This window comes from Mustela erminea, chromosome 3, assembly GCF_009829155.1.
Source record: "Mustela erminea isolate mMusErm1 chromosome 3, mMusErm1.Pri, whole genome shotgun sequence".
Classification (NCBI taxonomy): domain Eukaryota; kingdom Metazoa; phylum Chordata; class Mammalia; order Carnivora; family Mustelidae; genus Mustela; species Mustela erminea.
In genome coordinates, this window is record NC_045616.1 from 100,541,804 (window position 1) to 100,684,398 (window position 142,595).

The 142,595-nt window shown below is 49.4% G+C and overlaps 1 protein-coding gene and 1 long non-coding RNA gene across 4 annotated transcripts; one reads left to right on the forward strand and one right to left on the reverse strand.

The window, feature by feature from the left end:
* Positions 1–24,671: 24,671 nt before the first annotated feature.
* CPLX2 (complexin 2) lies at positions 24,672–106,535 on the reverse strand. 3 transcript variants are annotated; one of them, XM_032336974.1, is made up of 5 exons: positions 106,266–106,535; positions 94,650–94,727; positions 30,014–30,133; positions 29,696–29,871; positions 24,672–28,929 (listed from the first exon to the last, which is right to left on the reverse strand). In XM_032336974.1, exons 3-5 carry the CDS (start codon positions 30,042–30,044, stop codon positions 28,732–28,734), a joined length of 405 nt encoding a protein of 134 aa, XP_032192865.1. In that variant the 5' UTR covers positions 30,045–30,133; positions 94,650–94,727; positions 106,266–106,535; the 3' UTR covers positions 24,672–28,731. The 3 variants fall into 3 exon arrangements, with proteins under 3 accessions (XP_032192865.1, XP_032192866.1, XP_032192864.1); XM_032336975.1 differs by lacking the exon at positions 94,650–94,727; XM_032336973.1 differs by lacking the exons at positions 94,650–94,727; positions 106,266–106,535 and adding an exon at positions 37,247–37,529.
* LOC116586689 lies at positions 87,052–95,773 on the forward strand. The gene is made up of 3 exons (XR_004284106.1): positions 87,052–87,231; positions 89,911–90,028; positions 95,726–95,773. It is a non-coding gene; the product is annotated as an uncharacterized LOC116586689 (long non-coding RNA).
* Positions 106,536–142,595: the final 36,060 nt, after the last annotated feature.

The following is a 142,595-nucleotide window of genomic DNA, read 5'->3' on the forward strand; positions in this document are numbered from 1 at the left end:
CCCCCACTAGCACACACTTGCTCTCTACATAAATAAATACTCTTTAAAAAAGGGGTACTGTCTAAATGAATCACAGTACATCCAAACTATGGAATAAATTTCAGCTGCTGCTAAGAAGAATGAGGCGGCCCTGGACATGTGGGTGTGGAAAGGTGTCTGGGGTATACCATATTGGTAGGGGAGAACAGGATGTGTGGCACGATGCTGTTTGTGTTGAAACCTTACCAAAATTAAAATGAAGTTCAGTTGGAAAGTAGGAATAAAGAATCAAGGGACATTTACTGTCAATGTAGTAACTCTTCTTTACAATTAGATTTTAAAAAATTCTGAACATGCATTACTTTACAATTTTGTTTCCTTATTTGACTGCCTTTAATTTGACTACCATTAATATGCGTGAGGCAAAAATATCCAAAAGGCACAAAGGGAAGTGTACAGTTACTCTCTCCAGCTACCTGATAGAGAAGTAATATATTCTTAGCATGTATTTATTATATTTGGACAGAGGAGGGGGAAGAGAATGAGTAAGAAGGGTGGAGGGCCTTGGCTGCTACTCTGTGGCCAGGTCTTGGGATGCCCTTTTCAGGGTCATTCACTTTCTTTGGCTTCCAGGCCTCAGGCCCCCTGGAAATCCCACTGACAGGCTGGTGAAGACCTTCAGGGATACCTTGGCTGTGGGCCTTCTGGGTCTGGGTCCTGCACTGCAGGGCCCGAGGGAGTGAGGTGCTGGGGTCCTGCAGGGCTGGCCCCCTCCCTGCCAGGCCCCCTTGGGCCAGGCTGCCTGGCAGATGCCCAAACACTCATTAGGCGAGATGGGGCTGTTGGCAAATATTTATCCCTGTGCAGCTGCGGGCTGAGTGGAGGCCGCAGGTGCTGGGCAGAGTCCTGTTTACCCAGCACTGAGCCAGGCAGGCACTGCCTGTTTGCCGAGCTCTATTCCCGGCCGGCTCAGGTGCCCCGAGGAAGCTGGGGCAGCAGAGGATATGGTAGGTGGGAAGTAGGGAGTGTGTCCTTGGCAGCCAAACCCTGTACAGGCCTCAGTATAAAGTCCTGAGTGGGCCCCTAGGGTAGTGTGAGACCTGCCTTTTCCTCTCTCCTCTTGCAGACGTCCCATGTGCTGCTCCCTGGGGGTGTTGGAGGTGGGTCATTCTTTTCCACACCTCTGCTGGGCTGACTCCTAGTCATTATTGGGTCTCCCTGGCCACCACCACCTCTATGCTGGGTAGAACCTAGAGGAGCTAGCTAACTGCCCTGTTAGCTGTAGCTATGGCTCCAGAGCTCATGGAAATCACCAACTCATGTCCCCACACTTTCCCCGTTAGTGTTTGTCTTCTCTGCTAGATGCCAGAAGAGCAGAGACAGACAGTTTTGTTCCCAATAGTTTGCCCAGCACCTCCATAGTGCCCGGCACCTGGTGGGTACTCACCGAGTATTTAAGTGTTGGCCTGAGTGAAGCCGGGTGGTGGGGGAACTCCATGGGCAAAGGCACAGAGGTTCAGGGATGGAGGGTTGAGGGGTGGGGCAGGGAGCAAAGAGATTGGAATCTGGAAAGTTATACGGGGGCTGGGACTCTGGAAGGCCTTGAATCCCATGCCAAGGAGTTTGGTTTTATCTAGTCAGAAACGGGACATTGTTGGAAGGTAAAGGGCATGCAAATAATACAAGTGAGAAAGTGATATGCTAGATTCTTCTAGTTGAAAGGTATAAATTCTGAAGTTCTTATGATGGCCTGCAAGGCCCCCATCATTTGCTGTCTCAACTGTACCCCTTTCCTTTGTCACCTTCCTCTCACCCCAGCCACACTGGCCTTACTGTTTCTCGAACACCAAAGAACTGCTCCAGCCCCAGGGCCACTGCACTTGCTGTTTCCTTTGTCTGGAAAGCTTCCCCTTGGAATCATGATTTACCTCCTTACTTTGTTTAAATCTCAGCCTCCAATGCCTCCTCACCAGAGAGACCTTCCATGATACTGTAGGCAAAAGAGCCTCATTCCCCAGTGTCCTTATCCTGCTTTATTTTCTTCTGTAATGCTTGTTTCTGCTTGCCTACTATCTGTCTCCTCCACGGTGATGTCAGCTGCAGAAAGGCAGGGTATTACCTCTTCCGTTTATCGCTTTGTCTTCTAAGCCTGGAACTTGTATCTTTAGGCTTTAGGAATGCTGAATGAATGAATGAATGAATGAATGAATGACTATTTAATGTAAAAGGCGAAATATTTATACGATCTGAAGAGAAACCAGAGCATTTGAATGACTATTTAATGTTAAGTCAAGCCATGCACGTCCCAGAATGCCCACATGCGCCAGCACTTTCCTGTTCCCAAAGCCCTCACGTAGCCATTAGTTCCTTTGATCTGCCCATCAGCCATGTGGGAAGCACAGGACAGGCATTAATATCTGCCTTAAAAGTGATTATCTGCGGCAGTAGAACATCATGATCACATGGACAGGAATCAGTGAAATGCCTGCAGGCTCAAGACTTTAATAAATTAATTTTTTAAATTCGATGTGCTGGAATTGTAGCAAAGAGGAAAGTGTCTGCATTCTGAGGCAGGTCTTCCTTGCCTTCAATTCCAAGCATGGTTGTTTACTTCCTCTGTAACCTAGGACAAAGCCAGCCCCTTCTCTGAGGCTTGGCCACCCCTTCTGCAAATTGGAGATAAGAATCCATCAAGGAGGTATGGTGCAGAGGCATTTTGACACAGGCATACCCTGGGCCATGTGTGCATCCTTTTCGGAGGCTGTGTGGTACCCCGCAGGCTTGACCAGTTGGCTGTTGCTGGACGTGGTGATAGTATCTACCATTATTGAGGATTTGGTCCTGCTGGGTGCCAGGCCAAGCAGCCCATCTTCATTAGCTCATTCAGTCCTTACAGCTACTCAGGTAGAAGTGTGTTTACTCTCAGGACCCCTGGATGGCTCAGTTGTTAAGCGTCTGCCTTCGGCTCAGGTCATGATCTCCGGGTCCTGGGATTGGGTCCCGAATTGGGCAGCTTGCTCAGCAGGGAGCCTGCTTCTCCCTCTGCCTTCCAGTTCCCCTGCTTGTGGCTTGTGCTCTCTCTCTCTCTCTGTCAAGAGCTCTGTACCAATTAATCAGCAGACATCCGAGGCTCCAGCTGGGACAAAGTGGGCTGGACTCATTAGTGCAGAATGACATTAATATCCAAAAAGTTTTGAGGCAATTGCAATGATTCAGGGCAGGCGCCTGTGTAGGGATGGCTTAGAAGTTGCCGTGGGCAAGGGAACCATGCTAAGAGGAAGAGAGGGAACAGTGCCGATGTGGGGGGAGGAGAGCTAGGCCAGGTCCCCAAGCTCCCTTGTGGGAAGGGAGGAGCAAATCGACTCTAACTTGGGCAGGGTCTGTCCTCCTGTGCTGGCCGACTCCTCTTGCCCTGGACTGTCCAACAAAGAATTCAGTGGGACTATACTACCTCTTCCCCGATGGGCCATTGTAACCACAGTCCAGTTGGAGAGGCAGCGCTGTGTGGTGGCCGGGCCCCAGCTGTGTCTCTCACCTCTCATGGTGTGGCCTTCTGTAAATCGCTCCATCTCTTTGAGCCTGTCTCCTCTTCCGAACCAGGAGGTAGTAACAGCAATTCTTCAGGGCTGGTGAGAGGCTCGTGGATGTGCTTTGTGGACTGTGAACCAGAGGGAAGGGATGCCATATTCCTCATCTCCTTTTGCTTCTCTTTCAAGATGCAATGCTAAACAGCAATGCCCTGTGCCTTTGGGGACAGTGGGAGTCAAACCAGCCTCTACTGGGAGCCTGAGAAATAGAACTGTTTTCTCAGTTGTTCATTTCTTCACTCAAATATTCACTCCATTCATTCATTCACTCATACATTTACCCAGCGTTTCTCCTGGGCTGCTGTTGACTCGGTGCTGGGAATAAAATGGTGAATGGGACATGATTCCCACCTTGGCGGGTCCCCCAGTTGAGTGGGGGTGCCAGTAAAGGGAGAGACCATGGCCATGAATTTGGGTAAGGAGGGCTGTTGATTTCAGGGATCCTACCGCTTGGATTTTGTCCAGACATTCTGATTTCAAACCTCCTGTCTTATGGTCCTCCTTAACACATTGCTAATCTTTATCACTGTGGTATTGTTGTTGTTTTTAAGATTTTATTTATTTATATGACAGACAGAGATCACAGGTAGGCAGAGCAGCGGGCAGAGAGAGAGGAGGAAGCAGGAGGCGGACGCTCCCCGCTGAGCAGAGGGCCCGATGCAGGGCTCGATCCCAGGACCCTGAGACCACAACCAGAGCTGAAGGCAGAGGCTTTAACCCACTGAGCAACCCAGGCGCCCTTGTTGTTTTTGTATTAAAAATGTTTTTTTTTTTCTTTTTATTTAGGAAATGTGGCCACACACCTACAGTTCTCTGGTGCTGTGGGGGTGATATCAGCCGGGATGGGCTAGGTTATACTGTGGCCATGGGCAGCCCAACCCCTGGGAGTCTGGTGAGGGGCGACGTCCTCTGCCTGGGGGCACATGTGTGTCAAGGAGAGCCTTTCAGAGGAGGGGATGTGGAGCTGTCCCTGCAGTTAGAGATGTTGCCACGTAGCCTGGGGGTGGGACCGAGGGGACATCATTAATGAAAAACATTTTATTGACAACTACTACATGCGAGGCAGTGTTCTAAGTGTGGGGATACAGTTGTGAACAAAACAGACACACCTCTGCTTTCAAGGGAATGACTTTCTGGTGGGGGGTGACAGTGCTGGGGGGAAAGGCAAAGCAGAGCAGGGACAGTTCTTGCTGTTTGGTATCCAGTGCTCAGGCTAGGGATTGGTGATGGGTGTCACTTGAGTAGAAGCCTGGAGGAGGCAAGGGAGTGAGCAGATGGAGGTTTGGGGGAAACTGTAGGCAGAGGGAACACGGCGCACAGTCCCTGAGGTGGAAGAACCTTGCCGGGCCCTGCGAGAAGCCAGGAGACCAGAACTACAGGGAGGGTGGTGGGCGTGCAGGTAGGGGGGAGCTGGGGCGGGCCTGTGCATTTGGCTGCTGGACAAATACAGAACGCCCAGTTAAATTTGAATTTCACATCAACAAATAATTTTTTTAGTAGAAATATGAACCATGCAAAACTGCGTTTCTCTGAAATTCATGTTTAACTGGGTGTCCTGTATTTTCATTTGCTAAATTTAGCCACCCTAGTGTTGGGCTCTCTCTATAAGACTTTGGCTTGACTTTGAGATAGAAGGCGCTGGAGGATTTGGAGCAGAGCAGGGACAGGATGTGACCAGTTTTAAAGGGATCCTTTGGGTGCTGCGCTGTGATGCAGTAGGCAGGGTCAGAAGCTGGGGGGCTCATGGGAGGTGAGAGATGGGGGCCGGTATGGAAGTGCTGATGGGGCGCCAGACATGTTTGGAAGATGGAGGGGATCCCATTTGCTAGTAAGTTGGCTTCAGGGTGGCAGAGAAAGAGAGGAGTCAAAGAAGACTCACTGGCTTTTGACCTGAGCAACTGGAAATACTGAGATTGTGGCAGGAGATATGTGCATGTGCGTGAGTGTGCACGTTTATGTCTGGACATGTTAAGATACCAACTCTGAAACCAGGAGGGGTCATCCAGTATGTGGTTGGACACATGGTCCTGGGCTTCTGGGAGAAGACCCTTGTTTGTCGCCAATATTGATGTCATGGAAAGGGGTATGCCTGGCTGAGAGTGCCAAGGTGAAGTGTAGTGGGAGCAGCCCTAATCCAGCCACCTGCAAAGGCCTGAGGCTTGAGATTTTGGGGTGTGCTCAGGGTGCCAGGACGGTTGAGTGCCAATGGCAAGGCCAAATTGGTGTGGAAAATGAGGTTGGCCCAGCCTTGAGGACCAGAGGCCAGGGAGGGTTCTAAGCAGGGGAGTTCTGTGCCAGGTCTGTGAGTTAAATCTGGAGCAGCGTGGAGCTGGGAGGGCAGTGAGGACACGGGGGTGCCAGTCTTGCCAAGAAGTAGTCCTGACCCCAGGACAGCAGTTGCGGGCTGGAGCCGGGGCTCCAGAAGAGCGGGGGACTGATGGGACTGGGTGCCAGGCTGGATATGGGGAGTCAGAAGATGCTTGTCCAGAGCCTTCGGCCTCTCATGGGGCTGTGGGGGCAGGGAAAGGAGAGCAGATCTTGTGCCCCCCACACCCCAGCACCCCACCACCACTGCGCTTGTTAGCAAGGAACACTCCTTAGAGGGAACATATGTGCTGTTATTTTTAGGTGATTAGCCACACGTCGTGGAGCATTTGTTTGCCAGTCGTGGATAAACAAAAGCCATTTGTCAAAATGAGATGTTCCAGCCTCATCCTCCCCTCACAGGCCAGTTGCTGGCTGTGAATTCCTGTTGCATCAGCAGCGAGGCTAATTAGCTCAGCGGCTCCTGAATACTAATGGTCGTGTTCCCGCAGAGGTGTCTGCGCACCAGGAGCCTTGCAGAGGTGCACGCTGTGAAGCTCGTGGCAGGTAGACAGACCCCTGTCATCCAGCACTGGTGTACTGGCACAGGTGCATCCTTATTGGTCCCATTTCAGAGTTGGGGAAACTGAGGCTGGACATCACCATCCCAGGAGTGGGGACTGGGCAATGCCACCAGTCCCTCTGGAGCAGCTTAGGTAATAGGACCAGAGCAGGGAATTCCATCAGGAGGCTTGCTCTGTGTCTCCCCTTCTGGGGCTGACTTTCGGGACCTCTCGGTAAAGGGGCCAGTGAAGCTGTAGAGGAAGGAGCATGGCTGACCTTTGGATGAGGACAGCAGTGGGTTCTCAGCTTGTCTTTGCCACTCGAGGGCAATGTATGGTCTGTGGCTGGTCTCTGCGACACAGTATGTAGGGGGTTACTAGGAAATGATCTTGAGATGAATATCTTTGATACTGGGGACAGATACAGGATTGGGCAGAGGAGATAGCTGACCTCTGATGCTGTCTTCACAGAAGCTCGGCTGGCCCTGCACGGAGTTCTGAGGATAGGATGGCCCTTTGGGCCTGTTCTGAGTTGAGGCAAAATGGCTGGACCTCTGAACCTTCTGTTGATCTGTCATTGTATATAGGCCACTCCGGGAATGGAGCATGAGGGGCTGGTGACCATCTGCCAGCAGCACACCCAGCAGCAGGGGGAGTAAGTCCTTTGTGCCTGCAGGGACACTTGGGTGGATCCTCACGGCTACTCCTTGGGCTTCTGGGTGGAGCCTCACAGGCTACTCCTTGGGCTTCTCCTGGGAGAGGCTGCTCTTGGAGGGAACTTGAGAAGGAAGGCTAGTGAATGAACTACAGCACCCCTTCCCCACTGCAGCTTTTACGGTATCAGGGTGGCGACCAACGTCCTTCAGCTTCCTCCTCCATTAGCCATGAGAAATCCCTCTCACTCTCAGGTGACATCTCTGTGGGGACTGAGTCCCTGGTCACCATGCCCATTTCAGGCCCAGTGGCTGCATTTGTCAATTTATCATCAAAATGAGCAAGGCAGCACCAAGAGGCATGCAAGGGGATCACCTACATGTCACCATATTCTTCCCTGTCCAACCCAAGTGTGACTTCCTTCTGATGATCATCAGGTTCAGTTGCTCTGACCAAGATGGCGACTCTCCTTGTTTGCCAGTTCCCTGACACAAGGAGCCTGAAGTGCCAAGGAGGCACCTGTACCCTAGAGTTTAAGGGACTTTTCCTATGTCCACTGGCAAAAGTAACCTCCCTTTGGGAACAGGGCACCCACAGAACTCAGAGTTGAGGGATGGAGAGACTACATAGGTCACTGGGAATAACGGTAAGGTAGGCCCCTTCGGCTTCCTCCCCTTGTTTCTTAGGCCTGTGTTTCCCACCCACTGGGGACACGATGACATAGAATGTATTTGATTTAAAGTGATACTACATCTTGGAGGATGATACCCAAACCTCATGATGTATTGTTTCTGAGGTGGCTTTTTAGCTTGTCTCAGCAGGCTGTTACACTGCTCCATCCAGCCAGCAGCTTCTGGGTAATGGGGTGCACGATGGCAGCCCACTCTCCTACCTCCTGGGCTATTGCCATAAGTTGGGTGGTTTGGCCTGACGTGATGTTATATGGAATCAAGTGCCTGTGGATCCAAGTCTTCGTATGCCCTCGAGTTGGAAGCTGTGGGCATGGAAGGGCAAGCTCTGTCTGGAACATGTCTCTATTCCTGGCATTTTCAGGGTGGAAGGCTGCCACATAATGGCCCAAACCAATTTAAGGTTTTGTCCCCCTCTGCAGCTAATGGCCCAGGCTCCCTGGTGGGGCCATTTGTGTGAGCTGGGGAGGCCAGGTCAGTAATGGTGGATGACATGGGTCTTTCTCCCTGCTGTACAGCTTGTTGGTGAACCCAAGTCCTGCTCCTGTTCAACTCAGGATGTACCCACTTTCTGACTTCGTGGGCCTGCCAGACCCCACTCATGGGCAGTTCTGGCACATGATCCCCTGGTGTCTCCCGATTGGGCACTCTGTCTCAGCCAGAGACAGGAGCATGCTACAACCTGTTTTCAACAGGTTGGCTGCCCATCTGTGTTGCTCCTAGGGATGCCATGGTCATAACTCCATGACCCTCCATAGGTCAGGCTCTCCTGACTGTTCCTCCATCTGATTGCTCATCATGAAGTTAGATCTTCCTGCCTTCAGGTGGCTCCCATGTTTTCAAGGCCCTATCCTCCCCACCGCTATGAGTGAGCTGGTGTGTGATGGCATCTTCTACTGCCAGCCCCAGCCTAGAGAGAAGAGCCATCCTTGAACCCCCAAGTGATGCTGGGACCATTCACCAGTTGCCCCCCTGACAGCCTGGTAAGCAGTATGTCCTCTGGGCCCCTATGTGCAACACAGGCCTCTGGAGGGAGCTCTGGCCTTACATAGTATAGGACATATCTTCTGTAGGGAGAGGCCTGTGCAGTCCCAGGTGAGGAGGGAGTGCAGTCTCCCTTGGCAGGGCAGACCTGTCTTGGCTGGAGTTGAGCCTAGGATGAGTTTTCATGTTTTTCTGCCCTTCCATGGCAGGAGATGACAGCCTCTCTAAACTCCAGCAGAAGGGCTTTCCCATTAAACTTTAAATTGCTGATTAATCACACTTGGCTCTTGGTTATATTTTTCTGGTTCAATGAGGTTTAGCGATAGCTACGCAGTTCGATTGTCCTCATAGTTACCGATTCCTCCATGTTTCTTAAATATATCACACCTGTTAATGGATCCCCTGTCACTAGTCTTCCCTCCTAGTTCATCACTCAGCCAGCTGGGCAGCAGGTGATTCAGCTCTAAACTCCCATCCTGGTGTCTGCTTTCCTGAGCTACTTTTGGTACCAACTGTATATAACAGGTTGGGTTCTCAGAAAGCAGACACTGTGACAGAACTCAGCACGTGGGGGTATTTATTAAGAATTATTCTTAGAATCAACACTTGTGGAGGGGAAGAGACAGAAACAGGATTGAGCAGAGAGAGAAGTCAGGTTGCCACATCCGCCGATTGAGGCCTCAGCTTCCGCCCTACAGCGAGTCCTGAAGGTGAGTATGATCTTTTAGAGTTGTTCTGGGTTGGGGCAGAAGGCCTTGGAAGCCCTGGAGACAGGGTGTCACCTCGGGTGAGGTGGTCTTCTGCTGCTGAGGCAGTCGCTGAAGGTACTGATGGCTGAGGGCTGGCTGGCTACTGCTGTGCTTTCTGCCATGGCAGTGATAGGGCCTTTATTCCTATCACAGTGTCTATCCCAAAACCTGTGAGTCCGCTTGTCTGGAAGACAGGGATAAAAAAAAAGTCCTAGCTACTGCCTGGCTGATTAATAAGGACTCCATAAATGGTAGCTCTTGCATACTTTACAGGTAGTTATTTGAGGACATTTATAAGTGGTAAAACTTTGACTCAAGATAATTCAAGTAATGACAGGAATTTACATGTTCACATAATTGGCAACATGCACTTGACTTCAGGAGTGGCTGGATGCAGGGACTCAAAGAATTTCATCAGGATGGGTCTCAGTTTCTTTACACACACACACACACCACACACACACACACACCTGTCTTTCCATCTCTAAGTCCTGAATTCCTCTGTGTTGGCTTCCTTCTCAGGCATTCTGAGGCAGACGCCCTAAAGATCATCCCCAACAGCTCCAGGCCCACATCCTGCCCGCTCAGGAACACAGGCAGAAAGAGGGGGCCACCCTCACCGCTCCCCCCTCCTCCCACAGTGATGACTAGTTAGGGTAAATCCCAGGGCTGACACTTACTGACCAGGCCTGGATTGTGTGGCATCTTGAGAACTGGGAGGATGAGGTCTGCTCCTCTTGATGGGAAGTTGGGGATAGGAGGTGTCTCAAAGGAAAACTGAGATGCTGTGAGCAAAAGACAAAGCAGTAGATACTGCCCCCCCCCCGCAAAAAAAAAAAGAGATATCCACACCCTGTCCACCTTGGAAGACCTCTTTTATTCCATCTAGAGGATGGAAGGGCATCATCCCTTAGCCCCTGTGGGGGCAGTTGCTAAGCTCAAGAATATGTCTCACATGTCTACATGTGGCTGCATGGAAACACTGTATGGCCCACTAGCCATGATTTTCAAGTGCATCTGCTGGGTCCACGGACTGAGACTGAGTCCAGGTGGATTGAGAGGCAAATTCTAACTCCAATTTGTCTTCTAGATCATTCCATGTGCCACTCTTGCATCCATTCAATACACTATTATTAGCATCTACTTTGCTGTCCCCAGCACTGGGGTAATGTCTGACAGCCTCTCCTGAGTGAGGTCCCAGGATGGCTGAGGACCTGGCCACATTGTGTGCTATGGGACACTGCAGCAGAAAGCTAGATGGCCAAGGGGGGCCAGGCCCAGCAGCCCCGAAACCTATCAGGCTCTCAACTATGTTCTCTTCAGCTGAAAAATGTTTAAAAACATTTATTTATGTTACCATTACTGTATTGTCTCATCATCTCTGAGACTTATTGCAAAGTTTGCCTCCATTTTAGGTACCATTAAGAGGAAAACATTGACAAACTCTGATATGCCAGTGATTGTAAGATGAACCCCCCAAACTTTAATGTTGTTAACATACGAAAAAATTTGCTGCTGAGTAATGATGAAATATGGTAATTGCCAACATTTAAAAATGGGACTGTTTCACATTAGACTTCTGTAGTCTGGTTTCTTCTGAATAATTACAAATTCCTGCAACCCAGGGCCTGCACCTTTGCATGGTAACAGTCAGCTGGAGATGAGTGGGACTTACTCTTTTTGTGATTTAATTTTTTATCTGTTTTAAATAGACAATAATACATTCTTAGAGTTCAAAATCAAACAACACAAGACAGTATAGAATGAAAAGTCTGACTCCCACACCTGTTGTCATCCACTCTTTTCTCAGCCCCTCACCACAGATAAAGCCCTGCATTAGATTCTCCTGTATCCTTGCATTTAAAAAAAAAAAATACAGATACAAACAAATATGAATAGGTATATCCTCAACTCTCTTTCATTTATAATAGGTTCTGCCTTTGTTTTGATCACTTAATGATGTGTCTAGCAGATATTTCCAAATCTCCAGAGAGATGCTGGTGCTCCAGAGGGGACAGGTTCCCCATTAACTGAAGTCTCTCTATACCTGCTTTCTTCCTTGCATGCACAGTGGGCCCCTGGAGGCATTAGACTTCAGTCTTCCTTGTCTATCCTGAAGACACTCAGCAAATGCCAAGGCCTAAGATGGGGGGCAAGCAGGTTGGGGGTAAGAGGGGGCGAGATGAAGAGGAGGTAGTACTTGTGGGCTTGGTTTCCAGCATGTGCATGGATGCTTTGGTCTGGCTTAAAAGCTCTCATGTGAGTAGATAGGGATGCAGGGAGGAACAAGGTCCAAGACTTCAGAGTCTTGTTGGTGGCAGCAAGAGAGCAAAATGAAGCAAATGGATAATTCTAAAACCAGAGTGGAGGGTATGATCTTTGTTTTGGGGCAGATTAATTAATCTCTTCGGGTTTCTGATATCTCATATGCAAAAACAGGGCTATTTTAGTTTCTGTCTTTTAGGACTGTTATGCAGGTTAAATGCAACAGCACGATGCCTGGCATATAGTAAACACCCAATATGTGTTATCTCTGTGGAGGCACAGTGGAAGGAATAAGGTTGCTTGGAGGCGACTATGAGTGGGGCTTTGAAGACTAAGTAGGAGTTCCCAGGATAGAAAGTGGGAGTAGCACATTTTAACACAGGAAATAGTGTGGGTCTCCCAGCTTGCCTTCAGGTGTGCACTCCATTTCAAAGAGAATGTAACCAAATCTCATACAGAAGATGTGGCCTGCCCAAAACCAAGCATGCAGGAATACAGAGCTCCATAACCAGTTCTGTCTGACTTTGAGCCCAGTGGTTAACGCTCACCTCAGAATGTGAGTGCTAGAACACTCCAGACCCATTTGTGTTGCAGCTCAGGGCTGATGAGCTGGGTTGCTGTGGCTTGTGGGGCAGCATTGGCATCTGAAGGAAGAAAAACTGCCTGGTGTCCAGGGGCACAAACCAGGGTACCATCACTCAGCTCTCTTCCTCTGTGAGCTCCCCTCCCAGGTGGGTTTTCCCCATGATGTGGCAAGATAACTCCTAGCAGTTCCATGTCCTCACAGGGCCCGGAGAGCCATTGCAAAGGAGAGAGAGAGTATCTCTTTCCCAGTGGTTCCAGCTAAAGTCCTCAGGAGGGTTCTCACTGGTCAGGCTTGGGTCACGAGACCATCACCAGGCCAGACAATGGTTAGGAGAATGTGGTCCTCTCAATCATCACACCTAGGTTATGTGACCATCCCTGAACCAGTCAAGTAGCTAAGAGGATGTGACCCTCTTTTTGGTCACACCTGGGTCATGTGACTTTCCCTGAACCAACCCAGTGTCTAGGAGGATGTGGCCCTCTCCTTGGTCATACCTGGGACCATCCACTAACAATCCAGTGGCTAGGGGAACGTGGTCCTCTCACTGATAGGGCGTCTCATATGACCACACCTGCAGCCAGGGGAGCTGAGCTACAGGGGCCTAGAGTGGAGGAAGGGTGATCCCTCAAAGTGATATTGGGGTCCTGTACCCAGAAAAAGGGGGGATGGCTGGCTAGCAGACTCTGTGGGTGTTCCTCATAGAGCCTGAGAGGATCCCCACAACCTGGGGTGTGGAGACAGACCCGCCCCTTGGTCTCTTATGAATTGAGGTTGAGGGAAGCCTGGGGCACCTGAGCTGAGGGTCAGGAAAGCCTTTCTGGAGGTGTCAGGGAAAGGCATCTGGCCCCAGGCAGCAGCACGCATGACAGTACTATAGTCTCTGACAGTGGAGGAGCTATACCAGTGAACTGGTTTGGTCACGGTCAACTCCTTGGGTGGGGTGGGCAGTGTCCTGTGCCCTCCTCACACTGTGCTGATTGCTCTTTGGAGTAAGGAGTTGTGATGGAAGCATCTGAGCCTCCATGCTTCATGGGGTAGCCATCAACTCTACCTGATGGGGGCCCTCCAGGGATTCTCAGGGTTAAGCAAGAGGAGGAAATGAGTTTTACAAATTAGTACCAACCAACACCTGGAGGGACAGAACCAGTCCAGGGAAACCCAGAGAGGGGAATCCAGTTCCCACAATGGCCACTAACCCTTTGTACAGAGAAACCTCAGCTTCCTGGGGCAGACACTACATCCTGATTGGACACCTCACCTTGCCAAGGAGGGCAATTTGAAACATTCTGGCATATAATTTATTGCAAACATTGTGTGGCCCGGGCCCTGTGTCAAGGGCTTTACATATATGATTTAATTTCTTCTTCCCTGTGAGAGGCAGTATCATTGTTCCCATTTTACAAACAAAGGAACCAAGGCACCAGGAAGTTAGGAAACTTGTCCCAAGGTCACATACTAGGGAGGGAATGATGCCCATTTGGCATCCAAATCCTGGTTCTTCTGAGCTGGGGCTCCTTTGATGCTGGGGGCCAGAGACCCAGTTGCAGCCCGACACCCCCAGAAACATGGCGGGTGGGCTGAGCTGCTTGTCTCCCACAGCCGCGCAGCAGATGTTCAGAGGATACTCAAAAATTAGGCACAGAAAGGGGCTTCTCCTTCTGGCCCCAGGGTCTCCTGCCCTAGACAGTTCCCTTGCACCTCTCCCAGAGCCCAGAGCTCCCTTTCTCATCTAAAGCCTGGCCATTTGTGGCCCAGATGGAGACCCTTAGGTCTGAGCGCTTCAGTGGGGAGGATGGGAGGCTTCAGAGAAGGACATGAGGGGTGGGAGTAGGTGGGGAGGGGTGGGGCTCAGAGCCAAGGCCTCAGAGGAGGCGGGAGGCAGGGAGGTAGCTTCATTAGTCTGTCCCCAGGGGACTTGGCAGCCAGTTATTAGGCGCTCCCTAGGATGGTGAGCTTGGCGGGCAAGGGAAGAAAACAACCGTGGGAGTCGTGGGGGGTAGGCTGGGGTTGGTTCTGCCTCTTCTGGACCAGAGGATCCCTTCCTTTCATCATATGAGAGGAGGGCTGAGGTTGGGGGTTCTCCAGGGCCTAAGCCTGTCAGCAGGGTGTAAGCCCCTCTTTGGCAGCAGGGATAGTGTCATGGGCACCTTTGGGTGTAGACTGGGAGCTGGATTGAGCCTAGGGCCCCTCCAAGCCCCCAACTTTCTTCAAGTAGCTTCTTGGCTACTATGGTGGCTGGGCTGGGGCTGTGGTGTCTATTGGACCCTCACCCCCATCCTGTTTCTTAGAAGGCCACCAGTTCATCCTCAGACTTGTAGTCTTGAGGATGCATACTGTTGTTCCCATTCTATAAACCCATCTCCCATATCATTTTCCCTTTTCTCATGCAGAGAGTAATGTGTTAAGTTCCCCCCAGACTTTTCTTCTTCTTTCCCACCAGCCCCTTGGGTCATCAGCTTGTAGAGCCTTAAAGGTCAGCAGGGAGGACCCAAGCCCTCCCTCCGTCTCACACTCCCTGCTGTGCAGCTGCCTCCTGGACATCTCCCGGAGCAGGGCAGGATGGGGATGACTCCCAGGCTCCAAAGACTCTTCCTTTTCTCATCTCCCTACCCTGCTCTGCCACTGTGGCACCCCAGAGAAGGGCTCTGCTACCTGCCCGCTGGTGCAGACCAGAGCATAGAGTCATTCCCAGCCCCATTCCTCCCTGACTTGGCACAGGCAAGCCAAACCTTCCCTAGCCTTCCATGGTTTCCTTCCACTCCCTTCTCATGTCTGTGCTCTGGCTCACACAGCTTTCCTTTTTTCCTGGAGTCTCCTCTTTTCCTCTGAGCCCTTGGTTGACCCTCCATGCTCCCTGTCCAAATCTCTTTCAGCTTAAAATTCTCAGCAGCTCCCCAGCACCTGTGCATGAAATCTGTATTCCTTGTCTTGGCATTCTAGGCTCCATGTGGCCTGGCCCCTACTGCAGCCTCTGCTTCCACACCCCCCTCCAACCCTTTGCATGCTCCAGTTCTCACAATGTGTCATGTTCCCTCCCACTCTGAGCCTTTGCTCATGCTGTTCCCTCTCCCAGGAATGCCTCGCCCCACTTTTGGTTGTTAGCTCAGCTTTTGACTCCTTCAGGAGATGCTCCCTGAATACTGGCCCACCTTCAGCAGGTCTGTGTATCTCTACTGTGGGCTCTCATAGCATCCCACACACTTAGCACTCTTCATCAGAGTTGACTGCAGATCTGTTTCCTGGCCTCAGCTAACTGTGGGAGCCTGGAGGGCCAGGGATGGGTGTCTTATTGGTCTTGCTCTTCCTAACATCCAGCCCAGAGTGAGGCATATGGTAAATGCTTAAGCAGGGCTTCAGAAGAAATGAAATGTCAGCCATACTCTCAAGCCAACATCAGGGTTTTTTGATGTGTGTATTAGTTTCCTATCGGTGCTGTAACAAATTGCTACAAACTCAGTAACAATAGAAATTTAGCTTCCTACAATTCTAAAGATCAGAAATCTGATGGGGCTCAATGTCACTGTGCCATCATCAAACTGTGGGTGGGTCTGCATTCGTTCTGAAGGCTCTAGGGGAGAATCTTTTTTGTTGCCTTTTCCAGTTCCTGGGGCCTTTTCTATTTTCTTTGGTTTCTGGGCTCTTTCTCCCTCTTTGAAGCCAGCAGTGTTGGGCTGAGTCCTTCTCATGCTACCATCTCTGGGGTTCTCTCTTCTGCCTCCCTCTTGCACTTTTAAAGACCCTGGTGATTACATTGAGCCCACCTGGAAAATCCAGAATAATCTCCCTATTTTAAGGTCAGCTAAATTAGCAACCTTAATTTCATTTGCAGTCTTAATTCCTCTCTGCTCTTTTAGATAACAACACATTCATGGGTTCCAGGGTAGGATATGGACATCTTTGGGTGGCCACCGTCCTGTCCATCACACTAAGGAAGGAGCTGGAGAAGCCAGTGCCACATGAGGAGAGGTACCCATTTGTAAGAGTCTAAGAATGGAGGAGGACCAAGGGCAAAAAGACAGTCAGGGTCAGAGGATGATTTGATGCAGGTAAGAGAGTTTTAGGGAGAGCCAGAAAGGGATTCCTGTCTCTAACGGTCAGTCCTGCAAGTGACAGAAACCCAATAAAACTGGCTTTGAGCAAAACATGATTTACTGACACATGAGACTAAAATGTCACAGGTGAGAATTCCTCCAGGTATGGCTGGGTTGAGGGTCAGAGGATGTGCCACACCTCCATTATCCTCTACCTCTCAAGGTTTCCCTCCATCCTGGCATCTTCAGCCCACAGGAGATGACAACATGACAGCAGCCATGGCCACTCCTGGTCCTCCAGGTGTAAGTTAACCAGAGCTCCTGTCACATCTCAGTAGGCCTCCCTGCCCCTCCTTGCCTTGCCTGGGTCTTGTGTCTAGCCTCCAACCAATTGTGGGGCCAGGGGATCGGATTTCAGCCAAATCCTGAGTAAAGAACAGAGGAAGAGTGTGTTCCTAGAGGAAATTCTGGGGGCTGTTTTCCCAGCTGGGTGATGCTCCCTATGTTCTCTGAGGGAGGAGGGATGGGGTAGCAGAGAGAGCACTGAATTAAGAAGAGACCTGGGTCCCAATTCTAGTTCCACTGCTAACTTGCTGCTGTGTGACTTGGAGGCGAGTTACTTATTAACCTCTCTGGACCTGGCTGTAGAATGAGGGGGTGAAGTGGGATGCCCTCCAAGGGTCCTTAGCACTCAGAGGCCTTTCCCATCTGTTTAGCCCATCTGTTTTCTTGGGCATCTCGATACTAGTAGTAAAGATCCTTAGAAAACCAGTGGTTTTTCTGTAGGGGAAATTGTGCAGAATAAAGCCAAGTTTGGGATCTGAGGCAGGGCCAGGGAGGTGGGCGAGAGCACATGAAGTGCTGGCTTCATGGGAGAATTGGGGGCCTGAGAAAATGGCCAGGGACTATTGAGATTTAAGGCTTGTCTGTCACCGGGTCAAACATTACTCTGCTTGTATTGGGCTTAGCGTGTGTCCATGGTTGGGGTGATTGTGTGAGCTGGCTGTGGTCCAGGCTGGGGATCAGAAGCTGGTCAGCAATAGACGGGGCAGATGCCATCAGCTGGTGAACGGGGGACTGGCCACACGTGACTTCTCAATTATTCTCGTCTAACATATTATGTAGTTCACTTATTCTTTTGTTTCTTGTCTGCTTCCTTGGACTAGGATGTCAATTCCATGAGGACAGCCACTTTCTCTTTGTTACCTTGAGCTCCTAGAACAGTGCTCAGCACATCGTAGGTGCTCAATAAACAATCATCTGATTGATGCAGAGATAGGTGCATGCAGGTGAGGCCAATGCTATGTGCATTGGATTACCAGTTCATCCATCTTGACGCCCATTCAATCCCCCTGGAGAGCTTGTAAGAACCCCATTCCCTAGGGTACAGCCCTTACCGATTGAGTCAGAATGTCTGGGGGCCCAAGCCAGGCATTGGCATTCCTAAAAAATCCCCAGAACATCCCACTTGCTGCAAAGTTTGAGAGGCACTCACTGTATTAGACCGCGTGAAGCATGGGGTGTGGGGGGCCTGCTGCCTCGTGAGGACACACACAGTGGTTCTGGGTGGTAGGATGGAGACTTTTTGTCCTAGATCTCTATCACATTCTCCGGACACCCACCACGGAGGTGATTACTTTGCTCTCAAAATGGATTTTGGCCGCGAGTCAAGAAGAGCTTTCGCTTCCTAGCTAAACGATGGCAGATCAATTTGAGGTCTCGGCTGGAGCTGCTGATTAGGGCTGGCAGCCAGGGAGCCCTCTGGCTGTCAGAGCCACAGCAGGACTCAGCCAGGCCTTTGAGAGGATGTGGAAGGCAGGAGCTGGGGGCCAGCCGTGGGGTCCAAGAGCCCAGCCTTCTCTTGGGGGGTCTGGGAAAACTGGTTGGGGCTGCTGTCCAGTTTGGAAGTGCAATCTCCATTTATTGGGGCAGCAATATTAATGTAATAGTGTTAGTCATCGTTTACTGAGAATTTGCTATGTACTGGGCGCTTTAATGCATTTGTGGCAAAGCTGGGCAGTGCAAGTATTATAATCCCTTTGTATGGAGGCCCTGAGGGGTAAAATAATGTGCCCAAGATGAAATAGCTTCAACATAACCAGTCAGACTTGTAGCCAGGTCTGTTTGGAAAAAACCCAGTGTTTTCTCACAATGCTCTGTTGTATGTCAGTGTGTGTGTCTGGACTCTGAGCTCCCATGACCATATCAGGTTCAGGTTTACAAGGCAGCACCTAGCCCAGTGTTTAGCCATGGGGATGTCCCCTGGGAGGAGTTTGCTGAAGGCAGAAAGGAATGAGGTCAGGTTTGCTGAGTGGATGGATGAATCAAGGAGTATTTGCTGACTAGGGGCTGAAGGTGGGCTGAGGTATGCGCTGCAAGTCAGGCAGCCTCCTGGATGGCCCCCAGCCTCCAGTGACCTTCCCTCCTGCTGTCCATGCCTTGTGAGGTATACCCCTGCATGGAATCAGAGCTGGTCTGTGTGACCAACAGAATACTGCAAAAGTGGTGGTGTGACTTTTGAGGCTAGGTCATAAAAGACAGTGCATCTTCCACTTTGCTCTCTTGGACTACTCACTCTGGGAGAAGACCAGCTGCCTTTTTGTGAGGACACTTAAGAAACCCTTTGGAGAGGGAGCCTTCTGCCACACAGCTGGCACCAGTTTGCCAACAGTGTGACTGGACCATCTTGGACGTGGATCTTCCAGCCCCGTAATACCTTCAGATGAGACCACAGCCCTCGCTGACATCTTAATTGCAACTTCATGGGAGACCCCAATCTGAAACTACCCAGTGAAGCCACTCAGAATTTTTGACCCTCAGAAACTGTGAGAGAAACATAAATGTTTATTGTTCCGAGCCACTAAGTTTTGGGGTAATTTGTTATGCAGCAACAGATAACTAATACACATGGCTAAGTCTCTTTTGAGCTGATGAGGGCTTCCTGGAAGAGGCAGTTGTTCCCTCCTGTCTCAGCTTCTCACCTGTGACTCCTGTCTCTCAGCTTCTTTTCTATGTATTATGTGAAATGACGCGAGAGTTTGTTTTAAATCCAGGTTATCAGTTTACTATTTGAATGACTTGAAGATTTTTTTAAATTTAAACTTTATTTTATTTTTTCAGTGTTCCAAGATTCATTATTTATGCACCACACCCAGTACTCCATGCAATATGTGCCTTCCTTAATACCCACCACCAGGCTCACCCAACCCCCCACCTCCTCCCCTCCAAAGCCCTCAGATTGCATCTCTTAAAAGGCTTATTTGAGAGAGAGAGAGAGAGAGCAGGGGTGGGGGCAGAAGGAGAGGGAGAGAGAATCTCAAGTGAACTCCTTACTGAGCATGGAGCTCAACAGAGGGCTTGATCTCATGACCTGAGCTGAAATCAGGAGTTGGATGCTCAACTGACTGAGCCACCCTGCTGCCCCTGGATGATTGTCAATTTTTATTGAAATTAACTCTTCTCCTTATTCTTTTTGGTCCTTCTCTCTCCTTTCCTATTATCCTCTTCTTGTTTGTCTTCTTCAGTCTTGCCATAGTAATAGTAGTATTTTGTTGCAATGGCTATCATTGTTTAAGTAACTGTTATGTGCCAGGCGCTGTGCTAGGAGACCTACAGACTTATTTTATTTAGTTCCCTTAATGCCCCCAGGGGTGATGATGGGGGGATTAGGTATTATTATAGTCTTTTATTTTATTTTTATTTTTATTCCAGTCTATATAACATATAGTATATACTCATTTGTTTTAAATAGATAAGGAAACCAAGATCCAGAGACTCATACAGTCAAGACCAAACAGAAGGAATCAAGATTCCTAACCAGGGTTGTCTGAAAACCAAAGCCTATACTCATGCCCATCATATGCCTCTACTTCTGAGCCCCAGTGTTGTCTTCTGTAAAATGGGCATAATCCTGACCTCACGGATTCTGGTCAGGATGAGCAGAGGTGGTGCCTTTAGAGCACCAACCCTGTTATGGCATGGCGCGGGGGCTTAGTGAATGGAGGCTTCCTCGCTATTCTTCCCTTTTCTTCCCTCCCTCCTTACGTATATTAAGATGGGCTACCTTAACCCTCATATAGACAGGATCATGGTCATTATGAGAGAAGCAGGGAGTTGAGGAGATCAGTGGGCCTGCCCCAGAATGGGGTGGATGCCAGAACTTGGAGTCCAAAGAAATGGTAGCACCAGCAGGTCTGGGCCTACCCACTGAGGCTCCCTTGTGCTAACCCTGTGCCTGGGGCAGAGAAGTGATCACCCAGCTCACACAGAGATGAAGGAGGGGCTGCAACCTGCATTCAAACCCAGGTCAGAGCCTGTGAAGAGGCTGTCATGTAGAGATGGCTCCAGCTGGAGGATCCCAGCTGAGAAAACATTGTCTGGGGGTGGTGAGGGGTATTGAAATATCTCTTAGATCAGGCAAGAAGCCCCAATTAATTATGAGTGCTAAGTGAGTGACCTGGAAGCAGAGCTTTGCAGTCAATTAAAGGGATGCTGGAGGAAGCTTCATTAAGCCCTGGCTCCTGGCAACTTTTGGTTTAGGAGAAAGAAGGCCCATGTCTGACTGTAATGAGCTCTCCCACACTGTGGGGAATGCAAACAGAGAGTGTCCTCTACCAAAGATGGCACTAGAGGGACTCTTGGGTTGCATAGCAGGATGGATTCTTGACTTCCTCTGCTTTTGAGCTTGTGGTAAAGAAAGAAAATGGTCAAGACATTGCTCCATTGGGGGCATGCAAAGTACAGTTTGTGGTTTTCCTCTTTCTCTGGCGTACACATAGACTGGCCACTAGACTTCGCCTCACCTCCAGGTGCCTCAAATCCAGAAGCCCCAAAGCAAACTCATTATCTTCCCCCAAACTGGTCTCCACCAGCTTTCTAGATCCTGGAGAATGGAGCCTTTCAATGTAGAGACGGACTTTGGCCTCAACCCCTTCCTCCTCCATGCCTCACATATCCAATCCTCAAGTCCTGCCAATTTGGCCTTCTGTGTAGCTTCCCCACCCCACCCTGCCCCACCCATTTGGCTGCTTCTTCCAGGTCCTTTGCCATTGCTTAAATCCAGTCCTCACCATCTCCAACCTTGGCATTGTACTAGCTCCTTCCTGGAGACTAGTTCCTCCTCCTCACAGCCCTAATGATCTTCCTCAATCAACACATCTGATCATAACCTCTGCTTAGGATCCTCCCATGGCTCCCTATGGCATGCAGGGAGAGCACAAGCTCCATCTTCTGGCACCCTGGTTGATGTTTCAGGCTTTCAGCTTTTTACCAAGAATGTAATAAGCTCCTGCAGATGTCCCCTGTTTCTCTCTCCCTGACACCCACCACCGCGCTGGACTACTTTTGTCTCCTTTATCCTTTGCTTATGCCAGGCCCTCTGCTCAGAGTGCCCTCCTTTCCCACCAAGTTGACTTCTCATTTAAGACTCATTTCAGACGTTGCCTTCTCCAGGGAGCCTTCCCCAAGCACCCCAGTTTACCTGCATCACTGCACGTGTTATAGTGGCTGATTGGCCTGTTTCTTCTGGTAGCAGGTTCCTGGTGGAAGGGGCTGTGTGATTGGTGTTCTTGGTGCCTAGTACAGTGCCTAGCAAGTTGTGGGAACTCAGTAAGTGCTATTTAAGAGGGGATTAGGACTGTGAGGAGAAGACCTTCAGGACTGAAAGTAAGAAGATGCTAGCATTTCCCAACTAGGCAACAGGGCACTGGGGGTGCCACTGAGTGGAAAGGAGGGGCAAGGCAGACAGAGGAGAAGGATCTGAGTGTCTGGGGCTGGATTATTTACCAGGGACCTGGGTCTTGGGAAGGCAGTGCCTGGCGTGCTGAAAGAACATACATGGACTTCCAGGGAGGCCCAAATCCCTCATGTTCCATTTCTCTCCAATCTCCAGCCATGGAAGGCCCTCAGAGCCCAGCCCCTGGCTCTGGGAATGGTCTCAGTCTCACAGAAACTTAGGGGGAAGCCCACTGTTGGCCCTTACTCTGCTCCAACACTATTCCTCCATCACTTTGGACCCTATGGTAGATGAGATTTGGTTCTGGCTCTTTGGAGGCCCTGCTCAACTCCTGCTTCTTTGTAGGGAAGGGGGGGAGTTGCTTCAGCCTCTGAGAGGGCCGACTCTAAGATGTCCCCCAGTGATTCCTGCCCTGCTATTCACATCCTTGTGTAACCCTCTTCCTATAGGCATGGCAGGGCCTATGACTTCTAACCAATGGAATATGGCAGAGGTGGTAGAACGTCACGTCCTCGGTCAGGTTACATAACACTGAGGTTTCCTTCTTACCAGCTCTCTGCCTACTTGGCTTGCATGCTTTGATGGAGAAAGCTCCCCTATTGCGGGCTGCTCTAATGGAGGGCCCCATATAGTGACAAACAAAGGGCAGCCCCTGGCCAATAGCCAGCCAGGGATTGAGGCCCTCAATTCAACAGGACTTAAATCTTGGCAACAATCACATAACCTTGGAAGTGGTCCTTACCGTCTGTTGAGACCCCAGCCCTGGCTGCACCTTGACTGCAGCTTGGTGAGAGGCTCTGAAGCAGAGGGGCCAGCCCAGTCGTGCCTGGCATCCCGTGAGAAACTGAGATAATAAACATGTGTTGCTTTAAGGTACCAAGTTGGTGTAATTTGTTAAGCAGTGGTGGATAACTAATGCAGTGTCCTGTTGCACACAGCGCTCCCCTGACTCTAAGAGTCTAGGAGACTACCCTGGGGGTGCTAGCCCAGAGTGATGGGCAGATCTGGGAGAAAGGCAGGATGCGTGATGTTAGGGCATAGCAGAGAGAGGAGTCAGGTGCTGCCTCCCCTCCCCCTACCATCCAGTGGGTGCAGAGAGCAAAAGAAGTGACTGTGGCCACCAAGAAGAGATGGAGATTGGTCACTTGGACCCTGAGTCAGCATTGGGGCTCCTGAGGACCCACTGCAGGCTAGACTCTGCAGTGGGTGCTGGGAGGCATCGGGACACCAGTCAGGACAGCACCTACAGAGCTCCAAAGTCAGAGGGAGACACTGTAGCAACATAAATTACAGTAGAATTTGCAAGGTGCCATTTATTGAATGCTTGGCACACAGTGCCGAGAGTGTGAGTTTGTGACCCCATTTACTCCTCACAACTGTGGAGGTCAGAACAATTATTATCCCATTTTACTTGCGAGAAAACACTCAGGGGGGTTAAGTGGCTTGTTCCAGATCACTCTGCTGGATGACAGAACCCACCAGCAAACCCAGTGCTGCCTGGGCACAGAACTGTGATGCTCTGTTTTGTGAGCACAGCAACCAACTGCTGGGGGAAGGGGCCTGGGGGCTGTGTCAGGGTGGGCCTCACTCAGGAGATGACATCTTAGCTGGATCTTGAGAAGTTCAAGTATACTGGGTGGGGAGGAGGGTACTGTTCATTTCAGGCAGAGGGGATAGAATCTATAAACACGGAATGGCAGGGTATGTGTGAGGGTAGGGGGGCTTGGCTCCAAGTTGGTTAGGTCTGACCTAGCAGGTTGGGGTCATGTCATACAGGGCCATTTTGACGATTTTGATGTTATCCTATAGGTGGGTGCTTTCCTACAGACCACTGAAGGGTGTTGTCTAAGAGCATGACATGGTTAAGTTTGTGTTTTGATGAGCCTTCCAGGTGGAGTTGAGTGGTGGGGAGAGGATGGACAGAGGGAAGATGTGGAAGCTGGGAGACCAGTGTGTGAGGAATGGGAGGTACCTAGCCAAGTAGAGAAAAAATGAGTCCACCTTAAGGCAAGACAATGGTAGAGGCAGCCAAGGCTGAAAAGGGGTTCTGGCCTTGTGCTGACTCAACAAGGCCTGGGATGTGTCTGTGTCCAGGAGCACTACTGTATGTCCCCAGCTCCCACGCATGGCCTGGCAGACATGAGGAACTCCCTCAGTGTTGGTGAGATGAACAGTGACAGACCTTGCCCATCTGTGGGACTTGGCTTCATGTTGGTATGCCAGTTCCTGAGGAGCGTTCGGAGAGGGATGGCCAGAGATGGGCTGTGGGGTGCTGTGACCAGGCTGGGACACCAGCTCCAGGGCTTTGTTGAACAGATGACTTTGAAGGGCAGGAGGTGAGTGGCCCTGAATCTCTGGGGCCAGCCTTGACTCCAGCCTCAGTTGATTTCTGGGGTCATTTCCAGTGTCCCAGCTAGCAGTGTGGGTAAAATGGAAGGGTTTCTGGGGCCTCTTGAGCACTGTGGCTCAGCTCCCTCTCACCTCAGCTGGTGCCCTGTGTCGCCCTGGTGATGCCAACAGACAGAAGAAGACAGACAGACCAAGAGTTGCTGTACAAGGTCTTTTCTTTGTTGTCGTGGTTGGTTTGGTACATCTTAGCATCTGCGTCATACAAAGGGGGGAGCAACAGCCATGGCTTTTGGTCAGATTCAGGGGGCATGAGGGGGTGCCCCTCCCCTCCCCCCAGGCACTGACACATTTAAAGAAAGCAGAGCAACAGGACACAGCACAGATGTGGGAAAGGGATTCCCCCGCGAGAGCAGGATGGTCGTCCTCACCTGAGTCTCGCTAGAACCCCACCCCAGGACCAGCACAAACACCTCCCATTCTCTCCCCAGGGAAGAAGTAGGGCAGCCAGAGCAGGGAGGGGAGTAGGGTACACATGTGGAAGGTATGTCCTCAGGCCTGGGAGACATACATCACCTGAGCCATCTGATCCCCAGCTGCCTGTCCCATCAAGGGCATGCAGGACCCTAGGTTGGAGCAGCTGGGTGGTGGGGCGGGAAACTCTGCCAGCTAGGTGCTGGGAGCTCTCAGGGCTGTGGTTCTGCCCATATCCTCTAGCCAGAGCCTGTAAGACAGCTTCTTTGCCCACCAGCTGTCCCACCTGAGAGCGACCTGGGTTGCTGAAATACTTCTGTTCCCTGTCTCTCTCTCCCTCTTCCCCTGCTGCTTCCTTCCCTCTCTGTCTCTCTCTCTCACACACACATACCCCTACTTAAGAGGGTCTGTTGACTTCCTCCTTGCCTTTGGGGGGACCCTACATGGTTTTGCTAGTAAAGATACCTTCCAGGAGCCGAGGCTGCCCATGTGTGCAAGTCCTGGCTCACTGCCCGCACCCAGCATGGGTGATCCAGAGAAGAATTCTCCCTCATCTCTGCTGGTGAGCTCCCAGGCACGCAAGTCTGGCCGTGGTCTTCCCTGGCAACCATGCCTGCCCACCGCAGGTGCTGCCCACTCCCTTGCATCTCATTGTTTTCACCGTATACAAATGATCGCTCCTTCTTAGTTTCCTAGCTGGAGAGTGTCTCCCTGATATGTTGTAAGTGTGCACTGAATTCTGGGACTTCTCCCTCCCCATCCCCGCCTCCTAAGTGTATCACAGGCACCACTGTCCCACTTATGTGTGGCACACCCATCCCCCTCCCATCCGGTGGATCACACACACCTCCTCTACCCCATGTACCTCAGGTGAACATCCCTTCCCTGCCAGAGCACACCCCACACATATCTTGTTCCCCCTCTCCCTCCACATGTGTGTGTTGCACACAACATCTTCACTGGGTCACACGTTAGCTTCTTCCCACAGTTAGGTCTCTATGAGGAATGATAGTCATCATGCCCCCTGGATCGGACAGTGATTTTCTGGCAGTGGTTGGAGGCAGGTGTGCCCCATGCTGAACTCCTCCCTTGCTATCACCTCCAGGAAGTCCTCTAGTCCTGCTTCTCAGGAGTAGACCTGAGGAGTCTGGAGGAGTCTAGGCCATACCTCAGACTAATCCAGCCACCCTGGAGGGTACTCTTATATGGAGAAAACCCTGAGCCAGCTCTGGAGGTACAGAGGGGCTGTGGACACCACCAGGCACATCCTCTGAGGGTCCCAGGATATCTGACATGGCTGGGTTCCTCTGCTTACCTGAAGCTTCCTGAGCCTTGGTCTCTGCTGCCCATCTGGCACTCTCAGTGTCCTGGCACTACCTTTGAGATCTATGGGCCCCTGTCAAAGAGGGGACGTTTTTGAACACTTGGGATCCACATCTGTGTCTAGGTGGGGCTCACAGACAGGGTCTGGGGAGGCCTGGGGCCCCTGGACTGGGCCCTGCCTATTTCTGTCCCAGGACCCTGAGGGCTCTAGAGAATGACCATCCTGCCCAGGAAAAGAGACACAGACAAGCAGACAATAGGGGTGCGAGGTGGCTCCCCATCACAGACACAGGCACAGACACAGGCCCCCTGGATGGGGGGCAGGACACAGGGGCACAGGGGAGGGGCCGGGGGCGGGGGAGAAGGGCAAATCCAGGGAGCTAGAGCTGCTGGAGCCCTGCTCCCTGGAGAAGGGACAGACCAGGGGATTTTTCTGGTTCCCTAAACATATGGATTGTTTTGTCTCGTCTTTAAAGTATTGCAGTCTAACTGATATGGCTTTAACTATTGGAAACGGACAGAGAAGACACGTGTCTCTCTCTGAAATAAAAGCATAAATCCACTAACATGGAAAACCTGCAGAATGCAAACGGGGGTCAATGGGGCAAGAGCTTCAGGGGCAGGCAAGTCGCCCCCTCCCTGGGCTCTGCTTTTGGGGTTGGCCCTGGTGGGGGCCCAGCATGGCTTCTTGGGGCTCTGCCAGGGTCAGTCCCAGTGGGCTTCTGAGGACCTCAGGCAGGAGCCCCCCAAGGGTGGGAGGACTCTAGGCCAAGGACAAGGTCTCCTGTTGGATGTGGCCACCTGTGACCAATGGTTTTGGGGCTAAGAGGGGAACATCTTACCTATGTTTTTTCTCCCCCAGCACTCATTCTGCATCCAACTGCCTATTCAGAGCCACACACGTGCACACGACAGTATCAGCACATCTGACATTCTCTCAAACACATACTTCCACCACATCTAACACATACCCTTCTCCCCAAACACATGCCAAGCTGACATGTGCAAACCCTACCACACCTACAAGATGGCTAGAAAACAGATACGACACAGTCTCCATCCATACACACCCCCTCAAACGAGCCCACGTACACAAGGCTCCCACACACGATCCTTATCTAACACAGGGATGTGATTAACATACACACACAATCTCAAGACATACGTACACTGTAACAACACACCTATAGGTACAATCTTAGGACACACAGTTGCTGATGCAGTCTCTGCCACACACACTTATGTGTGCATGAACACACACTTTCCTCTCTCATTTGCTCCTTGGCCCCCCCCCCCCCCGTTCTTACACAACTGACTGAGCAGGAGGCCTTGACAGTTTGGGGTGGGGGGGGAACAAATGTCATTTTCACACATCCCAGAGGAGAGTTTGTTCTTGGCCAATGAAATGAATGGACAGATGCCTTCTGTCAAGTGGGAACTGGCTTCTCCCCAAAGCCTTGGGGCTTTGGCCAGGAAAGGTCCTCCTGGGGACCATGGGGCTCTGGAAGCACATGGACAGGATAGGGTGGGAAGAGGGGTGAATAGGACTGGGGGCAGCTTGGCTGTACCAATGGTGGGGTCCCATGGCATGGGCCACCGCTGCCCAATGGCTCCAAGTATTTTCTGGGGGGGCCTGGGTAGCCCCTTGGCTGGGCAAACTGGACCCAGCCTGGCAGTGGGGCCCCAGGACCCAAGTGGAAGAGGGGGAAACAAGGGGCTGCTCTACCCTGGGTCCTCTCCACAGATGAGTTAAAGTCCAAAGAGGATCCGTTTGGAGGGACTGGCTTGGCAGGGGCTATGCCTCTTCAGGTGGGGTTGGGAGAGGAGTGATCCTGGGTTGGGTGCCATCTCAGGGGAAGGAGAGAAGGAAAGCCCCAGCCTTCTGCCAAGACCTAGGCCTGGCCAGAATACAGCAGGGCCTCTCAGGCTGGGCCCTCACAGGGCAGGCTTATCCTGACTCCCTTCCTCAGAGCCAGGCCACTCAACACCCCTGCCCTGACCTGGAGGCCCACTGTGGGTCAGAGGCCAAAGGTCGGCATGCTGGGCAGGGTTGGAATGTGTTATTACTTTGGCTGGCTGGGGACAATGGTCCTCCTGGCAGTGGGGTGCATGAAGGAATGTATGGGGGTTACCACACTAGCATAGACCTTAGGCTTCCTTCCGGAGGGGCCCTCAGTACCTCTGACACTGGGTTCAATGCCCCCTTCTGGGGAGGGGAAGCTGTGTTCCCTTTTTTAAGCAACTTGAAGTGAGGTGGGGGCTGGATACCCCAGGATGAAGGGGGTGTGAGAGAGTGCTGAGAGGGAGGAGTCCCTGGCCGGGGAAGGTGGGCAGAGGTCAATTGAGGTTTTCCCCTTCAGAACTGAGACTTAACTGAATAAAAAGAAAAGAAAGAACCAAAAAAGAAAAAAAAAAAAAAAAAAAAAAGGAACGAGTGGAGTGGGAACAGGGCAGGAGGGCCGGTTACTTCTTGAACATGTCCTGCAGTGGCCCCGGGAGATATTTGAGCACCGTGTCCAGGATGCTCTCCTCCTCTTCCTCCTCTTCATCCCCACAGCCTGCAGGGATAGCCTTCTTGGGCCGGGTCAGGCTCCCCTCACAGGGCTGCTCCAGGGCGGCCTTCTCCTCTGCCTCCTTCTCTTCCTTCTTCTTCAGCCCATACTGGGGAGGAGGAGGGCAGACATGAGCATGAATGGGGCAAGGAGAGGGCTGGGTGGGTCTCAAGGTCATGCAGGCTCAGCTGGGCCGCTCCTGGAAACTCCCCAAACCTCAGTCCTCTCATCTATAAAATAGGGATAAGGATGCCTTCCTTATGGAGTTGTGCCTGTCCTTAACAGGTGCTCCATAAGCGTCCGTGCATGGGGTTTCCTTTAAAATTAATACCTGCCCCTAGTAACTTCTCTGCTCTTCTGAAATCCCCCAAGATTTGACATCTGAATGTCCTTCCTTATGTTTGGATGACAAAACTTGATCTGAGCTCATGGGAGGCTACTTACAGCCTTGATTTTTTGCAGCAGTGAGACTAGACTCATATACTGAACTGTTTGGCCGAGGGTGACAGCTGCAAATCTACTGAGAGTGAGGTGCAAAGGTAACAGGTCCTCAGGCACTACGGTATTTTCCTAAAATTCCCAAATTCTGGATTGCAAACATTCGGTCTCCAATGTCTCAGGTTCAAGATTGTGGACCACAGCCGCAAACATTAGGGAGCAGGTCTCATGGGCATTATCTTATTCAAGCCCCATAACACTCCTTCCAGGGAGCTGTGCCTGTGACACTCACTTTACCCTCTTAGGAGAGCAGCGCTCAGAGCTAGGTCTAAAGTTGGAGCTGCGGTTTGCGGAGAGTTGTGGGGAGGGTGGGGTAGTGCAGGGGGGAGGCTTGACCTCCATGCCTTCTACTCTCCAGGCAGTTGGCAGGTGCTGACCTTGTCTCGGATCTGCTGCCGGACCTTCTCCCGCTCAGCCTCCATGCGTGCATGCTTGGCCTTACGCTCCTCTTCCTGCTGTCGCAGAGCCTCCTGTCGCTCCTCCTCCTTCTTCTGTGCGTCTGGGTCCTTCTCCTCCTCTCCCCCCAGCATCTTCCCCATATCCTTGGTGGCCCCTAGAGTGGATGGGTTGGGGAGGGAGAAAGTAGGGTCGGGGGGTCAGGGCTGGGGATGGAGGGGCCTAGTGCTCTGCAGGTCTCTCCCAGCTGGGTTGGGACTCAGGTCGGGGAGTGAGGAGTGCTGGACTCGGGGCCTCACCTCCAAGGGCCTGCTTCATAACGAAGTCCATGACGCCAGTTCCAGTGAGCGTGCCCTAGTGCGCAGTCAAGTTTGCATGCAGTGCTTCTGGCAAGGACTGGCTCAGGGAGATGTGTCAACCTGTAGAGTAGAGTCGGGGATCAGATGGGAGAGGCCTCAGCTCACACAAATGGCAGCCTCGCCCTGGTTCAGGCCCCAGGCTCCATCAGCTGAGGCCAGGACCGGATGCCCTGGCACCCATGGGAAGGAGATGGAAAGGGGCTATTTCCTGAGTACTTGCTGCAGGCCAGGCACATATGTGTGGTCACATGTCTTCGGATTCTAAACCCTTCATCTTGACCATATTGCTTTAATTTGGTTGAAGCCAAGAGTGCTAGAAGGAACCCAGGAGTGCTAGAAAGAACCTGGAATTTGGAGGCAGACAGAGCTCGGTTCTTATACCTCCCTCATTTCTTGTTTGCCATGTGACATTCAGCCAGTTACTGAACCCCCTTGAATCCCAGTTTCCTCGACTATATGAAAGAATGGTGGTGCCTCTTTTCCCAGCGCTACTGTGGAGACTGGAGAAAATTTCTGCCTGGCCCACTGGATCAACCCCTAGATGGAATGAGCATACTTAGGGCCCCAGCAAATCAGAGGCCAGTTAAAAAAAGAAGAGTCAGCTTGGATGAGCATATCCAGACTTCTGGAATTAGACAAATGGAGAAATAAGTTACTTTTATTGCAACAAACATGTAAGTTTTTGTGTTTTATAGCTTAATATTGATTTTTATTTTGAATTACACATGGGAGGTTGGAGACATGATAATCTTGGGGCTTAGGACCTTTGAAGTACCAAGCACAGGCCTTATAAGCACTCAGCTTATGTTAATCCTCCCCTTCTCTCTCAATTACCAATTTTCAGTTTTTATTATATTTTTAATTGTTCTTTTTTTTTTTTTGGCATGAGAAGGTTTTCTCCAAATAAAATCTTTTTTTTTTTTTAAGATTTTATATATTTATTTGACAGAGAGAGAGAGAGAGATCGCAAGTAGGCAAAGAGGCAGGCAGAGAGAGAGGGAAAAACAGGCTCCCAGCTGAACAGAGAGCCCGATGTGGGGCTCGATCCCAGGACCCTGAGATCATGACCTGAGCCGAAGGCAGAGGCTTAACCCAGAGCCCCCAGGTGCCTCCTCCAAATAAAATCATAGTGGGAATCTCAGTATGCAAAATACATAGAAGTGGAACTATTCGAATGTTAGTGGGGAGGGGTGGAGCTTCCCTCCTCCATTGACCTCCTTCTACCTTGTTCCCTTCAAATCCCTGAAAATTTCAACCCTGATATGACTCTTAGGTTTCCTTTCTAGTTCCACCATTCAGTTTCATGGGTTTTTTTCCCATAGACAAAGCCACCACAAATCCCTTTTTGGGTGTGGAGGGGAGCATCCATGAGCTATCCAAAGTGTGATGTAGTCACCTGAGGCCAGGCCTCCTCCCCTGGGCCTGGGAGCCTGCACAGCCTTGGGGTCTTTATGATTTGCTAGGAGAAAAAAGGGAAACAGTGGCAGAGAAGCAGCCTGGATATTACAACCAGGTTGAGTTCAAGGTCACTGGCTTTTTGTTGATGATGGATTTTTCCTCATTTCTTTCAAAATGAGAAAACATATCAGCAGACTGAGATCTTTCCATCAAATGGGGCCCGAGAGTTTATTTGATGACTTCTACATGATCATACCACCCGACAGGTTGTTTGGAGGAGGGCAAGTCATGATGGAGTAGAAAAACATTGCCTGGGGCTTTAGCATCAGACACACCTGGTTAGACCACTGGTTAGACACACCTGGTTAGACACACCAGGCTCTGATCACTCCCGGGTTGTGGCCCCCTGGGAAAGCAGTGTGCTCCCTACCAGTGACAGGAGTATTAAGCCTACCCTTGTACTGATATTTGAAGAAGAGGAGATCCTGGTCAAGTGCCTGGTGTGTAGCAGCTGCTAGTTAGTGTGGGCCGTTGCTGACTGCATGTTTATAAGGACGTGCAAAAAAGGAGCGGGATTTCTAGGAAATGCAAAGAACCCACCCTGATCCAGAATTCTGAGTTTGAAAGGCAGCTCAGCTCAGTCAATTAAGATGTTTTCACTTGATTCAAAAACATTTCGAAGAGACTACATTTCTAACAGGAAATGAACAATTTTAATAATCAAATGATTTCAGGAACTACTGGGTTCCTCCTCTCTTGTTTCCATGCAGCTTAAAGAATTGGCAGGTGGTGCTGGAGGACACGGGACTCTAATTTGAGATGCCTGAAATTGGTCCACAGGGCACCTGGGCTTTAGGTCCAGCCTCATCCCTAACTTGCGGCTCTGGCAAGTCTCTCTCCTGGACCAGATGATCTTCTGGGCCTCCTTCCCAGTGGTTCTGTTGGAGCAATTCTGCAACATTTGAACTGCCAGCCACCCAACTGTGTCCTCAAATCCTTCTTCTGTCTTGGTTCTGTGACTTAGTTCTTTCCTCTCTTCCATCTCCTACTGCACTCACTCCTCTCCTACTGCTCCCTCTTCCCTCCCCACCCCAGTTTTGCTGCCTCCCGTTGTTCCTTTCCTTTTTTCAGTAAGTGTTTTCCCTAGGACCCTGACTTTAGCCCATGCCTCTTTTTCCTCTCTAAAGTTTCCCTAGGAGAACTCATCCTTTAATGATACCTAGACATCTATGGGCTCTCAGACCCCTATATTCATTTATCCAACAAGTTTCAGTTACGCATCTACTATGTACTAGGCAGTGTGTTAGGTACTGGGGTTTTAAGAGTGAACAAGACAGACAAAGACCTGCCCCCATGCAGATTACATTTCGGAGTGTGTGAACTCAGTGAGCGAGTGCGTGTGTGTGTGTGTGTGTGTGTGTAGGGAAATAGGCAATAAATGAGTCAAGAAATACACTTGCCTTCCTCTTGAACACCTCCCTCTGGATATCCCATGGCACCATTCAAAGTCAACATGCCATCTCTGTATCACCACATCATCTCCTTCTTTGGACTCTTCTGCTTCTAAGCATCCATTCAAGGAACTTTGATTACCACCCCTCCCCACCCTGCAATATGCAAAGTACATCTACTCAGTGAGGGCTGAGTCTTCTGGATACTTATATCCCTGTTGCTCGAGGTGCCCCCCTTGTAGCCTGCTGGGATTTAGTAGCTTCTTGGGTCCACCCCAGAGTCCTGCTGCCCACTCCCAGCATGGCTCTCTCAGCTCTCAAGTAATTTCTTGTTCATCTTGTTGAGGCTTCCTTAACCAATTTCTCAATGCCCAATGTCCTTCTCCCCTATCCCCTTCAACAGATAACTTTCCTCCCACTTCATGTGGTGCATTGGAAGGCTGGTGGGCTCTGGGTCAGGCATACCTGACTCTGATCCTGAATCTGCTACTTTTTAGCTCTGTGATGGTGAGTAATTGTCTTAACCTCCCTCCCTCATGCAATGAGGAATACAATACCCCTTTGAAAGGTTAGAAATAGTGTATACTATGCCTTTGGCACACGGTGGGGGGGCTTGGTAAATGGTGACTGTTATCAGAATGATTGATCCCAGGTGGTATGAGCTCCTGCAGCCTTCTTTCCTAGTTTCTGAAGATGAGGTCCCCCTCCTTCCTCCTGAAGTTAATCTATCTGCCTGAGCCGCAGATCTTCTCTCCTTCAGGCTTTCATGTTCCCTCTTCTTCACATCCTCAGTCCTTCTCTATGGGTCTCTTTATCCCCTTGCTTCTCCAACTCCTGCTCTGAACCACTTTTCCCTTCCTCTCTGCCCTCTACCTTTGTGATGAAGGGGTCTCCACTTGGTTTCTCCACTCCTTCACCTTCGGGTCAGCCCTGCGGCTCTGTGAGAGCAGAGATCCACTGCCTCTACACTGCCACCAAAATTGCCCTCATCACAGCTACCAGAGGCCTCCCAGATGCCAGATCCTGGAGCCATTTCCCATCCCTCTGTAGCATCAGATTTTGATGACCTCTTTTCTTTCCTCATCCCTCTATTTTTCAGCCCTCTTCTTGGATCTCCTGAATTCTATGACAGAGCACTCCTGTGGTCTTCAAGCCTCCTTCTCAGACAAGTCTTCTCTCTCTTTCCTTTAAAATGTAGATGTTCCCCAAGTTATCTCTCTCCCTCTTCCTTCTCCTGCTGTGCCTCCTTCCCCCACTGTTTCCCTTGGGAATATCACCTAACCCTTTGATTTGTGCCCCTCTTTATTCACAGACACTCTCTACACCACTTGCACATTTAAATCTCTGCTGGATATTGTCACAAGGATAATCTCAGATTTAATCTGTCCAAAGATCAATCTCACCCTTGTTTCCCTTATTCAACCATTTTTTCTTCTAGTGTGCCTTGTTCCAGTTGCCTCAGCTGAAAACTCTGGAGTCAGTGATTTCTTTATTCACTCACTCACTCACTCACTCATCTGAGTGAGTCTCTGAGCATCTACTCTGCCAGGTGCTGTTCTGGAGGCTGGGCTGTGGTAGGGAAAATGGGAGTCATGTTTGCTCTCACAGTATTCAGTGAGCTGGGGAGGTAGACACTGGACAAAAAACTACACAAGGAATTGGTGAATTAAAACTGGGATGGAGTGCTGAGAAAAATGTCTGGAGGCCTTCTGCATCTGCACCCTCTTCTGCTACGGCTTCTGCTATGGCTACTTCAGGGCCTCGAGGTTCTGGATTGGTGCATAATCTCTACGTCTGTCCCTCCCTCAGCTCTCATCCATCCTCCACATGGCTGTCCAATTAGTCTTTCTGACTGGCAGATCTGTTCATCAAACACACCCTGCAGTGGCTTGCCACAGCCTTGTTAAACTGACCACAGTCCTTGTGCTGACCTTCAAGTCCTGCACAGTCTAGCACCTGCCTGCCTTGCTGTTCCTTTCCCATCCCTTGCATGTGGTTCTGCTTCAGCTATACCTGAACACATATTCTATTTGAAAACCACTGGGCATTTGTTCCTGCTGTTTTTACAGCCTGGGAGCCTCTTAACCTCCTCTCTGCCAGTTCAAATCCTAGCTTCACTACTTACTAAGCGACCTTGAGCAAGTGGTTTAATCTTTTCTCATCTGTAAAATGGAGACGATAATACCCAAGGCATGTTGTGAGCATTAAATGAGATAAATAAAGTGCTCTGCTGAGTGCTTGGCACACAATAGGTGCGCAGTACATATTAGCTGTCATCATCATCATTGTCATCATCACTGTTAAAGCAGCAACAGCAATATTAATTTTCAAAGCTCCCTCTCAAACATCACTCCCTCTGTAAAATATCCCAGATCTCCTGGGTGAGATGTGCTGGTGTCTTCCTTTTCTGAGACCCATGGTACTTTCTAGAGCAGCCTGGCCTGCCTGCAGCTCATGCACTCTGTCTAGCTATGTGTCTTTCCCTTCCTGATCACTCTGAGTTCCTTTCAGGGCAGGGCCTATATCTTGTTCATTTCCCTTATCCCAGAGTCCATAACGTCTTCTGGCTCATGGTAGAGCCTCATGACATATTTGCTGTGTTGAATTTAATGTGTGCCAGCGAGTATGTGAGTATATGCATTCAGAGTGTGATCCTGCGTGTCTAGCTCTGAACTTCGGCATCGTGTGAGTCTGCGTGAGCGTGTGTGCAGGCGTGTGTGTAGATATTTTGCCATATGCCTGTAGGAGTGCTGAGGTCGTCGGGCAGGTTGCATGCTGTTGAGGATTTGGGCCAGACCGCCAGGAGGCGCTCCTCAGCGGTTCTGCGGGAAACCTTGGTCTATTCCTGCGCGGGAAGGGTGGTGGTGGTGGTGGTGGTGGTTGTGGGGTGGTGGTGGTTGTGATGCTGGGCTGGGGGAGGGGAGACAAAAAGGGGAAGAGAGAGGGGTGCTGCTGCAGCACGTTTCTCTGCCATTAGCGCATCCAGAACCTAGGATACATCTTCAGCTTTCCCTCCCCGACTTCCTCCAGCCTGTCCCAACCTGAAGGCAGCGGAGGTACCTCCTTCAGGCTTGGCCTTCTGAGCCCCAAGCGGTTTCGGGACTGGGCCCCGCCATCCGACAAGCAGATTCGGGCACCTGCAGTGTTTGTCCTTGTAGCTGTTTTTCTGTTCTTATGGCTCAAGTCCAGGCTATATTCACCGCAACTCAGCCCAACACTCATTTCCTTTTCACAGGGGACCCTAACGCTAATGGCGGTGGCACAGACAGGGGATGTCCCTTTATCCTCCACCCCACCCCCACTCTACGCCCTGGAAAGGAGAAGCCCTGGGGGAGGGGAAGGAGCAGTGGGGGATGGGAGGGGGTAGGGAACCGGCTTCCTCAGAAAAGCAGAAGTGGCGGGGGCTTCTTGGTTCCCCCGCAGTAAAGGATAGGAGTCCAGGCACCCCTCTCCCGGTCTCCTGCGGAGACCAGCACAGCCAGCAGCTCTGCCCTGGAGCTCGCGGTTGGCCACTGAGAGCGCCCCTCCCCCAACACACAAAGCTCCAACCCCAAGACCCAGCCTGGTATCAAACTTTGATGGGGTAGGGGGCAGAGTGGGGCCCGTGAGGGCCTCAGATGGGACGGTAACTAATGACCCCGGGCAGAGAACGTGCGCTGGCCAGACCTCGGCTCCTCCTCCTCCGAGGACAAATGGTCCCCTTGGTCCCTCACCTCCAATCGACGTTTGAGGCTTTCCTCCCCTCCACCTTCGGCTGCCCTCCCCCTTGCTGGCGCCCTCTGACTCACTCGGGGAGCCGGAACCCCTTCGGGGGAGGCTCCCTCCTCCCGGGCGAAGAGGGCTCTGGAGGGTTCCAGGTTAAGCACAGCCTGAAGTAGCTTAGATCGACGTCCCCCCACCCTCAACCCCGTGAACTCGAAGTTGTTCTCTAGGTTCAGACTTGAGTCTCCCGCCGCCCTCGAGGCGGTCCTGGCTCCCCGCGAGCCAGGCTGTTTCGGGCTTCTGCCGGGAGGTCTCCGGGTCGGGGCCCACTCCTCCTTCCCAGTTTGCTCCGGCTTCACTCCCATTCCTCTGCCTGCTAGCTTTCACCCTCGCGGGGAGCTGTCCTTTCAGCACCACGGCGAGCGCGCCCAGGAGGGTCTCAAATGCTGCCGTGCAGCCGCCCTTTCCGGCTCCCGGCCAGTCTTGGGGAGCTGTCCCCTCGAAAGCCGTACTCCCCAGCCTCCCAGGCTGCCCTGCAGCCTCACAGCTGCAGAGCCGGGACAGCCGGGACCCTGTTGCCCACAGCCCGGCTCCGCCCTCCCGGCCCGTGGTCAGCACCGACCTGGCGGTCCACGAAACCGTCTGAGCCACTGCAGGGCTCCGGGCGTACTCAGCGAGGCAGTTCTTCTGCTATTCCAGCTCCCGCCGCCGCCTCGTGCAACTCCACCAGGCGAGCTGGGGCCGCGGCTCCTGCCGCGGGCGGCTGCCTGAGGCGCCCTCCAATCACACCCCTCAGCCAGGCCCTGACGTGCTACCGCTCCCCTTCCAGATGGGAAATTCAAATCTCTCTCTCTCTCTCTCTCTCCCTCTCTCCCTCTCTCCCTCTCTCCCTCTCGCTCTCCCTCTTTCCTCTGCCTCTCCCTCTCCTTCCCTCTTCTTTTCTTCTCCCCCCTACCTCCTCCCTTTCTCTTCTCTCTTCCTCCTCCCCCTTCCCCTCTCCCTTTCCCATTCTTCCTCCTTAGCCCATCTCTTTTCTCTCTCCAGTCCCCTTCCCCCTCCACCTTTCGCTGTCCCCGCCCCCCCCAAGACATCCCTCTGCCACTACCCCCCCCACACCCCCTGCAGCCACCTGTTCTGGCCAGAGCTCTTAAGACCACAAGCTTCTTGCATCAATGCGCTGAGGGGAGGATGGAGGGTTCTTTAGCAAAGCTCAAAGATCACCTGCTCAGTAAAGCCCTGATTTGGAGAAAGAATTCGTCACTCTCTTCTTGGGACTTTTGTCACCCCTAAACACACTCCTGTTTCAGAGGCTTTTCTTCCTCTATTTGCTTGTCCTTGCCTGTGAGCTCCTGTAGGACAGGTCCACCCTCAGAACATCTTTACAGCCCCTTAGCACCATGTCCTGGCACAGGAGCACTCAAGAAACACTGATGGATCATGTGGGTAAAGCCCCAGCAGGGGATAAGGAATCCTTCATGTGAACCAGGAGGAAGAAGGCTGTTGCAGAATTCAGTGTAAAATTCATTTGCCAATGCCTTGTAGATCTGATATCCTGTGAAGAATCAGGAACCCTTTGGCCAACTTTATTCTAGAAGCCTATGTTTTTCTCTTGTATGGCCAGGTAAGAAAAGGGTCCTCCAAGAGGCAGGGCAACATCTGTCCCCATCCCCAGGACCTTCCTCCTCCTTTCACATTCATTTCTCATTTTATTACTGTCTCCTAATGAGCCTCTCTATTCTGCCTGCCATCTTTTGGCTCTAAAACGCTTCCTTTAATCCAGACCAATGTGTAAGAAAATGGCTTAGGAAAGGAGGGGCCTTTGAAAGATTTGCAGGAGTTTATGCATCAGTCAAGGTTATGTCAGAGTGAAGATGACTTCTGCTTCTGTAAGGGGATGGCTTCCTTCCAAGGAGGGAGCTGCAAGAGCTGCAGAGGGACAAGATTGGGGGAGGAAGGAGGTATGATTTTGTTCCAAAAGGAGGGGACTGTTCCTTTGCACAAGTTCACAGCAGAGACCTCAAAGTGAGGGACCTCCACAGGTCAGAGGCCATTGGTAGAACCACCCTCCTTGCCTGTCCTCTTCTATGGCTCATCTCTGTTCTCCCCTTACAGGCTATGGGGCTTGGTCTAGGGAAGACCCTTTATTTATGGCTGAGTTCTGTTTAACACTGTGTTGGGCCATGAGCATGCTTGTTTTTAATTTTTCTTCCCTTTCCTGAGGCAGACACTCATGGAGGAGGGGCAGAGGGGAGCCTGTTTGATTAGAGTGACTTAGACTTGCCACTAATGCCTAAGGGGAGATCTGGGCAGGGAGATCTGACATCATGCCATTTCAAGACTCACAGTCCTCCTCCTCTCTCTCTCCTTCTCCCTCCTTTCTCCCTGTTCTTCTAGAACAGAAGCTCAGTGAATGGGACCTGGCTGGCAGCACTCTAGTTACAATTGGGGTTTTTCCACAATGGGCATTATCTTTAACATGAACATCAACCAAGCTGGGCTAAAAATCCAGCCATTTTTCAGAAAAATACTGAGCTCAGTTCTGGATAACGTACTTTAAGATGGATTTGATAAGCTTGTGTATGTTTAGAAGAAAAGGGTGGTTTGACGGTGGGTGTCTGAAAATCAGGTCAAATGAGGGAGAGTTGAAGGATTTGAAGATATTTCATCTGGAGGAGAAGATGCTGAAGGGGCAGGCCTTGCTCAGTTTGTAATTCCAGCACTTAGCATGATGCCTGACAGAGCTGGTGCTAAGGAAATGCTTGCTGGATGAATGAATGACCGCTGCAAGGAAAGAGGAGTACTCTTGTTTCTACCAGCCCTGAAGATAGAATTGGAGCAACAGGGGAAAGGTAAACGGAGGCAGACAGAAACTCTATGAGAAAGAATCTTCTCTCAATTGGAGTTGTCCAGCCATAGAATGGACTGCCTCATATTAGGTGGTGAGTTCCCCATCCCCTGGAAAAATGACAGCTGGGTGGCAGGGACAGCTAATGCCCCCTTTGAACTCAACCTTCTGTGAGTCTATAAAAAATTGTATGAGCTGACATGAATCATGTCTAGCTGCAGAAAATCTTACTGGTGAATAAAAGGACAACTCTGTCAAGCCTTGTTGGCTTCATCCTGTTGAATGATTAGGGGTAAATCAGGGCACTGTAGCCACTGATGCTTTCCTTTGAAGAAAGATGGTGGAGACCTGAGTACTTGCTCCCTGTTCACTCTTGCCAGCCTAGACATGGTTCCTAAATAATGTCCATGTAGAAAAGTCACTAAATATTTTAGCCATTTCCTAGTGATTATAATACTACTAATCATAGCAACCATTAGGCCCCCATTATGTCTAAGGTGCTTAGTTTGGTGCTTTGCATAAATTACATTCTCTCCTTTAGTTCACACAAACCTCTGTTTCCACGATGGGGAAGTCGATCCCCTGGGAGATACAGTGAATCTTTGGCATAGCCAGAATTCCAGCCCAGGCCTGCCTGATGCGGAGCTCTGGGGTCCTTTCACCCCCCTGGGCTGCTTCTCTTCTGACACATCCCACAGCCTATGAAAATGTAACTTTTGCTCTGCAGATTTTTTTTTTCCTACGTTGACATTTATCATCTTCCCTGTTCTCCAGATTCTAAAAAAAAAAAAAGCCAAAACCAAAAACCTGCCTTGAATTCACACCCAGATTGGGGTCCTCATGTCATGTGGGTTGTCAGCATCTCCTTCATCTCCTGCATCTCTAATCCAGTGGCTGTGAGTCCCCCCTCCCCTAGCCAGCCTGCTGTGTAGACAGCTTGTAAGAGTCACCTGGTAAAATATAGATGTGGCTCTGCTAAAGATGTCTTACCCTGGCTCGGGCTGAATCTCCACTTTTATTTATAAGCTCTGTGGTCTGGGACCGGGGGCCAGATTTGAACAGATTTTTAAAATTATATGTACATGCCTTGAATGTTCACTAGGAAACCAATCAAGAGAGCTAATGTCAATACTTTGTGTGAGGATCGAGGAACAGTGTGTGAAGAATGACAACTGTCAGAGCCCATAAATGCGGTGATCAGTGAGAATGGCGTTTGTCCAAAGGTCAGACTATTTCTGCGCTGCAGTTGCCTTGGTCCAGAGGGCACTCTGGATGCAATGCGGGATGTGAAGAAGAGCCTGCTGGCTGGGCTGACCTCAGCTGGGAGTGACGCTGGGGGATGCAGGGACGCCTCAGAATGCTCCTGACACGGACTCCACAACCTGCCATTCTACCTTGAGCCTGGAGGGGCAGAGTTGGTCTTGGTTTGAGGGGGTGGCCTGTGTGCCAGAGGCAGAAACAGAACTGTGGGGGTGGTGCACAGGAAAGGGCTTCTGGCTACCTTGCTCATCTGATGAGTGCCTCCCTTCTTGTCACTGATAATGGCTAAGGTGCCACAGTCAGGATGTGAGTCTGTCTCCTTCACCATGAGTGGCAGTGTGACGGTAAACCCATCGGTGTGCAGTGGGGCGTGTGCGTGTGTGCCCACTGGGGCAGGGCCATGCAGGGGGCAGTCGGGTCCACATGGAGGGACGCAGGTGCTCATTGGGCAGGTGTAAGGCTTTTGCCGTGTGATTCTCAGCATGCGAGATGTCTCCCTCCCAATGCAGAGCATCCCTGACATGGGTGTATCACCAGGTGTAAAGCCAATCAGGCTGTCGGTACGGTGGAATGTGTTACTGGCATGGTATGGTGGGTTGGGTGTCTGGCATAGTTTTCGCTGACAGCTGGGCAGCTTGTGCAGGGTACAAGCACGCAGAGTGGCATTAACTATGGCAACTGCCAAGGCTCGAGTCATGTCACCATTTCTGTGTGATGGTGTATGTCTAAGTGTCACTGTCAACGAGAGATAACACAGGGGATAGGGTATTACCATTAGTATGACATGCGGCCATCATCGGCGCCAAGGGTGCAGGTATGTGTCACAGTGGACTGGCACACGTGTCACTGTCATTGCTGGGACAGAAGGGATGCATGTGTGTGTGCAGCCAGGAGTGTCATCACCACTGCACAGGCATAAATGTGTCACTGAGTGTGACTGATCCCTCCTTTTCCATTTTTTCCCTCCTACTAGAAAGGCCATTGGCAACCCAACCTGCTAGCTCAGCCCCACCTGGGAAGCTGTATAAACTTTTGGATTCTCTGTTATCCACTTTTGTTTCCCAGAAAGAGAGTTCCCGGCTCCCCATCAGAACCCTGACTCACTGGTGTGGCACAGAGTGTGTGTATGGGAATCCCTTTAGGAGCCCCTCTCTATCCCAGAGCCCTGCCTCCAACTTGGAGCCCCTCCCCAGCCCAGCATCCTCCTACCAGCTCTGCAGAGGTCCTCTGCCACCCTTCATCCCATCCCCACCCTCCCAGATCCAGGCACTCATTAGCATGTCAAAGCAGTCCTCTTGCAGCCCACGCGGTGTACCCTGGGATATCCCCACACAGTTAGCTCCCTCTCATCTTGAGCTTTCCTGAAACCTTACATTTTCATGTCTGCCACACCAGTCTGTGGTTCCCCTACCATCCGGCACCAGAGAGGATGCTTTGGGGATAAATCATTCCTCCTTTGCCTAGTTCTTTTTCTAACTCTCTGCTGGGACTTCTGCCTCCCCTCCTCTAAGCCCTTCTGTCGCTCTAGGGTGTGGTTGGATCACCCTTTCCATCAGGAATTCTTCCTGATGATCCTAGATGCTTACGTCAACCCAGATCCAGACAGTGCCTCCCATCAAGCCTCCTCATCTGAGTCCTAGCCCTGGACTTGCTCAGGGACAATAGGGGGAGCATCAGAGTTTGCCCCATGTCCTCAGGAAGTCCCCCTCCGGAATGTCCCTCCATCCTTGTGACACTCGGTCCCTTTTCCCCTTCCCCATGTGAAGCCCATGCTCAGAAAGATAGTTTTTATATCTTAGAATCCTTTTCTTAGGCACATGAAAACAGAATAACAGAGTGCCAGAATACTAGAATCATAAGCAAAGACCTTTCTAGGATAACATTTAGAAACACAGGATCTAGAATGACAAGCTCTCTAAACACTGTATAGCCAAGAGTGGCCTACTCTTCCTCAGAGCCTCTAGGGTGGGAGATTTGTTAAAAAAGATTTTGGGGACCTCTTCCCTTGTGAACTGAACCGAAATCTTTGAGATGGGATCCCAGGGCTTTGCATCAATAAAGCCCCCAGGTGATTTGGATACACTTGCTAGTTGAAAAACCCTTTGGGCCACTGAAATCTGAGACTCATGTGATTCTGGGCCGTGGTCTTATAGAAAAAAAAATACTGAATCATGAAATCATAGAATATTTTAGGATTCACAGAAGCTTAGATTCAAATAATTACACACATTCACTCACAACTCTAGGATTTTAAATTCCGTGAATCTTAACACCTAGAAATCAGGGAGTTGGAAGTGACCCTGGAGTGTGATTTTGTTCTGTTCTAGGAGGAACTTTTCCTTTTCAGCCTCATCACTCCTTTTGGAATGCAAGGCTTTTTCCCCTGTCCCTTGCAGGGCTGCCTCCACGGTGTCGCCTACATTTGTGAAGATAAATGTTCTTTCCATCTTGGTGCAAAGGCAGCTGGCAGAACCCCTGCATTTATGGAGCAAGTGAGTTGGAAATGACTTCTGCTTTCCATTTAGGACCAGCACACCCTGGCCCACAAAACAGATCTTGGTCTTTGATAAAATGAATCGGAGGGGACATTATTACTGTTTCATATTTGAGGAACGTGGACAAGACAACAGAGGTTAATAAGCTCATGGAGCTTCTGGTCAAGGAAATGAAAGAGAGAGAGAGAATGCTGAAAGATAGCAGAAAGCTATTTGGAGATTGATGGGCGTGTGTGTGTGTGTGTGTGTGTGTGTGTGTGTGTGTAGGGGAGTGGAGTGAAGGGAGGAAATGAAACAAGCATAAGAAATCAGCAATGGAAGGTACCTTTCCATGCATCTACCCCAGCGTTCCTAATTTATAAGCGGGAAACAGAGACCTAGAAAAAGGAGAGGACTTTTTTTAATGCCACACAGCTGGTTAAGGAAACTCCTAACTCTGAGGCAAGTATTCCTTCTTAGTCACAACTCAGAATACAGCTCCACACTTCTTACAACATGTGCGCGTGCCAAGCATTGTTGTAGGGATGTTAGGGACGTCAGCCCTCCCAGCTGCACCACGGCCCTGCGCAGCAGGTATTTTTTTGCTCATTCATTCATTCATCAAACGTGTGGAGAGCCCACGCCATGCCACGCATTCTCCCAGGCAGACAAAGATGTATAGGACGTTTCAGAGTTTCTCTTCCCCTCGTCAGTCCACAGCGCGGGATGCATCTACTCCATAGAGGGATATCATGCAGACTGTTCACACACTCAAGAGCCTTTCAGATTGGAGCCTCCGATGGGAAGCGCTCAGAAGCAGACGCAGGAGAGACATGGCCGTAAACAGTTGATGACAATACAACACGCTAAGTGCTGTCTTAGGGAACAGGCAGCTCTGGGGAGCAGAATGAAACACACAGCTTGCAAGGCAGATGGGATTGGAAGCCCAAAGCAGGGAAAGGACAAGGTGGCTGCCTCCTGGGCGGGGGTGGGGGGCAAGTCATCTCAGGCTCCAGCCACACAGAGACAGGGTTCAAGCTCAGCAGCCCTCTGCCCTGCCCCACCCCCTAAGCCAGATGGTGTGATTTTTCTTTGAGACTCAGTTTTCTCCTCTGTGAAAGTGGGAGGATGATCCCGCCCTCCCAGGGCAATAGCGAGGCTCACATAAAGACACGGATTATGAAACATCAGCTGAGCCTCAGCAAGCATTGATTCTCTTCCCCTCTGGCACCTTAGTAAGGTGGGGGTTTACCTCTGGCGTTTGGGGCAGTGGGACCATTAGACAAAACCTCCCTTTTCTGATCTTGGTCAGAGAACTCTGCCTCACGATTTCCTTGAGTTTAAGTTGCAATGAGAAAGAACAGAATTTGAAGCTTAGAGGAAAATCGGGGAGATGTTTCTTCTACCTCTTCACCCCTTCTCTGGGCTTCTTCCCCTCTTGTGTGGCACACCAGGGACTGGGATAAGGTGTTCCCAAATAGGAACGACCTGAAGGAAGTCCAGAGGGGGCTTTGACTTTAGGCCTAAGAACAGGAGGAATTTTCCACCCACAAATCTGAAAACAGCAGCTCTGTGCCACTCAACCTCCAGTTGTTTTTTTTCTGGCAGGAAAACAAAATAAAACCAAACCACCTTTTATTTGGCAAACAAACAAAGAGTTAGAGAGGTCTTGGGCAGATGCAGCCGGGGAAAAGAGGAAAGGTATGAAAAGGAAGAAATTTTCATTCACCAAGCTTCTAACCGCTGTAGGTGATTCATAACATTTATCTAATTTAATCCCCACACCCGTGCCTCCATTACCTGAAATGTCATCACCTAGACTTCATATTCGTATAGGGATATTCAGACTCAGAGAGATTAGACACCTTGTTTGGGGTAACACAGCGGAGAAGTAGGGGCATCAGCGTTTGAACTTGGTGTGTCTCCACAGCTGGCTGAGTTTCTAGAGGGTGATTAAATGGGTTTCTGGAAGCTGAGTCTAGGTCTGCAGTTTCCAGGCTACTGATCACAGAGTTTGGATGACCCTGCTAGGACACCTATATGGGGACCTTGCCACAGGCTGGTCCTTAATGGGACTGAGTGTTCCAGGTCTGAAGTTGATCAAAAGTGATGGGGATCTAGCTCAGGACCCCTAAATTATGCTGTGTTGATTTATATAAGAAATCTCCTTCTGTGGCAGCCCTTTGCTCATTTCTCAGTTCGGTGCCATGTAGCCGGTAACACGGGCCGTGTAACCACTGCTCCTGCCTCTGCTCCTGCCTTCTGATAGAATTTCTAGTTGGCTTGCAGATCTGGAGGAGAATCATAGCTGTCAAAACAGGGGTCTGACTGTATCATTCCCATGCTTCAAACACATGATGGTCACAGCTTATCTTGCTACCTAACACCCACTCCTCCCTCATGCAGCATCAGCTTTGGAAGAGCCAAGGTGTGTATTTCATTTGAACCCATGGGTGGATCACATGACCTGGACCAAGACAATCAGCACAGATGGTCCCCCAAATCCCCCAGATCAGTTCAGCCATAGGTGCAGGACCAAAATCAGATCAGTCAGAGCCAGAGAGACTCAATTCTGGGACTTTGTTTGAGCTAAGGGAAATGGACTCTCCTTGAGAGACCTGAAGTTCTCAGGAGCCACCACGTGGAGCCTCAGGATGGGGACCAGCCTAGAGCCAGCAGAGCCCAGAAAAGGAGGGCGGAGAACCTTAGCCAGGTGGCATGGTTTACACCTTGGATCAAGCCGACCCTGCCACTCTCCTAGGCCTAGTCATTTTTAGGAGCCGATAACTACCTTTTCCCCTTGGTTCTTTTTAAAGCTACCTTGCTTTTTTCTTTACATGCAACCAGAAGGATCTTAACTATTTTTGATGAAAAAATTCTTTGATGTCTTCCTGTTGCCTTCAGGAGAAAGTTCAGGTCCTTTAAATTGGCTTTTAAGGTCATCTATGATCTGACCCTGACCTATGTCTCTAGCTACCTGTGTTCCACATCGCTCCTGGACATGCTGCCACCTGGTGTTTCTGAGCTTTTACCCACGCTGTTTGCTCCTGGAGGAATGGCCTTGTCTGCTCTCCTTTTACCAAATGTAGTTAGCCTCTACTACATTTGGTAACCATGACCATCATGGTTCAGCAAAAGCATAAAGAAATCCCTCCTGGGACACAGGATTGGAATGTAAGCTTCCTGTGTGTTTGCACGTGGCCCTTTACCTTGTAGCACCAACAAAACTCAGTGTGACACTTAAGGTTGGTTTCCTTGTCTGCCTTCTTCCCTAGGTTATGGACTCTTTGAGGATGGAGACTCCTTGAGTATGAGGTGTACATTCATTCAGAAAATACGTAGTGAGCATCTACTACATGCCAGAGACCTCTCTAGGTGCTGGGGATAGCAGTGAAAAAAATACACAAATTTCCATCTCTTTTCTGGCAGGGGGAGCAGATGCTGAGTGAAGAAATCACATGGGATCTGGGTCATTTCAGAGGGTGGTAGGCCTGTGACATAATGAGACAAGGGGATGTGTGCTTCCTGTCTGTGGTCCTGGAGCCTCAAGGAGGGTCACGCTCAAAAGAGGCCCTCAGGAACTTACCATTTAATGAATGAATAAGAAACATCCCCAGACACCGCTGGTGGCCCTCAGCTTTCCTTTATGACTCTACCAGTAACTCCACACTCTATCAGAACCTCTTTGATAGTCATTTATTCCCTGTTTGCTGCCTGCACCCCCTCTTGGGGTGTAGTTATATAAATGACATTTTTTTAAATGTGTGCAACACTCACCTTTCCTGATGGGAGTTGAATAAGAGCCACATTCTCTTTGACTTCGTGGTGCGGCTCCATCCTTGCCTTGGTCCAGCCTCGGGAAGCTCTATGCTCCTCTGCCTCACTTTGATCAAGGCTCCCACTGGCCTTCATCTTTCCAGTCCTCACTCGTCTGTCTCCTCCACAGGCCTGTTGCCAGCCCTTTGATCATCTCTGTGACTCTCTTCTGAGCTTTATCTGGCTCCATTAAGATGATGAAGCTTCCTCCTGCTTGTGTCACTCCCATGCTCAAAAGCTTTCGATGACTCACTATTGCCTACAGCATCAAGTCCAGACCTGCAAGGGCTTCCCTTGATCTGACTTCCGCCTCCCTGGCAGCCTGTTTACCACGACTGCTCTCCTACATGGTGCTCATTGCTACAGAGCACTCAGCACCTCTGATGTTCATTTTATTCCTCTATTAATTTACACATCCTTATTTTTTTCCTCGCACTGGATCGTAAGCTGTTTGAGGGCAAAGATCATGTCCTGCTCATTCCCAAGTCTCCAACATCAAACTCAAAGCCTTGCCCACTGTGAACGTCCATGAACCTTGCAGGAGGTAAAATCTGTGTGTCTGGCATGGCTCCACCTCCTGGAGATTGAAATGGCTTGTCCTGCCCCATCAGTCTTGCGGTCCCCCTCTCCGGGGCAGACTTAGTCCCCTATGGGGCTATAGGCCACAGTAGTATTTCAGGCATCCTTGTTTAAATCTTGTAGTTGTCCCCCCCAACCCTTGCATTCTTAGTCCATACACATAGCCTCATGATTTCCTTCTGTGTTTTGGCCTCATCACTGTGGCATTTTGTCATTGGGATGTTTTTGGTGTCCTTTGCTGTGTTGACATACATTTTTGGCTTGTTTGCTCTTTCTTTGGAGCCCCTGTCCTTCCCTACTCTTAAGGCTTTGTGGTCTGGGTGGACCTCACTTCACACCCCGCTTCCACAGGTGAGCATTAGATCTATGACAGCCAATTAGAACAGTATTAGCTGTGGCCACAGGGCTTGACTCAGGGATGGTAAGCAACACAGCCAAGCCAATGAGAGCCAGCCCTGGGATTTTAGCTAGAAACCAGTGGGAAAGAGGCTTTCTATTTCTATAAGGATTTGCAGAGCTGGCAGAATGTGGGGCTGAGCAGCTGGGCTGTGTTGCCATCACCCAGGGACCGCCTGCCAGAGGGTGATGCCAACACAGAGAAGAACAGAGCCAAGGGGAGGAGAGGAGACAAATTTCTGATGACAGCGTGTGTGAGTGCCCAGTTTCTAATGTGCCTTTAAGCATCATCTTCTCCTGTACTTTTCCGTTGTGTGATCAATAAAGGTTGCCTTTCTACTTAAGTTGTTTTGAATGAGGTTTCTGTCTCTGCCACCTCAGAGAAACCTGCTGGAATCTCTGTGTCCCTTCCTGCAGAAAACTTCTCATCAAGCAGGACCTGACTCCAGAAGGATCCTTCATTGAACATTCTCACGTTCCAAGAAGGAGCCGATCCCCCTGGTCCCGGTTCTCTGTCTCGAAGCTGCCTCCTCATTGCACAGCACAGTCCCACAGTGGTGCTGATTTAAGGGGGACAGAGGGCTCACACTGTGGGTCCCTACTCAAAGCTTTGCCCAAGTTCAAATTTCATATCCACAGATCCCAGTTCATATATCCATAGCCCCATAAAAATGCATGTTTTTTTTTTTTTTTTTTTTTTTTTTTTGCCAGCAGCTCTGCAGTTTCACCCTTGAGTGGCATCAGCATTCTTGGGCGGGTGCCATCCATTCCTGGCAATTTGTCTGCATCTTGTTTGTCAATTGGAGTTGGAACATTTGCCCGCCAGAGCAGTGCCTTTGGCACCCCTACTTCCAAAAGTCAGTTTGGGAGCAGGAATTGCCCTGAGGTCCTCCTCAGTCACGGTGGAGGCTGAGGCCGAGGCTCTTAGATGTTCCGGATATCTTTTTTTTTTTTTTTTTCCCCATCTTGGAGCTCTCTCCCAGAGCTGTGATCATCAAGCATCTCGACGGTCCTTTATCTGACTGGCTTTCCATGTGATGGATTTGAAGGATCTCTAATCCTGGGCCCTAGAGTCCTCCTCAAGGTGACTTTTCAGGGTGTCCTGGGACTGCATCCTTTCAAGGCCTCACAGCTCCAGGTAGGCTTTCTGATTCTGTCGTCACTTTTTAAACATTTCCCAAAAGATTCCTCTCTTTGCAACGGCCTCTCCTTAGCTTGTTGTTTTATTTTGTTTCTCACTCCTCTGGTTAGACTCTGTTGGGCTGAGGTTGGAGAGAGGAGGTTCTGTGCTATTGTGGGATGCCACCATCTCAACATGGAGATTCCAGGGTCACTGTGGTAGGAAGGGATTGTTGGAGTGTCACAGAGGTCCCCACAGCCCTAGCTGGGAGGTGATCTTGCTGGCTTGCCTCTGTTTGCTCCTCCAGATCCATTCCCCCTACCATATCTGTGCCCCAGAGGCTGGCCTGTATGGACCACTCAACAGGTTCCCTTTGTCCTCTGGTTGGCTTCTGGTTGGGTTCTATCAATGGGAGGTCCTGGCAGCGTTTGGAGGCAGGAGGACAACAGGATCAGAATGTCCCTCGGCTGAAGGCCACTGCTCTTGGCAGTGGTCCATCCTGCATAGGTCCCCTCTGCTGGCTGTCAACAACTCCCTCCTTGTCCTTCAGGCTTATAGGTAGTGATGGTTCCGCACTAAGGCTGGCCCTGGAGAACTGTACCATCTCTTGTGAAATCTGCCTGTTCTGCCCACCCCTTCATGAAGTTCTGCCCAAATGGCCCACGTGGAATATTCCATGTTTCCTGCCAGGAGTCACACTGATCTTGACACTTCTGCTCACCATTCACTGGCCAGATCTAGTGCCTCGGGCCAGCTGATGACAAGGGGCTGGGGAGTGCGGAGCTGCTTGTGCTCAGGGAGAGAGTTAGGACAGGTGTGGGCGTGCCCTGGCCATCTCCACCACAGGCAGACAGCTCCCATTCATGGGCATGGAGCCCTCTGGGGACCCGCGAAGTTCTTCCCCATGGCATACTGCTCTTCAGAACTCTCCCGGGGCATGGCAGAAGGCAAGGAGCTCCTGCACCGACTTGGCTGGGTTTTCACTGCATGACTTTGGGCAAGCCAACCTCCTTCTCTGAGCCTGTGTTTCCTCATTTGCAAAAGGATATTGCACTTCTGTGGCAGACACCCTGCAGGGCTTAGATGGTGCGGACAGGCCCTGGCACACAGGAGGCTTACAGGAAATGGCAGCTAGAATGAACCATTATGCCATGCCTTGGACAGATCAGCATTCATACACTCATTTAACACAGTTCCCTGAGCACCAGCTCTGGGCCAGGCATGTCTCGGTGCTGGAAGACGGAGTGGACAAGACAGGAGGTCCCTGCCTTGTGCCGTGTTTCTGGTGGGAATGGACAGGCAACAAACAAATTGAGAGATCATTTAGTGGCGAGTGCTCTGAAGAAATAAAACTGGGGGATGTGAGAAAGAAAAATGGGGCAGGGTATCTAGGAAAGCCTCGTGGAAATGACATTTGAGCTTGACCTGAAAGAGTGGAAGAGGCCTGTGGGAAGAGCTGGGGCAGAAGGTTTGGCCTCAAGGACTCTCCCCAAAGCTTAATGAGAACTTGGCCCATTCCTGGGACAGAACGGAGCCCAGGATGGGGGAGTGTGGGAAGTGATGAGGGAGTGGTAATGGTAGTACCTGAGAACAGAGAGGTGGCTGTCTAGGTCCTGTCTGACAAGGGAAGGGGGCTGGATGTTATTGAACTGGAATGGGGGTCATTCATCAGGAGGTTTTAAGGAGCAGGTGCACCCTGCCACAAGTGAGTCTCTGGTTGAATTCTCCTGTTTCCAGTCCCAAGTCCTCTTCCTCTGACCTCATTTGCCTAAACAACTTCTTTTCTTTTTTCTTTTCTTTTCTTCTCCTGTCTTTTCTCTCTTTTTTCCCCCCTTGCTTTTCTTCCTTTTTTGTTTGTTTGTTTGTTTGTTTTTGTTTTTTCCTTTTAAGTAGGCTCCACACTGGAGCCCAACATCACCACCTTGAGATCATAACTTGAGCTGAGATCAAGAGTGGGACACTTAAATGAGCCACCTAGGCACCCCAACAATTTCTTTTAAAAATTACCGTTTTTGGAGAACTAAGGGCCTCTTTCAAAGATCCAGGCATGTTCTTCCATCATTTCTAGGGAAACCGGGGCCCACTGCCCCAAGGGTCCCACCCTGATCCACCCAAGGGAGACCACAGCCACCCCCTCCCACCCTACAACCTGTTGTGCTCCTGGCGCCTGGGCTCTGCGCATGCGCTGTCTTCTTTCCCGGGCTCCATCTCCCCGAGGCTGCTGTTAGTATCTCGGTTCTGTAGATGAGGAAACTGAGGACCCAGCATCTCCCACTCCCTGCTCACCTCAGGACGTGGCTCCCTCCTCCCGCAGCAGCCCACACGGCACCCTGTAAATAACTGCATGTTCCCAACACCTCTCCTCCTTCTCCTTGGAAACCTGCTTTCTCTTTGGACTCCGGCTGCAGGGCTGTGAGATTCCCCGCTTGGCTCAGTGAGGAGCCTGGCGGCAACGTTCCTCTGAAGGCCTGGGCGGGCAGGCGCCTTTGTTCACTAGCTGGGTGACCTTTGGTAGGTCACTTCACCAATCTGAGCCTCATTTTCCTCCCCGGAAGTGCAGGGGGATAGTAGCTCACTTCCGTGATCTAGATTCCATGAGGACTTGTACACAGGTGCCTGGCTGAGTGTGAAGCGCTCTCAGTGCCTAATGAAAATGATTCCTCTTTTCTTCCTTCTCTTGTTCTCCTTTCCCTCTTTTCCTTCCCTAATCTATTCTGCTTCCTAAATGTTTTGAGGGGAGGTTGGGGTCCACACACTGGGTTGTCTGCAGGGTCAGGCAGGTGACAGAGAGGTGTCGCTGCTGGATCTTTGGTAAGGGCATGGGAAAGAAGCCTGGTTTCAGAGAAGACCTTCACAGAGCCTGTAAACTGGGGGAGGTCAGTCCCAGGGAGGATGTGTCCTGGGTTGTCCAGGGGTCTCTGATGCCTCCTCCTAAGAGCTCCCCCAGATTGCAGGACCCACTTACTTAGATATCCTGTTGAACCTGACTTTCATATTTACATTTCATTTTACAAAAGGAAGGGAGAAGTCAAATGCCTTTTCCTGGCTTTTGGTAGATCTTCTGGAAGGAATGGGAAAGGGCTTTACCTGTGGGGAGAGGTGAATCAATGTGACCCCTGATGTCCATAGCCTGTGGAATGATGATAGTAACAGGAGCTCATTTCACTGAGTTACTTTGTGCAATGTGCTTTCTATATATCAGCTTGTTTAATCTGCCAACAACCTTATGAGGTGAGGAATTAGTATTATGCCCATTTTACAGATGAGGAAAGAGGTAGAGAGAGGACAAGGAATCTTGTCAAGGTCACTCAGCTAGAAGGTGCCATTGAGGATTTGTCTGGGCTGGGGTCTGCACTTGCCTCTCTGATCTTCTGGGACTAGGAGGTCAGAATGGGAATGGGGCTCACTCCTCGGCTGGTGTAGGCTAAGGAGACCCTAAGTGAACATTCAGCACTCTCAGTGTTTCACCAACTGATGTGGCATGGTCACCCTGGGTCCCTATGCACTTGCTATGGTGGACATGCATTATCTTAGCTTGCCCTATAGCCTCTCCTCTGTACAGCAGCTTTATATTCCTTTGACAATCTACCCTTCCCTTATTCTCTGGCCATGTGGTTTGGATGGAGTTTCCAATCCTCTTTTGTTCAGACTCTAGGAATTGGTGCATAACCCAGACCTAAGATGAAGGTATGGACATGTGACTTGAGATGGTCCAGTAAGACTCAGCCTGGAAATTGTTCTGGAAATTTTAGAAAAATTCTTCTTCTGTTGGAGTTATTGAGCTAAGAAAGTGTGAGCCTGAAGCTTCAAGGTCACAGTGTGAAAGGAATCTGTATAAGGGGGAAGCCAAGCCAGACAGAAACAGAACTGATAGACACTGATTCCTGAGGATATTGCATGATTCCTGGATCAAGCTCTTCCTGAAATCCACAATCTGCCCTTGAACTTTTTAGTTATACTAATTAATACAACCCTCTTTTGCCCTTAAGGCATTTTGATTGCTTTTCCTATCATCTGCTTCTAAAATAGGGTTGGCTGGCATCGGGCTAACTACTCCATGTATGTTATTACATTTAATCCAACGAGGTAGCTGATATAGTGCCCATTAGGCAGATGAGGGAACTGCGGTTCTGAAAGACTTCTCTTGGTTAAGGTGTGACATGACAGTACATGACAGAGCGAGGATTAGACCCCAGGCACTTTGACTTTAGACTACAGCTGGATCACTCTGCTGTATGGTAGGAGGGTGGTTTTATTCCCTTCCCCCTCCCCAGTACCTCTTGTGATATCTTTTCTCTAGGTCATATCCAACTCCACCCCCTGCTTCTGCTCTCATCCCTTTTAATCCCCCTTCCTCAGAAACCTTCTCTGGCTATACCCTCAGGCTAAGCTCTGTTTCCTGGTAAACATTTTTATGGCACAAGGTACTTTTCTTCTTAGCTCGACTGAACTTCAATAATGATTTGTTCCAGGTTTATCCCTTCCGCCGGGTGGGAGTCCCACAGGGGCAAAGATGACGTCTGTTTGCCCATTGTTGCAGCATTGGAGCCTGGCACAGTGCCTGGACCATGGTGGGCACCTGGTAAATGTTTGCTGAATAAATGAAGTGTGCAGATTTTTCGCTCCCACCATGGCCCTGCATCTTTGTACACCTGTGTGACTGCAGTGTTGTGTCATTCTGACACTGCAGAATTCACTTGTGTTCTGCTGTATTGTGATTTTGGATGCTTCTCATCTTTGTGGAAATATGGACAGATGGTCTTCCCAACTAGGCAGAGAGTTCTTTGAAGACTGGGCCAGGGTCTCTGACCATCCTCCCTTGATAGTAGTAATAATACCAACAACAATGATACAACTACTACTAATAATACTAATTAGGAGCACTTACCATCTTCCAGGCACAGCCCTGAGGGCTTTACATGTATTACCTTAGTGAATCTTGATCTCAACTGTGTGGAAATGGACTCTTATGACCCCATTATACTTATAGGCAAACTAAGGCTCAGAGAGCTTCTGTGGTTTCTTTTGCTTCAAAGGGGGTCTGCCTTTATGCAATCAAAAGAGAACTTGTTTTTCCAGTGACTGTAATGGGGGACTTCCAGGCCAGGTTGGAATGCAGCAAGAATAGCATAAAGGCTGAAGGGGAGCTAAAAGGTTGACCCAACTGGTGGAGGCCTGGCTGTGCCCTGCTGAGAGGAAGAGTCTTTGTGGTGAGGGTCAAAGGAGGGACAAGTAGTTAGGACCGAGGGGAGCCTTCAGAATGAGGGAGCGAGGGGGGAGAGAGGAGAGAGCCCGGGGTGTTGGAGAAAGGGCCCCAGGCATGAAGCTGGAGAGTCTGAGCTCCTACCCTGGCTTTAGTACTTCCTTGCTGTGTGACCTGCGGCAAGGCACTGTGCCTCTCTGAGCCCACTGCAGCACTGAGGTGAGGCTTGACATAACACCTGGCAACTGTCTCACCAGTGCCTGACAGAGAGTAACAGGAACTGTGTTCGTGGTGGAGGCTACAGGCAAGGCTGCTGTCGTGCCTCAGCTGCATGATCTTGGCTCGTCCTCTCAGCTGCCTGAGGAAGAGGGCCCCGGGATGATTCCATTCTTCGAAGGAGGAGCCTGGGTAAGCCAGGCAGCCATTTGCTCAGGGTCACTCAGCACGTGCAAGGCAGCTGGGTCTGAGTTCTGGCCCTGTGGTTCCAGAACTTCTGCTTTGTCATTCTGGTCTTCTCAAGGTTTGAACTTGAATCTCAGTGAGAAGGTGCTGGGGGAGGCAGATGCTCACTTTGTACTTCTGCCTCTTTGGGCAAGTCTCTGTACCCATGGTTTTACCTTCAAGGGACAATTCCCCTTTGCCCTAACCTATCTCAGGGGGCACTGGTCAGACCTGTGTCAGCAAGCCTGTGGTGGCCCGGGCTGGCCGTGGGGCGCAGCCTGGCCGGCAGGAGACCTCAGGTTTCACTGTGGTGGTGCAGTGCAGGAGGCTGGTGCCAGACCTGGCCTGGGGGAGAGGGAGGCCCGCAGGGGCTTGCCGTAGGGACTGAAGTTGCTCCTCCGCTGTTTTTGCCACATCTACATACCACCTCTGCTATTTACTTAACATTGCCCTCTAATTTCACTCACTTGCAAAGATAAAACCCTTCATTGCGTTTACTTAAAAAGGAAACCTCATCTTGCCACTTCACACCGGAAAACCAGTGTCATTTGCTAGAATGGAGGGTGACAATGCACATAAACGTGGTGAAAAGGAGCTCAGCGCTCTGGGGCCTGGCTCCTGCACTGTGTCCGAGGCTAGCCCTCTGGTCATGGAAAGGGAGGGGGCTAATATTTAAGAGGGGGGAAGGGCCTCCTGGCAGCAGCCCGAGACTTTCTTACAGGTGCCCTGGGGCGCTGTAGAAGGACTGGGAAAGAGGGCTATCTGGGTCAGTGTTGAACTTGCCCTTGAAAGCAGCACTTGCCAAACCACCTCCCGTTGGTCGCTGAGGTACCGAGGCTTCCATGCTCTGGAAAATGCCGGTACACACCTGTCCTACCCACCCTGCTCTCTCTGGGGCCAGCCTCACTTACCCTCCTGCCTGAACTCTCCCGGGCCTCAGCTCCACCAGCACCAGGGAAGCAAAAAGCCTTCGTCTCTCTGATCCTCAGTTTTCCCACCTAGAAAACAGGGATTATGAGTCCTCTTGCCAGGGCTGTTTGGAAGATTAGAATGAGATGCTATGTGTCAAAGGGACTTTGCATGGTGTCTGGCTCAGGGAGCGGCACTCGGCCGCAAGCCTTCCTGCCCTTTGATACTGATCTGCTCAAATTTAGAAGTTCCTCTCATGGCCGCATTCTTGCAGGCTCATTTTTTTCACCTAGAGAGTCTGACAGCCTTGGCCTCCAATCTTCTCTCCTCCATCCCCTCCAGGGTCAAATCACGTCTCTGAGCCTCAGTGTGCTCATCTTTAAAATGGAAACAATAGCAGCCACCTCCACAAGTTCCCCTCCGGACAAGGAGATACTTTGTCATTACTAAAGTTATGTACACATGTATGGACTTATTTTCTTGATTTGCAATCCTCTGGGACGGGAGGGTGATGGGAGTGTTCCTTGGTTGGACCACTATGCCCTCAGGGGAAATTATCTGAGTCTGAGTCCACAGAAAAGGCTTCCCGAGTTCACGACAGGCTGCATGCTGGTGTCTCTGTCGTTGAGGGGGATGTCGTGGGCTCCAGCTGAGGCAGCTTCTGTTTTTAGCTGGAATCATTGCAGCTCAGCCCCCCATGTGGAAAAAAGGAATGCGGTGCAGAAATAGCCCGTCCCAGGGGCTGCCCAAGAGAAGGGCTTATTTTGACTCAGGAAGCTGCAGAAGCCGTGGCAGCCTTGTCAAAATACATCTGCCTCTTCTTGAGCGGCCCACAGATCCTCCGACTCTCGCCAGGACCAGAGGCTGGCTGCCAGACGTGCACATCTGGAGCCTGGCCCCTGGGAGCTGAGGACCGCCCTGGCTTGGATTCTAACAATAACCACCTTCCAAGCACTAGAGGGCGAAAAATAGATGTCCTGTGTTGGTGGCACAAAGGAGCCACCTTCTCTGTGGTCCCCCAGGGATGGCCCAGGGCCTGGCAGGGTCTAACAAGTGGAAGGGGGAGTGTCCACAGCCCTTCATCTGGGGAACTTGCAGAGGAGGCTCCAGTGGGGGTTGTGATACCCATTTCACAGGTGGAAAGTGGAGGCCCAGTCCATGAAGTGATCTCTGCTGATGAGATCTCATCCCAGCCACATGTTTCTCTTCCCCAAGCCCTCCTCTGCATCTTTGAGCTCCTGTGGCCTCTGCCTGGGATGTTCTTCGTTCCTTTTCTAATTATTCCCAACGCAGAACACATGTCTCTTCCTCTGGGCAGAGTCAGTCCTGGCCTCATTGGGACTTTGTGTGGACTTCATGATGGCCCTTATTTGCCTGCCCAGTAACCTGGCACAGCTGCTGGTCAGAGAGGGCAGAGTCATCTCTTAGTGCAAGGCCAAGTGTGGGCCCACCTGGTGAGGACCTGACAAATGTTTACTAAAGGGGTGAGTGGCACTGGAGTGTTTCATGGAGGGGCTCCCCAGCTCAAACCGCAGGGATTGTTTCAGTGCTCAGTCAGGGAAGAGAGGATGTAAGGCCTCTTTCAGGCTCCCTAACTGGAGGGCAGCCCCAGGAGGCCAGAAAACAGGCTTGTGGCTCTCAAGTGGTACAACCATCTGCTCCCAGGCCTCTTTCATACAAGATGCCCTGAAGCCGACTCATTCATCTCCCACCAGAGCTGTCACAGGTGGGCTCTGCTCTCTCCCTGGTTGCTCAAGTCCAAAGCCCAGGTCAGTGTGGATGTCCAGGTCCAAGTTCAGACTACTTGCCCCAACCATCTCCTGCCTCCCTCCCCACTGCCTGTGGGTTCCTCAGGCCTTACCAGCTCATCCCTGTACCGAGGCCTGGCCTCCTCATTGTGTCTCCCCACCTCCACCTGCGCCCTGGGCCCCATCTCTATTCGCATGCTTCGTATGGGGCTGACTCATAGATCCTTTGTGAGCTCAGCTCTGACCACCAGTTCTGACCTGCTCGAAACAAGAAACAATCGGCAGCTCGCCCCTTTCTCTGCTGGCATTGTTCAAAGTGGATTGTGTAGCTATAACGGTGCGCTGTGAATAGGGGGCCCCTTGGTCAGGTAGTGGGGATTGCTAGGCTAAATGAAGTCAAATGGATTTTTCTCTTCAGGAATTTTTGGGGCCTTTAATGTGCTATTGGATGATGATTCTCAGAGAGGTGACACAGCATGTGGCTTTTCTAGAACTTACCTGATCAGGGAACCTTTCAATGTAGAGCATCAAGGGAAGGGGTGTTCTGAAGAGCGCACTTTAGGAAATGCTGGCATGTTGGCCAGAGCCTAAACTCCTTACCTTGGTTGGTGACAAGGTCCTTTACAGCATGGTTGAGCCTACCTTTCCAACGGCTGGTCTGGCCAGTCTGCTAACATTCAGAAAGGTCCGACAAAAGGAACCTCTGGTTGCTCCCTGTGCCTGCTGTGGCTTTCCTGCCTCTGTCTGCTGCCCACTCATCCTCCTGCCAGACCCACTCTTTCCCTCCATCCAAAGCCGCCTTTCCTTCCAGGACCCACCCCAGTATCACCCTTCCTCAAGCCTCCCCAAGTGATAGCATGGGAGACCTCTTGCCTTCTTTTGCCCCTTGGGTCCCAATCTGGCCAATGTTAGGTCATTCTGAATGTGAATACAGAAATCTTTGGATACACTAATTCATCAAAAAAATAAATAAATAAATAAAAATAAAAGATGTCATTTGCTGAGTACCCACTAGGTGCAGGACACTATATTTGATCCTTTTTGCACATTTCATGCCACCTGATGGCCCGAAAGATGGGAGCTTCAGGGAGTAGTTGGAGTCTTGGAGGGCTCAAGGCACCTGCTCAAACTCACACAGCTGGAAAGTGGTAACACCAAGACAGGAACTCAGCTGAGTTCTGTGCTAAAGTCCACCTCTCCTACTGGACCCCAGTCAGGACCCAGGTCAGAGGACTTCTCCTCTGGGAGTCCTCTTCACCTCTGCATAGGCCTTGCCTGTGAAGCCTTGCCCCCATCCAGTGTGGCACTCCCAAGCAAATCACACTCTGCTTGTGAGTTATCGTCCCCATCAGGCCTCAAGATTTGACCTTAAGGTCAAATCTTATTTGTCTTTGCACCTAGAGTATCTAGCATGGAGTTTGTCTGCATGCCTCAGGCTGTGTGTATGAGGTGAGGCATAAATGTTTCTTAGCATGAGTGAGATTCTAGGTCCTTGTGGGAGCAGCCCTAGGAAGATATGGACTGTGATCCAGGGCTTTGAAACCCACTGTAATGCATTCCTATGGAATCAATAAATCCTCTCCTTCTCTTCTTGTTCAAGGGTGAATGGTCTGTTAGATGACTAAGCATTATTTTGAGCCACAAACACCCAACAGGAGATGGCTGGTGACAATGGACCGGTCAGCACTACCCAAACAAGCAAACTTACTAACTGTTGCAATGTGTACGTCATTATAGCTGCAGAGCAATACTAGTTGGCATTAAACACACACCAACACAGTTTCCCTGCGGTATGCAGAGGAATCCTGAAAAAATGCAAAGTAGATCATGTCACACCTCTGTTTAAACCCTCTATTAGTTTAGAATAAAACCACCACACTTAGAATGAAATCCAGTCATTTCCTCGGTCTCCAAGTCTCCACATGAGCTGAGCCCTCTTTTCCCTTGGCCCTCCTTCCTCCCCGTCCTTGCTCTCCTCCAGCCACAAGGACTCTTTGTCTTTCTCAAGCTGCCAACCTTCTTCCTGCCTCAGGACATTTGCACTGGCTATTGCCTCCATCTAGAACACTTTCCCCCCACATCCTTACTTGCCTGGTTCCTTCTTGGTGTTTACTTGTGGGCTTGAATGTCCCCTCCTCAAAGAGACTATCCCTCTTTTATCTAAATTCTCTTTAAGTGAGGATGTCCCATCTTATGTCATTACTCTGTTTAATGGGCTTCATAACACTGGCAGTGTCTGAAATTATTTTATGTGTTTAAATATATTTGCTTATGTGTTTGTGGCTTATCTCTAGAGTAGAAGAAAATCTCCGTGAAGAGGAGAACCTCATCTGCCCTGTTTATTGGCTTGTCCTGCTGCCTCTGACACCCACTGTGACCCAAAGAGGACAATCAGGGGACTTGCTCTTGAGTAGAAAAACAAGGAGGCACTTTAAAATGCACACTCAAGCTGATGGCCAGGGTTTAGATCCCAACCCTTCTGCTTATTGGTGAATGACATTCCACTTTACAGATGAAAGAACTGAGGCACCAGGAGGTGGAGTAAACCTGCCCAAGGTCACCCAATGGGACACAAAGTACTCACAAACCCTACCTCCTCAACACAATGGACAAGGATCTCTGTTACCACCTCTAAGTCACCTTCCAGCCCTCTCCTTTAGACATACTGAACTACCTGCAATTTCCTGGAGGTAGCCTATTATTTCTTGCCTCTGTGCCTGTGCACCTGCACCCTCCCACCCCCTTGGCCTAGAGCACCTTGACTTACTCTTGTCACCTGGTTAACTCCTACATCCCTGGCAAGACTCAGCTCAGCACCACTTGGTTCATGCATATCCTGACCCTAGCAGCTATGTTGGCCCAATTGATAGCAATCTGTCCATTTGTTATTGTCTCGTCCTTGCCTATCCCTGTTATTGTCTTGTCCTTGCCTATCCCAACTGGGCCCCCCCGACCCCTCCACCTCCTGCATCTGGCTAGCTTTGCCTGCATTGCATGCAGGATTTACTGCCCTACAAGGTCCTGGCCTCCACCACCAGGCTTATGGGCTGTTTGAGGGCGGGGCCATGTCTGAAGGTCCAGGCCTGGCAAAAAGCAAGCATGGAAGAGAATTTGTGGAAGGAAGGGGAAGTGATGATCAACCCTGCAAGGCAGCTGTCAGATGGGGACTAGAGTGATGTTGCTAGTACCAGTGGCCAGAAAGCTCTCTGCCAGTGAGACGCCTTGAGCCTCACAGGCAGGGACCTGGTGGGGACAAGGGACTACATGGGGCTAGTGGAATCCTCTGCCCAAGAGGTGGTTGCCTATGGCCTTCTCTTCCCTCTGCTGTCTCATGAGGCCTGGTGAAGCCAGGGGTTGACTCCTCTGTGACTGGTTCCAAGTACTGGGCCCTATCTGTGTATGGAAAGTTCTGTAGCTTCTTCTCAGGCCCCTCCTGGGTAGAGGGCTCAGGCTGAGCAAGGCTGAGCCTTTCTCTGATCCTGCCCTCGACCGAGGTGGGGCAGAAGGTGCCCCCTGAGGCTCAAACAGGGTTCCTGGTGACAGCCTGTTACCTCCCAGTGTATCTGTGCCTCCAAGTGGAGGGGCACTGGACTTGGTGTCCCTGCAGACCTTGTTGAAGTCCCAGCTTCCTGTTCTCACTGCCTCTCTGAGCTGGATGGTTGTAGCAAAATGGGATATGCAAGAAGGCACTTTCTGACGGCAAAGGGGCTATGCAGCTCGGGGGAGGAAGTAAGCTTTCGTGGCCCTGGAGCCTGCTGATGGGCCTGGGGTGGTGGATGCAATGTGAGTAGGGTGAGACGGACCTCTAGACGCAGCTCCCGCTTCTCAGATTGTCTCAGATGCTGGAGGGCTGGGAGAGGGGGCCTCATTTGCAAGTGTTTTCCAGGCATAAATGCTGCCCACACTCCTCCACACAGCTCCTCCCAGCCAACCTGTACTGCACTGCCAGAAGAATCTTCCTAAAATACTCCTCACATCATACCACTCCCCTGCTCAGAAACTTCCTGCAGTGACCTCACATTGCCTGGGATGAGCCTGGCTCCTTTGCTGGCCCCCAAGCCCTCCCACGCCCCACATCTGTCTGTTTACGTGCTCAGGGTCCAGTCCAGAGTGTCCCTTTTGTCTTGTTGGCTCTGGCACCTCACTGAGTCATCTCAATGTCACCCATAGATAAGAAGTAGGCTTTGTGTGTTATGTGTGATGAAGATGGGTTCAGAGAGCTTGACCGACTTGCCCAAGGTCACCCAGGTGGAGTCTAACTGCACCCAGAGACCCCTGAACTTTGGGGGCCCCTGAGCTCAGCTAGGCCTGCAGGATGGAATTGGCTTGCTGCTTGGAGGACCCCCAGCAGCCCTGGAGGGATTCAGCATAGAAGTGAACCTTTCAGAGGGAGAAGGCAGAAGACCCAGTTTACAGGCATCCAGGGGGGCCTGAGGCTGAGGAGGCTCTTAGAGTGGCTGGTGAGGGGGATTGTGGGGCCCTGGCCCCAGCTGTGCTAGCCATGGGCTGTGAGGGCAGGCCTCTGGCTCCCCTACACGCCTGAGTGTGGCCATCAGTTTGTGTGAGAATAAAACATGATGGTGGTATACAGCAGGTGTTTAATAAATGTCTAGCATCTACAAAGTCTTCTTCTTTCTCTTCAGAGCTGGAAGAGTCCTCAGAGATCATTAAATCCACCCTGCTTTCTGTTTGCAGATGAGGAACTGAGCCTTAGAGGGGGACGCTGGGTGCAAGGTCATACCGCTTGAGGCAGGTGGAGAGGCCTGGGGCCTGTGTCTCGGGCTTCCTCATCCTGCTCTCAGGGTCTTCACTCCGCTGCAGGCCCGCTGACCACATGTGCCCTTTAGCTCCTAGACACCAATGGACATGGCCAGCTGGTGTGTTGTACTTGTCCCAATGAGTCATAGGCTGGGATTCCAGTGGCCCTGTGCTTACCCCCAAGGAGGATAGGCCAGGCACCCATCTGGATGTTGGTGTGTGTGTGTGCGTGGTCAGTGGTGAATGGCTGCAAGCCGAACATCAGAATAAGGGAAGAAAAGAGCCATGAGGGCCATGTGGCAGGAGTGATTGTTTCAGTCTGGCCCCCTGATTTCAAGAGGGAGACGGGTGGGTGAGGAGACAGGCCATCCTACTAGTCAGGCTGCTGAGGATGAACTCACAAGTGACTCCCTTCTCCTGGTACCAAGACCACCATCCTGGGTTCTCTTGCATGATGGGAGTCCCACGGTCTCCAGCTCTAGAAGGCTTAAGGCCTTGGTGGAAATCAGGCCTCTGTTATCTAACAGTCACATGACCTTGGGCACATCACCTGTCCATTCATTCCACAAATATCCTCTGGGCTCTCACTCTGTGCCAGGCAGTGTGCTGGGCCCTAAGGACCCTGCCCTTAGGAAGCTTTCAGTCTAGAATGGGCTACAGACAATACTTAAGCAAGCAAAAGACAAAATAGTTTCAGATGTCAGTAAATATGCCGAAGAAAATAACACAGGGGGAGGTGTTTGGAGGAGGAGACATGGGGAGGGGTTACTCTAGTGGGAGCAGCCCCACAGGTAGGTGGAGTTGGCATGGTGGTACAATCTGCCAAGGAGAGGGAGAGGCAGGTGCAAAGGCCCTGGGGCAGGAATGAGCTTGGTGGTTTGGAGCAGTAGTGAGAAGGCCTTTGTGGTTGGAGCTGGGAGAGCTTGGGGAGAGTTGGGGAAATGAGCTGGGAGAGGCTGGTGGGGGCCAAGTTACCCAGGGCCTTGAGGTTCTCAGAGCAGACTCTGGATCTCAGTGTGAGAACAGTAGATCTCTATAAGCAGCCAAAGAGCAAGTTCAGTTGTCTTTTAAGGAGACTTCTCCAGCTGCTGTATGGAGGACCGATTAGGGGAGAGGGCTGAAAGCAGGGCATGGGCTAGAAGGCTGTAGCATCTCCCCAGTGAGAGGTGCTGGTGTGGATCAGACAATAGAGACATCAAGAAGTGTTCAGTCTCGGGACGCCTGGGTGGCTCAGTTGGTTAAGCAGCTGCCTTCAGCTCAGGTCATCATCCCAGCGTCATGGGATCGAGTCCCACATCGGGCTCCTTGCTCTGCAGGGAGCCTGCTTCTCCCTCTGACTCTGCCTGCCACTCTGTCTGCCTGTGCTCGCTCTCGCTCGCTGTCTCTCTGACAAATAAATAAATAAAATCTTTAAAAAAAAAAAAAAAAAGAAGTGTTCAGTCTCTTAACATCTTGGAGCTTAAACTCTGTGTTCTGGAAAAGGGGTCCTCTGTGTGCTCTCACACCGGATGGTTGTGAGGATCAAGTGGGAAAACCTACAGGAGAGCGGGCTGTTGGCTGTGGAACTGCAGATGTACCCTGCCAGGGGCATTGGGTATGCAGACATACCCTAGAGTTGCCATTTGGCTCTGCCTGGGGCATCCCTAAGAGCTGATCCTCGTCAGGGGATGCTCTCGGCAGAGTAGGGGCTGGAAGCCCACCGACACAAGTCTCCAGGGTTCTGTTTCTTCCCTCCCTCCTAGGGGCTTCTGATTGAAACATGCTTTCCTAAAGTACAGTCCAGCCCCCCAAAAGAGGCTCATCTTTCCAGCCCCTGCAGGGGCAAACAACCATTCAGTCCTCTTTAAATGTCCTACCTAATCTGCTCACTTCTTCCCTCTGCAAAGGCACTTTTCTACTCTCTCCCTCCTTTTTCATTCTTTCCTGTTCTTTCAGCTCTGCAGGGGTGTGGGGGGGGGGGGTTGTTCTCTTGCTCTGGGGATGACAAGTTCATTCCGCCTCAGGGCCTTTGCATTTGCTATGCCTGGGCTGTTCTTTTTCTTTCCCTGGCTGGTGGCTTCGTGAGAAACCTGCAAACTGCTCCCTAGACAGCTTTATAACCCCACACCTCCTTTTAAGAAGACTCCTTAACCTTGTCTTGTAGACGTGGAAACCAAGGTCAAGAGAATGGGGAGTGCGCCTGAGGTCAGGAGGCTGGTGAGAGTCGTTTCAAGGCGGAGGGCACACAGGTCCACCACCCTCAAATCTGCCACACAGGGACAGCCTCAGAGTAAAACCAACACAGTAGAACAGGGACTCCTGTGCAGGAAATGGTGAGTCTGAGTATGTGCATGTGTTCGACATTAGGTAATAAGCACACGTGTGTGTGTGTGTGTGTGTGTGTGTGTGTGTGTGTGTGTGTGTGAGAGAGAGAGAGAGAGAGAGAGAGAGAGAAAGTGAGAGAGAGGGAGAACAAGGTGTGTGCTCCGAGGGGCTTCTGTTTCACTGTTTCACTGTTTCCATCTCAGGGCTTTCTGGCCGCTTCTTTGAGCGCCCATGTGTGTTGCGGAAGGGCAGGCCCTCACAGTGATGCCTCTGAGCTGGGTGGGTTCCCCCAAGGCTCCCAGGGAGGCAGAGGTGGGCAGCGGTGGTGTTGGGGAGAGCCCTGGAGAAGGGTGTGAGCCAGGGCCAGCTCATAGTCTGACCGACTGACCCTGCCTTGCTGACTAAGGCTGCCCGCTGGACACTGGGTAGCTAATGATGTCTTCCCGGCTGGCTGACCCTCCCCATCCTTGGCCGGCTGACCCCTTGAGGCTGGGTGACTCATCTCTCTCCCTGTTCTCTGGAGAGCCTGCCTAAATGCTCGCTCAGCCTGGGGGCTATTAGCTGGAGAGAACCAAGACTCCTGATTTCCTATATGCAGTGGGAAGGATCTCCCGGCTTCAGACTCCCTGCCTCCTCGGAGCCTCTGACCTTCCTCTTGGGGGGCCTCTGGTCTTACTTTCTCTGTCCTTCCATGAAATGGTTGTCCTAGGGCCAATGAGCAGTGTGATTTTAAGGAGGACAGGGCTTATTAAGGAGGGCACTGCATGGAGCACTGGGTGTGGCGCATAAACAATGAATCTTGGAACACTGAAGATGAGATGAGATGAGATAGAAGGATGGGGCTAGCAGGTGCTTAGACTCTGGAAAGGCAACTTCAGCACCCGGAGATGCAAGCCTGGGGCCGGCACAGAGCCATCTTGCAGTTGCAGGAGAGAAGCAGGGCCCCTGAGGCCAGGCAGGGCCAGAGGGTGAGGGCTTGGGAGGGAGGGGAACACTGACTACAGTGCCTACAATGCCATCCTTCTCCAGGCATTGAGAGTCTGAAGAGATGTCTGTTGCGGGGGGATACAGGGTGGCTCTCAGTGAACTGGGGGAGGAAGCACAGTCAGGTCCTGGGGGCTGTCTGTTGCCGTGGCCTAGAGCGGGGAACATGGAGGAAGAACGTGGAGTTTGGAGTCGGACTCGACTCTGATCTCTGTGACCTTGAGCAGGTCGTGCCCCTTCTCTGAGCTTCCTTTCCTGTAGGTAAGATAGTACGCACTTCTGGGCTGTGTTGTTGGGAGCAGTGATTCATCCCACAGCAACGGCTACATGAAGTGTCTGGCACATAGTGGGTGTTCAGAAAGCGTCAACATGGGGCGTGGTTCAGGACGTGATGACGAAGGGCGCTAAGAGACTGCACTTCTGCAAGGAAATGTGGCCTCATGGCCCCATCCAGCAAGGCCAGCTCCAGCCCAACCCCCCGCTTGGGCAGCCTGCTCTGCCACTTTTGCTCCGGGCTCTCAAAGTGCCCCTGTGCCCTCTCTCACAGAGCTGTCTGCTAGACAGTCATCTATCCCTACCTCTGTCTGCTCCATAATTCTCAAGAGTTCCTGGAGGGGAGGGACCCAGGAAGGAATGATCGGGGCTGATGGAATGCTATCAGTCAGTCTGTCTGCTGCACGGATCAGTGAGCAGTGGAAGGTCAAGGTCAAGGGGAACTAATACTTAACTCTTACTAGATGTTCTACATACTCTATCCCAGGTCTCACTAAATAAAATCTGGCAAGGTAGGCATCATAGCCCTGTTTTGCTGATGAGAAAACTGAGGCTCAGAGAGAAGAGGGACTGGTTCGTGCTCACTCACAGCTGGGCAGAAGTGCCACCTAGTCTGTATTTCTAGTCACTGTCCCATTCTGGTCTGAGGCAAAGAAGGGAGACCACCGCCTTGGCCCCCAGGCCTGAACCCCAAGGAGCTCCCACATGTCTGAGAGATACTTCAGAGGACATCTTTACATAGAAGTACCCTTGAGTCCCTATGGGGCAGGACCTTGATTCTCTGGAACCTGCAGTGTGGAGGTGGCTTGGGGAGCCCTAGAATCTAAGGATCAGAAATGGGATTTCGGTCAGCAGCAGGAGCCTGGGCCTGCAGAGCCCAGAACACGGAGCAGGACCACCGCAGCTCTCTGTTGAGATCCTCCCCTCCAACAGGTTAGCTTGTGTTTTCCCACTGCATCAGGAGTGTGCAGATGCCATGTGTGTAACTGCTTCCAGGGTGGGGGGCTCTGTGCGTCGCCGTGTGTGTACCCTCTGAGGCACGTGTATAAGCCTACGTGTGCACCTGCTGGGGCTTTCACATAGTGCGCACCTGTGCCACCGTGAGTCCTGGCTACACATCTCAATGTTTGTATCCGTGCACAAGTTTGCAGCTTGGGGGGTGGTGGTGTGCAGCTGTGTGGGGGTGGGGGGTTGGGGTGTAAGGTGAGAAGCTGCCAGAGGGGACATATGGGGACAGGGGGCTCCAGCAGCCACTGAGCCTCACCGTCCCCCTCGAGATCTCTGCTTCCAGAATCATTCATGTAAGGAAATTCAATGCTTTCCTCGTCTCTACCTTAAAAACATTTCTGGCACAGACTTCGTCGTTAGAGAGTTCTCAACTCGGATCCTAGCTTTGCCATCTGCTGTGCGGGAGGCTGGTGAGTTACCCACTTTCCCAGGGTTCCTCTGTCAGGCTATTGTAATGACCGGAGATGACACCTGTGCCCCCTGCGCACGGGAGGTCCTCTGAGCTGAACGTGCTACAGACTTGTCAAGCCATGGCTGCAGGCAGGGAATAGCTCCTTGACATCATTGCAAGACTGTCTCGTTCCTTCCTGGCCATGTGTATCCTCTTCTCTGGCACCAGCTAATGCCGAAGAGGCGAGATCCTCTCAGACCTGCTGCGTGACTCAGAGTAACTGCCCACCTTGGCATCGGGACAGGGTGGCTTGTGTGGGCTTTCTAGACTTTGCCTTGAGATGAATTGTGCTGATTTTTCACCCTCTGCAGAAGGCTAGACATTAAGCTCTTAAACTAAAAAGGGAGGCATCTCCTATTTTAAAATGAATGGAAGGCACAGAATTTCTTGAAGGGGTGGGCTTTCTGAAGGAAGGTATGGGTTTGTTTTGCACATCTTATGGTCTTCCTGGGCAGGGTCCACCTGGTGGTGAAGTTGGACATTGCAACCCAGCTCTATTTTGTTGAACACCCCGGAAAAGATTCAGATTAAAAAAAAATGCCCCAGTGCTTCCTGCCACTCAAGAGTGGCACTGGGTTTGTCCCCATGTGGACTCACTTCATCTGGTTGGACGGCAGCCCCATGTTACAGACTAGGCGTCCAGCCCGCTCAGGGCCACTCGCGACGGAGACGGATTTGAATCTTGTCCTTCTAACCACAGGTCACCTCCACCAAGACCGCTGTTTTCCCACCCTTTAAAGAAATGGTATCTAAGAAGGTTGGAAGGTAGCTGTGCTGGCTGGCATAGGGGTGCTGGGCCTGGAGACCCCTGATTGTGGTCCCTCTCACCCCTGAGGGGGAACCTCGGGGCTTCACAGCACACGGCTGGAAAACCACACGGCCCCAGCCTCCGACTCCACAGGAGAGGCCCACCTCTGCGGCCTGGGGGTGGGAGTGGGTGGATGGCCCTGGAAGCCCTGGGGAAGCTGAAAGGACTGAGAAGAGGGGGATAAGAAAGGGGTGAGAAGTAGCTCACTCCTGCCTGGGAGAGGGAGAGTGCCCCCTCCCCAACAAAATTCCAGGACCTGGGATTCTGTGGGCTGCAGCCATTCCCTCCACTTTGGGAATATATCTCTGATTTCTAGATGAGCACGGCAAGAAAGTTACTTCTATTACCCAGAAGTATTTTTGAAGGGTACTGTGGTTTAAAAAATATGTTTAGGGCGCTTGGGTGACTTAGTTGGTTGAACGACTGCCTTGGGCTCAGGTCATATCCTGGAATCCCAGGATGGAGTCCCGGCATCAGGCTCCCTGCTCAGTGGGGAATCTGCTTCTCCCTCTGACCCTCTCCCCTCTCATGCTCTCTCTTGCTCTCTTTCTCAAATAAACAAATAAAATCTAAAAAAAAAAAAACAACCAACCAAAAAAACTACGCTTACAAATTGTTTGCCAACAACCTCATGATCACCAGCTGCAATTGTCTTGTCTGACCCGTCGTTTTCCCAACTTAGACTGTGGGCCCCGAGGGAGCAGGAACCTTGACTGTCATATTCAGTGCAGCGTTCCCCAGGCCTGGCTCAGAGGCAGACACAAGGTGGACGCTCAGTATACACTGGCAAGTGACTGACCAGAACAAAAGGGGACATCATTCCCATTTTACAGATCAGGAAACCAAGGCTCACTATTAAGCAGCTGGTAGACAGCCAAGCCACAATTCAGATCTAGCTTCTGGCTTTGTTATTAGCTGTGGAGCAGTAGCAATGAATTGGATGCATTTATTCACCCACCCCAATCCTGCCGAGTGGAGGTGGAGATGGTCTAGACTCTTGCCCAGTAAGCCTCAAATCCACTCTCCAGCCCATCCAGGCCCCATCAGTCTGTCTGCAGAATGGGGATACAAAGACAGGATCTCTCTGGGGCCTGGGGAGGATTAATCAGCAATTAGTGTGCAAAACACTTTCCAGACAAATGTTAAGTATTATTAGTATTTAAATTTAGTTTCATCTTCCCCTGCATCCCAACAAAAGGGAACAGATGGCCCTGGCTCCAGGTGGAGAAGGGGAGGGCGGGGCACTCGGCGCCAGCAGGAAGTTTTCAGCACTCTGGCTTCCAATTAGCCCCTGCCTGATGCGGGAGCCCAGGGCCAGGCGCTGTGGGACTATGGAGAGAAGTCTTTCTCCTAAAAGCCAAGTGAAGGTCAGGGGAAAGCACAGCTTGGGGGCTGAATACCCCTTCCGGGCTGTGTGACCTTGAGCAGGGCATGGCTCCTCTCAAAGTCTTAGCTCAAGGAGATCTGCCCTGCAGGTTGGAGTGGGGAGGACACAAGACCCAATGGACAAAGCACTGGGCCCGGTGTCTTGGCCATGGTCAGTGCTCAGTGAACATGACTCCTAACCCCTGAGTCCTTTAAGACACCCAATATTGGGTCTGGTTTCCTCTGGAGAGGCCGTCTGAGAACTGAAAACACGCTGGGAGGTGGAATCTGGCAGATTTGAACACAGCCCTGGCTCCACCACTGGCATGAGCTCCTTCACTTTTCATGTTTCTTATCTGCAAAATGGGCATGACAGTAGTGGCATCCACTCTGCCCGCCTTGTGGGGTGGAGATCAGCTTTGGAAACTGTAGAGGGCGGTACACACTGGAATGACTGCTTCTGTTTCCTTCCTTTTGCTGCCCCACAGTGTCTTTTGGGCTGTGGACGGGGTGGGGCGTGGGGTAGCATGGAGATGGTAGGAGGCTGAGACAAAATCCACGTGTAACCCAGTCTGGCCTTCTCCCCATTCTGGGCTCCATCCATGTCTCTCCTCCTGCCCCCATTCAGTTAGGGGACCAGAACCCAGAACACAAACATTCACAAGTGGGCTCTGGATTCTAAGGAACAAGGAGTTAGCCTGAGCTGGCAAGAGGAGTGCAGCCAATAAGGCTCTACCACTCAAACTTACCGTGGGGCTGGGAAAAGGCCTCAGATGCCAGAAAGACCGGGGGGAGCAGAGGGACCAATGGGACAGGAGGGTGACCTGCAGAGAATGGGCTTTGGAGTCAGGCTGACCTGGGCTCAGATCTGGAACCTGACCCTTTTCATCTATGGGATCCTGGGCACAGGGCTTTGCCTCTCTAAGCCTCAGTTTTCTCATCTGTAAAATGGGAATGATAATACCCTTCTAGAAGGGCCATAGCCAGGATCAAATTAGATGAGAGAAAATTTTGAACCCAAAGCTGTAATGCGCCTGGGCCTCCAGGGATGACTTTGAACTTTCTCAAAGGAGAATAAAAAGTGAAATGACTACCCATTTGGTGGATCATCTATATCTTGTTCTATTGTTTGGGGAACCACTGTCACTAGGCCGGGGGTGGGAATCAGGGCCCTCCTCTAGTTTAGGGAGGCCACGTGACCTAAACCAAACCAATCAGAGTGAAACCTAAGACCTCTGGGGTGCTCCCAGAAGAGAGATCCTGCCTTTCCAGGTGTCTGGGAGCAGTTGGACAAACAACCGGTGTTAATGGAAACATCTTGCCACCCTGTGGGCAGAGCTGGCCTGAGAATGGGACGACCCAGAGGAGGGCGGGTAAGGCTGAGAGAGAGGGAGAGAGAACTAGCTTTCTGACGGTGTTATAAAGAACGGGCCCCAGTTGCGCATGCGCTGTCGGCGGCCTAAACAACTACATTACCTTTTTCTTTTTACCTAAACTCAGTTTGAGCTTTTAAAAACCAAAACCCACTGGCAACTTTTCTCTCTCTCTCTCTCTCTCTCTTTTTTTTTTTTTACTGACTCACCTTCAATAAATAATTTGATCTTAACACAACCTCTGATTTTGACAATGGGGATATCACAGACTTGAGCATCTGGGAATAAGCTGAAGATGTTTATTTAGATTTAATCTGCTAATATTTTGTGAAAATTTCTGTGTTGTCATGAGGCGTATGGGTCTTGTGATGCCTTGTTTTGTTTTGGGATCAAGCTAATGCTGGCTGTGTAAAATGACTTGGGAAGGTCCGTTCCTGTTTTTGGAAAGCTTTTGTGCAGAGTTTGTATTATTTCTTCCTTAAATGCTTGGTGGCATTCGCTAGGGAAGCACGACACAGATTTGTGATGCCATAAATTACCTTTAAAAACCGAAGATCTGTTTTGTTCACGATTTCTGTCTTATGTGTTGACTGGACTATTTCCCAACATTTTGTGACCTGAATTCTAGTTTTGAGCTGCTCCAGCCTCTGATAACTACCATCCTATCTAAATTAATGTATCATGGTTTTGTGGTTCTTACTTTAAAAAAAAAATCAAGTTGTTTGCAATATTTTAAAAATTAGATGTAATACAGTTAATATTTATCTAATCTTCAAGCTGATGTGCCCTGTTTAATTTTCAGCTTCATCTCTCAAATCCCACCTCAATCCCACCTTCCAGGCTCATCCTTACTTCTGCTCTACTCAGAGCCCTCTTCCCTGGCCCTGCCCTGGCTTACTCCACTGGGATACCACTTCTACTAAACTTCCCTGGCTTCCCAGGCTGGCCTAGTGACTTTCCTAACTCGTCCCACTCCCTGGGCTTCCCCCAACCCACGCTTGAGTCATCCTATAGTGAACTTGTCTGTGTTTGCCTCTGTCCCAGACTGTGGAGTTCTTGGGGACACATGCCGGATCTACTCCGTTCATCATTAGATCATTAGATCTGAGCACAGAGTCTGGCTCGTGGGCCCCTTGACAGACCCTCATTGAGTGAATGGACATCTATTGCTGTTAATGCCCACAGCCACAGCAACAATAAGCACCTGCGCATACACACACCTCAGAATGGTTTATGCGCATTTTCACGTGCTTCGTCTCATCTGAGCCTTCGCAACAATTCTGTGTAGTTGCTGTCACCACCTGATTATCTATTTGTGTGGACGCTGGGGCGTGGAAGAGCATAGTGACTTGCCAAGCTATACAAATGGCAGAGCTGACATGCAAAGGTGAGTCTTCCTGACTCCAAATCCAGCGACTCCCCTCCTGCCCAGTTACATGCCAGGATGCTATCTGAAAAACATTTTAGGATTAACCCCTCAGTGAATTCTGGTGCCTAAACTGTGTTCTAGGGAGGAGGGCTGGGCCATGATGGGGGCTAGAGCCAAGTGCCCCACTGAAGCCTGGGCTTCCAGGTTAGATGGGTTTACATCTTACCAGGAAAGGAGACAGGAGGCAGGGGATCTGGACCGGGCAGCGGAAGGCAACAGAAGGCAGATGATAGCCCTGCCCAAGGTCTGGGTGGGGTTTCCAAAACAGGAGCTGACTATGGCAGGGAGGAGTGGAGAGAGGCCCCTCCAGTCTGGGGACCAACTGACTTTGGATGTGGGTTAAGCTCTCCCTCTCCAGCCCTCCCATCCCCACCCCAAATCCTTGTTGCCAAACCTTTCCCAACCATACTGATTGAATGCATGTGTTAAACCAAGACCTCTAAGAACCCACCAGATGAGATCTGGGCTTTGGGCTCAAAGCTTTGCTATGTTGCTTTCCAATCCTTCCTCTTTCTGTTTGCCTGCCTAACTTTGACTCATTCTCAGGTCTCAGCTTAGATGTCCCCTCCTCCAGGAAGCCTTCCCTGATTCTACATCAGAAAGGGAGTCCTATCTTCCTCTCCATGCTTCTTTTTATCACAGACTTGAGTGCCCTAGAGGCTTACCGTGTTTTCATATTTCTTGACTCTGACTCTTTGAGAACAAGGACCATTTCATTCATCTCCACATCTCTAGCAGGCAATGCTGCTCATCTGTAAACTGGATGTGGCAATTTCTAATCACAGGCTGGATTGTGAAGATTCAGTCTTAAGTACGATTTCAAAAATCTCTAAAATGTTACAGCTGATGTGCAATGTAGTCTAGTCATTTTTTCTTAGCTAATGTTAAGGAGTGCCAAAGGTTTCCTGTGTGTGACCTCACTGGATCCTCTCAGTACATGTCCAAGTGGCGAGGAGTTCTGGACAGAGAAGCTTACCTGGAAAATGTGGAAGACTGAGGGGTCTAGCCATGTCCCCTTAATCCCCCCACACTCAGACTCAAACCTGCTGGGTCCACACTGGCTCCTTAGAGAGGGGAGGTTGGACCCTACTTTCTTTGAGCCTTTCGGCTGCCTAGGGTCCCCCAGCTTAGCTGACATTTCCAGAAGGACCATAACCCAACACTTAGGACCCCAGTAAATACACAGCCATGGGCAAATGAACAGCAAAAATGGCAGTTTCTGAGTCCATGTTTCTGATCACGCAGATCGGCAGCCAGGCCCTGCAGTAAGACCCAGACTCTGGAGGCCTACACACCTGTCTGAGCCTCAACTTTCTTTTCCAGAAACAGGGCCATCAGGACCCACCTTTCTGTATTGTGAGGACTGGTACCTGCACAGCAAAGTGCTGAAGAGCTCCCTCCTCCTCCCCACAGTCTTCTTGTTCCTCAGTGCACTGAGCACAGGGCCAGGCCCATGAAATACCAGAAGCTGTGGGTGGCTGGCTATTACACCCTACCCTCCCCAGCCCACAGACAGAGCCTGTGCCCAATTGCCATCTGTACCTCCTGTACTACTTTTGGGGCAAGGTGCCATTTTGGCCTCTAAGACACATTTGCTGTAGGAATGAGTAAATGCCAGACAGTGGAAAGAACAGGAGCACAGACAACAGATATGAAAGGCAGACTAAGTAGCATGTTATGGGAAGACCAGGGAAGACTGGATTTCTTTAGAACAAGGTATCAGGAAGTGGATAAGGTGCCTTATGATGAAGCCATGCCCCAGCTTGGAATTCTCTTTCACGTCAATGTCTGACATACTTACTTGTCTCTTAAATCTCAATTCAAATGTCACCTTCTCACTAGTCTTGGGAAGAAGCAGGTGCCCTTCAGGATGGTGCAGTTCATGCCTCTGTTGTGCACTTTTAACCTCATGTCAGAGTTTTTGGTTTATCTGACTGACCTCCCACCAGACTATGGGTTCCCTGAGGGCATGGACCACGTCTGGCCTCTCTTGAGATCTCCATGGCTCAACTAGCAGGCCCTGCTCATGCTCTTCCCTGCAGCAAAGTTTTGTTGAACTAAACAGGTCACTTGCCAGAGCAGGGATCTAGGTCTGCTTCAAATGCCCCCTTCACAGCCCAGAACAGATGCTCTTGTGCCTGGATAATTCCTCCTTCTCCACAGCCAATTCAAAGCCCTGGGGAGATGATGGGCCCAGTTGGCCTTCCTGGAAGGGTGGCAGGGAAGCTGTAGCTGCTGACCTTGGCAGTGAGCTGGTGTGGGGTGAGTGGGTAGACAGGGGCTCTGACAGCTAAGACGCACACTAGCTTCCAGTTCTCTCTGCCACTGCCTAGCCTTGGGGAAATCCCCTCCCCTCTCTGAGCTTTGACTTCTCTGTGACTCGAGGCTGGGGGAGAAAAGAGACTGTCCTCTAGAGATGGCTGGTGCTCCTCCTACTTCTAAAGTTCTATCCATTGATTTCCAGGATTTCTTAGAGACCGACAGACACACGTAAACTCTCCTGTGTACACACACCCACACACAGCTTACCAAGATACACATGCACACACACATGGATTCACATCAACATACGGACTTTCAGAGACACAGAAAAACACATGTGCCCACATGTCACACCTGCACAGGATATGGAGACACTCGGGCCACTGTGTACACACATCCCCACAGATACACAGGACTGGACTTCTCAGTACTTATGTAGATACACAGTCTCATGGATATCTGCAGGCATGTGAGCACAAGCACACACATTCCCTTTGGGGAGCGGAGCTGCCGCCTTGGTAGGGGGCATTTGAAGCAGACCTAGATCCCTGCTCTGGCAAGTGACCTGTCTCTCTGGCCTCTCTCCCAGGCTGGGGCTGGGCAGAGTAGCTGTTTGGCCTCTTGGCTGAGAGCTCAGCAGAGTGAAGCCCACCCTGGGTCTTGCAGGGGTGAGGATGGGGCTGGGAACACATCTTCCAGCTTCCTGCCCACAGATGCTGCTTTTTTAAAAATAGCTTCCTGCTGCTTCCAGGAAAGCTCTGGGGAATGAGGGCTCCAGAGATTGGGTTTTGCTTGTTCCTTGCCTGCCCGTGGAGCTGTGTGCACAGGTCCCCCCAAGGGGCCACGGGCGCCGCCCTGACTCCCTGGTTGGGCCATGTCACCTGTGGCTGGGGGATGGTCCCTAAGGTGGCTGGATGGTGGAAGTGGGCGGTGGGCAGGGGTTGCTTCATGGCTGAACCTTCCCCTCCTGCTGGCTCAGCGGCCCTGGGGGGGAGCCTCATATACCTCCTGGAGGCAACATGACCTACTTAGTGGTTTATACATGGGCTGTGCCACTCCCTGGCTTTGGAACCTGGGACAGGTTGCTTAATGTCTCTGAGCATCAGTGTTTTCAACTGAAGAATGGGGCTAATCACCTCTCTCTCTTGAGTTGTGAAAATTAAGCCACATAAGGTAGGCACATACATCTCTTTCCTGCTGGGCTGTGGGCCTCCTCCAGACCCCATGGCCCCCTGAGTAAGGAGGGCCCTGGTTCACATAGGCATTGCCATGCCTGCTCTGCCTTATTGTCCTTCTTTCTTGGCCTCCACTGCCCACATTGCCTCTCTTCTGTATTTCTGCATTCAGAACCCCAGAAAGCACAATACAGTATACAGGGTGTGTGTGTGTGTGTGTGTTGGAAGAGAGGTCATAGGCAGTGACATGGTACTAGCTTAGCAGCTCTCATGGTCGGGACAGCTCTGGGATGGGGGAGCTGGCAGCTGGTGGGATCCAGGGCTGATAAGCATCACTGGCTGAACCTTACATCTGTGAAGCCTGTTGCCTCGGGCCCTGGGCTAAGTCTCTGGGTGTTCTGGACAGTTCCCCTCAGGTTCTGGGCAGTTCCCCTCAGGTTGTTAAAGGTCTGAGCCTTGTCCCTGGTTCTGTGACTTACTGACTGTGTACCTTTGGGCACAAGATGTGGCCTCTCATTTCTTCAACTGTAGAGTTGGACCACTGTTTTTCCTGTCTCGGGGGGACAGGTGGTGGGAGATGCTTTGTCAGCCTGGGTAAGGCCTAAAGGCATCATCCCCGCCCAGATGAAAGTGGAGGTGCTGTGGTCTGTCTCTGAAAGCCCCAGCAGGGTTCAGAGGGCAGGTGGAGCTCCAGGCCCAGCTCATCCTCTTTGTCCTTCAGCAAACACTGACAGAGGGACTTGAGGGTCTGATCTGGCTCTGGCCAACCGTCCTGGCAATAGGGGACCTTCCTAGAAGGAGCTGATGCCACCTTCCAGAAGATGGGCTTCTGAGCATCATGGCAAGGGCCCATAGGGTGGGCAGATGGGTCTGGTCCAGTGTCCTCTCCGTTGTTTGTTTGCTGGCTGGCCTCAGGTCTCTCTGAGCTTCAGATCCCTGACAAGCTGGGGATGGGAATGCTCCCCATGTAGGGCTGTTGTAGAAATCAGACGAGAGAAGTCTTAAGGCCACTCATGAAGGACCGGCAAGATGCAAACATTCCACCTTCTGGATCTCAGTGTCTGCATCCACCTTTGCTGCCCTTCACCTGACCCGGCAAGGCAAAGTCAGTTCGCAAGATCATCTGTGGACTGAGGGCCCCTCCCGGGGCTGGGAGATGACGCAGGCCGAGAGGCCCTGTCAGGTGCGTGTGGGTGCATCTTGTCTTCGCGGCTGGTTTCTTTCCCTAGAACTCACTGTCTCCACCTGTCAGATGGGGGAGGCATCCCCATGGATATGAATCACAGTGTCTCTAGGAACAGAAGGTGCCTCACACCTCAGGGTTGGCTGGGCTTCTGTACTCAGGCATGGAAGTCTTGACATGTGCATGGGACAGAAATCGTCTGAGTGTGCAGAGGTGGGTGTGAATGTCCGAGGAGAGGCATTTAGAAAAGGTGGGAGCTCTGGGGTTATCTAGGTCACTGAAGCTTAGAGAGGGACAGGGCTTACCTAAGCAAGACAGTGACTTGTTCTCCCAGCAGGAGAACAACTGAGCCAGAATTACAACCTATAGTTCAAGTATCTCTTGGATGGAAGAGGCTGAAATCATTTGGCCCAATCTCCCACCCAAGAGTGCCTGCTTACACACCCACAGGGAAAAGGAGCTCACCACCTACTGTGGCAGGTTATTCATGTGTAATAGCTCTGGTTCTTGGATATTTCTTTTTCACACTGAATTGCAAATCTATCTCCAATTGCTCCAACCTCCTCCAACCCCTCAGATCAATATGCCTTGCTTCCCCAGGTAGCTAGTCATCAATACATCACGTGCCCCAGGTCATCCGTTGTCGGGAGCCCCAATTTTGCAGCTCCCTGTGCTAACACGATGGATCCCAGAGCCTCACCCTCTTGGTTGGTGAAGGGACCACCATACCTTCTCAGGACTCAGATCCAGACTTCCAAAGACTAAATCATGAAAACACCAGAGACTGCCTCATTGAGGGTGTTCAATAACTCTAATAACAATTAGGAATTTTTATTAGTGAAGGCAAAATTGACTCGGAGGTAGAAGGGGAATTTTAACTGCCTTTTCAATTTGTGATTTTCATGTGAGGCAGTTAATCTAAAAGCAAATAAAAGTGTCTGAGTGCCAGAAAAAAAGATGCAGTGAAATGTATTTTTTTTTTTTTTGAGCGTAAGTCTGACTCTACTAAATTATCAGAGAATTATACCTAAAATAGATTCTACTGACTGTGAACCCCTTGGGGCAGAGTCTGGGTCTTTCTATCACCCACAGCAGCCAGAGCTGGCTAGGACACACAGGAGGCGAATGAGTACAGAAATGAATTGGTTTAGTCAGTTGGGTTGTTATTTTGAATGTGCAAAAGGTCAAGTGCATTTCTGAGCTTATTCATCTCCTGGACCTTAGAGCTGTGTTGAGCCATCCTGTTTTTTTTTGTTGTTGTTGTTTGTTTTGTTTTTTTAAGATTTTATATATTTATTTGAGAGAGAGAGAGAAAGAGACGATGAAAGAAGAAACACAAGCAGGGGGAGTGGGAGAGGGAGAAGCAGACTCTCTGCAGGGGGGTTCGATCCCATGACCCTGGGATCATGACCTGAACCAAAGGCAGACACTTCAGGACTGAGCCACCCAGGTGCCCTGAGCAGTGTTGGGTTTAGGACCGTGACAGGGATGCCTAAAGCTGGAAGCAATGGCAGACGCTCTGGACTGCCCCAAGCTGCTGTGGAAAGAAGTTGAGAGGATAGCTGGTGGTTTTGCCTTCCAAGCATCCATTTCCCTTTCTTTTAACAAGAGCATCCAATTTCCTTTGGGAGAACTGCTCCTTCCCTGTCTCCTTTCAAGCGGTTTAGGTGGTACTGAACCCCCAGCCCAGGGCTCCAACAGGGGGCACGTGACCAGCGTTTTCACCAATCAGTGCAGTCCATTCCTCTGGCTACAGTGATTGGCTCAGGGATGGGTGGGTAACCCAAATGAGGCCAATGAGACTCGTTCTGGAACCTGTGCGGGAGCTGTGGGGAAGCCTCCTTTTGTGGCAGGTCGCTAAGCGTGTGGGATCTAAGTCTGGCGCCTCAGGGGTTACAGTGAGAAGAGAACTTGCCTGCACCTGAAGCCAGCATGGGAAAGCAAATCTAAGACATGGAGAGAAACTGAGATCTGCTCTCATCACTTGAGCTGTGGCGGAAACCTGTCATCCTTGAGCCACTCATCATGTATGCCACCAAATTGTCCCTTTTGCTACATGGGTCGAGTTTCTTTCACTTGCGACTGAAAGTATGTTAACTGGTAGCGGAGTACAAGAGGCAAAGTTCCTCTTCGGTTCTGAGAGCGCGCGAGAGAGCTAATAGGAAGCCCACCCTCTTCCAGGCTTCTCTGGGCACCTGGGTGGGGTTGCACACCTGTGCCTTCTCTCCTCACCCACGGAGAGTAGAGGGGCCGATAAGGCCCCCCCAAAACAAGGTGCCATCCCGGGAAGATTTCTAACGGTCTCTCATCCACACATCCAATCGGCCACCAAATTCAGTCCATTCACCCTCCTTAAAGTGCTATCGCAGGGGCCCGTCTTTCCATCTGTCCTACTATCAGAAAAGACCTTTTCTCACCAGGTTCAGCATAAAAGTCCTTCTTCTGTGAAGCTTCCTCATGCTTCTCTCCCCACTCAATCAGTCCCACCTGCCCCTGGAGCCCTGCAGCCCCCCTGCACATTTCTCCATCACAGTCTCCATCTTGCTCAGTGGTCCTAAGCTGTCTTAGTGTCCATTTCTACCCCAGGCGCTGGAAGCTGCTTGAGGGCAGAGCCAGACCCCAGTCATTCTGAGTTCCTAGTACCTGACTCAGGGAAGTGCCTCACGGACCTCCAATACATCATACATTGTCTAGGGAGTTGCCCACTTGCCATGGGGTTTTTGTTTTGCACTCATTCCTTTAAAACCACTTGGGGTGTGTGTGTGTGTGTGTGCACAGAGTCAGTTAGCTATTCAACCTCTACCTTGTGGCAAGTCCAGGAGGTCAACCTCTCTCACTGCTGGGAGCTGAGATTTCTACTCTACCTTCATAGGCTGCCTTGAAGAAATCAATGGGGTTTCCAGGAGGGGGATGGGAATTTTCAAGGTATCCTGGTCCCAGTGCCAACAGAAACAGATGTGGAAGCAGATGGTGATGACCAAGAGCACTTTCCTGCTGGAGGAAGGGAGCCTCATCCCACCCTTGGCTCTTGTCTTAGAATTACTGGACCAGAAGAGAACAGTCCCTGTAATTAATAACAGAGGGAGAACAGGGCAATATTTTCCTAATCCCCAGCCCAGGAGATGTCCCAAAACATAAGCCATCAAATCTCTTAGCCTGGCTCCTGTCAGCTTATAGGCTTTTTAACGAGGAAGGGGGTGAAGAGAGGGAGAGGATGCCATTGCCATGCTCTAGGCTGCGGGCTTGAACCCCATCCTCTCTTCTTGTGCTCCACGACCGCTCAAGGAACAAGGTGCTATCCCCATTTCCCAGGTGAGCGACTGGAGGCTCTGTGGGGTGAGGTCATTAGCCAAATTCACAGAGCTCATAAGAGGTGAGCAGAACCTCAAATCTGGTCTAAATGACAATGTTCCCTTCATTCTAGCCAGACCAGTACGGTGAAACAGTCAGTCTATGAGAACCTGCTGGAATCCTGATCCTCCACTTTCTGGCCCAGGGGATTATGTAAACCATGAAGGCTCTCTGATGCTCAGTTTCCTCATATGCTCTGAGGGAATGACAGTCCCAGCTGTCATGGCCCTCGTGTGAGAACAAAGTCGGAGAACACATCTACTGCATCTGGCTCATAGTTGGGTTGCAATGAAGGTACTGGCTGCGATGACTTTTTCCCTGCCCTGCTCTGGACTTTCCGATCCCTTGGAGGACTTATCACAGTGTCAAGTTTTAAGTTTGTTGAAACTGGAGAGGTCAGGTCTCACCCTTCAGATCCCACTGATCCTGTGACCCCAGGCAGGTCCATTCACCTTTCTGGGTCTCAGTTTTCTTCTCTGGAAATGAGATTGGGGGCAGGATCACTCTTCCCCAACCTGGAGTCTTCCAAAGATAGTAATGGGTGGGGAGATAGGGAGAGAGGGTGTTTTCCAGTAGCAAGATGGGCCTGGCTAACGGTGTTGTCATATTTTTTTAGCTTTGGGTTGGAGTGATATTACCTCATGGCTTACCTCTTGCTGATCAAAGCTCTGACTGGCAGTTAAGTGTCTTTGATTAATAAAAAATGGGGAAAATGAATTAATCATGACTTAAATGCAGTGTGTTTGGGAAACAGAATCTTTAAAAACTCAAATCCACTGGGACCAGGAGGGGGTAAAAAAAAGATGTCCTTGATGGAGAGAGGTTGGAGATCACCCCCCTGACTTTGCCTCCCCGCTGCCACATGGTCAATGTCCTTGGAGCCTTCCAGTTGTGAACAAAAGACCTGTGTGGCCAGGGGACTGTGGGTGTTGCCACTAGGGATGGGAAGCTTGGTCCCTTTAAGGCTCTTCTCCCTGCAACCAAGCCCCAGGCCTCTGCGGGGGAGGACATGCATTATTGAAAGCGCATTTCAATACCTATTCACTCTCCTCCTCCTCCTGTGGGTGGCAATCACAGTTTACATAATCTGTCTCTCTGTCCTCCCAGGCAGCTGCTCCCTTCTGGCTGAGTGGTTTGAGGAGGGGGAGGGTGGAGGGAAGGGAGAGACCTTAACTGTGTTCTGCCACCTCAGGTAGTGGCCAGGTTGCCTTGGAATGAAGGAATGAGATCAGACTTTGACCCTGCACAGTCCTGGGTTCAAGGGTCACTTCCATGATGTGTGACCTTGGGTATACAACTTGGCCCCCTCCTTGGTGATCATGATTCTCTCCCCTGGCCTCCATTACAGTCTCTGTGCTAATAGCTCCCAAACCTCTGTTTCCAGCCCAGACCTCTCTCCTGAACTCCAGGTCCACCTCTCCATGGCTTTGCTCTGTTTGTGTGTTCACAGGCAGCCTAGGCCTAGCGTGTCTCAAACTGATCTCATCAGTTTTCTCCCAGAGTGTCTGTCCATCCATCTGTCCATTATCTATCCATCCATCCATCCACTCATTCATTCATCCATCCATCTAGCGATCTAATCATCCATTCATTATCCATCCATTCAACCCAGTCATCCATCCATCCATCCATCCATCCATCCATCCATCCATCCATCCTTCCATCCATCATTTCCTAAGTGTCTAGCATTTTTCAACTTTGGAGGCACAGTAACACGCAAGCTGGCACCGTGTTTGCCCTCCCAATACTGAATGAGACAGACAGGTAAACAGAAGATGATAATAAAGGTGATGAGAATGATGATAAGGGAAGTGTAAGATGCTGCAGAAGCGCAAAAGGGGGTACCCGACCCAGCCTTGGTGGATCAGAGACTTTTTTCGGAAGAGGAATTGGAGATGTTTTTGGACCTAAAAGGTAAAAAAGAGAACCTTCTTCTCTGTGTTCCTTTTCTTCGTTACCCAAGGGGATTGACACCCAGTGGCAGTTCCTTTTTGTAACAGTGTAACAGTACTTCTCCGGGAGCACCTACCTCTTTCCTACTCATGGTTCTTATGTATTGGGTGGGAGGGTCACGTTATTACCACCTCCAGGGGTGGGCGCGTGACCCAGGCCTGGCTGTAGGGATGGATTAGGGATCTGTCTCCTAAAATTCAACCCCAGAACTTTGCTAGAACCGTTGGGGTTGGGGAATCCAATTTCCACTGGACTTGCTCAGCTTGGGGAAGGGTAGTTGCTGTGTTGCTTCCCTGAGGGGTAGATCCTGCCTGAGAGCAATGCCAATGTCATGGAGAGCAGAATCTGAGAGACACAGAGAGTCTTGAGGCTGTCTTTGGAACCCCTGGATCCAGGTGTGCATGATGCCAGCAACGTCAGGCTTTTCTTTTTATTTTAAGTCATTTTGTGTTAGGTTTCTGTCACTTGCAGTTGAAAGCACCCTCATTAACAGTAAAGAGTCTCATTAACCATAGGAAAGCATTTGCACATCCTTTGTCTTATTTGATTTTCACAACAGCCCTAGGAGTCTGTTTACAGATGGTGAAATGAAAGCTCAGAGAGTTGAGTCAGTGGGATGCAGCCCTGGTCTGTCAGACACCAAAGCCCATGTTTTATTAAGAATACTTTGGAGATTAAACAAGAAGGATGCTAGAGTAGGATTTAGCTTTGAGCGGAGCGGGCACCGAAGAACTGGTCTACAGGAGAGGACCTTCCTCCCCACGGTCAGCCCACGCACGTTCCATTACATGACTATGTTTCAAGGTCTGATTGAAAAGTCACCTCCTCCATGAAGCCCCCAGGAACGCCCCTCCTTGATGCCCTTCAGCCCTGTCGATGTCTGTTTTACAGCGTCAGTCACTTTCACCTCTCCATTTCACTTCTGTCAGTGCATGAGTCATCTCCCTTTCAGGGAGGTATGTGCTTTACTCATCTTTGATTAGACCCAAGCTCCTTGCCCCATGCCTGCCACCCAGTAGGGGTTCAATGCATTAAAAAAAATAATAAGTATTTGAAGTAAATTCATGTCCCTATAAGACGTACATTTAGGATGTGAATCAGAGTGACAGGGAGACAGAGGGAAGTTGAGATGAGACACAGAGACAGAGAGAGACACACAAAGAAAGGGAGAATGAGTCAGTGAGGAAGTGAAAGACAGAGGGACGGGGGAGGCCTGGGAAGGAGAGTCGGAGAGAGTGTTCTGGGTGTGAAGATCTGGGAGGGCCTGCCAGCCTTGACTGGGAGGCAGATGACCTTACTCCTGGTCTTTTGTAAGGGAACCATCTGGAAAGGACTTGGTTGGCCCAGATTCCGGGAGGGTTGGAGGGATAAACCCTACGGGATGGGTGGAGAGTCGCTGGTGAGTCAAGGATGAGTCCCTGTGACCCCTCGTCTTGCCACAGGAGGTGGGAGAGACAAGCCAGTTGTGGACCTGAAGGAGCTGACAGGGTTCCACAATGGGGTGGGGGGGAGGAGGGGACAAGCTAGCTGGGGGTCAGGGGCACCTAGAACCTTCTCATACCACCTCCTGGGACCTCCCCACCAGTGGTGGCCATGCTGTGACTCTTCCTTCCAGGAGCTGACTTTGGACCCCAAAGTCAGGGCTGAGTCCTTCTCTGGACCCAGCCCTGTAGGCAGCAGGCCTGTGAGTTTCTCCACTCTGTTTTGGGACTGGGTAGTCCTCCAGCTGCCCCTCTCTCCCTCGCAGCTCTGGCCTTCCCCATCCATGGTCCTGAGCCTCACCCAGAAGTGATCTGATCTGTTCTATCCATCTGCTTTCTTCTCATCCATCTCTCCCCCTTCATGGGGATCACCAAGAGGACAGGGACCTTGTGGGTCTTCTGGCACCTAGCAGGGTGGCTGGAAGGCTCACCAAAGGCTGTAGGGATTAGTGAATGGAAGAACGGGCAGGATGGCAGTGTGGGGGGTGTGTGTGCTGTGGGGGTGGGGCTGTTGCTTGGAGGTAGCCTTGACAAAGCACTTTACCAGGCAAGGCTCCCAAAATAAAGGCGTCTGGGCTCTGAGATGAGAGCCCTTGAGAAGAGAAAGGCCCTTCTGGGGCTAATTGCCTGGCCTGCTGCCAGCACGCAGGCAGCTTCGGGGAGGTCCCCGGGGAGGGGGCTCTTCCTGCCCCTGCCACACCTGCTCTCTGGCTGGGAGGAGACCATGGGGCAGGGGGAGGGGGTGCTGCTGTAGCTGCATGAGACAGAAGGCCACTCAGGGAGACGAGAGCCAAAGTACCGGGCTCGGGGCAGGATGTGGAGCTGCAGCCGTCCTGGAAGCAGCCAGGGAAGGAAGGAGCACGTGCCCACTGCACCAGGGGCGGCTTTGGGCCAGGCACCAGGCTGGCTCGTGGGTTTTTCTCCATAAGGCTCTGAGGAGGGGGCTGTTGAGGCAGATGAAGAGGCCGAGGGCCAGAGAGGTAAAGTGACTGTTACTGGGCCACAGAGTGAGTGGTGGCAAGGCCAGGCAACTCAGGTTGGCCCAATTCCTCCCTTCACATCATTGGGCATCCAACACGGTAATGGAATTGGGGGTCACTCGGCTTCTGATGGCTGCTCACCTCCGCTGAGGCTTTTGGTGAGATGCAGGGAAAGGGGAAAGAGGAGGGAGGAAGAGAGGAAAGGGAGGGGAAGTTTCCTCTTGTGTAAAGTAGATAGATGTCCTTATAACTATTCCTCTTTTTTTTTTTTTAAAGATTTTATTTATTTATTTGAGAGAGAGCTCGAGTAAGAACGTCAGAGGGAGGGACGCCTGGGTGGCTCAGTTGGTTAAGCAGCTGCCTTCGGCTCAGGTCATGATCCCAGCGTCCTGGGATCGAGTCCCACATCGGGCTCCTTGCTCCGCAGGGAGCCTGCTTCTCCCTCTGCCTCTGCCTTCCACTCTGTCTGCCTGTGCTCGCTCTCACTCTCTCTCTCTCTGACAAATAAATAAATAAATAAAATCTAGAAAAAAAAAAAAAAAAAAAAAAAGAACGTCAGAGGGAGAAGCAGACTCCCTGCAGAGCTGGGAACCCCATGTGGGACTTGATCCAGGGACTCTGGGATCATGACCTGAGCTGAAGGCAGTTGCTTAACCAACTGAGCCTCCCAGGCGCCCTATTTCTTCCTCCCTCCCTCCCTTTCTTTCTTTCTAAAGATTTATTTTACTTGAGAGAGAAAGAGAGAGTATGGGCAGGGCAGAGGGAGAGGGAGGGGAAGGAGAGAGAATCTCGAGCAGATTCTGCACTGAGTGTGGAGACTGACATGGGGTTCAATCCCTGAGATCATGACCTGAGCCCAAGTCAAGAGTCGGACACTTAACCAACTGAGCCACCCAGGCACCCCTCTACCTTTCTATCTGTTCCTCTCTCTTTTCTTCCTTCCCAGGACTAGGCTTCCTGCTCCTGCCCAAGATTGTTGAGGAAATGAACATAGCTCCATGCTAGGGCTCTACACTTCGGTCCAACTATGAGACCTTGGACAAGTCATTTCCCCCTCTCAGCCCGATCACCTCATCTTTGAGATGTTGATAACAATTGTGACCTCTCAAGGAGGCTATAAGAATTTAAAGAGAAAGTAGCTAAAGCTCAGTGCCTAAGTGAGCTGCCATCGGTGTTAGCCAGGGGTTCCAGAAAATCTGCTTCTATACTCCCCAGCACCTTATGTGGCTGCCTAAGATGACTTTCTAAAATGAAGCGTAGACCTTGTTCCTCAAATTCCAGGGACACGAACAAGCACTTTAGGAAAGAGGATGCCCAAATTTCCAGTAAACGTATGAAAACGTGGGCAACCTCACTAGGCATCAGGGAAATGCAGATTATAACTCTTACCACTATGTACTCACCAGAATGGCTAATGTGGAAAGGACAGAAAATGCCAAATATTGGTGAGGCCAAGGAAGTACTAGAACTTTCATACAGTACCAGAGAGAGTGTGAATCAGGACTCCCATTTTGGGGAAAAAAATTTGACAGTATCCCCTAAAGATGGACCTACATCCCCACTCCTGCAAGATGAGGGCCTGTGGCTCATTAATCCCTCTGTGCCCAGTGCTCAGCCTGGGGCCTGGCATGGAGACAAACTGAATGTTTGCGGAATGAATGAAGGGACAGACATTCTCACTTGGGGGTCTTATGTGCCTCTCTGGTGCTCCCCTCATTTAATCAGGCTGGACCTCCATCACTGTTTTGTGACAGTCTCTCAGAGATTTCTCTTCTCCAGGATAAATGTCTCCAGTTGTGATCCTATCTCCCCTGGGATGGGTTTCTCTGTCTTCTCTCTGAGAACCAGAATTGGACACATATTCTCTTACCCTGAATGCCTCATTTCTTCATTCTTACTGCACACAGTTCCCCAGACAACTCCTGGGGGCCAAGGCGGTGACTGCTCAGCCAGAGGGAAGAAGTGGGCCAGGCAGCTTTCCCTCAAACCTTAGACCCTGGGGACGTCAGATCCTCTCACCACAAACACCGTGGGAGTGGTCTGAAAGTGGAGTGGGATGCTTGGGGCTGGGAGGGTGAGCGTGCAGTGGTGAGTTTCTTGTCACGAGAAGCATGCAAGTGGAAACTGGCTGACTGCAGTTGGAGGTGCTGCTGGTGGGAGTTTAGACTTAGTCCTTCCAGCCCAATGGGGAAAAAGAAGGAAAAGGACATCAGCTGAGGTTCTGTGTACCAGGCCCTTTACATATGTAATCTCCTAGACTTTGCACAGTCTGGGAGGAAGGTGTTATCATTGTGCCTATTTTAGAGATGAGGAAACTGAGGCCCAGAGGAGTGAAGGGTCTGGCTAGGAATTTGAGTTAGTAGGAAAGAACAGAAAATTGAACCCAGGTCTTTCTGGCTTCCAAGATGGCGCTCTTTCTAGAGCATCTCTAAGATTCTGTGATTCCATTCCGAGGGAACATCTGCTGTTGCATGGCAACATGCAACATGGACCCCAGGCATTAGGGTTTGGGTGGGGGACTGTGGATGTGCCATTGGCTGAGGCTCTGGGCCAGGCTGACAGCAAGGGTCAGGATCTCTGAGTGCACTGGCATTTGATCACAGAAGAGACAGGCCCTGTGAACAGCTGCAGTCCCTCCCAGGTCATCACGGACCTCAGATGAGATGCTAAAAGGCCAGGTGGCGATTTCACTCTAAATGGTTTGCTCATTGGCATTTGACCTCTATTTTCCATCAACTTGATTTTCATTTCCTAATGTTTACTGATTGGAAAAATAAGGAGAGGTGGAAAGCTCAAGTGAATGGAAATCTCTCCTCACTCCCTTCCCATTTTTCCAGATGTCTTGAGTTAAACATACAAATTAAGAGGTGCTTCCATGTGCTGACCATGGAGAGTCCCATGGCTTCCCATGAATGATGGGCCCTGTCTGCTTCTTCCTCCAGCAGCTGGAGTCTATCTATCTGTTGGACCCCGGGGCTCCTCTGTACGACCAGCTGCAGCCCAGGGTCTGTGCTGCGGAGACATGGACTCAGGGATTCCCATGGGCTCCAGCCAGGTTTCTAGCCTCTTGTAGGAAGACAGCTCGCGGGACCAGGTCTGACCAAGGCACCATGAAGGGACCTGACAAATGCCATGTGTAGGCTGAAGTGTTGGAGTGGTTGGGGTCTCTGCTCGCTCTCCTCCCTGGCCACCTAATGGTGCAGCCAACCTGGGTCTCTGAGTCACCACTTGGAAGGAAGCTACCAGAAGAACTGCTTGGCTTCACAGCAGATGTCATGGGAGGGCGACACACCCCTTTGTTGTATTAAGTCAGAGGTTTCTGGATTAATTCCTGGCCATCTTGACAACAGCAGCCCCTCAGCTCCCCTTCCATCGATGCCAGGGTGCATTGAATGTGTCAGGCTCTAGGCGGGGCATTGGTGGAAGGCGTGGTAGGCACCCTTACCCTCTAGGAAGCACAGTTAAAGAGCAGATGGAAACAGCTGAGTTTTTATAATGCAGAGTGTCAGTGCTATGATGGGAGGAAAGAGAGGGTCTGTGGGAATCCAAAGAAAGGGTGGCAAGGCAGAAGGAGGGACAAGTCACAGAAGGCTTCTCAGAGGAGGTGATTTCTTTGCTGGGTTGTGGTGGATGAAGAGAAGTTAGTTCAGGGGTCACAAACTGGTGGTTTGTATTATTTGGTCAACAGAATATTTGAACTGTTTTTCTGGTAGTTAACCATACTTAAAATGGAGGAGTCTCACAAAAAATCTGGATGTGTGGATTTACTTAAAAAAAAAATCAGGATATTGATCAACAAACACTGAGACCATGAGTCTGTGTAGCAACAATGGTCTGGAGCTGGCAGTGACTGCCCCCTTCAACAGATCACCATAGTCCCTTTTGTGGGCTTGATTCTGGCCAGCCCTGCAGACAGTTGGGATTTGCAGCCCTTGAGTGAGTAATCCTTAGTAGACTTCCTCCACCCAGAGATCCTTTTCAGATATGGGGCCAGGGAACAGGCTTATCCAGCTTTCTCCCTCCCTCAGCTCATTAGAGGATCTGGGAGCCCCTTGCTGGAAGTCTGAGGGCCTCCTGTCTTGACTATGGCTGACTACTATCCCTACATCAGGACAGTGACTCTGGTCCAGCCAGTATGGGAGAAAGGAAGCCCCAGGGATGACATGGTCCCCAGGTCCCCCAGTAGACCATGTTGCCTGCTCCTGCCTTGGCTCCTTGTGGTAGACATTCGCTGCTTTTGGTTGCCCAGAATCCACTTCTCCTGGCTTTAGCAACAGTCCCTTGATTTTCTTTTTGAGAATCACCCCTTCCTCAGTATTCAAATCTTGGAGGTAGTCTGATGAAGCTTCATGCTCTCTGCTGGCTGAGAGGAGGACACAGGCCCCAAGCCAGGCCAGCTGGTGCCCCTCCTGGGGCTGTGGGTCATAAGCAGAGTGATACAAGGAGGAACAGACATTGTGGCTGATACATCCCACAGGGGGATCTTGGAAAAATTGGCCTCAGTTTCTGCTACCAGTCCCCTGGTCTGTTGTGGCTCTTGCCCTTTCCTGGGCTTGATCATCAGCCTTCCTTTAGCTTCTAGGTGCTGGTAACCTCTCAGTAACCTCTGTTTCTGTTTGATTGGGGCAGATTTGGTTTCTGTTGTTTGCTACCTACACCCACACACAGCCCTCCTCAAAGGGAGGTGTGAACTGTTTGGGTTCACACTGGATTTCTCTGAATGCCGAGCCAAGCTTGCACGGGCAGCAGAGGCAGGCTTTGCCTTTTCCTCACCCTCAGTTCCTTCCTTCCCCTCTTCTGGAGCCACTGGGTCACCCTTTGCAGTCCCAGCGTCGCCAGAAACCAGAGCACTGGAATTTCTTCCAGACACACTCTCTGGGGGTAGCCTTGACCATCCTGACTGCTGCTGGGCCAGTCGTGATCCCTGGACTCCTCGCTTAGCCTGGAGGCTTTGGGTCACCTGTCCAAGTAGTCTGGCTCCTTAGGATGGGGACTCCTTTGCCTCCCCAGGACGAGACTTGACCTAAGCTGTGGATGAGTTTGGAGACATCTTGCCTGTGGGCCCAGCACGGGCTTTGGGGCGTGGCAGTCCTTGTAGTACTTCTGCCAGACTGGCTTTTCTCTTGGTAAAGACCACCTTTATCTTTTCCCATGCATATATCCTCCTGTACTATTCCTCAGTACTTTACACCAAACAAAAAGAACACACTCACTTTTTAATCTTTAATACGTATATTTCTAAAGGGAACATGAGATCATTCCCATAAGCAAGAAACCTGCATCGTATTCTATAAATGGAAAGTAATGGTAAAAATAAGGACATGGAAAATACAACATTGTTATTTAATTTCAACTAGATACTCTTGCTGGAAAGCTCCTTGTCCAAAAGGAAGATCAGAAAGTGTTACAGAGGCGTTAAGAAGATGCTGACTTCCAATTGAGAATTCCTCCTTAATATAATCAACAGGAAAGGAGGTAACTCTCTCCCAGTTCTACTTAACTTGTGCCTGCATTACTCTTTTTTTTTTTTTTTTTGTGCCTGCATTACTCTTAACATGGCCTCATGGACCAGTGATGGTTGGTGCCCACTCTGGGGAAAGCATTGCTTCCGTAGCCTTGACCTGTTTCCAGATCCTGTGGCTAGCTGCCTGTCCTGACTTGACCTGGCTGCCCACTTGCCCTTGACCGTGGCTCCCCACTTGTACGGACCTCACCGTATTCCAGGATGACCAGGCCTGGGGGCCTAGCTTGTCCCAGTGGATGAGCTTGGTTCTAGGTCCAGCCATCTCAGGGAATTGAGAGAATACAAGAATGAAGTCCTTAGAGCCCTTCTTAAGTGACAGACATGATAGGTATTTTACTCAGATTATCTGAGTTTTCCCCACATTTCAGTCAGTCATCCACCACCTTCATGATTTCTGCCATATCAGTGCTATTCATTTACCTTGCAGTTTTCTTCAAATTGATTTGTCTTTTAAAAGGCTCAGCATTTTATTTTAAAAGGAAATGCCATATTTTCCCCATAAATCAGAGAGTTTGGTGTGCCAGTTACGTTTTTCTATCATGCATCGATTGTGAGGTATTAAAGTAATACGTGTTCATCCATCTACCACCTAAAATCATCCTGCACACACCATCAATCACCCATGTACCAGCCCTTGGGAAATACTGTAACTCCTTAGTTAATTCTCACACGTTTCTGGGAGGATGGTTTATAGGTAAGAACATGGAGGCTCAAAGGATTCCGTTCCTGAAGTCCCACAGGCAGAAAGGCTTGGGGTCGAGATTTGAATCCAGACAGTCTAACTCCAAATGCCAAGGCTTTCAACGCTAGTGCTTTCCAAATGGATTTTTTTTTAAATCCAAAGAATTTGTTAAAAATGAATATGTGTTTGGAAATCCAATATAAAAAGCAGATAAAGTTGGAGCTTTTACAAATTATTTAAATGAGATTGTTGGGTGCAGAGGTTCTTTTATTTTTAGTTTTTTTGAAACTTCTCTTGCCCCAAGCTATCCTACGATGGCCCCTGAGAACCTGTCTCAGAAGCCCAGGACTCTGAGGAATGTTAATCTGAACGACCCTATCTCTCAAGTTCATTTAGTTCCATTTTCCCCATGAGCCAAACTCCTGAGGGGCAACATCTGGGTCTATGTTATCTTTCCTGGCTGGGCATCTCTACCTTGGACCTTCGCCATTTTGAAATCTTGAAATTTTCCATCTTACTATCTTGAAATCTTCCACTGGCATTGTAAGCCTTCCTCTGACCTAATTATTCATTCATCAAACACTGATGTCTAACCTGTACCCAGATTTTTTGATGACACAAGAGGAATAGATGTAGTATCTTTGATGGCCTCCCAAGCCCATGTGGAAGACAGATAGACACAGCCAAATACAGTAAGTGTTGGAGGAGCCCCTGTTCACCCGAGTCTCATTGTCGCCTCAGTTCCTGCCTCTTTCAGGTGGCTGGTTGCATCCTGTATGGAGCAACTCCTGAGATGGAACCAGTGAAGGGACCCCAGGGGTGACAGAGGTCTTCTCTGACTCCCCACTGTGGTTCCTGGGTCACTGTTCCCTTCAAAAACCAATGTCTGATTTAAGTCTGGACTTGGAATCATACCTTACTGAGACCTCCCAACCCTCACTCCAACGGGAAGACCAATTTACAGTTGTGCCGCCACCAGCAATTTGGACCTCTGACTGGCTCCTGACCTCAGCCTGCCTTCTCCCCCTCAAGGCTGCCTATGGCTGCCCCCTGCCCCAACCTAGAGATCTCCCACTGAAATGGGTACACCAAAAGGAGACTCTCTGCCATGAAGAGAAGAATATGTCACTCTGAAATTATGGGAAGATCCTGTGAGAGTTCCAATAAGTTTTAAAGATTTTTAAAGACACTCAACCTTGTGATGCACCCCCACCCCCTCAAAAAAAGCCAAGATTTCTACCCTTTTTCCTCAGCCCTGGCTACAGCCCTGGTTCTCTCCAAGATGCCCCCATCTTTGGAGGGCACTGAGTTCTCCAGAACATCACTGATCTGAGTGTCTCCAGAACATCACTCTTGGGGGTTCCCCAAGAACCCCTTGAGTTCTTGGAAGCTTCTCCCTTGGTAGGTCCTAGAACTGGGTCTATTAGCAAACTCAAAATGAGTCAACTCAAGTCAACTCAGCTGAACTCTACTCAGCTTAACTCAACTCATTTCAACTCAATCCATACTTCCTGTGTGTCTTTTTGCTTACCCTGACCTAGGCTCTAGTTTTAGGAGAGAGGGAATCCAACAATTAATAAGACATAATGTTTACTCTCAAGGAGTTTTCTCTTGGAGAAAAAGCCACCTCTTTCTCTTAGAGAAAAGAGCTCCCTTTTCTGGCCTGGAGACATTCCAACCAGCAGTGTATTCCTGGGGTCCACTCCCCTAGACTTCTCAAACTGCCTGCCTGGGATTGTATGACTTTAAGACTCCAGAATGCAAAGTCAGTTGGTCCCTTACCCTTTAGGATATGATTCATATGGGTCCTGAGTCATTCATGTATTCATAGACTTGCACTGAGCACTTACTATGTGCTAGACACTTTACAGACATTACCTCATCTAATTTCCCCAGCAACCAGTGGGGATACAGAACCAGTACCTGGTCAGTTAAAATTTAACCCAACCCTAATTCCAAAGCCCATGTTCTTTCCATCTTATCCCACTGTCTCTTAGAACAATTGGATAGAATCCATAATAAAGGATATTTAAACAAATACATTCCATATGGAGGGAAAGAGTGGATTAATGAATATTTTATGTAAAGCAAAATCTCACCTGACCAGTTTATTAGAATTCTTGAGAAACGAACTATATAGGGAGATAAAGGGTGACTTTCACAAAAAGTCTTTGTCAAATTTCCATCCCAAAGCCTATTAATAAAATTGATTCATTATAGAATTGGGCAGAGGTGGGTGGTGAGTGGGAGGGAGTCTATTTTTGCATGGATAGAGAACTGGCTTAGAGACAAAAAAGAGAGGGTAGGGATAAATGGGTGCTTTTTCAAATGAAGAACTAGGGTTCCCCAGGAATTGGAGCTGAGTTTGGTCTTATGTAACACCCAAGGCACAGCATTGAGTGTCCAATGTGTGCATTTCCTGCAGTAAGTATAGGGGGTATTACACACCCAAACCAGACTCAGCTCCCCTCCTGGAGAAGCCCAGAGAAAGAAGTGCTCAGCGACACCTCCAAGTTCTCAGAGGACAGGCAGCTCTGGAGGGGCCGAAATGCAAAGACATTGGAGATAAACCAGAAGAGAGTGGCCAGGAAAGGGGAAAGAGCCCCAAGCAGCAAGCAAAAGATCTGAGCTCTAGGACCCATCTGTTACTCATTTGCTGTGTGACACTGGGCAAGGTCCTTCCCTCTCTGGGTCCCAGTTTTCCCTCCTGTACAAGGAAAGCATTGGACTAGATGTCTTGTAAGGGTGTGGTGTTCTGGATGGTGGACAAGGATTTCAAATAGAACCTGATTATGAGAAAGTCTCTATTTCCTGTGGCCAAAATGTCTCCTTCTGTGCCTGCACTGAGATGGGGGACCACTCTCCTTCTGTCTCTCTTATTTGTGAACAGTGAGGATGAGGCAGAGAGCCATGAGGTCTGTGATGCCGGGGCGCAGAGCCCAGCCTGGAATCCCTCAGTGGCATTCATTGCGAGTGACTCAGCGTCATAAATAGCTCCCATCTGGATGAGCAACGATATCTATAGCGATCGAGCGATCTCTATATCCACACACACTCTCTCTGTGCAAATATGTGGCTCACTGTATGCTAAATACGAGGTGGCCTGGAGACGTTCCTCCTCTTAAAAGACTATTTGGTATGAAACTCGAGACTGTTTATTTAAAGAAACAAGTTTACAACTATGCACATTGGATTACTGGTAGTGGGTGGTGGGGAAAAGGCGATGTGGATGAAGGGACGCTGGGTGTGATCCGAGCTTGGGGGCCACTGAGGCCGACCACTCCACCTTCAGCCTTCTGTCTGCAGCAGGAGGGGTAATGGACACCACACATGAGATGTTTGAGATCCTGGGGTTGGGCTACAGGGAGGGGGTACTCTTGAGCTCATCGGTGCAGGAAACCACAGTTAGCAGAAAGAACATAGGAACTGGGGTGACAGGAGAGCCGGGTTCCAGCCCTGCTCTGCCCTGCCATTGATCTTGAACAGTTCATTAATTCACACATTCATTCATCAAGTATGTACCAAGCACAAACAATATGCACAAGCCACATGGGGATACAGACAAGAAAATGTAGGTTGGAATTCAGGCGTAGCCACCTGCCAGCTATAAGTGCTTCCCCAACTCTGTGCTTCAGCTTCCTTGTCTGTAAACTGGGCATAATATCCCCTAAGGTTTAATGCACAAGAAAGTGCTTCTCTGTTGTAAATGGCTCCGACAATGCAAGCTGGACTCACCCCACCACATTGCCCAGTTGATCCACCTCCTTTCCACTTAGGAGTGTTCTGGGGACTCACGGAGGGGGATTGTCCTCATGACCCCCTTCACCGGGGCCCCAACAGAGGGGGCCTAGAACATCACCCATGGGAATGACCCTGGGCAGTACCCTTACCTTTGCTTCTTGGCTGAGCTGAGATGTAGGGAACTTCAGTCAATGAGCAGAGCAGGTACGCCAGGGATGTACAGCTTCCTGGAGGAGGAGACAGGGTGTTCAGGGGTGAGGAGAGACAACTTCTGGGGTAGTTCAGTGGAGTGGCCTGAAAGGGCACTGGACCTGAGGACATGCCCTTGCTTCTCCTGAGGCCACCACAGATCCTCGGGGTTCCAGCAAGGGACTGGGCAGCAAGGGACCCTACCTGGCATCAGACCCAACCCCTAGCCCCACCTCACCCACTCCCCTGATACCAGCTACCTTCTTGGCCACTGGCGTGGGCAAAGCCACTGACCATACTGCTTTCTGGCTTAAATGTGATTTCTGACCCATATCAATGGGCATGGTTTACTGTCACTCATACCTGGATTTGAATTCTGACTTTGGGAAAATCCATGTCGTCTCCCCAAGCCTCAGTTTCCTTATGTGTAAAATGAGGCTACTAACAGCCCCGATCTCAGCCCTGATTAATGATGACAACAAGCCTTGTTATAACCGTTGTTGTTCGTGTTGACTATCTATGATGATGTCTATTATCTTGTGGCCCCTCAAATTTTAGTTACCTTCTCCGGCTTTCTCCTAGCAAGTGCAAGGCATTCCTGAAAAGGCAAGGGCTCATTCTATGACTTTGTCTCTGGAGCCGTGCACAAGTCCTGACAGAAAGTGGCCACCCAGTAAACCTCTATTGACTAAACAATGCTCCACAAGTTTGTTGGGTTTGCCTTCACAAAGTTAGGGTTAGTGAGGTTGATTTTCTCCCATTTAACAGAGGAGAGCACAGGTGCAGACAGGGCAGCTCACCTGCTCTGCTTCCCACAGGGGCAAGTGTGAACCAGATGAAAACCCACAGTCCCCACTCTGCCTCCTCCCCCCACCCCAGCCCTGTAGTCAGGGCCTCTCCTGGCTGGACACCAAAGCCCCACAACCTCACACGCCCGCGTCCAAGCTGGTGCCACCTCCTCCATGTTTTCCTTCCTCCTGTAACCACCGTCCTGCTGCCACTCAAGAAAGGGGACATTCTGGTGTCCCCTTTCCAGAGATGAGAACGGAGGAAGTGCCCTGGATGATAGACACCGTTTCCAATCGATCTGCTGACTTAAGCGCCTTTCTGGGACTGGCAGTCTTCTGGGACCATCCTGGGATCACGGCACCTCACCCCACGGCCTCTGCGCCTCCAAGGCACTCTTACCTCCTCCTGCAACCTCCTCCCGCCCCAGGCCTGCCACTGGACTCGGAGCTGAGCGAGGCACAGGCCAATTCCCCAGAGCCCGGCACTTAGCAAGACTTGATAAGTATCTGTTGGGTGAGTGAATGAACAAGTAAACAGTGGCTGAATGACTGTGTCGGCCGTGTTCTAAATGCTGGGGACGCCGCAGGGAAGAGGGCAAGCCTGCTCCAGCTCTCAGGGAGCTGACAGTATTTGAATTTAAAACCAACAACTGGATTGGAAAGAGGGCAGATGTTACCGTTCCCTGACAGGCTACGTGGGGAAGTGGGGATGGAGAGTTGGCAAGCCCACTGACTGCCCGGGGAGTACCTTGGAGCCGAAGGTGGCCTCCCTGGCCTCAGGCAGGGCCATCTGTGCCCCGAGTGGGGAAGCTGACCTTTAAGAAGGGCAGGGAAGAACGCCGGTGCAATTATGTATTTAACGCCTACCTACTGCTGGGTCCACAGCTAGCACTCTGCCCGGCACGGAGCGGATACTTTAACTTTTGTTCTGTGAAGGAAGCCATTTGTTCAATGGGTGGGCCAAGTGTGTTGGGATGACTCAGGTCTAGGGGCTGGCGGGACTCCAGAATGCTAACTCTCAGAATTATTATGACATCCACTTGAATGTGGCTCCACTGTACTCGGAGCCCACTTACATGGCTGTTACTCTTCCCCCCATGCCGTGAGGACACCGCACACACACGTGTTAGTGAGCATGCTAGGCTGGGCACCAGCGGCATTCATATAAGCTATGGGGCAACAGCAGCACTTCCGGGGTATCTGTGATGTGCTGGGCCCCTCATGTCCACACTGCCTGGCAAGGCCAGCGTCACCATCCCCATCACACACAGGACAGCACGGATGCTCAGAGGAGGCTTGATTTTGCACAGTTGGAAACTAGGTCTCTCTCTAGGAGTGAGATGTACAAAGCTCATAGTCGAATGGGGACCCCAACAGTAATGAGGATCATTAAAATCCAGTGTGACACCCCCAGAAATGCATCTTTGTCAGAGATGCCTCTCTGCCAGGAGGCATCAGGGAGGGCTTCCCTGAGAAGATGAGCCTAAGAGCTGAGGCTTAGAGGACAGAGGAGAAGGAAGGGCTATGCAGGCAGAGGGAGCAGCATCTGCAAAGCTGTGGATGGAGCGTGGTCCCCCTTGGAAGAATGTGGTTGGGCCAGACCCTTGACCAGAAAGATGAAGCTGGGAGGTTGTTGGGGCCAGTTATAAGGAGCTTCATTGAGGCTGGAGGATGACGGAGCTTGGCTTCGAGCTCCTTCCAGGGGCAGGCGCAAGACTGGGGGAAATGGGAGGCTAGGTAGCAGGACCTGTGCTTGATGAGGTAGGGGGTAGAGGGATATTCGGACTCTGCCTCCTGACCTGGGGGTGATGCGTGGCGATGGAGAGTCCCTGAGGGTCAGCTCAGCCATTGGCTGAGCCACCCTGTGGAGCTGGAGTTCTCCCCCAGCCAAGAAGATCACTGTGGCAGGTCCTAGTCTCTGCCCCAGCTCCAGCCCCAGCAAAGCCCTCCTCTGCCACCTGGCTGCTCCCAAACTGTGTCCTAGCAACCTCACAGCCCTCACCTTGGCAACGCCAGCTTCTGCACTCTCTTCCTGATTGGGCTGGAAAGGAAGGTGGAGCTAGAATGCCTCCTGTCTACTAGACCTGCTCAGAGAACCAGCCTGGGCCACCTACAGCCTGCAGCCCTGGGTTCATCAGGTGGAGTCTGGCCAATCAGATGCAGAACATGGGTCTGGATGCAGGACAGGAGTCTGGACTCGCAGCCTTGTGAGCTGGGTTCTGACCCAGGGCTGAGGCTTCGTCTGAGTGACCTTGGACAAGTCTCTTCCCCTCCCTGGGCCTCAGGTCTTCCCTTTTGTAAAATAGGGAGGTTGAATAACACCATCTCTGGAGTCTAATATTACCTTATTCCATTTTTGACCTTTTCCCATGGTTATTGGTTGGATGCTCTGTTGCTGGTATGGATTTTAGTGTCAGACTCTAGGAATTTAAATCCTAGTTTGCAGGGCACCTGGGTAAGTCAGGTAAGCATCCAAGAAACTCTTGGTTTCTGCTCAGGTCATGATCTCAGGGTCATGAGATCGAGCTTTGCATGGGGCTCTGTGCTCAATGGGAAGTCTGCTTCACTCCCCCTCTCTCCCTCTCCTTCTGCTCCTCCCTACCCCCACTCATGTTTTCTTTCTCTCTCTCTCAAATTAATTTTAAAAAGTCCTGCTTTGCTTGGCCAAATCACTCTACCTCTCAGAGCCTAGGTTTTTTTTTTTTCCTCTTTGTAAAATGAATGTATTTCATGCCATCTCACCCAGGGGGTACGAGAACAGTCAGTTGAAATGGTATACATGAAAGTGCTTTATAAGTGGCAAAGAGCTATGCGAGCGTAACCTATTTCATCACAGGGGCTGTGCTCAGTAACCATTTACTGAATGCGCTCTTCCCCTCTCACCAGAAACAGCAGCAGCAAGCCTTTACTGAACACTTACTATGTGCCAAGCATTGTACTGAGGTTTTACTCACGTTATTTTATTTTCACCGCAACCATGTAAGGTATTTGCTACTTTTATTCCCATTTTCCAGATGAACAAAGAAGGGCCGATATGCTTTTGTATAGAAGGAGCTCAGCCAGATTCCCTGGCTTTAAAACTTGACCGTTTAAAATTTAATGAGGTAGCCTCCTCAGATCTCCTCTCTGTGTCTCAGGTTTTTCCTCTTGCCCAAAGTCAGGCTCTCACTCAGGGTTTGGTGGGCAAAGGGGCAGCTCTCTCATTTATTGAGCATCTCTTCAAAGTGCCAAGAATTGACCAGCTTCTCAGGCTTTTCCCTGCATGTCAGTCCCTTGCAGGGGGATGGTGCGGGAGTGTTGTGGGGGAATGGGACGTGTCTCATTAAAATGCAGATTCTGATTCTGTGGGTCTGAGATGCATTTGAGACTGGACATTTCTAATGCATTCCTAGGAGATGCTGATGTTGCTGGTCCAGAGACCACACTTTGAGTAGCCAGGTGCTAGAGGATTTCAAATATTATCTTCTTGAATCCTGGGGACTAAGTCTTTTTAGCCCAGAGTCACAGATGGGGCAACTGAGGCTCAGGATGCAATGTACCTAACTCAGGTTCCCAGCGCATATAAGGGGTGACTTTGAACTTCGGTCTGCCTGGGAGTATGCAGTGCCAGGGGTTATGTGCCAAGCCCTACTTCCTGGTTGTGTGGTCCCTGCTTGGGCTTCTGTCTCCACAGCCAAGGCAGAGAGTCCCTGAGGTGCCTATTAGGACCCGTTTCGTATTTTCAGTTTGTCACAAGTAGACCAGTTTTGGGTGCTGCCTTCCAGCGGGAACAGGGCCCTGGCCCAGGGTGTGTCTTTGCCATTGAGTGGACATCTCAGGATCAGGATGAGATCCTACATATGTGTGACTCACCTATTGGTCCTACCCTTGGCCTGGCTCTTTTGGAATCCTGTCCTTATTCATCATGGATCTTGGGGACACTAATTTTGTTTTTTTAAAATATTGCACAACATGTTATTGACTTTGATGCCTGAGATTTTTAGCCTCCCTTTACATTTTGCACCTGAGAAGGGTGCTTCTTACCCTCACCTTGCCCCAGTCTTGGCCCAGCCCTATGTCTTCTCCTGCCCCTCCTGCTTCATGGCATTAGGATGGTGCCTGCAAGGCCCTGCAGTGCCCACCCAGCAGCCAGCCAGCCAATGCATTTATTTCCCAGCAGGGGAATCCATCACTTGGCTTGCCTTTTGGCTGACCTGATCTAGCGATGGCAGCAGGAACTGTGGGCCTGGGTGATCACTCTTATGGGGGCTTTGCCCTTACCAGTGAGGAGAGGGAGAGAAGGGACTTTACTGCAGTTTAAATTATGCCATCTGTCTGTTTCACCCGGTATTCAAGGCCTTGCCTGCTCTGGCTCCTGTTAACCAGTCTGTCCTTATCTCTGCCATCCCCTCCCTCCTTCCCTCCTTCCTTCACTGCAGCTCTTGTCATGCAACTTTGTCAGGTTTCTTCCTCAGGACCTTTGCACTTTCTACCTGCATACTTGTCCCATGGCCAGCTGCTTCTCCCAGTCCAGATGTCAGCTTCAATGCCTGTTCCTTTAAGTCCTACCTGTCTTACACAAACAGCCCCAACCTCCTTGGCACACCCTTCTTTTATTTCTTTGCTAGCACTTACGTAACTTGGTGAAATTATTTTAGTGTTTACTTGCTTTTTCCCCACTAGAACGTGAGCTCCGGGAGAGCATGGACCTTGTCTTGTCTGTCTTCTTCTTCATTGTCTTTCCAGATCTCAAACAGTTATTGGCTTGTTGTAGGTGTTCAGTGAGCATTGAGGCATCAGTGAGCCATACCCTGGGCTGGAGTTTCCACACTTGAGAAATGGGATGCTAACCCGAACCCCCCTGGTCAGGATCAAAAGCAAAATGACCCAGTTTGGGGCCAGTGATACTATCCCTGAGTTTAGCTGATGAACTTGAAGCTCAGAGAAAGATGGGACTTGTCCCAAGTCACTGGCCAGGAAATGCGTGGGCTGGGGCTCTCTCCAGTTTGGAGAAGCGCCTGGCCGCAAGCCCCGCCTGGAGCAGGCATTCAGAAACGGGATGGCTGGATCTGAGTTCCTCAGAGTCTCTTGCCATCTGCTGCTTGAACTGCAAGACCCGCCTTGCCGGCCAGGCTGTCACAGCTTCCGGACGAGTCAGAGACGGGAATTCTAAGGGCAGTTTTCTTGCGGAACACAAAGGCCTGCCTCTTGCAAATGTGGAGATACATTTTCTCCGCGTTGGCAATTACGACGCTGGACGTCTGGGGAACGTTTTTCATCTTCCAGGCACTTCACCAAGATTAACTTCTGAACCTATGCAGCAATGCTTGTTGCAACTTGAGTGGGTGTCTGGGGCAGTGTGGGCGGCAGTGTCTTCTGTCATAGGAGGAGCTGGGGTTTAGAGGGCTCAAGGCCCCCGAGTCAACATCTCTAGGAGTTTGGTTGATTTTCCCGAGAGCAGTTTCTCCACTGTCGGAAATGCACTGACCTTCTTGAGGATTCAAGGATTCTGACTTTCTCTGCGTGATTTGGCTGTTGATTTAAAAGCATTTTCCACAAATCCTTACTGAGTTTCCTAGGTATCCTTCTCACCCTGAGTGTGCAACAGGGGGACAAAATATATACTGCCCTTACCCTTCTATGGTACTGAACCAGCAGGGGAGACCGAAGACAGTGTCTGGCCCGTAACTGGCTGTGTGACTGTGGATAGGTCTCTCTCCCTCTCAAGACCATTGGGTTTAGCTTTCTTCCCCCCCCAGACCCCTGCTTAAAGGCTTCTGATGGTCCCCTGTTGCTTACAGAGAAGGTGGGCATCTCTGGCCCAGCCTTCAAGGTCCCTGAGAGCTGGGCTCTATTTGACCTTTTCCAGCACAGGCTCCTGCTCGCCAGCTTCCATTTGCTCTGTTTTTATTTAACCAACACTGATATTTCACTTTCTAGGTGCTTTGCAGGCACTGTCTAAATGCTTCACAGCATTCAACTTGCTCTATCCTCACAGAACTCCTTTGTGATTCTTGCCATCACCATTTTCAAGATGAGGACCCCGGGACACAGAGTAGTTAAGTTGAGTGTGTCCACAGAGCTACTAAATGGTGTGGCTGGGATTGGAACCCCGGCAGCCTGGCTCCCAGCTCGTGCACTCCACTGCTGCTAGGTGACCTTCCTCTGTCCTCAGCACCAGTCCTACTCTCTCCTTCCCTAGGTGCACTCCAACAGCCATTGCCCACTTTCACAAAGCCCTCCCTGATGCCTCCCAGGCTGAATGGGTTCTTCTTAGCTCTGTGTCCCTACAATGCCTTGCACATCCCTCACCATGGCAGCTCTTCCCACAGTTTCGTGTCCTGTCACCTCTACTGGATGCAGGGGCCTTCTCTTTCTGCTCTGTACCCGGTCCAGTGTGTTCCTAGAATCCATTCTCCATGCAACGACCAGAGGCATGTTTTTAAAGCAAAATCCGTTTGTATCACTCTCCTGCTTAAAATCATCCAGTGACAATCTATTGCATTTAGAATAAAATCCCAAATCTTGACTGTGGCTTAGAAGGCTCTGCGTGAGGGACTGGTCCCTGCACCCTCTCCACCCTCCTCTGCTGCTACTTTGCCCTTTGATCCCTGCTCCAGCCACACTGGCCTCCTGTCTATCCCCAAAGAGACCAGGCTCACATTTAGGGCCTTCTCCCGAGCTCTTTCCTTTGTCTGGAACGTGTGACCCCACATCTTCCCATGACTGACTTCTTGTTATTGGGGTCTGAGTGTCACGTTGCCATTTCAGACAGACTCCCCTTATTTGTCTGTCTGTCTGTCTGTCTGCCTACATGTTTTCATATTTACTTTTTAGTTGTTATTAATGACTGTGTCTCCTGCAAGTTTGTAAGCAGGGAGCAGGGAGCAGGGATCTGAGATTTCTTATTCTGTAGCTGGGAACATACCTGACACAGAATGGCCACTCAGTGAGTAAATGTTGGAGGAAGAATAAAAGCTCACCAAGGTCCCTTCAGATTCAGTCCTACCTACTGCAATTCAACTAAGGCCTGGGTAGTATAACATAATACAGCTTGCCCCTTATCTCTGAAAGTAGAGTGTTCTTATGAAACCTTTTGTAAATCAAGATGGTGCAAAGCAAAGAAGCAATTACCATTTGGTAAAAGTGAAATCCTCTTAAAATTTCTTTTGGTTAGTGAAAGGACCTACTTATGTAGGTCTTCTATAAAAGTGATGTGATAAAAAGCAAACTTTTGTATAGTGGGGAAAACCTGTATCATCATAATAAAATATAATATAATAATGTAATATATGTATTATAATATATCTGAATTGGTCTCATCTCAGGCTAAAAGCTGGGATAATTTCACTGGAATGAAAGCTGGAATTCACCATCTTTATCATCCTTCTATGTCTCGCCTGCAGTCATACTCCCAGAAGTGAGGCAATTTTATTAACCATTCTCTGCTGACTTCTCTTCGCCAGGGATGCCTAGAAACCCTGAGACATGCTTTAATTTGTCCACCCAAGACTCAGGGAGACTTGTGAGATTCTGCCTTCCCTATGTTGCAGCAGGGATGTTCTTGAAAAAGCAAAATGCTGACTTGTGAAGTGCCTAGAACCTAATGGGAGCACACATACCCATTACATACATCACATTTCATCAGTTAATGGGAGAGACTTCATGCTTCAGAAAGGGACAAGAGCTCTGAGTCCTTCCAGGACCTGGGCCAGACACATCTCGTACCTCTGAGGAATGGCAGTCCGTAGCCGAGAGGGATGTGCAGTCCAATTTGGAACAAATGGAAAAAGCGAAGCTTCACATGCATCTGGTTAAGATGAACAGAGAGGGCAAAAGTGGCCGAAATGAGGTCTGGGTGTTTGATCACAGATATTCTCTAATGAGAACCAAGGGACAAGGCAGGAGATACACACAGTGGTCAGAATATAGGTACCCCCCACCATAGACTTTCTTCAGAATGAAATGGAAGGGAAATGTGTCAAGGTGTCTCAAAGACCATACATTGTCATCCTCTTGAGAACCAGAAAGGACATTTCTTGCCCTACTTTCCCCCCTCTCCTTCTAGCTCTTTGAGTTTGGGAAGGAAATGACATCCCAAGTTTACGGGCTGAGAAACTCTGAGACCTGATCTATCAGGCAGAATGGTGAACTGACAAGAACTCTTGATTATGAGTTCAAAGGTCATGGCTCTGGTCTCAGCACTGTGGCACTCTATGTAAATTCCTCTGTTCTGACCTTTTTCTTCCTCATCTGTAAAATGTGGCTGTTGGGTTTGGCGATTTCCAGTTCAAGGATTTCCATGACTTCAAGCCTTCTGACTGTATAAGCTAATGGTTCAGATTAGTTTGAAAGGGAAGCTCTTACTTTTGTCTTTTTCTTGATGAGGGCTTATTTGTGTTTTGGTCAGCCTTGCAAATAGTTACTGTCCTCTGGTCACAGTGTAGGTTGTGGAGATAAACAATTCTGGCTTGATAAAATCTGTTGAGGCTGATGTATCCTCCATTTTTTCCGATTCTCTAATAATGCACATGGCTCATTACCATAGGGTCAAACTCTCTCAAAACTTTCCGCTAAGGACAGGAATGTTCAGAACAGATTGTGGAAGGAAAGTCATAGTTTGAGTTAAAGGCTTCTAAGGTAGAACAGCATTTGAATGGCAGGGTGTTGTTGTTGATGATAAAATCTTTCTGCACTAAATGATATGATGTCTTGGGTTTGCTTCAAAATAAGTCTGTGTGTGTGTGTGTGTGTGTGAGTGTGATGAGAGTGGGTGTGGGTATAGATGAAACAAAATTGGCCAACTGTTGAAGCTTGATGATGGGTATGTGGGGGGTTTATTATACTATTCTTTCTATTTTTTTTTTTTAAATAGGGTTGAAATATTTCATCATAGAAGGCCCTTTGGAGACTGGCTCCAGCTTTTCCCTCTACTCTCATTTCACAGCCCGCATCTTGTGGACTCTCCAGCATAGTGACATCACCCTGGTGGCTCTGATCTCACACTTTTTGGCCTTTTCACACAGTTCCATCTGTTTGAGGTACCTTTCCCCTTCTCCCCCCACGGCTCACCACTCCTGCCTCTGCGATCCCATCACCTTGTATACTCACCTTGATTATAGCACTTATCACATCGTATCACAACGATCTCTTTTCTGCTTCCTCTGCTGGACTGTGCCCTCCCCAGGACACTTCTCTGTCTCCCCAGTGCACAGCCAGTGCACATAAGAGATCTTCAGTGCATGTTTACAGAGGGAATAATAGCAGAAATGATAGCTCGTTGTTTTGAGCACTTATTGTGTGCCAGACCCTGCCCTAAGCTCATTATATAGGCATTTCATTAAATCCTCACCACAAGTGGGTACTATTAACCTGTCTTCTCATCACTCTCCCAAGGTTACATGCTAGTAAGTGACAGAGCTGAGATTTGGCCTCAGAGTGGAAACAACTCTGCTCTTCTCCCTGCATCTGGGGTTTTAAAACACTTCTCTGTGAATACCATAACAGGCCCAGGCTTTGGGGTGCCTGAGCTTCAGACCCGTTTCTGCTGAGTGACCTTGGGCAAATCATCTCTGCCCCCTATGCCAACTCCCCGGTAGACTACCAGTGATTGAGAGGGTCACGTGAGGCAAGGGCCCTCCCAGCTTCGCTCGAAGAGAAAAGGTTTCCTCTTACACATTTGGTTTTCTGCCGCGGAGCTGGCTTCCCAATTTGGGAACCTCCCAGCTTCTCATGCTCCCTCAACCTCTTTTCTTACTAATTGCAGCCTCCCCAGCCAAGTCGCCGTTCACAACCTGCTGCCGGGGTTCCTCCCTTCCCCCTTCCTTCCTCTTCGGCAACGTTCCGGAGGTGGGGGCGGAACCCTGGGCGGGAGGGAGGGGAAAGCAAGTAGCTGCCCGGTTCCTGAGGCTTCCCGGCGGTTTCTCGGCCCCCTCCCCCCACGGAAACTCAGCCTCACACTTTCTAGGGATGTTCCAGGGACAGCCTGAGTCAGTGATTGCAGCTGTCAGCCTCGGGCATCTGTGTTAGGCTCTCCGAAGGAAGTCCGTGGTCCTGAGCTGGGGTGGAAGTGGGGGCCTGGAGGGAAGAGGGGGCAGAGCACTCCTCCCTTCTAGCCTAGGCCCAGCCCGCCCCACTGGACTCCAAGACCCTTCTGTGCCTGTCTCCCCTTCCTTTCTCTTTCTGACTTCCAGCTGGGACCCGCCATTGCATGGCCAGGCCTTGGTAAACTGCAGACCCAAGCCAGAGACGCACGATTGTGACTGGGCTCCCCTCCCCAGCTCGCCCCAGACACTGCTCTGGGGAAGCCGACATCCCCGATCGATGCAACCACCCACCCCCGAAGAACGCGGGAGGCCCCAGCCCCTCGGCTTTGTTCGCGGCTCGCCAGAAAGCAGGCGGCAGGCAACAGCTGCCTGCCGCCGCGGTGTTGACGCCGGGAGCGGAGTCCGCGGGGACGAGGGACTGTCCTCGGAGGCCGTGGCACTGAACCCGGACCCAACGAGGAGAGGAGCCGGCGGACGGCCGCTGTCTGCCAGTGCAGTTCTGACCCGGAGAGAGGAGCCTCCCGGGCGCGGGAGCTGTCCCCGAGGTGGTGCTGAAGCGAGAAGGAGCCCGTGGCGCCCTCCGCCTCTCCCCGGAAGAGCCGGTGGCGGATGAGAGCTACCGGGAGAAGGAAGGAGGGCCGGAGGAAGCCACCCTCGGGGAGCTCGGCGGCGCGGGGCCTATGGCTAGGGTCTCTCCGGCGAACCTGCTCCAGCGGAGGAGGTGGCGGCTCAGCAACAGCGAGCGAGCGTGCGTTCTACGAACCTGTTGGAGGCTGCAGCTCCTCCGCGGCCGACCAGGGCGCCCGGGACCGAGATTCTGGCGCGCGTCTCCTTCCCCTTTTCTGCACTCCTCCGCGGAGGCGCTCCCTCCTGCCTGGGCTAGCACACGTGCGCGCAGGGGGCGCCCAGCCCCTCTTTGGTCCGCCCCGAGTGTCAGCCAAGCTGCAGGGCACAAAGCTGAGAGGCCTCCCCCAAGGGCAGACCCGCTCCCAGGGAGACCCAAGCTTCCTGAGATAGGAGGCGGGGGCTGGCGACGGGGACGGGAGAGGGCGCCAGCAGTGAAACCAAGAGGAGACAGGGGGGGAGCTCCCCGTAGAGTCAGTTCTGCCCTGAAGTTTGGGAACACAGTGTCCTGTTGCTTAGAGGACAAAGGGCAGCCTGCCTTGGAAGTCTACTCTCTCACCCCAACCCTCAATTCCATGACCAACAACCACATGCAGGTCTTTGACTTGCACTGTTGAGTGCCTCTTAAATCTCATTCAAGTCTATTATCTACTATGCCCTAAAGAGAGCTTTCAAACCCGTCCATATATACAGTGTATCCATAATAAAATGCAAACTCTTGTGTGTGGCACTGAAGGTCCTTCACCAGCAAGACTCAGGGTCTCCTTTCTGGGTGTGTTCCCACGGGAATAGATAACCACTCATTCTGAACAGGTTCACCCCAGTGCCTTAGCATCTGCTGCTCCCTTTGGCTGGAACATTCTTTCCCTTTACTATTTACACTTTATTTGCAAGTTAAAGTGTCCTCATTCTCAGTGAGAACTTCCTGATCCCTAAGGCACAGTCAATCACTCCCTCCTTAAGCTCCCTCAGCCTTTACATCCCTCTAGACTTTTTCTCATATTGTATTATAATTACTTATGCATCTATATTCTCAGTTACCAGGCTCATAAAAACTGGTTCCATATTTTATTTTTCTTTGTATCTCCATCTCCTAGCACATTGACTGACACACAAGAGGTTTGTTTGTTTGTTTGTTTTTTTAAAAAAGCTTTTATTTATTTATTTGCAGAGAAAGCTAGAGAGAGCAAGAGAGAGTGCACAAGCAGGGAAAGCAGCAGGCAGAGGGAGAAGCATGTTTCCCTACTGAGCAAAGAGCCTGATGCCGGACTCTGGGATCCTGGGATCATGACCAGAGCTGAAGGTAGGCATTTGACCTACTGAGCTACCCAGGTATCTCCTCACAAGAACTGTTGAATTGTGTCTGCTGAATGTATGCACATATGAGAAGTACAATTCAAAGTAACTTCCTTTCCCTTGATCATTTCTGTCATTCTCTCTCTCCTTTAATCACAGCCTGTAAAGGCTCACATGGTGGCCTCCCTTTCTACCCCTCCTGCCTCACACCACCAACTCTCTCCTAACTCAATAATTCCACCTTCAGTAACCTCCATTTCGTACCAAGTTGCTTTAAACATTTTTTTTTCCTGTTTCTCTGCTTGGAACTCTTTTAATCTTGATCTTCACATGGTTAAATCCTTCTTGTCTTTGGGATTTGGGCTCAAATATCACCTCTGCAAAAGACCTTCGGCCACTTTATACAGTGTTCACTCCCCCAAATGCTCTATAACATTTTCTATTTCATTTTTCTTAGTAATTATTATTCTCTGAAATGATTTTTATTTATAGATTTACTTGTTTATCATCAGCTTTCCCTCAACTAGCATTAGAACTCTACTGGGGCAAGGATCACATCCGTCTGGCTTGCTGCAGTGTTCTCAGTGGCTGGCACTCTGGGAGGAACTCACCTCCCACCAGGGGATCCATAGTCCCTCTCTCCTTGGAAAGACTGGAGCTACTGTGCAGGTCTTTGTGGGATCTTCTGTTCAGTATAAATTGAGTAAGAATGTTTCAGGATAAAGGATCACACTGATACTCCATGGGATGAGAAAGAAGAGGAAATGGAGGGTCACAGACACTTTTACTGTGAGATGACAGCCCCTTCTTGTCCTGGATGACATAACTATAATGACAATCAGCTCACAGCACACAGAACACTTTCACATCCATAATCTCATTTGGTATTCATAACAGCCTTGTCTGGTAAGAACTATTCTCCCCAACACTGAAAATCTGAGGCCACATGAGGCAGACAGACTTGACCAAGACTGCACAGATTGCAAATGATGATGCTTTTCCCAGAACTGTGCAATGTGCAGAGCATCTAAACTAAGACATGCCTCCTGCATTCCAGGGTTTCACATTAGTGAGAGACACAGGCCCATAAACAATGCTTCATAATACAATTTGATTCTCCAACTCAGAGATGGGGGTGGGGGTGGGGAAGAAATGGGTTTGTTTCCTGGGGCAGAATAAACCAAAATTCTTTCAATGACCATTACAATTTGTTCAACACTGCCTAGGTGCCAGGTACTGTACTATTTTATGTACTTTGTCACAATGGACCATTCCTGCCTATTTCTATCTAGCTTTATGCAGTTAACAAAACCTTAAGAAGCTTAAGTAACATGGCCAAGGTCATGAGGTGGGTAAAGAGTGAAGCTTGGACTTAACCTGAGTTTGCTTGACTTGAGCCCTGAGTTCTTAGCAATTATGCACCCCAGACATACTGAATCGCCATGACTGGTGAACAGCGTTGGCCCAAGATTCAAAGATGATTCTTAGGCTATTCAGTTACATCTTAAGGCCTACTGAGAAACAACCATATAGAGAATGCTTCAAAAGGACATGAGGGAGGGATGAACCTACCTGTGGGGTAGAGTTATGGGAAGTCGAGATTGGCTCTTGAAGGAGAAAGTGGGAGTTTCCAGGCAGACAGTAGATGAAGAATGTTTCAGACAGAGGAATATTCAAGGGCCTTGGGTTGTGGAAATAAGGGGAATGCTAGTGTTTTGGATGTGGATGGAGTTTAAGGCCGATAGAAGGGAAAGGGCCTGGGAAGAGAGGCTGGAATCCAGGCTGGCCTTGGCTTATGCCTTTATCCTGTAGGCAGCAGAGAGCCACATCGACAGGCTAGAGCAATGCATCATACTTGCCATCATTATCTTGATCTTCCTCCAGTAGCACCATTGGATCAGTTCTTTACAATTTGTAAAGTGCTTTCTACTCACGGAAGTATCACTCTGGAGTCATGTGGACCCAAATCTTCATGAGGGCATCATACCTGTGTGTTCATTGGTATTGTTCCCTAGCACCTAGTAATGACCCTGGAACAATGTGGGTGCTCAGTAAGTATTTGTTGTTGGGGGACAAGTTGGAGGAGTTTAGAGCTTGGTTTAAAGCCTGCTTCAATAATTAAGTAAGAGAGAAGTGATGAGAAGCATCACTGAAACCAAGAGCAGAATTCTTTGACTCCTGATTCTGGAAAATCAACACCTATGGCCCTCTACATTGGAGCACCTTGGGGAAGCTGGATTTTAGCCCTCCAAAATGGTCCTGAATAATTGCAACAATTTTTCTCTCTAACATACAGAAAAGCATTTTGGCACCTAGGTGGCCAACACCCAGCCAAGCCAAGCTTTCCTCTGTTCTATGCACTTCATGTCTTTTGGCTCCTGGATTTTTGTCCCAATGGTCTCTATTATGTGGCAATAACATTATATGCCATCATTTGTTTCAGTGTTTTTAGGGGCAATCACCATGCTAATGAAACTCAGTCTTGGCTCAAGAACCAAAATCCACCTTCTGTTTCTCCACCCCTCTGGGAAGTCCACATGGACCCTGATATGGCTAACTTACAGATGCCTGACTTGCATCAGGCTCTTTTAAAGCTCTTGACATATATTAACTCTATGAAGAGGGTATGACTCTTATCCCTGCTTTACAAATAAAGACAAAAGAAGAGACTTGCCCAAGGTCGCATGCTGACAGAGGCAGGTTTAAACCTTGACTGTTCAACTTGAGACTGCAGGCTTCAGTAGTATCCCCGACTACCACCTGGATAAAATCTTCCCATTCTGTTTCCTCTCAGACCTGTGTAAGCCTGGAGAAATAACTTAATCTCTGAGAGCCTCTGTTTCTTTTTCTGTAAAATGAGATAAAAATAGCTATCCAGGAATTTTGCTGGGGGAAATAGATGAGGTCACATGTGAATGTGTCTATCTGGTGTTGCTTCTTTTCTTGGTCTTCCTCATCTGGACCAGTGGTTCTACATCTGCCCAGATGCATGGGCCACAAACCTAGGGGCCAGTGTAGAATTCTTCCCTTCTTTCCGCATCCAATCCATCGACAAATCATTGAAGCTCTTCCACCAAAATACATCCCAATTTAGTCTACTTCTCTCCCTCTTCACCACATCCCTCTCCTCCATGCCATCATTATCTCCTATCTGAACTACTACAATTTCTTAAAAGATCTCTTTGCTTCCATTCTTGCTCTCCAAGGTGATTTTTAAAATATGTATCTTATACAGAAGAGAACACAAATCATATAAACAGTTCAATTAATGATCACAAAGTGAGCACGACTATGCAATCAGCACCCAGACAGTGAAACGGAACATTATGAGTTCCCATGGCATCCCATTTGTTAGCCCCTTACTCCTCCCCAAAGGCAAATGCGGCTCTGACTTCTGCCACTATAGAGAAATGCTACTGACTTATGAAATCATATGGTATGTATTCTTTTGTGTTTAGCTTCTTTTGCTTGATATCATGTTGGTGAGATTCATTCATGCTATTGCCTGTGTTTGTGGTGTCTTACTTTTCATCACTGTCTAGTATTCTACTCTATGACTATCTCTCAATTTACTGATGGGTTTTGGGGTTGTTTCTAAATTTTGTATCGATCTTTTGATACATATATATAAGGATTTGTGTTGGGTGCATTCCTGGGAGTGGAATAAATGGGTAAGGTGGGCATACATCCAGCTTTAGGAGACACTTTCAATCAGTTCTTCAGTTTGCAAACTCATCAGCTGGGTATGAGAGTTCTCGTTGCTCTATGGCCTCATCAACACTTGGTATTGTCAATTTTTACTTCTAGCCACTCTATGTATGTAGTGAGTACATACTGGTTTTAACTGATGGCTAATGAAGTACTTTTCCACAGGTCTAATGACTATTTGGAAAACTTCTTTTGTGAAGTGTCTGCTGATGCCTTTTATCAATTTTTTTATTTTGATGACTGTTACCTTCTTATTGATTTGTGGGAGTTCTTTATATATTCTATGTAGGAATCCCTTGAAACTATATATATATATAACACATATGCATATTATATATATATATAACATATGCATATAATATATATATTTTAAGATTTTATTTATTTATTTGGCAGAGGGAGAGACAGTGAGAGACGAACACAACCAGGGAGGGTAGGAGAGGGAGAAGCAGGCTTCCTGCCAAGCAGGGAGCCTGATGTGGGGCTTGATTCCAGGACCCTGGGATCATGACCTGAGCCGAAAGCAGATGCCTAACGACTGAGCCATCCAGGTGCCTAGATAGATAGATAGATAGATATCTCCTATATAGAGAGAGAAAGTGTGCACAGGTGGCCAAACATGGGGAGGGACAGAGGGAGAGAATCTCAAGCAAACTCCTTGCTAAGTGGGGAGCCCAACGTGTGGGGCTTGATTCCACGACCCTGAGATCATGACCTGAGGTGAAAACAAAAGAGTCAGGCACTTAGCTGACTGAACCACGCAGGCCCCGTGTAACCGTATATGTTGTAAATATCTTCCCCCAGCCTGCGGCTTGCCCTTTTCCTTTGTTGTTAGTGTCATTTGATGGACAAAAGTTGCTGATTTTATCATCGTTCAATTTACCATTTTTTTCCTTTACAGTTAATGCTTTTGTGCTCTGTTTGAGAAATGTGTGTCCATCCAAGTTCAAGAAAACATCCTTCTTGTTATCTCTCAGAACCTCTATTGTTTTGCCTTTTATATTTAGACTTACATTCCACATAGAATTGATTTCAGCGTATGGTGTGAAACAGGGGTTAAAATTAAATAATTTTTGGCCATACGGACACAGCACCATTTATTGAAAGAAAAGCCATCTCCCCCACCCCCTGCACTGTTCTGCACGCTATTTTTGTTATAAACCAAGTGTCCCTATTTGTTTGGGTCCAATTCGACTTTTCAAAGTAGAAAATAGATCCATTTATCAATCATGGCATCTTTTCCACAGAATTCAGAAAAAAAGTCAAATTTCCTTAAAGTTTTGCCTGGGCTGTCCCCCACCTATCCATCTGATGGTCTTATTCTACCACTTAACCTTTTGCTCCTTCCACACCAGCCACAAAGTTTCTTTTTCATTCCTTAAATGAAAGCACAAGCCTCAGCTCTGTGCTTTCAGGCTTTTGTGCAAACGTGTTCTCACAGAAGGCCAATTTGGCCCCTTCTCTTCCCAAGTTGCATTCTACATGATTACTTTGCTTTATTTCTGATAACCCCGGTGCTCTTCAAAACATCTTATTTACTTCTTATTCTCTTCTTCTCTCACCAGAATGTAATCTCCATTAAAGCAAGGACTATGTCGACTGTGTTTTTCTCTGAAACGGCAGGGCTGGGAAAAGGAAGGGAATCAGCGAGAATGACACCTCCAACCTGTTTTCTGTGTCATCCAGCTCTCGCATCCATGTGCACATTATCTCAAGACTTGCAGCATTAGGTGACATGCTGGATAGGTAGGTAGATACTCCAGCGCTATCAATTTCATACCTGAGTTATTTTCCTGTTTTTATTTTTTTTATATTCTTCAAATCCCAGCTGTCATTATTTCAGCAAAAATCGATTTATATTAATTTTGGAGGGGAAGAGAAGGAAAACTGATAGTTCTTGAACTTTCATGATATCTCATTCAATCCTCAAAACAGCCATTTGAAGGGAGTGTTATCATCCCCAGGTTACAGGTGAAAAAACAGGAATGCAGAGAGGCAAGGATGGTATGGGTTCATCCAAGTGGTTCAGACAGATTGCAGAAAGATCACTCTCATGAAGCCAGTTCGAGCCTCCAACAGAAGAGTCTGCAGAAATCTCGGCACATGCAATTGAGGCATTTAGTGAAGGTTCAGTACTGGCTTTTGGGAATAGAACTTGGGTTCTGGGCCAGGTATTAGCCCTCACTGACTTTGTGACACGGGGCAAGCCGCATGAGGCCCAATTCACTCATCTGGAAAGTGAGAAGGAAGTAGGACCTATTTTTTGGGATTCTCAAGAGGATTAAATCATCCCATGCCGTTGAAGTGCTTGCAGAGAAGAAGCTCGGCAAATGTTGGCGGCTAGGATCCGTGTTGTTTCAGACGGCAGTTCAGTTTGCTCCTTTAAGACGTTGCTGAGGAGATGCAACAGGAGATAAGGTGCTTAGAGGGAACTGACATAGAGCCTTGCAGTTGTATGTAGAATCCTTCAAACCAGAACTTTGGAGAGTGATCCTCTTCTGAAGTGGAAGAACATTCTTAGCATGTGTCCAGTTCCTTGTACAGAGAGCGATAACAGGTTCAGAGAGGTAAAGTGACTTGTCTAAGGTCACAGAGCATAGATCCAAACCGGAACCCATTTGACTCTTTAGATTTGGTGCCATGCAAGTCACGGATGTGCTTGGTTCCTTTCCCCGGGTTCTGAAACCATAGCCCCTCCCCTCTCCATTGTGTCTGCCACAAGGATAGAGAAAATCCACAGATAATCCTTAAACCTCATTTGAGGCTAATCATCACGTCCATTTATCTCCCCACCAAGCTGCTTATCACAGCGGGAGACCAGAGGTCTGGCTGATCAGGGTCAGCAGCTTCTCCGGGCGCCGCCTGGTTGCCAGTAGAGCGTGTTCTAACAACTGGGTGGGAAGCAGAGTCCTACAGAGCAAACAGCAGATGACTGGACCCTGACTCGGTACCTAGGAGTGGCTTCTGGGGGCAGAGAACAGCAATACCCATAGCTCTCTGGGGCACCTGAGAGACAAGTACTTCATGAGCCTTTCTCCAGTCTCAGAGGCCGGAGAGGAAGGACTCTCTGAGACTTAGTTTCCCTATCTGCACGATGGAGATAAAGACATCTGTGTTGCAAGGGCACGGTGAGCACTCAGTGATATGACTTATGTGTAGCCGAGTGTTCAAATGGATCGTTTCTATCTCAGTGTCGGCTACGGTCACAGAAGTCAGAAATCAAATATGGGTGCCAAGTGAGGCTCCATTCCATCCATGAAGGATATACTAATCAATTTTGAAGTAAGTTTGGCCAGCCCTGAGGGCCTAAATGGTCAAAGTTAAAGAGAAGGGGAGAGAGTTTCTTTGAAGTTCCTGGTGTTCTGGTCATCACCCAGCACCCCACTGTCATGGTGGGTCAGGGGAGAGGAACACTTTAAGAATGAGAAGGGCTCCGAGGACATTCCCCTGGAAAACCTCATCTGAGTCTTCTGATGTTGGGGGGCATTTACGCTGGTGTTACCCAGGTTTGGAAAACTCTAAAGGCAAGAGAGTATGGCTAGTTGGCTGTGTTGCTAGCATTCCTTATGTCACGAAGATTTACTGAACACCTGCTATGTGCCAAGAACAGTACCAGATACTCAGAATTCATCAGTGAACAAAACCAGTTAAGTGAGGCGCTCACCTTCTCGTGGAAAGGGAGACACATGATCCAGATGTAAATGTGTAAGACATTTGTTGTGATACTTATTATGGAAACAGCTGAAGCAGAGATGGAACTGACAAGTCCTGGGGACGCTGATATTTTTTTCTGAAGGGTCAGCAAAGACCTCACAATAAGGTGATATTTAAGCAGAAATTTGAAGGAGGCAGAGTGTGGGAGGGGAGAGTGGTTAGAGGGGGAGGTCAGAGAAATAGGTAGGGAAGCTTGACTGCGACGGTGAGGACTTTGGGCTTTAGTAGATATTTGATACATATTGGATGAAGAGAGTCCAAGAGGAAAGGACTTTGAGTCCCATGGAAGTGGCTTGGCTACAACCCGGGACTCTGCCCTATGGGAAACAGTAGTGCCGTCACAGGGCCCAAGGGTGGACTGTGTCATCCCTTAGGCTCACAGATGGTGGAATTCCGGATTTCCACAACCAGGAACATCATAAAACAGGCTGTCCTGGTGAGCCTATTTGTGTACTGAGTCGGGGATCAAGAGCTGGGGCTCAAACCACGTTTTGTCATTTGGGTGCATCTTTGAATGTGGTATTCTAGGAAATCATCTCTCAAGAAGTCAGTGGCATTATTATGAAGAAATACAGAGTTTAGGAGTTCAAGTCACATCTCTGCCACTGACCAGTTATGTGTTCTTGGCCTGAATCTCAGTTTGCTTATCTGGACATCAGGGTTACTAGTATTTATCTTTCAGAGAAATATGAGGCTTGAAAGAGGTAATGGATGGAAAGGAACTTGGCAGATTGTGAAAAGGTGTGCAGGTACATAATGTTATTGCCGGCTTGGGGACAGTTAAGTACTTCAACATGCCCTCCATCCACCACAGATGTGGGACTTAGGAGTTAATTTTTAGACTTTCAACATCCATGTCTGCCTTCCTAAGGTGCTTGCATTTCTCCTCTGTGTGTCTTAGTTGACATTGACTTCAACCCCAAAGAGCGGGCCCTACTAACTTAAACCAGATAGTGTCTCTCATTTCTCCCGCCACAGAGATTACATGAGGCTCAGTCAATGATGCAATCCAAGCCAGCTAATCAGGGCCAATTAGACTCAGTTGTTGGTTTTTTGTTTTGTTTTTTTTTTTTTTTAGCTATTTTATTTTTCACTACCCCGAGATCAGGAGTCGCATACTTCACCAACTGAGCCAGCCGGCCGCCACCCCTAGACTCAATTCTTTTTTGTTTTTCTTGTTCAGCATTCACCCCCCTGCTCCCTACTTTTATTTATCCCTGGAATATTTTATTTAAAATTTTTAGATTTATTTTTACTTATTTATTTGACAGAGATAGAGAGAGCACGAGCAGGGGGAGAAGTAAGTAGAGGGTAGAGGGAGAAGTAAGGCTCTCTGCTGAGCAGGGAGCCCGATGTGGGGCTCGATCCAGGACCCTCGGGTCATGACTGAGCCCCAGGCAGACACTTCACTGACTGAGCCACCCAGGCGCCCCTATTCCTGGAATATTTTAAAGCAAGTCCCAAATATCTTCACATTTGACTTGTCAGTAAGTACATCTTAACCAATAAGGGCTTTTTCTTCCTTTTAAATATAACCATAATGCCATTATTACAACTTATTAAATTAACAATAATTTTATAAAGTTTTCTTTTTTGTGTTTTGTTTTGTTTTGTTTTGACAATAGGAGACTGAAGTGTTGGCTAGGAATTCCAAATAAAAACAATGGCGTTTGGGAAGCCTGAATGCTGAGGTAGACTTAGGTTGTTCTTCCAGGCTACCATTAGAAATTATATTGTAGAAGAGTGTTAGTTCATATGGGGAAAAGTTCAAAGAGAGTGTGTGTGGTCACCATTTTGTCAAGTGCAAACTATGTATACACTCGAAACTAAGGTAACATTGTGTGCCAACTGTACTTCAATTATGAAAGTATAAACTACAAATGACATCTTTACGTATAAACATATATACATATAACCAGTCTTTCTCCAGATCTAGCACATATAGATATACACGTATAGATTCTTGTTTAAAAGGCTGAAAAAACATACCAATATGTCAGGATTGTCTGAAGGGTGGGACAAATGCTTATATTTTGCTTTTCAGGGAATGTGTGCAGTTATGCTGGGGGCCAGGGCAGGGGAGCAGAGAGTATTAGGGGAAGGATCATGGCTCCTCTGACAAGACCAATATAATGATAATGACTCATTGATGAGACTTACATTGAGCTGTTGGTGAGGGGGCTCCACTAACGTTTGGAGATTCTGACAGATGTCTTGAGACCAAGAGAGGAGCCAGCTTTAGAATGAGGAGAGGTAGGCAGAGAGGAGGGATGGAATGAAATTGGATTCTTGGTGGCATCGTTGAGTGTCTGGACCAAACTTTACCTGAAGTGAGGCCTGCCTCCGCCCTTTTCAGTTATGTGAGGTAACAAATTCCCTTTAGTGCTTAAACCGGTTTGAGTTATGTTCTGATACTTTCAGCAAAAGGAATTCTAACCACTATAGAGTGGTTTCTAAGGCCCAAAGTTTGATGAAAAAAAAGGTTGGATTTGAAATTTCCTGATGTGAAGTCCCATCCCCAAGCTTTCTTCCCCGAGATGCCGTGCCAAAGCCATGTGAAGTTTGCCAGTCTCAGTTTTCTTTGAGAATGGATGGTTAGCTGCTGCTTCGTTCTCTTGGCGACAAATGAGGCCAGTCTGGCAGAAATGTCAGCATTATGAGCTGGTGTCAGGGACTGAATAGAATTGGTCTGGGAGGGACGCCTGGGTGGCTCAGACATTAAGCATCTGCCTTTGGCTCAGGTCATGGTCTCAGGGTTCTGGGATTGAGCCCTGCATCGAGGTCCCTTGCTTAGTGGGGGTGCCTGCTTCTCCCTCTGCTTGTGCTCTCTCTCTCTCTCTCTCTCTATCAAATAAATAAATTAAAAAAAAAAAAAGAATTAGTTTGGGTTATTTCCCAGAAGAGGCTGAGATAATCCAAGTATTCATCTGGGAAGAAGAGGAGAGCCGAGGACAGCAAAAGGAAGAAGACGAAGATGAAAAGCGAGGATGTGGAGAGACTGGAAAAGCACAGTTGGAGGGAGAATGAGGTGGTCCAGGCCTGCTGGGCAGTGGAAAGAGGCAGTGGCCCTTGATGCCCTTGCTCAGTGGGTGCAGTGAGACGATGGGAATTTACCATAGGAGGGGCAGAATGGGGTGGGGGGAGATTCTCCAAGGTTCGGGAACATTCCTTTCTTCTGGTGCTGAAGAAAAAGCCATACAGCAGCCAAAGGATACAACGTTGACATGTTATGGTTCAGACATACAGAAGAGCATCTTAGTTTCCTAAGACTAATTGGGGATCAGGAAAAAAAAAAAAACCCACTCGATATGAAGCACTTCAAGGAGGGACTATAATTTTGTCATAAATGCAAGTTAATAGCTTTGATTTGGACTTTGTCCAGAGTTTTAAAATGAAATAAAGTTGATAACCTATATTTAACAAAACATAGGTCATAATTGAAACTATGTACTGATTTTAAGGACAAACAGGAATTGAATGAAGTATTTAATTCTTTAAGGGTATATTTTTTCCCCAGTAAAATTGGACAGCTCATTACAACATTTGTTATTTTTCATTTGACTTTTGCAGTACATTTATCAAGAGGCTTCTTTTGAACAAATATCCATGGATTAAAAAATTTTCCCCAAGGGTATATCTTAATACTTTGATATCAAAATCATTCTCTTTTGAAGTGCCTTTGCATCCATTTGCATGGTGTTCCAGTTACTTTTGGTTCATAATAGACCACTCCAAAACTTAAGCTGGTTCAATCAGAATTAATCTGTTAGAATTATGCTAGGAATTCTGGGACAAAGAGCTAGTCTTTCCTGCTGGCTATAGAAGTGGAAACATATAGCCTGGGAGCTACTTGGATCTATCTTGGGGACACTAGGGAAATAGCCTTGGGATGAGGTCAACATTGAGAAGACAGAGTTGACGGGGAAGAAACCAGATCCTTGGAGATGTCATTGAGCTGCTAGATCTAGCTTTGCCTGAAGCTGAAATACTTCTTCTTCTTTTTTTTTCTGCATCCATCAGCCAATACATTTCTTTTGTTTTTAAAAGTCAATTTGAGTGATGTTCTGTGTTATTTGCAACCCAAAGTTTGCTGATCTACTCATCCAATGCAGAAAGCCAGAAAGGAACTCAGGCCTCTAGGGCCATGGATAAATTCCGGAGATGAAAACACGTCCTTAAGTTTGGGGGCAGAAGCTTGGTACTCTATGATGGGCTTTAAAGCATGGGTCTGGAGTTGTTTCAGATTTCCTGATTTTGTCCAGAGTGGGTGCAGAGCTGGGTCCAGAGAGTGCTGGTCAGGGCGCCTCAACTATGAAGGATGAGGAGAGTCAAGGCTGGGTCTGATGCTGGGTGAGAGTAGAGACCATGACTGGGACAGGTTCATCTTGGGACACAGGGAGAGGATGAAGGCAGGGGCTGGACAATTTCGGGGGGCAGGTAAGCAGGGGAGCCTCAGGCTCTTGGAGACCCCATCTGAGTGCCAACAGTGGTTGTAGAAGGGGCCACACGGGAGCCATGACTCACAGGAACACACAGGTGAAATTTATTCCTCACCTGTGAGGATGACGGCCATGACAGTGGTGTGGATAGTGCTCTGGGTATTGTTTCGACATGCCCGGTACCCATGCCCCTTTTTATCTGTACTAGCATCTGCGTTTTCCTTTGGATACTTCTTTCTCCCCAGTCAGTCCTTGCTATCTAGGTGGGGGTGAGCCAACTGGAATCACAGAATTCTAAACACGGACACGTAGTCCAGCTTGGCCAGTGGAATGCGGTATCTCACTGACCGTAGTGACTGGCTGAGGAGCGGACGTTTAACTTAAAGGGGGCCAAGCAAAGGCCACTTCGAGGCAGTGTTTGAGGCAGACCATTGGTAAAGAAGGCTTCTCTTTCTGCTGAGGTAGAACATAAACTGAGGGCTGCTTCAGAGAAAGGTTTACCTGAAAATCAAGCCATTTTGGAAGACAGCGGAAGAGAGTGGGACAGCGGGAGAGGGAGAAGGAAGGGGGGCAGATTTCTGACAATGTTTGAGCCCCTGGTTTCTGAAGGTAGGTCCACTCATAACTTTTCAGTCACACCTTGAACCAATAAATGGCCCCTAAATTTTTTCCCATTAAGCTGGCATTCAGAGAATGTCTGTCATTTTCAATCCAAAGGGTCCTAATCATGTATCTCCTATTGGATCCTTACAATAAACCCTTGAAGCAGACATTAAGTATCGAGGTTGTACACATCAGGAAACTGAGGTTCAGAGGGAAAAGCGGCTGCAACACGGACAGCTGGTGGAGGGCCAAGCTCGCGGAAAATCAAGCCTTGCTCTGGCTCCAGGTTCAGCGAGTTGCACATTCCATGTCCTGGCTGAGGGCCACGTTCCTTCCCAGCTCTCAGATTCTCTCTCTCCTCCCTGCCCCTCAGTTGGACAGGTGCCGGTTTGGGGATAGCGGGTAGTGGACCAGCTGCTGCCTGGGTCAGGAGCCCAGCATGTTCTCAAGGACACAGATGGGCTGGCAGCCTTGGGCCTGGGCAGGGAGCCTGAGGCGGGGGTGGACACTGGTTCCTGGAGCAAAAGCTCATTCAAGACTCACTGATGCCCAGCACTGGGCTCTAAGGGGTGCAGAGTTGGCACGACTTTTCCCTATGTGCCCAGAGCCCAGCGTGGAATGTCTGTTTAAGTCGGCTCTTCAGAGTTCCTACACAATTGGGGGGAACCACCCCCACTTGGTGATCGTGACTCTCTGCTTGAGGTTGGGGAGGGGAAAAGGATGGCAAACTGGCAGCTCCTTCTAAATTCCCAGCACTTGTCACAGGCCTGGGCACCCAGGAGAGCCCAGAACGCTCTTGTCAATGTGAGATTAGGAACTATCGTCTCTCAGATCACAAGAGCTTTCCACTCTCGAATTATAATTCTTTGATTTCTGTAGGATTAATAAAATACTATCTGGTATTATATAAATTACACAGCAGGCACCACGGCTCCTTCTGGTTAGTACCGTTTACTGAGCACCTACTATGTGCCAGGCACCTGTCTCTGGATTCTTGGTGTAGTGCACGAGGAATGTGTTTTTATGTATTTCCACTTCACGGGTAAAGAAACAGAGGCTCTCAGATGTTAAGTCACACATCCAGAGCCACACAGAATGCATCCCAGCAGAGTTAGGAATTTCTGCCCAGACTGGGATGATCTCAAACCCCTGGCTTTTTCCACTCGACCTGTTCGGCTGCCAGTTCTTGAATCGATCAAGAGCCATCAGACATCCTCAGGGCAGAGGGTGCCTTTCACCTGATCCAAGCAGTGGGGAACAGCTCCGTTTCCAAGATGCCATCCCCTGCGTAGGTCTGAATGTCTCTGGGCTCCTGGAATTCTCCTTCTGGCTGCCTCTCAGATGACACAAACTCAAATGGCCAACGCCGAGGACATCAGCTTCCTGGCCTCCAGCCTGCTCGCACTCCAGTCTTCCCTGGAAACTAAGCGTCATGAAAGACCCCTTCTTCCTCCCTCTTCGTGTCTACTCCACTGTGAGGTCTGGTCCTCACCCCCTACCCACCTTGGTGCGCAGGTGACCGCAGCAGCCTCCCTGTGGTCTCCCTGCATCTGTTCTCGATGTCAGCTGTCCGAGTGAGCTTTCCGTAGCACAGATCCAACTTCAACCTCTCCTCCTTGCCTGTAGAATAAAGTCTGATTGCCATAGCCCGGTGCCCAGGATCTTCACACACTGACGCCTGCCCAGCCACATCGCCTATGGGGCTCTCCTCTCTTGCCATTCGCTCATAGCGAATGTTCTTACAACCTCCTGCCACCGGTATAAGATACGAGACAAGAGCTCAGAGCACTGGACACAAGAGAAGAGAGCCAGGGGCTGTGAAAACGAGCTGTCCCTTTCTGGCACAGCGACAATGCCCACTAGTAAAAACAGGCTGTTTGGCGTCCTAGGATCTAGCTAATTCCTTCTTGCCTTTAGGGAGAACAAGAAGGCGCTAGAACATGGACAGGTCCCCACCCCTCACGCACACTGTGGGAGGGGGCTCAGAAGGATTAGATTGTCTCTGTGTGGCCTCCACTTACCTGCCTGTCCTGATATTTCCTGCTGCCAGGAGCCAGTGGAAGACAATGGCTGGCAGGTAACTCTCTCGTTGAGTCCTGTCACCTGGGCTGCGGTTGACAGCTGTCAGTTATGTTTTTTATGTTTGTTACCTTGCAAGAACTCCTTTGTATGGAATATTTCCAAAGCACTCAACTGAGCTTTCAGCAGAAAAACCCACCTTCTCTTTTTTTAATGCCCGTGTTTCCAACAGTTCACGTTGTATTTAACTAAATAATGTAATTACAATGAGTTCAATACAAGTGACATACAGGAAAGAAAGTTCTGTTTCTATAAGAACCGAGTTGAATGCTTTGAAGACACTCCATAAAGGTCAATGTTAAAAAATTCTGTCCAATTATGTGTGGATAAAAGACCTGTGAAGTATTAGGAAAATGAGTATAAAAATCCAGAAGGATTCTGCACTCTGGCTGCATTTTCTTGCTCTACTTTGAGGATGCCTGAAGTGTAAATGTTAGACATCTTAGGGCTATGGTTTATAGAAAAAAGAGAAGGCAGAATTCCATCAACAGACGCATTTTTAAAGGCCTCAGAGGCCTCCGTCTAAATATTAATCAGATACATGAACATTTATGTGCTTTATGTTAGAGTACAATGTTTAGGCAATGCTATGTTCTGAACATCTGTGTCTCCACCAAAACCTCATACCCAAGGTGATGGTGTTAGAAGACGGGGCGTTTGGGGGAATGTTAGTGCATGGAAGTGAGTCTTCGTGAATGGGACCTGTGTTCTTATAAAAGAGATCTGGGTAGTGCCTGGGTGGCTCAGTGGGTTAAAGCCCGTGCCTTCGGCTCAGGTCATGATCCCAGGGTCTTGGGATCGAGCCCCACATCGGGCTCTCTGTTCAGTGGGAAGCCTGCTTCTCCCTCTCTCTCTGCCTGCCTCTCTGCCTACTTGTGATCTCTGTCTGCCAAATTAATAAATAAAAAATGCTTTTTAAAAAAAGAGAGAGAGATCTGGAGAGCTCCTTTGCCCCCTTCCACCATGAGGATACAGGAAAAAGGGCACTGGCTCTGAATCAGGAAGTGGGCCCTCACTGGGAGGGCCTCATGGAGCTGACCTCACTGGCACCCTGGTCTTGGACTTTCCAGCATCCAGACTGTAATGAATAAATTTCTGTTCTTTATAAGCTACCCAGTCTGTGGTATTTTGTTTTAGTAGCCCGGATGGACTAAGACAGCCTGTATAAATTTCATTATTGAAATCACTTCCTATTTTAACTGACTTTTTTTTTTTAAGATTTTATTTATTTATTTGAGAGAGAGAGAGCGAGAGCACAAGTGGTGTGGAGCTGCAGAGGGAGAGGGAGAAGCAGATGTCCCACTGAGCAGGGAGCCTGATGCCCGGCTCAATCCCAGGATTCTGGGGTCATGACCTGAGCTGAAGGCAGACACTTAACCGACTGAGCCACCAGGCGCCCCCTGACTTTTTTGATTAACTGTCAACCCCAACAGTATGAATTCCATTATAATCACCATACATAGTGCAGAGTGGGCGACAGTTTTGTTTGGGGAGTCTGGGAGTGGGGAGACCAAGAGAAGGTCACAGACATAGGTATGCAGAGACAGAGTGAGAAGTAGAAGTATAGGTATGGGTCACTACATATATAATCGCTATCCTTCCCTATCCAGCTCACGAGAATTCTCTGTGAAATTTTTCCTGCCCCTTCCACAGGCAAAGTCACTCACTCTGTCATTTATTTGTGTTTTTTTATTTCACTTTTCACATTGCGTAGTAAATTTTTTTTTTTTTTTTTAAGTTTTGGACTTTCCCAATAGAGATAAACTTGATGAATAGAAGGAGCCCAAGTGTTGAGACCAGACAGCCTTGGGTTTGAAGCTCAGCTATCTCCTGTTTTTTTTTTGTTTTTGTTTTTTGTTTTTAAAGATTTATTTATTTATTTATTTGACAGATAGAGATCACAAGTAGTCAGAGAGGCAGGCAGAGAGAGAGAGGAAGGGCAGCAGGCTCCCCGCTTAGCAGAGAGCCCGATGTGGGGCTCGATCCCAGGACCCTGGGACCACGACCTGTGCTGAAGGCAAAGGCTTTAACCCACTGAGTCACCCAGGCACCCTGCTATCTCCTGTTTTGACTGTGTGACCTTGGGCAAGACGCATGACCTCTCTGAACCTGAGCTATGACCTTCAACAGGAGCACACGTAAAGTGCCTAACAAATAAATGGCAGCTGTTGTCATTCTTATTTACTATGAAACACCCTTTATTTGGTACATTTCTGTTGATGCCTCATTATCACCTGGAGAGCCTCCAGGGCAGGACCACATCTTGTTCAACTGTGTATAAGAATGCACAAGGAGTTCTTGTACTTTTCTGATGCTGGTACTGTTCAGATCACGGTCAGAGGCCTTGGGGTTGCTTCCTTGAAAGTGCCAGGGGTGACGAGGGAAGGAGAGAGTAGGAGGCCAAGTTGGAAGAAGGTTGGGGGAGAGCAAGGAACAAAGGCAGGAACTGGCGGGAGTGGCCTGGGCCTGTCCCACCCTCTGGTGGCCTTATTAGCTCTCAGTGTCAGGTGCCTGGGAGGCTGGGGCAGGCTGATGGAGACAAAGCTGCTCTGTCAGCCAGAATGTCAGGGGCCATCAGTCACTCAGCTCTCTCTGGCTGGGAAGGAAGCTGGTGCCAGGATCCCTAGGGGAGGCAATGACAGATGCACTGACTGGGCAGGGGAGGGAACGGTGGCATTTTCTGAGCACTTGCCGTGTTTTGGGCTCGGTGCTGGGCACTTTCACACCCATCCCCATTTCCTGCTTGCGATGATCTGGAGCAGGAAGCCAGTGATGTGCTGCCAGGTTATGTATGAGAAACTGAAGCCCAGAGAGGCTGAATTCCAGCCAAGGTCACACAGCTAGGAAGAGGGTTGGATTGGAAACCAGATCAGCCTGAAGCTTTTTCACGAGAAGTCCTCCAGTCCCTTCTTTTTGGGCTGAGCTACCAAGACCACAGGGTCCTATTGAATGAACAACCTTAGGACTCTTGGGATGAAAAAAGCCCTGAGTCAGGAGCCCAGCACAGAGGTCCCAGCCCTGCCATTGCTTGGCTGAGTGACCTTGATCAAGCCATTTTACCTCCTGAGACTCACTTCTAGCATCTGTACAACCAGACAATGACACATATCCTAACTACCAAGGAGGCATTGTTGGGAAGATGACAAATATTAATAATGACAGTTAGGGAGCACTTGTCCTGTGTTAGTTACTGTGATAGGTCCCTGCATGTAATACCCCATTTAAACTTCATGCCCACCTAGGAGTTGGGATTATGTTTAGCCCCCTCTGAAAGATGTGGAGATGAGGCTTTAGGATGTCCTATAACTCTCTCCCCAATCACAGGTAGTCACGGTTAGAGCTGGGCTGTGTTGACAACGGTCTGCTCCAGACTCCGAAAGCTCACCCGACCATAAAATGTGTATAGAAAGGCTTTGTAGAATGTTATGGAAGAACAGAAATCTATTGCTTATTAGGACTATAAGGTGCCAGGTCTCTCGCTGTGGCTTCACACACATCACTCCATATATTCCCCAGCTGCCTAGGAAACCAGTGCCCAGCACACAGCAGCCCAGAGAGGCTAGTTACCTGCCCAAGGTCACACAGCCAGAACTCACAGCGCAGGCATGTAAACCAGGTGTGCTTGACCCCCAAACTCTAGGGATGACGCTTCTACTGTTGATAACCACGGCGAATGGGCTAGTCCCGGGGTATGTGGAATACAGCAGGGCCCATGAGGAAGTAGTCGCCGCCTGGGCATTGGGCTGAGTTTGTGTCCTCAGCGGCACTCCTGCGCTCCTGCCTGGAAGTCCCTGTTGATGCTGTTGCTTTGTTTTCCTTTCTGTCTTTTCACGATGTTTCAGCTCCGCTTTTCTGTCCCCAGGCGCTTTAATCACCAAGGGCCCTGTTCCAAACGTGCTGTGCATAAATAACGGAAGGAACTGAATAACTGCCTACAGCTCCCACAACAAAGCTGGAGCCCCGGGGCAGTGCGGTAGGGGTTGGAGACGGGACCAGGCACAGGGGACGCAGGGGCTGGGAAGGGGCTGAGATTTCCCAGGGTTTGAGTCCAGCCCTGCTTCTGTCCTGCTGCGTGACCCCTGAAAGGCTTCTTAAGCGCTCTGGGCTCTGATTTCCTAATTTGCCAGAGGAGGAGAAAAGTGGTTGACAGTGGGCGCAGAGATGGCCAGAGCCAATGCAGAGGAGAATGTGAGGAGGTGAAGCAGGCAGGTGCCATGGGGACTGGTGACCACCTGCAGCTTCGCTAGGTGACGTCATGGCTGCTCCACACCAGAACACAGAAGCACTAGCAGTCCGTCCACTGGGGCTCAGAGGAGATGCGGCCCAGGGACATCCCAGAGCTGGGATTGTGGGCCATACCTCAATGCTCTTTTCCGTGTGGGGGAAACCCACGGAGTGCTGGTCCCCGAGGCTATTCTTCCCAAGCCCAGCTATTCCCTTAGGGAGGAGCTTTTCCTTGTGAACAGAAACCCGCAGACCTGCAAAACTCCTACCAGCTCTTGAGATAAACAAGGTTTTCTGGATTTGGAACGGGAGGAGCCTTGTTCCTCCCTGGGCCTCCCACGTGTAAAGCAGACTTCCTCAGAGACACTCGGGGTGGATGGGGGGCGGGGGTGGCTTTGGAGGGAAGTGTGCAGAAGCTAGGCCCACGGTGGAAAGAGCAAGGGCCACCCAGGAACTTGGGGTGAAAGACCCCTGCCCTGGAGAGTCCCCTCCCTTAAGAGATAAATAGGATGGCTTTAGATGTCCTGACAGCAGCCCAGGGTGGCACATGTGCAATTATCAAGACAGAATGTTGTGTGTACATCCCAGACTATCACAGGACTAATAAAGGATATGAATACCCAAATTAAGGCCCTACAAGATCCTTCTCTCTCTCTCAGTGAATGGTTAAGTTCCTGGTTTGAAGGAGGACTATGGCCAAATCTCCTTCTCGGGCTTCTCATTCTTATCGCCTTATTAACCTTAATATGTTGCTTTGCTCAGTGTTTCTCTACTTGGTGCCGAGACTCCCTTGCTGCAATGACTTCACCACGGCAGATGATCCTTACCACGCACAAAGTCACTTCTTCACTGTCAGCGCTGGATTCAGCTGCCTCCGCCTTTCGTAACTCCCCTATACATTCCTCCACTGATCAATGTTGACCTGAGTAGGTAGGGACAGCTCTACGCCCCTATTCAGCAGGAAGAAGTTACAGAAGATGAGACCTTCCACCTTCAACCACCTTAAAGATTTAAGGGTCAAAATTGTTCAGGGGGAAATGATGAGGGAGCAGGAGGCTGGCTGAGGATGGAGAAGGGGCTGATGCCTTGCACCCCCTCTCCACCCACTCCCCTTGGTAATATGTGTGACATTCCACAGGCACCCCTGACTGCCCTAAAAGAAGAACAAATAGTTAACTTGCAGAGATCACAGTCCTGCAAGGCAGGAGTCTCTCTTGGTTTACAAATGTCCTTGAGATTTACAACAAAGAAGTTACCTTATCAATAGCCCTAATGTCACCCTCCCCTCCATGAAAAACAGAAGGAGGCGGAGGTAGAAGGAAAAGTAAATAAAGTTGAATTTCTTCTAAACCTAAATCTCATTAACAAGGATGCTTGATGGCAGGAGTGTAACGTTCCACCAGGAGACTCCCAATTGTCTTTACTTGATAAGTAACCAGGCCTTCAATATCCTGGTAGTGCTTTCTTTTCGCATGTGTGGGCTAACCGGCCAGTTCTGCTTCTGTAAGATTGCTTTGTCTGCCTTTCGCGCGGGGTCCCCTGACCCAATCCACTGACGCCAAGTATGCCTGTTCAAAGGATCAATCAATCAGCGCCGTCCCCACCCAAAACTTGTTTGTACCTGTCTATAAAAACCCCGCTTTCCCCTCGGTCGGGGTGCTCGGTTAGCTGGAGCTGCCGACCACCCGCCGGTACCTGCGTCCCAATAAACCTCTTGCTGTTTGCATCCAGTGGCAGTGTTGGATTCTTGGGTAAGGGGATCCGCGGGTCTTTCAGGGGGTGTGGGGGTGGGATAGGAGAGGCCCCAGCAGAGCATCTCTCATGGCAGTGTGGACCTTGGGGTTCTGGACTCATCCAGCCACACCCCAGTATTATCAGGACTGCAGGCTCTAGAGGCAAGTAACCTTGGGATTGAGTCCTGGCCTGTCCCGTCCAAAATGTGGCCTGGAGCAAGTGAGTTAGCCCTTCTGAGCTTCCCTTTCCTCACAATGACATTCCTGCCTCCTGGACTGGTCACGGAAGTTGGTGACTAGACAAATGAAGGGCTTGGTGCCCTGACGAGCAGATAGCACTCAAGCAATTTCAGCTGTTTCCGATCTTTGCAAATTAGAGTCTGAACGTCTACCCATCATCACGCCGTCCACGTGTTCATCCATCTGTCCGTCTGCCATCTGTCCTTCCGTCTATCTACTCTTTGTTCATTCACCCATGTACTCAGTGAGCTTTCGCTCAGCCCTGCCCATTCGGGCTCTAGGTCCGATCAGCGCTGACCCCTGGGGTTCTGAGATGAAAAACAAAACCAAACAACATGAAAACACACAGCTGTGGCACTCAAGGACCTTGTATTTGAGTGGTCGGGACCAGTCTGTGTATCAGATCAGGGCCCTATCGGGAGACTCTCAGGAAGAACGGAGGAGGGCAGGGCTAACACAGCATTTCCAGGTTGAGGCACCAACAAGAGGTGGTGTAGCAGCAGGGAAGCTCTTCCTACCCTCTGAGGACAAAGGACAGGCCATTATGGGAGCCCCGTAGGAGCCTGTGGTTGCAAGAGAGGCTGCCCACAGTACCTGTAGCATTTGGAAAGGCAAGTGAGGCGATGCCTGAGGGGCACCCAGCATCATGGAAGCGGGGACTCCACACCCACCTCGTTCTCCCTGCTGTTCCATCCTTTGCTGGTGCCAGAGGGCGAAGGAGTGCAGCTGAGAGCAAGGGAGAGTCGGTTGAGGAGGCTGGTAAATGCAGACTATTCACCAGGTCCGGTAGCCAGGCGAGTGTGCTGTCCACACGCCACCACACTCCTCCAGTGGAGGGCCCTTTATTTTATTTATTTATTTATTTATTTTAAAGATTTTATTTATTCATTTGACACAGAGAGATCACAAGTAGGCAGAGAGGCAGGCAGAGAGAGAGAGAGAGGAGGAAGCAGGCTCCCCGCGGAGCAGAGAACCCGATGCGGGACTCGATCCCAAGACCCTGAGATCATGACCCGAGCCGAAGGCAGCGGCTTAACCCACTGAGCCACCCAGGCGCCCTGGAGGGCCCTTTAAATGCTGGTGGGGCTGGTGAGGGCTTTCTAGAGGAAGGGACTTTGGTGTCCAGGGATGAGTAAGAGTTGTCCAGGCAGAGGAGGGGCAACTTTCCTGACAGAGAGCTGCTTGAGCACAAAGGTTTGGGAGCAAAGCGTGGAGAATGGAGGTGATGGGGGAGTGTCAGTGTGGGGATAGGGGGACGAGAGGAAGGAGAAAAACAAAGGCCCATTGAGGGGTGGAGGAGGCTTGCTGGTGGTCCCAGAGCAGGCAGGGGATAGGAAAAGGGCGGGAATTAGACCCTAGTCCCTGGGGCTGGTCTCTTTCCCATTCCAGGAGTGAATTTCCCAGCTAGAGCCATTTGGGAAAAATTAATTTTTAATGACACAAGTAAGCCCTGAATATATTCTCCTTGTCAAAAACGGAAGCACTAGGGATCTATCACTCCTGCTGTGAAACCCATCCCATGGCTGGGGTCTGGGGTGTTTCTTCTAGACCTTTGTCTGGCGGTTCACAACTGGAGGGAGTTCGCCTTTTAGGGACTTTTAGCAATGACTTGAGACATTTTTGATGGTCACAGTTGGGGGCTGGTGCTACTGGCATCCAGGAGGTAGAGACCTGGGATGATGCTGAACATCCCACCCGGCAAAGTTCAGCTCCTCCCCCCCCCTCCCCGCAGCAAAGAGTTATCTAGCCCCAAATACTAATGGTGCAGAAATGGAGAAATTTTAGTGGAGACTAGGAGTTCTTAACTTCTTTTCCCTCAATAGTGCCTTCCTAAAGAGTTTTTCAGGTAATTTTTTTCCTAAACATACTCCCCCGAAGGTATTTGAATACTATAGATATATTGTTTATTTGCTTATTCACTCTGTGGATACCAGTGTTTTATACACAAGAAGGGTAAGATTTCTCAGGCCTTGAAGAATCAATTTTCTACCACTTGGAGGACATATCACCACCCCCAAGAATATTGGGTGTGAGCCCTTACCCAGGAACCACACTGTGTGTGTATGCATTGCATGAAGGGTTCTGCAACACGGCTTTGTGAGTCAGAGGTAGTTTTTTTCCTTTTTTCATTTGGTTCTGCACACTATCCCGTGTTATGCCACTGGCATTATAATCAACAATTCCCCTACTTAAGAACATGTAGGCTGTTTCCAAGTTTCCCCCCTGAATATGAACAATGCTGTAAACAATTACATTGTTTTTTTAACTTAATTTGTTTTAAAGTAATTGCAGATTCAGAGAACCTGTATCCTTTGCCCAGTTCCTGCAATGGTAACAATCTTGCAAAATTACAGTGCAGTATAAAAACCAGGATGTTGACACTGATATAGTCACACACAGAACATTCCCTCACATTGTCCTTTTATGGCTATATCCACTTCCTTGCTACCCCCACCCTACTTTAACAGAAACTGTTCCCTGTTTATAACATTTCTCATTCCAAAGATGTGATATAAATGGGAACACAAACGATGAAGTCTTTTGGGACTAACCTTTTGCACTCCACAAAATACTCGGGAGATCCGTCAGTGTATCTGTATCGCCGATAGTTTTGCACGGAATACATGGACCACAGTTTGCTTAACCATTCACCTATGGAAGGGAATCTGGGTTGCTTTCAAGTGTTGACTCTTAGGAACAAAGCTGCCATCAACATTCCTGTATGGGTTTGTGTCCAAGTGTAAGTTTCAATTTCTGCAGGGTAGATGCCCAGGAGCATGATTACTGATGCGGTAGTTGTATGTTTCATTTATTAAAAGAAATTGCCCGACCGGTTTTGCAGAGCCATCTTACATTGCCACTATCAGTGAATGAGTGATCCGGTGTCTTTGTGTCCTCCTCAGCATTTGGTATTGTCACCTTTTTTATTTTAGCCATTCTGATAGGTGTCTAGTGATATCTCATTGTGGGTTTCATTTGTATTTCCCTGATGACTAATGTCAAACATTGTTTCATTGTTTCATGTGATGAAACATTTCATTTTCATGTCATGAAACATTGTTTCATGTTGGCTACCTGCATGTCCTCTTTGGTGGAACCACTCTTCCTCTCTTTTGCCTATTTTCTAGCTGGATTGTTTATTTTTTTACTGGTAGTTTCTTTTTTAAATTTTATTTTACTGGTAAGTTCTGAGAGGATTTTTTGCTTAGGTTTACTGAGGTTAAATTTACAGATTATAAAAATTCTCTTTTTAGGTGTATGGTTAATGAACTTTGACAAATGCATACAATTATGTAACCATCACTACCACAATCAATATATAAACAGTTCCATTGTCCCCCCAATGCCCTTTTTTAGTTAACCCCACTCCCAGCAACCACTGATCCATTTTCTACCCATATAATTTTGCTTTTGCCTTTTCTTAAAAGTCATGTAAGTGGAATCATAGAGTATGCAACCTTTTGAGTCTGGTTTCTTTCACTTAGCATAATGAATTTGAGAAGTTCTAAGAAAACACACACACACACACAACACACACACACACACACTCTAGAATGTACATATACCACATGTACATTGTTGGATACGTGCTTTGCAATATTTACTTCTAGGCTGTACTTGTCTTTTCATCCTAGTAGCGGGGTCTTCTATGGAGAAAAACTTTTAAAATTTTAATGAGGCCCAATTAAGCAAATTTCCCTTTTATGGATTGGATTTTTGCATTAAGTCTAAGAATGCTTGGCTGGCTCTAGACCCTGAAGGTTTTTCTTCTGTTTTTTTCCCAAACAGTGTCAGTTTTACATTTTATATTTAAGTCCATGATCTTTCTTCCCCCCTCTCTCCCTCCCCACTCTCTTTCTTTCTTTGCCTATGGATGTTCAATTGCTTTAGCACCATATGTTGAAATTCAATGAATTGCTTTTGCACCTTTGTCAAAAATCACCTGGGTGAATTTGTGTGGGTCTATTTCTGGATTCTTTATTCTGCTCCATAGATCTGTATATCTGTTCCTCCACCAATCCCACACAGTCTTGATTACTGTAGTTCTATAATAATTCTTGAAACCAGATAGACTGATTCATCTCGCTTTCTTCTTCTTTTTTTTTCAAAATTGCATCATTTATTCTAGTTATTTTGCCCTTCCATATAAAATTTAGGATAATCTTGTCTATATTTACAGAAAGCATTGCTTGGATTTTGAGAGCAATAGTGTTAAATCTATGTATTAATTTGGGGTCAAATTGACTTCTTTACTAAGCTGAGTAAATCCATGAAGAGACCAGGAGCATATCTTTTCATTTAGTTAGATTGTCTTTGATGTCTATCATCAGTAATTTGTGGTTTTCAGCATGCAAATCCCATACATGTTTTGTTAGATTTATACCTAAGTATTTCTCTCTTTTTTTGAGTGCTTGTAAGTACTGCTGTATTTTCAATTTCATCATCCATGTGTGCATTGCTAGTATATAGAAATACAATTAAATTCTGTATGTTTTTACCTCATGTCCTATGATCTGCTGAGCTCACATATTAGGTCTCGGGTTTTTTATTTGTTATGATTTTGTAAGTTACTTAGAATTTTTTACATGTGTAGTCATATCATCTATAAATGCTAACTGTTATTTATTCCTTTCTGGTCTGTATGTTGGTATCAGGGTAATACTGACTTCGTAAAACAAATTGTAGAGTCTTCCCTCCTTTTCTATTTTCTGGAGGACATTGTGCAAGATTTGTGTTTATTCTTCAAACATTAGGTGGCTATCTGGGCATGAAGATTTATTTTTTGAAAGTTTCAAAATTGTGAAATAAATGTCCTTAGGGTAGTTTTAGGGGCATTCAAATGACCTATTTCATCTCGGTTGAGTTGGGGGAGTTTGTGTTTCTTAAGGAGTTGATCCATTTTATCTAAGTTGTCTAACATGTGTGTTGAGTTGCTGTAGTCTTCTCTTATTATCCTTTTGATATCTACAGGATCTGGGACATCCTGTCATTAGTAATGTGCATTTTTTTCATTTTTCCTTTATTTATCTTGCCAGAGGTTTGTCAATTTTATTGATCTTTCCAAGGAACCTATTCTTTATTTCACTGATTCTTATTCATTGTTTTCCTGTTTTCAAATACATTGATTCTTGCTCTTATGCTTATTATCTCTTTTTATTTCCATGCTTTGGGTTTATTTTGTTCTTCTTTTTCTAAGTTCTTGGGGTAGGAGTTTCGGTTATTGATTTGAGACTTTTTTCTTTCCTAATGTATGCATTTGTGCTATAAATTTTTCTATTAGCACTGCCTTTGTTGTGTCCACAAATTTTATGTATTTTGAACTTCACTCAGCTTGGAGCATTTTTTTTTAATATCCCTTGAGATTATCTGTTTGATCCACAGATTATTTAGAAGTGTGCTGCTTAGTTACCAAATGTTTAGAGATTTTTCTGCTAACTTTCTGTTACTGATTTCTATTATTACTCCATTATGTTTGGAGTACATACTCTGTATGATCTCAATTGTTTAAAATCTGTTGTTATTTTTTTTAAATGGCACAGAATATGGGCTACATTGGTATATGTTTCGTGGGCAGTTGAATGTGTATTCTGCTGTTACTGAGTAGAGTGTTCGATAAATGCGGATTAGATCTTGTTGTTGTTGGTGATGTTCTTTAATGTCCTTGCTGCTTTTCTGTCTAGTTCTTCTATCAGTTATTGAGAGGGTATGTTAAAGTCTCCAAATATAATTGCCAATTTATTCTTTTTTCCCTTTGGTTCTATTGTGTTTTGCTTTGCTGTTGTGTTTTTTGTTACATCACATTTAAAATTGCTGTCTTCGGGGTGTCTGGGTGGCTCAGTGGGTTAAAGCCTCTGCCTTCGGCTCAGGTCATGATCCCAGGTTCCTGGGATCGAACCCCACATCGGGCTCTCTGCTCACCAGGGAGCCTGCTTCCTCCTCTCTCTCTCTCTCTGTCTGCCTCTCTGCCTACTTGTGATCTCCGTCTGTCAAATAAATAAATAAATAAATAAATCTCTCTTAAAATTGCTGTCTTCTTGGTGGACTTACTCTTGTATTGTCCTAGACTTTCCTTCTCAGTCTCTGGTAATCTTCTTTGTTCCCAAGACACTTCTGTTATTACTACCACCCCTCTTGCTTAACTTTGAAAGCCTGACTTGAGAAGGAATATTGTATTTATCCATATTCTTGCTTACCCTGTTCTTCCTTCCTGATATTTCAAGATTTCTTTTATCATTTCCTATCTGTTTAGGGAACTACCCTTAGCCATTCTTTTAGGGTAGTTTTGCTGGAGGCAGTTTCCCTTAGTTTTTCTTTACCTGAGAATGTCTTGATTTCCCTTTCATTCCTGAAGAATATCTTTGTTGTATATAGTTTTCTTTCAGCACTGTTGTGCTACTTCTTTCTGGAATTCAGAAGCCAGAATTCTTTCTGGTTTCTGATGAGAAATACACTGTCCTTAAAATTACTTTTCCTGTATAGGTAAAGTGATATTCCTGATTTCTTTCCTGTGTCTTATTTGGGGTTTGGTCAGCTTCTTGAAACTGTAGGTTTACATGTCTTGCCAAGTTTGCTTAAGTTTTTAGTCCTTATTTCTCCTAGCACATTTTTTCAGCCCTGCCCTCTTTTTCTTCACCTTCTGGGACACTGATGATATAAATATTCAATCTTTGTGTTTAGTCCTGTAGGTTCCTGAGGTTCCATTAATTATTATTCTATCTATTTTCTCTACATTGTCCGGATTGGGTAATTTATATTCTATTTTTAAGTTCTCTGACTCTTTCCTCTGTATTTTAAATTCTGTTAACCCATTCTCTGAGTTTTAAAATTTCAGTTATTATATTTTTGGTTCTAAAATTTCCACTTGATTGTTTTTTTTTGTACTTTTAATCTCTTTGCTAAGCCTTTCTATTTCTTTGCTCAACTTTCTATTTTTTTCATTTGCTTCAAGCACGTTCATGATTGCTTGTTGAAGCATTTTTAGGATAGCTGCTTTAAAATCCTTGCCATATGATTTAACATCTATGCCATGTTAGTGTTGGCATCTGTGATGCCTTTCCTCTCAATTTTAGATCTTCCTGGTTTTTGGTGTGACAAATAATTTGATTGAAACCTAGAAATTTTGGGTATCATGTTATGAGACTCCGCATCTTATTTAAACCTTCTATTTTAGCTGGCTTCTGAAGATTCTCTGGCAAGGGAAGTGGGTGCTGCCTTGTTATTGTCAGATGGGAGTAGAAATTCAGACTCCCCCTCCAGCTTCCCTTGATACCTAAGGTGGGGGCAACTCCCCATTACTGCTGGGTGGGTATGAGATTGCTGGCTCCTGATGTGGTCTCCTCTGACACCTCCGCCAAACCATGGGTAGACAGGGGCTCCTATCTGCTCCCTGTGTGGCCTTCTCTGACAGCAAGTGGGGTTGATGGGGGGTGGAGAATTGAGCACATTTTCCTAAACTGGTAAGATGGATATCCAGCCTCCCCACTTGGCCTTTGCTGGTGTGGATGAGGGTAGGTCTACAGTGTTTTTGGAATAGACTGGTTGTTATCTAAAAGTTCTCTGTTTTTCTAGGATTCCCATTTCCCGATCCTTTGGATAGAAAAAACAAGCTTTTGTTGGACATTTTTTGTTTTGGTTTGGTGAGTTCTTCACCTCCAACTCTGGGATATACGAGGCTAAAAGAAAACCTGGGAACTCACCACTCTGTTGTTCCTTGGTCCTGAGATCTCTCACCAGTCTGCTTTCTTCTCTCCACCTTTCAGAATCTTTTCTTGTATGTTATATATAACATATGTTATATATGTGATATATATACACACACACATATATATATATAATGTATATATACACACATATATGTATATATATAATGTATGTTATCTTACAAATATATATGACACCAAGGGAGAAGTGCTTGTTCTCCATCTTCCTGGAGATACAAATCCTCTTTTACTGATTGATTGAACATTCCTTCTTGGGCAGACCTAGAAATGAATCTCTAAGGTAGAGACTGAACAGTGATGTCCCTGGCACAGGCTATGTGTATTTTAAGTTTTGAATTACCCTCCAAAATGCCAATTTATACTCCCACTAGCAGGGTATGTGTGAGTCTTCCCCCTCACCATACTCTTGAATATGTACCATTGTCAAATTTTAAAAAATTTACCAACTTAGTAAAAAAATAACATTTCATTGCTTAATGCTGCCATTTCTTTGATTGCCAGTGAGGACAAATATTCTTTCCATGGACTTATTGACTGATGGCATGGATTTTACATTCTAATGAGGAAGAGGGGCAAAAAACAAGAGAATAAATTAGCCAAGGAATTTTAAAGAATGATAAGTATTCTGAAGAAAATAAAACAAAGCAGTGGGTTAGAGTATAGGGGGACCAAGGGATTTGGGGTTTATCAAAGGACAAAATATGACCACGAGAGGTGATAACTTTTAAGTTTTATTGGGTGGTGCCAGGATTGCACAAAAGAGGGAGGTCCTGCAAATGTTGCATGCAGTTTTGTGGGGTTTGCAAAGCAGGCAGGCCCCACGTGACTTAAGAAATCTGCCTGTTGGGACTACTATAAAATCTAAGTTTGACTCTGGCAGGGTTTGGGGCTAATGCATCTCAGCCTGCCCTGAAGAAATGACCTAGGGGCCAATATACAGGGGCATTATTGGGTCGTTGATATAACAAAGAATTGTGGGGGTTCAGGAGGGAACTACTTTAGATGGAGCCATCAGGTAGAGCTTCTCTGAAGAGGCGACAGTTGAGCTGACACCTGAGGAATGCCAAGAGGACAGCTGTGGGCAAGTATCAAGGCTTTGGCAGTGAGGAAAGCTTAGCATGTGTGTTCATGAGACAGAAGGAGGCCAGAGGGGCTGGAGCGGAGTGAGCAGAGCTGGGACTGGATTGGTGAGGCACGGTGGGTGCTGGGCTGGATGACACCGCAATGCCAGGATAAGGAGTGGATTTCTCTTCTGAGCCCATTACAAAACCATTGGAGGATTTTGATTAATATTTTAAATATTCTGGTTTATATTTGGAAAATCTCAGGCCACCACATGGAGAGGGGAGGAGTGGGGGGCAAAGAAATCAGGGAGACCAGGGAGGAAGCTCCAGGCAAGAGAAAATGGCGCTCTGAATTGGGTGGTCCTGTGGAAGTGGAGGAAGTGGGCAGAGGGCGGGGGTAGGGAGGGAGCCAGCAGCCTCGGTGATGGATGGGCTGGGAGATGTGAAGAATGGAGACCATGAAGGATAGTCCAGGGGGTTGGGGCTCCCTTTCTCGGGTTGGAGTAGACCAGGAGAGGAGCGAGTGTGGATGACATCAAGACCTGCGGGTGGGAGTCTCAGCCTCTCTGCCCAGAGGGGGCCGGCGTGCCAGGTGAGCCCGTGCTGGGCTGTCTGCTCCAGAGATGACCTACTCCTGTCCGTAGCTCTAACACGGGCCTCCTCGCTCCGTGCAGAAGACTCCAGGGGGCTCTGTGTAGCCAACCAAGAAAATAAGAAACCCGACTTGAAACTGTCATTTAATCAAGGAGCAAAAATAAATTCTTAATTAGCCTCTGCTGACTGCATATCAATTACAGTTCTATGTAAACAGCTTTTTCCAAAAGGCAGGGTGGTGGCGGGTGGGTGAGAGGAAGAGAGAGGAGGACCAAAGGGCCACGCGCCCTGCAGGACATTCCCTCGTCCCGCTCTCCCCGCGAGCCCCTCAGGTATGTGCTATCATCCTCAACTGACCAACGGAGAAGCTGAGTCTGAGGAGAGGAAATGACATGTCCAGGGTCTCACACTTTGGAAGGACCGAAACTAGGCCCAGGTTGTGACTCTTTGGGCTCTAGAACCTCCTACATTATCTTGCTATCCCTGTCACATGGCCACCTGTATCAGTTTCTTCATTTTCTCTAAATTGGCTGAAATTAAAATCCACACCTGACAGACCGGAAGGGCAGTGTCAGCCATGATGGAAGTAGCCTCCCCTCTGGTTTAAGGCGAAGGCCGCTCGTTCTCAGGCCTCCCCAAAGGCTCGGAGATGTTCCCTCTGTCGCTGGACATGGGCCATGCCTTCTGGTCACCACAGCGATGCTCCCAGTCCCGGCTCTGGTAGAACTGGCGGTTTTCCACCCTGTTCTGAGTTCTCCCAGCTCTTACTGGAGACTTAGGCATCTTTGTCTTCCTGCCCGGCCTCAGCCTTCCTGCAAGTCAGGGAGCATGAAGCTGCCATCTTGTTTGAGCTGAAGGAAGAGGAAAAAAACAACAACAACAACAGAACAAAACCAACAAGTGCAAAGCTCAAATATATTATCTTCGTCAATTACCGTGGAACACTTCACCCCCCCTGGGGCTGAGACGGTCCCAGGCTGTGGGTGTAGTGCACTGAAACATGTCAGAGCAGCCCACACTGATAGCAAGCCAGGGGTCTTGTTTTCTTGTTTTTAACATTTTATGATGGAAATTTCAAACTTATGCAGAAGGGAGAAATCATATAACAAACCCTCCTGTGTCCCTGATCCCTGTTCTGACAGCTCCCAGCCAATTCTGTTTAATCTATACCTCCACCTACTCTCTCCCTTCCATATTATCTTGAAGCAAATCCCAGGCATCGTAGCACTTCATCCATAAATATTTCAGTTTGTGTCTTTAAGAAGTAAGGAGAGACAGATTCTTGAATGGAGAAAACTTTGGCTTATTTGAAAATGGGGGAACTGTGGCTTTACAACGTGGGATGAGAGAATCCAAGCTCTTCCTGGCCCTTCCATGGCAGATGTCAAGCAAGCTTGGTCCCTCACGGCTTCCCTTTCTTCTTGGTTAATGCAAATGGGATCCCCACTTCAGAGATGAGAAAACTGAGGCCCAGAGAGGAGCAGGATTTGTCCAAGGTTATGAGGTTTTATAGTGTACGGGCTGGCTGGAGACAAGTGAGTCACTGAGGCAGGCTAATACTCTGGGTCCTTTTGAGTCAGTATTTTCTAAATAGTTGGCCGACGTTTATTTAGAGGTGAAATGGGTACTGCGGGGGGAAGAATGAAGAGAAGAGACCCTTGTGGCGGTCTCAGCCTGGCCCCTATTCTCAAAATTCTGTTCTGTTCCCAACTTGCACAACTCGCGCGGTTAGCCCACCCACTCTCCTTTGAGGGCAGTTCGGCAACCATCTGTTGTCATTCAGTTTGCCCTTGGGTGTGTGTGTCTCACTTTTAACCCAGGCATCTTCTTCAATGATTCCTCCCAACCCCATGGGGTTCTTTGGCTGAGATGAGTGGGGGTGAACCAACCGGGACTATTTTAAGTGGCACTGACACAAAATTCAGTTACCTCAGCAAAAAGGGAAATCTATTGGTTGATGTGAGTTCAATAGATTCAGGACTGGCTGGATCCAGGGGAAATCTGTTGTTCTCTCCTTCCTGGCCTTGCTTTCCCTGATCCGCCAGCTCCCTTCTCAGCAGGCTCTGCCCTCATGGTACAAGATAGTGGCCAAATTCTGACCTGTATTGTCTCCTATTATGAGACCAGCAGGAAACATTCTCTTTCCTTTTTGTTTGTTTATTTATTTATTTGAGAAGAGAGAGAGAGAGAGAGAACAAAAGAGTGGTAGAGGGAGAGGGAGAAGTAAGCTCCCCACTGAGCAGGGAGCCCCATGTGGAGGCTCCATCCTCGGACCCTGGGATCATGACCTGAGACACTCAACCGACTGAGCCACCCAGGCGCCCTGAGATTCTCTTTCCTGACTCATTGGCTGCTTTTGGGTCGTGTGCCCATGCCTGAGCCGATCATCATGGCTGGGAGTTGAGATACACTGGTTGGATTAGATCCTGGTGATCTGGCGGTGACCAGTGGGGATGACCGGTCTTTGGGTGACTCCAATCCCCAGTGGAGTGAGGCGAGAGGGGTTTAGGCTCTTATCGGAAAAGGGGATGGGTACTGAGCTGACAAGTAATTCCAGTTCCAGTTCCAGGCATATTTAAGTGTCCCTTAGTTGTGCCCTGGCCATGGCAAACGCCAGCGGCTTGTCCCTTCTTGCCCAGCTGCTTGGCCCTTCAGTGTTTATGTCAGAGTTGTAATTTGGAACCCACGGCTCCCTGCTCTCAGCCTGGTGCTCTTCACACCCTTTCCCTCCCACTTTCTGTGGGCATGGTCAGTGGGCAAACTGCCCTGTGCTGGCGTCCCTGGGATGGCCACTGGGGGCACACCTGCCTCCCATTCTGGCCAAAAGCAGCTCCCTGCCTCCTTGCCTGAGGACCAGGCACTGCTTCCTGCAGGACCTGCCATCTTGTTTGCCTCTGACTTGAACAAGCTCTTCACATTTCCGAGCCTCAGTTTCACAGTTTGGAACATCTGTAAAATGGAGCGAATGGTGACGCTGAGCTTCCAGGCTGCGAGAGGCTGAAATGAGCCTGTGACTCGTAAATGATGATAAAAATGGAAATAATAATACTATTACTATTGCCACCTGCTTCTTCCTCTTGGGAGGTATTCTTTTCCCTATCCCCCTTCTCCGTTCCTCTCAGGGGAGCAGCGACTTGCTCAGGCTTTGATGGAGATGAGTGTTGATGGCTTGGAAGCTTTCAGAGCCGCCCACTCTTCCTCCTCCCATCCTGCTGAGCTGACAATTTCGCATGACATCAATTCCTCTGACAGCCGTGTAAACAGATGGTGGTCCCTGCTGCCCGGGGTGCTAGGGAGCGATACCATGGTAACCTGCTAAACTGTGACAGGTGCCAGGACGGTGGGAAATCCGGGACCTTCAGACAAGCACACACATGGCGCAGGCAGCAGGGCCCGAGCTGTGGGTTTATCTCAGACACAGTGGGCCAAGCCTGGCTGGCGTGGCAGCAAGGCTGTAGGCTGGAGTATGGACCGACTCCTTCTTAGCTGTGTGACTACAGCTGACTTTCTTCCTTTCTCCCAGCCCACGGTGGGTCATTAGCCCCACCCCAGAGCAGCAAGGGTGTGGGCCTGAAAGTGCCCAGCTCTGGGATCGGACATTGCTGGTGCCCAATAAACGTTTGCTGAGTGAATAAACAAATGAATGAAGGAGACCTATAGGGTCAGCTCCCTGGAAGCTGGCTGGAGACAGGCCCCTTGCAGGTCCTGGTTGGCAGAGGGAAAGGGTGCGAATGGGATCTGAGAGCGCAAGAGGCTGGGTTGGCAGCTGCCAAGGGGTACCCCTGCTGCTTCTCTGAACGGTAAGGACCTAATAATTTGTAAGTTGGGGGGATCTCCATTCTCAGTTGACCCCAGAGCAGGAATGAGCACTTCCAGCAGGGAAACTGGTGAGTAGGCCTGCAGGGTCTGGGCTTATGGAATCATAGATTTGACCAACTCTTTTTGCCTCAGTTTCCCCAACTGTCCCCTTATCCCTGCTGGACTTAGAGCTCTGCTTTAAGCCAGGGTCTATCCTAAGCTCAGAGAGGGGCAGTGACTTGACTAAGGCCATACAGATGCCCATAGAAACCCCCCGGGGCTTAGGATAGACTCCCTCGTCTGCCATCAGGCCCCTTTGCCAGAAGGGTCCTCCTCAGCTTCCCATCAGCTTTATGGATGCTGTCCTATACTCCCCCCCCCCCCCCCCCCGCCTCCTTTCTCATTGTCCTCTTCTCCCACATGCACTGAGGCTGGGTCTGCCCCCTGCTGACAGTTAGCATCTCAAAGGAGGGGGGCAAGCTTCCCCCACCTCTGACCAGTTCTGCTACCCTGGATAAGTGACTTCCCCTTTGCAGGTCAGTTTCTTCATACAGTGAAGGGGAAAGTTGCTCTGGATGGATTAAATTCGATAATACCTGCAAAAAAGTGGATAAAGGAGTGCCTGGCACAGAGCAAACTTGCAGTACCTAGTGACTGTCAGTATTATGCAGAGGAGAACATCATCCTTTCTGGAAAGATTGCTTTCCAAAAATTGTATTGACTTCAGGCAAGATTCAGAGTGGCAAAATCATAGGTGTGGGAGCAGCTGGATGTGGTCAAGCTGTGTGGCCCTGGGAAAGGCCACTGACCTTCTCTGAGCATCTGGAAAATGGAGCTAATGTTCCCCACCTGCAGAACTGTTGGGGTTGTGTGGGCACCTAGAGCGGGGTCTTGTACACGCTGACATGATGTCAGTTGTGATAACTACTTCTGGAATAAGGGTTATTTCCATGCCACTGAGAGCCAGAACCACCCAAGGCAGGTATTCTTCACACCGCATTCCTGGAAGGTGGTGGCTTGGCTTCAGCTTGCATACCTCTAGTGACAGGAAGCTCATTCCTGTTGAGTTGGAAGCTCTGTGAGCTGCTGATCTTCTGTGGAGCTCACACTTGCCTCTCTCAGTGTGGGTTTCCTCCCTGGAGTGCTCCAAGTCTGCCTCAGGGCCACCAGCAGCAGCTTCCCCTCCACTTTCTTGCTTAGCAGCCTGTTCCTCTGAGCCAAGAAGAACCAGAATGGAGGAGGTGACCCAAACAGCA

What these genes read in the sequence shown, in the direction of transcription:
- CPLX2 (XM_032336975.1), bottom strand. Translation starts at nt 30,044, where the DNA reads ATGGACTTCGTTATGAAGCAGGCCCTTGGAG. An exon ending in TATGAAGCAGGCCCTTGGAG is followed by an intron (nt 29,872 to 30,013) that starts GTGAGGCCCCGA and finishes CATCCACTCTAG; the next exon opens with GGGCCACCAAGGATATGGGG. An exon ending in GGCAGCAGATCCGAGACAAG is followed by an intron (nt 28,930 to 29,695) that starts GTCAGCACCTGC and finishes CCTCCTCCCCAG; the next exon opens with TATGGGCTGAAGAAGAAGGA.